Source organism: Miniopterus schreibersii (assembly GCF_964146895.1).
Source record: "Miniopterus schreibersii genome assembly, chromosome: X".
In the NCBI taxonomy this organism is placed as follows: Eukaryota; Metazoa; Chordata; class Mammalia; order Chiroptera; family Miniopteridae; genus Miniopterus; species Miniopterus schreibersii.
The window spans coordinates 74,684,312-74,821,522 of NC_138104.1; the positions used below are offsets into that span (position 1 = coordinate 74,684,312).

Sequence of the window (137,211 nt, forward strand, 5' to 3'; positions counted from 1 at the left end):
ACATCCCTTAGAAGCACCAATCCCTTTCCTAGATCCAAGAAGGGACTCCAACCCCCTTATCTTTTCCCAGGAGCCTTCAGGGTGTGGACTGCCCTCCTCACCTTTGTCATCTCCCCCAGAAGTCCACTCCAGACATTGATAGCCTCTTTCAAACACTTCTGGTCCCATTTCTACCCCTCAGGATGCCCCAATCCCCTCTCTAACCCAGCTAAGTAGTTCTAGTCCCTTCTTCCTTCTATCAGAACTGACAGTGTGGACAGTTCCCCAGTGTTTTTTGCTTTCACTCAGACACCCTCAGACATCTCTCAGGCACATGCTGGCCCTTCTAGAATCATCTCAGCTTCTAAATGCTCCCTCAGATCCTTCTCTGTCCCTCTAGACACCCCTTCTCTGCTCCTTTCCATGTCCCCTAGCCCCTTCTCAGTCCCTCAAGACATCACTCAGGGCCCTCCCAGACCCTCTAAATGATCCCCAAGCCCCTGCCTCTGTCTCTAGTTCCTCCTCCAGGTTCCTCTTGGCCTCTCTAGCCAGTTTCCTTGTGCGAGTGGCCCAGGGCCCCTCCAAGTCCCCACCACCCTGGAGACAGCCACATTCTCCTAAAGGCGCCCCCCCCCCCCCAGTCTCTGAGGGCCCGGGGCGAGGCAGGATGGCTGCAGGCGTGGCCACGTGGCTGCCTTTTGCGCGGGCGGCTGCGGTGGGCTGGCTGCCCCTGGCCCAGCAGCCCCTGCCCCCGGCGCCAGGGGTGAAGGCATCTCGAGGGGATGAGGTTCTGGTGGTGAACGTAAGCGGACGGCGCTTTGAGACCTGGAAGAACACACTGGACCGCTACCCAGACACCTTGCTGGGCAGCTCAGAGAAGGAGTTCTTTTACGATGCCGACTCTGGCGAGTACTTCTTCGATCGCGACCCGGACATGTTCCGGCACGTGCTGAACTTCTACCGCACGGGCCGTCTGCATTGCCCACGGCAAGAGTGTATCCAGGCCTTCGATGAAGAGCTGGCCTTTTATGGCCTGGTGCCTGAGCTCGTTGGCGACTGCTGCCTGGAAGAGTACCGGGACCGCAAGAAGGAGAACGCTGAGCGCCTGGCGGAGGATGAGGAAGCCGAGCAGGCCGCGGACGGGCCAGCCTTGCGGGCCGGCAGCTCCCTGCGCCAGAGGCTTTGGCGGGCCTTCGAGAACCCACACACGAGCACTGCGGCCCTCGTCTTCTACTACGTGACTGGCTTTTTCATCGCCGTCTCGGTCATCGCCAACGTGGTGGAGACCATCCCTTGCCGAGGCCCCGCGAGACTGCCCTCAAGGGAGCAGCCCTGTGGCGAACGCTTCCCGCAGGCCTTTTTCTGCATGGACACGGCCTGCGTGCTCATATTCACGGGCGAATACCTCCTGCGGCTGTTTGCTGCCCCCAGCCGCTGCCGCTTCCTGCGGAGTGTAATGAGCCTCATAGACGTGGTGGCCATCCTGCCCTACTACATCGGGCTTTTCGTGCCCAAGAACGGGGATGTCTCCGGCGCCTTTGTCACCCTTCGTGTGTTCCGGGTGTTCCGCATCTTCAAGTTCTCCCGGCACTCACAGGGCTTGCGAATTCTGGGCTACACACTCAAGAGCTGCGCCTCTGAGCTGGGCTTTCTCCTCTTTTCCCTTACAATGGCCATCATCATCTTCGCCACTGTCATGTTTTATGCTGAGAAGGGCACAAAGAAGACTAACTTTACTAGTATCCCCGCAGCCTTCTGGTATACCATTGTCACCATGACCACACTTGGGTGAGTGCAGACCCTGTGTTCGGAGCTGCCCTGTCAGGCAATTACACTCACCTTTTCTGTAAAAGGTTAAGTAAATGCTCTCTCTCTGTTTGAGCTTCAGTTTACTCATCTGTAAAAACTGAGGGAAGTTGGACTAATCTTCAAATCCTGCCCAGCTTTGACAATGCCTTGATTTTCCAGGTCAAGAGACTTGGGTTCAAGGATCGTCTTAGCTGTAATCTTTCTGTTAACCTTGTGTTCTCTGGGCCTGTTTTCCCCTTTGTAAAATGAGAAATGATGATCCCTTTTGAGGGACTTTAGTGACATCGTGGTTGTGAAAGTTCTCTGAAAGTTTCTGGTGCAGGATAAACAGGTGTTGGCTTTCTATCACCCCCTTTTCCATCTTGAGGACCCATAGCTCCCAACCCTCTAGAACCATAGTGTGAGGCATTACCTCCGTGGCTCCCCAGAACAATATATTTTCAGCATCACTTTTTTACTGCCAATCCTTGAAAGAAAATAGTTGGGATAAAAACATCAAGTGGAGCCACCAAACTCATGTTGTTCTTAAAGACACTGTCTAGGGTAGAGATTGAGCCTTTTCTAACTTCCATCACCTGGATTAGGTATACAATTGCTGCTCAGTATCTGTTGAATGGATGAGTTGAGCTTGCTCAGTGCTTTAATAGAGGTGTAGAAAAGTTGATCTGAGGTTTCTAAGGAGTAGAAATTAATTCTGGTTGGAAGTTCAGGAAATTAATTCTGGTTGGACAAGCAAGTACTGAGCCTTGAGAATGGATTGGAACTGGGTATTTTGATCCTTTTACCCTATTCAGTCTTCACAACAATCCTGGGTGGGTGGGCAGCTGCCCGTGTCTCCTAGTTGAGGACAGAGTCTGAGATGACACAACACAGAGCCAGAAATGACCAAGTTGGAGAGACTTTTAAACAAGTCAAAACAAATAAATGAGTCAAAGTAAAGAAATAAGGAAGACCCATGGGGGGGGGGGGGGTATTTTGAGCAAAGGCCTAGAGGCTTAAGCCTGCAGAGGCTGCACTTTTGTGGAGGGGATCTGATTGGTCCTGTGGTTAGAACAAAAGTATGCTGTGTGATCTTGAGTAAGTCAGTCATGGAACCTCCCTGACTTTGGTTTTCACCCCCTCTGAGATTGGCTCTGCTTCATCTCTATGGGAGGGGGGATGGCATGGAGAAAAGGATGGGGGAGTTTTAAGGCTCCCCTTTATTTTTACATGTAAGGACAGTTTCAAGGTTTCCCCTGGGGGAATAGGAAGGGGTCCTACCTAGAGAACGTAAGACAGATGCAAGCAAAACAATCAGAGCACTCTTGTGGGGACTCAGAGCCCTTCAGCTGGCTTGTAGTGATGGAACTCTCTCCCCAGGAGGCTATGTTTACTGCCTGTGACTTCCTCCTTCTCCCCCATGCTGGGTATTAATAGATTTCCAGCTGAGTCAGATGCTCAGTGCACAGTGCACAGCTTGCTCACTCCGATGGGGGCAGCAGATGGCAGGGGCTGAGGGCCCATTTCTCATTTGACCCCCACTGGTGGCCAGAAAGGTCATCCCTCACATTTTGCAGAGCAAGAAACTGGAGCTCAGAGAGTTCACGCGCCTGGCCAGGGTCGCAGAATGAGTTGGATTAGATGAGATGCAGTGGGGGACTGAGGGGTGGGTGGGCACTCTTCTTGACCTTGCCTTACATTCTCTGGCCCCAGATATGGAGACATGGTACCCAGCACCATTGCTGGCAAGATTTTTGGATCCATCTGCTCACTCAGTGGTGTCTTGGTCATCGCCCTGCCTGTGCCAGTCATTGTTTCTAACTTCAGCCGCATCTACCACCAGAACCAGCGTGCTGACAAGCGCCGAGCACAGCAGGTAGCTGTGCCTTCCGCCTGAGTATCTCCTATTACTCCCACCCACCCCAAGCCAGTCAGTCACCTCTGGTATTTACCCACCTGACTCTTTTCTCTCTGTAGAAGGTGCGATTGGCAAGGATCCGGTTGGCAAAGAGTGGTACCACCAACGCCTTCCTGCAGTACAAGCAGAACAGGGGCCTTGAGGTGGGTAGGTCCAGATTGGGGTTGGGCATGAGCAGTGATGGGAGGAGAAAGGAGCTGACCTCATTTCTCTGCTCCATCCACTCCAGGACAGCAGTAGTGGGGAGGAACAGGCACTGTGTGTCAGGAACCGTTCTGCTTTTGAGCAACAACATCACCACTTGCTGCATTGTCTAGAGAAGACAACGGTGAGGCCTAACGAGAAGTGGTGTGGCAGGGTAAAGGGGATCCCCCTGCTACCAAGCCAGCTCCCCCTGCGGAATTGGAGGCTCACTACTAACTGTGGGGGGTTTCCTGGAAGAGGCCCGATAGAGCTGAGCCTTGAAGGGTAGGCAAGGGGAGGGACAAGGGAGCACCTTCCAGAAAGAAAGGAACAGCATAAGCAAAGGCCTGGCGGTGGGGGCAGCTCCTGTGTGGTGCCTTGTGACCATGCCTCCCTTCTTCCCACAGTGCCATGAGTTCACAGATGAGCTAACCTTCAACGAGGCTCTGGGTGCTGTCTCACTGGGTGGCCGCACCAGCTGCAGCACTTCTGTGTCTTCCCAGCCAGTGGGGCCTGGCAGCCTGCTATCCTCTTGCTGCCCCCGCAGGGCCAAGCGCCGTGCCATCCGCCTTGCCAACTCTACTGCCTCGGTCAGCCGTGGCAGCATGCAGGAGCTGGACACTCTGGCAGGGTTGCGGAGGAGCCCTGCCCCTCAGAGGTAAGTAACCCTCACCAGTTGGCCATCCTTGGGGAAGCTCAGAGCTTGGACCAGAGGGTCTGAGATTTCATGACTCCAGGCATAGCAAGTCAAGCTCAAACCAAAACTCCTCCATGCTGGGAGCTTGGGCTTATCTTGTCTGGAACTCTTTGTTCTTCATTTGTTGTTTCAACAAACATTTATTGGGCACCTACTATATGCCAGGCACAGTTTTAGGCATTTTGGAGTTCACTTTATGAGTTTAGGAATTTAGTTCACTTTAGGCAGTGAATAGAACACGCAGAAATCCCTGACCTTCTGGAACTTATATTCTAGTGGGATGTAACCATTAATAAACAAATACACAGATCATGTAGTGTATTAAGTGCCAAGGAGAAAAATAAATCAGGGATGGGGGAGAGTGTAGAAGGGGTGTAATATAGTTTTAACCGTGTGGTCAGGGAAGGCTTTGCTGAGGTGACGTCTGAGCCAAGATGTGAAAGAGGTGAGAGAGTGAGCCATGTAGATATCAAGAGGAAGAGCTTTTCAGGCAGAGCAAACAGCCTTTGCAAAGACCTTGAGGCAGAAATGGGTCTGTATGTCTAATGACGCATAGCCAGGAAGCTACTATGAGTAGAGTGGAGCGAGTGAGGGAGAGTGGTGGGAGGTAAAATCAGAAAGGAACAGGGACCAGATTATGTAGCTCTCTTACTGTAGACTATTGTGAGGACTTAGGCATTGTAAGGAGTCTGTCATAATAGATAATGTTTTGTGTGCGTGTTCTCATTATGTTCCAGGTACTATTCTAAGCACTTTGTATCATTTATTATCACAATTAATCTCCACAAGAACCCTATGAGGTAGGAAATACAGCAGGTCCTTGAATAACATTACTTTGTTCAATGTCATTTTTTTTTGTTCTTTTTAAATTATCGTTTACATTCAATATTATTTTGTATTAGTTTCAGGTGTACAGTGTAGTGGTTAGCTAATCATACTTTACAAAGTGTTCCCCCCAATATTTCCAGTACCCACCTGGCACCATACAATATTATTATTATTTTAAATATATCTTTATTGATTTCGGAGAGAGAAAGGGAGCGGGAGAGAGAGAAACATTAATGATGAGAGAGTCACTGATCGGCTGCCTCCTGCATGCCCCCTACTGGGGATCGAGCCTGAAACCCGGGCATGTGCCCTGACCAGGAATTGAACCACGATCTCCTGGATCCTAGGTCAATACTCAACCACTGAGCCACACCCGGCTGGGCACCATACAGTATTATTGAGTATATTGCCTATGCTGTACTTTATATTCCCCTGCCTATTTTCTAAGTATCAATCTGTATTTCTCAGTCCCTTCACCTTCTTCATCCAGCCCCCCAACTCCCCTCCCCTCTGGCAACCATCAGTCTGTTCTCTGTATCTATGAGTCTGTTTCTGTTTTGTTTGTTCATTTATATTGTTCTTTAGATTCCACATATAAGTGAAATCATATGGCATTTTTCTTTCTCTGACTTATTTCACTTAACATAATACCCTCTAGGTCCATCCATGCTGTCACAGATGGTAAGATTTCATTCTTTTTTTACGACCCAGTAATATTCCTAATGTAATTTTGTTATAACATTGATGAGATACCTAGGAACATAACCCTTGTTTTTATCAATTAGCCTGTGGTAAAATTTGTTTTGCTGCACATCATTTCACTTAAAATCACAGAACCTATCGACAATGTTAAGTGAGGACTTATTGTATTGTTATTCCCATGCTTCAGATGAGAGAAAAGAGAGGTTTAGAGTGGTAAAAGTGGGACCAGGGTTCAAACTCAGGACTGCCTGACTCCAGAGCCCTCACTCTGCACCACCATAACTGGGGGTGCAGGGGAACCATTTAGCACAGTGCCAGGGATCCAGTAGCTGCTCAATAAATGTCATGATTGCAGTAGCAAGTATTAAGATGACTTTTTAAGAACCTTCCATCTTCCCATTCTTATTCATAGCCGCTCAAGCCTCAATGCCAAGCTCCATGACAGCCTTGACCTGAACTGCGATAGCCGGGACTTCGTGGCTGCCATCATCAGTATCCCCACCCCTCCTGCCAACACCCCAGATGAGAGTCAACCTTCTTCCCCTGGTGGCAGTGGTGGTGGCGGGGCCAGCAGCACCCTCAGGAACTCCAGCCTGGGTACCCCTTGCCTCCTCCCTGAGACTGTGAAGATCTCTTCCCTGTGAGGGGTGGGCCCATCCAGAGGGCCATCTTGATTCTTAGGGACTCCTTTCCAAAGCCATATTATGGGGAGACAGACAGGGGCAGACCTGGGGACCCCTTCTGTCCCCCACTGAGAACTATGCAATGGAATTTCATGGAATGGCTCACCTTGTGGGGATGTAGCCAGGGAATGGGACACTTCCCCCACTCCAGACAGTTTTCCTGTGGGAGCTGAATCGCTGGGCTTCCTCAGGCCCCTGGCTTCCTTGCCCCAGCACACTGGGACCAGACCTTCTCCCCCAGCTGGCCTCCTGCATGCTCCTCCTCTCAGGCCCTCAGGCTCCCACCTGACATCTGAGCTCTAGCTGAGAAGAGGTGAGACTTCCTCTTCTCTCTGTCTGGTCTGTGGAGGTTTGGGGGTTCAGAGAAGAGAATCATCACCTCTGATCTAGCCTCTAAGGGAGGTCCCCAGCCTCCACCAGGCCTAACAACACCCAAATTCCAAAGCTTGGAATGCAACCACAGGCTTCATGGGCTGTGGCCTCAGCAGTGACCTTCCACCCCCAGGCCTTGGCTCAGGGGTCAGGCTGCCTCTCCCAACACACAGATAGCACAAACACTACCCCCTTCTCTGGCTGCTGGAAATGGGTCCTCTCAACCCCATCCTCTGCTGGGCCCCCAGCAAACTCTAGCAATAGCAGCTGCTGCCGTGACATTATGCAAAGCCTCTGCCCCATTTGCTGCAGCATTTACATCTGCCCTAATCAGAGGGACCACCTCTAATACTCCTCCTTCTCTCTCCTCTGGTTTGCTTCCTTCCTGGGTTGGGCTGGAGTCTGGGCTGTCTAAGATAAGCACCTGGCAACCAGCAGGGGCTGGGCTGGGTTTGTAGATCATGAGCTGATTTCATGTTCTTGGGCAGGAATCCAGAAGCATCAGGGGCTGAGGCCTGGGTTGTTCTTGAACTCTGGGAGTTATAGGAGGCAGGAGGAATTTCTTTATCTCCTCCTCCCCACAACACCTTTTCACATATTCCTCTCTCTTCTCCTTCTTGGGTCACCTTCTGGAACTCTGTGTTTGCTCTCAGGCTGATTATCTGGCATCATCTCAGGTTCCCTGTCCCCAGCACTGTCCCTGTGGAGCTGGTGGCTGACAAAGATGTAGTTTCCATCAGTCAATAAAACCTAAGAGATGAGGATGAGAACCTCCTGGCTCTGTGGGTTTGGGGGCTGGATAGGGCTGGGGAGTTAAAAGCACTCTGATTTCAATTCAACTAGTAGAAGGGCTGGTGTGGGTAAAGGTATGGGAGGTAGATGGTTGGTGATGTGTTCTGGAAGATGAGGATCTAGGAGAAATGAAAAAGCGGGGTTTGAAAAGTTGCCTCTCTAGGCTAGGAGGTCCTGAGACAAGCCCCCTTGGACATCATCTGCTCTAGCTCCTTCACTCACAGATGGGGAAACTGAGACCCAGAGCAGCACATGCTTGGTTTGGGGGAGACTTAAACCCAGGTTTCCTCACAGCAGATGGCTCTGAATTGAACCCTGATGAAAAGCATCTCTCAGTGTGGCAAATTCCCCTTCGTTGTGGATGTCCCCTACATTTTCTCGTCTGGGCTACTGGGTAGACTAGGCTAGTGTGTGACTCAGCTCTGTGGAGCACTGAGAAAACAGACCTTAGATTCAGGTGGACTTGAGTTCCAATCCCTGGGAGAGAGAATTATTTACCTTTTCTTCACTCAGGCTGCTAATCTGTAAAAGATAATTTTATTCACCAAATATTAACTGGATATCATGTGCTAGCCCCTAGGGGTACAGAGATAGGCAAAGTAGACATCATCTCTGTTTTACAGAGGAGAACATGGAAGGCAACTAAGCAATTACAATATAGTGCAAGAGAACCAAGATCGATGGATTACAGAAGCAGGTAGATGGCAGGAGAATCTAACCTGGCTAACACACAAAGAATGAGGTGCAGTTAGCCAGGCAAAAGACAAAAGGGTAAAAATGTTTCAGGCAGAGGGAACAGCATGTTCAAAGACCTGGAGGTTAGAGAGTGAGCCTGGGTCCTTTGGGGAACTTAAATTAATTGAGTAGAGTTGGGAAGAAGAGTGTGAGGCTACGATGAGGATCAGAATGTGGAGGTAAACCAGATTACAAAAGGCCTTTGAAGCTAGAATACAGGTTTTAGACTCCAACCTAAGGATAATGGGGGCCTCTAAAGGCTTATAAACAGGAAAGTCATCATGAGGTTTGTGTTTCAGAATGATCATTCTGGTTGTGGATAGTGGATTCTAGAGACACAGTCCTGGAGAGAGGATGCTTTTTCAGTGGTCTAATTGGTAGGTGATGGTGCCCTGGCCAGGTAGTGGCAGAGTTGGAAAGTCAAAATATTTGAGAGGTAAAATTGGCAGGGCTTGGGATTGACAGGTATCTGGGAGTAGAGGAAGAAGCAAGGCTGACTCCTAGGTTTCTGATATGGGCAAAGGCTGGGGGGGTGCCATACACTGTCAAAGGGAACATCAAAGCTGTTAGCACACAGTGCCAAGCATATAATAAGTACTTGGTGATGATTAGCTACAATTATTATCATAAGTTCAGTTTTAGATATGTGGTGCTGGACAAATATCCCGTAGGGAGTGGGATATATGGGTCAAGTAATATGGTCATAAAAAGATTGAATGTGAAAATATGCATAGACATCGGGCACAGTGCCCTGAACACGATAGGCTCAGTAAACCTGAGTCCTCTCCCATTAAGTCTCATGTAAAGAAAACACAATAGTACATTTATTGCTGACACCCTTCAGGGAAGACTTCAACTAGGTTTGGCATCTGAAGGGAGAAGGTTAGGTAGCACTCAGATGAGCTTTTTGATGGTCTCTCCTTCAGTCAACCTGTTCTATGGTTTGGCTCCTAAGCCCTCACCTCTCACTACAGCTTTTTGGTTTATGAGCTCATCAGAACCCCATAACTACTCCCTGAGGTAGTCTGGGCAGGGATTATCATTCCTGTTTTACACATGGATAAGCTCAAATTTGAGACACAATAACTTGCTCAGGGTCCTACAGTTGGTAATGGGCCATCTGTGCCTGGAACTGCCTTCCTGACTCCAAAGCCTGGGATCGTTTCCGGCGCACCGTCATGCCAACTAATTTATTGAGCATTTACTATGTGCCAGGAATACTACCAGGCCCTTTACAAGCATGAATCTCTGACCCTTAAATTGGAATTACCATTGTCATTTTACAGAGAAGTAGAAATTGAGGATGAGGTGTAAAATGACTTGCCAGAGTTCACTCGGACAAGAGCACAGCTAGGATTAGCTTGTAACTTTACAAACCCCATTGTGAGACGCTGGCTGGGGACAGAGATGGCTACGTAAAGGTTTGCTCGATCTAGGTAAATTTCATTTCAGGGAAAAAAAAAAAAAAAAAAGAAAAAAAAAAAAAAGCAGCTGTGCCGCGCCTGCGCACTAGCCACAGGGGCGGGGAGGTCAAAGCGGGGGCGCCAAAGAGGGCGTGTCTGTTTCCCAAACACCTACTGTCCCAACTGTGCAAGTCCGTCCCAAGGTTGGCCTGTCCAACGCGAGTGACTGCATCTCTTAACCAATCTCCGCAGCTCTCAGCCTTTTGCCAGGACGAAGCGGCGCCCGCCTCTCCACTGATGCGGATTTACTGGTGGGTGTGACCGGAACTGACGCTTCAGGGGATTGCTATGCTCTGGGAGTGTTGATATTTTCCTGTCAGTCCAACTGACAGCGGCCAAGTTGGAAGCCTGGAAGGTGGTTTTAAAACTATTGTGTGTGGGGCAGGCCAAGCTGTCCTGTCGCAGTACTGCCGCCTGCGAATCAAAGCCTGAGGGTGAAAAGTCAAGAGCAGGACAGCATGGACGAAGTGAAAGGCCAAGAACCAGGGTTCCGACTTTGACTGAAATCTGAGACGGAGGGCACAGGAGGGCGACCGCTCGCCTTTGATTGGCCCTTGGGCTTCAGCAAGGACCCACGCAGTCACTTCGATTGGTTGGTGCCCGCAATTGTTGTGGCTGCAGCGAAGATTTTGCCCACGTACTTCCGAGCAAGAGGCGGTGCTGTGCTCCGGCGCGCGTGCGCGGCGCCCTGGGACCCCGCCCGGTAGTTCAAGAACCTGCGAGGGGGCGGGGCGAAGAGGTGCTTGTTTTGGTTCTGTTTCCTTTGAACCAGAAGGCCGGAAAGAGCGTAACAATCAACTTGCCGAACTTGGAGAGTAGGCGACGACACTCGCCCCACTGCCTTCACCTTCGACTTCACATCCGGGTTCTTCTGTCGCGTGACCCGCGCGCCGCCTACGGCTCTGGAACCGGTGCCTCAATCTCTTTATCCAGGCCCCGCCGATCCCGTGGTGCTTCGCGCACCACAGTAGCCCCTCATCCGGGTTCTCTCCCGGCGTGCCGCGCGCCGGGTTTGCTGGGGGGTACTCAGCGGTGCCGCCATGACTATTCTCCCAAAAAAGAAGCCGCCGCCTCCCGACGCCGACCCCGCCAACGAGCCGCCGCCGCCTGGGCCACTGCCCCCGGCGCCGCGCCGCGGCGGGGGTGTGGGCGTGGGCGGTGGCGGCACAGGCGTGGGCAGCAGCGACCGCGACCGTGAGTCGGGCGTCGTGGGGGCCCGTCAGCGGGCCTCACCGCCGCCTCAGGGCCCGCTGCAGGGGCCACCGGGTGCACTTCATCGCTGGGCGCTGGCTGTGCCGCCTGGCGCCGTGCCGGGTCCCCGGCCTCAGCAGGGCTCTCCTCCTCCTTGTGGGGGCCCGGGCGGTCCTGGCGGCGTTCCGGGCGACGCGCTTGGTGCAGCTGCAGCAGGTGTAGGCGCGGCTGGCGTGGTGGTGGGCGTGGGCGGCACGGTGGGCGTGGGCAGCTGCTGCTCCGGGCCTGGCCACAGCAAGCGGCGGCGTCAAGCCCCCGGGGTTGGTTCGGTTGGCGGGGGCAGTCCGGAGCGTGAGGACGTCGGCGCAGGTTACAACAGTGAGGATGAGTACGAAGCGGCTGCAGCACGCATCGAGGCCATGGACCCAGCCACTGTCGAGCAGGTATGGGCTGGAGATGACAGGTGAGCTGGTATGGTGGATGAGATCCCCAGACTGGGTAGGGAACCAAGGGACCCAGGGGACTTAAACGTCTTCTCCTGGAGCCTGACACTTTTCTCTGGTGGTAGGGGCGTGAGACACCATCTTTACCCGCCCCCTTTCCCCAAGGACTTTAGGTTAGAGGCCCCAGATAAGACGAACTTAAAGATGGTAGCTGTGGTCTCTTCTGGGTCCTGGGACCTCATCTTGCAGGGCCAATAGATGGGAACTCCCCAGGAGAGACAGGCAGGATGAAATGCCTCCTGAGAGGGGAGTCTCATGACTCTCCAAGGGACCTTGATCTTGTGTTCAGTGGCTTGAGATTTGTTTTCCTCTGAGATAAGAGTTTTAAGAATCCCTCTCCAGTAGACACGAGTAAGGTGGAGACCTCAGAGATGTTTGAGTGTCCCCAAGATACCTAAACCATTTCAGGGGTCTGACACACTGAATAGGACAACCTCTCCCCTTCCTTCTCAGGGGGACACAACACAAGACCCTCAGCAGTGGGGTCTGACATTTCCTCAGGGGTACTAAGGTTGCTTTCAGGGGCCTGAGACTCTTCTAAAACCAAGGGACTGACACTGACACACATATACATCCCCTTTAGAGAGAGGAATCTTCTGAGCTTTCCTCCAGGAATATGACTTCTCTTGGGGAGATAAGATTCCCTTACCCTTGGGGACAAGAGCCAAAATCAATACCCAGGGACCAGAAACTACTAGGATACGTGAGACTCATTCTCTTACGTGACTAGGGTCTATGCTTCCTCTCAGTAGTATGAGACCTCCTTGGGGACAGGAGTCTGAATCTCTCTTCAGGAGCTTAAACTTCTTTTAAGTGATAGACCTTTGGCCCCTCTCCCCCACCCCCACCAGGCCTGAGCCTTTCTTCAAGAAAATGAGATTCCCTGTTTTGGGTACTGGAGCCTAAGATTCCCCCTGCTTAATGACTCAGGCTTTCGGAGACTGGGTCTGAAGCCTCTTCAGGACACTGCTATCCCCCCACAGAGGTCCCAGGCAAGGTGAAGTCTTTAGGCAACCTTTCTCCTCAGGGCCTAGTGTCCAAGTGTTTTCCTTGGGGGCCTGAGACACCCCCCACACACATACAAATACACAGGTATATGAGCTCCTTCTACCCAATTATGAAGGACTGAAACACATCTTGGGGACATAAAAGCCCCCTCTCCCCCTGTAACGGACCTAAGCACCCCCCGCCCCCAAGTGTCAGGGATGTAAGATTTCTGCCTTGGGAACTCCATCCTGAGACCTAGGCAGCATGGAGTCCCAGAGATGTAGTCTGAGGCCTCCCCATGGACCTAGGCCTGCCTTCAGGGCCCTGAGACCCACTGTGCCAAGGACGCTTGAGCTTTCCCTCAAGGACAAGAAGCCCTTATGTACCCCAGTGACTGCTGTGTCTCTATAGATGAGGTCTGAGCTCAGGAATAGAACTTCCCACCAGAATGGATTCCTGAGACCCTTTGAGGGCATTGTTACAGAGTTCCTGGGGAATAGGGTCCTGAGTTTTCGCCTACACTCCAAGAGTTTGAACTTGCCCTCATGTATATGAGACACCTCCCCCACCTTAGGACCTGAGACCTGGGCCTACCGTGAGAGTATTGACTATCACCTCACTTCAGACAGCACACATATACCTGCGTCATAGCAGCCTTTTAGAGGCATAAGATTTCTTGTCTTGTGGACTTGAGCCTAAGACCACCTTCCACTTGTGAACTAAGCCCTGAGAACTGCCTATTCCTGCTGGGACAAGATATGGCGGGGTTCTGAGGAAAAGAATCTGAGCCTCTTCCCAGGGGCCTAAACTTCCCCTTAGGGACAGGAGATCCTTCATCTCAGGGAGGGGTCTGAGCCTACACCTGCATGGGTATGAAGTCCCCCCTCCCCCAACCAGGCAATAATGTTTTATCACCAGGAAGAAGGACATGAGGTCCTCCTCAGGGTGGCCTAAGGCCTACTGCATTGGACAGAAGTACCTGGGTGCTCTTCACAGTCATAAGAAACCCTTACCCTCGGGCCAGGAAGGTCCTCTTTCTATGAGAAGGTTGTCAGTTTCAGGGGACTGGACTGAAGCCTCCCCTCAAGAACTAGCAGATATTCTGAGACTCAGCCTGACCTAGCTCTGCTTGCTGCTTATTTCCAGAATCAGGGAAATATTCTGAGCTTCCTGAATTGCTTTCAACAAGCTTTTTTCTTCCCAGAGACAGGAAGGGGGTTTGGGATATCCCCACTCCAGGGAAATTCTCCACCCATATCCCTGTCCCACTTGACTCAAATCTTTCTGTACTTCACAGGGGTCTGGGCCACGTCTTGAGACCCCCTCCTTGTTGCCTTTCCACCCGTTTCTACTCTAGGTAGGATAAATTAGCTGGACCCACTGAATCAGGACCAGGAGTTGTTTCTTCTCCTCCTGGTTGGGGTCAAGTCTGTCTTTCCTCCTTCACAGAAATAGGGAGAGATATATCCCTGGTCCCAGGACAGAGACGAAGAAAGTTGCATGCTGCCGTGGTGACTAGAATGACACCTCCTTATACCCCCTTTGCATCTCCTGGGCTGGGAGTTCCTCCCTTATACTTGTCCCCATAAGAACATGGAAGTAAAGCTCTGTGGCTGCATGATATCTTCCCTTCCCAACTACAGGGGAAAGGCTTCCTGTCCTCCTACTTCTTGGGGTAAAAGGAGGAAGATGCTTCTCCCTGCTACACCTGGTCCAACTTGGGACCTTCCGGTGACGATAAGAGGGGGAGATTCTTCCTGCTGCCCCAGTCATGGCCTTGGACTGTCACTGGGGCATTTGTAGCCTGGAGGCCAATTCAATCCCTTGGGAAAGAGGGGACTTGTTGAGAGGGAGCCCACATGGTGAATCTGGTCCTTGTTCTGACTACTCAGGTTTCCTGTTTGTCCCAATGTTGTGACTGTACCTCTAACTGCCTTTAGGAACCCTTTTGGCAACTTAGGGTCAGGAGTTTCCTTTCCCAAGCATGGCCACCTTATGGAGAATTTACTGTATGGAAGGAATAGATTCAAAGCATCCTCAGCTTGAGGACCCCACAGAGCATTTTGAGAATGGGGCATGCATGCTCAAAGAAGCTGAACCTGGCACTATAGCCAGTGTGCCTGGGTTCCCACTCAGGCTTTGCTGGGGCTTTGCTGGATGAACCAGAATAGTTCTGCCTCTGTTCTCTGGGCCTCTTTCCCCATTGGTCAGGTAAGGAGCTGGTGGGGTGTCATTTAGGTGTAAGATTTTAGAGAGCTCACACCAAAACCCTTTGGACCTGGTGGTGACAGAAAATGGTGGGTGTCTTTTGAGAAAGAACTGGGTTTCTCCCCCTCTCTCCCCTGTGCCCGTTTCCTCCCAGCCATCCAAGGTTGGTGGGCAGGACAAGCAGCCTATTTGGTGTGAGGCTCGGGTTTCTTGTATGTGTATGTATGTATGTTTGTCACCTGTGCTATGGTGAATAAGCTCGGGGGTTGCCTGTCACGGGGCCTATTGGATGATGTGGAGGTAAGGCTGTCTGTGGAAAGAGTTTGGGCTTTTGAATTGGGCAGGCCTTAGTTCAAACCCCAGGGTCTCCTGCTTAGCTACTTTATAGCTTTGGGCAAACTCTCAGCTGCCTTTTTTTTTTTTTTACATGGTCCACCCATGCCCAGTGATTGAATGTGTGAGTACCTGACTGACCCACCTCAGACCTTGGCTGATTCTTCTCTTGCAGTTTCCCCAGGATCACCTGGGTTCTTTCTAGGAGCCTTTGTAATCTGCTGATTCCTTTAGTGGGGAGGCAGAGTGGTATAGCAGAAAGTGTTCCCTGCTTGGGCAGTCTGGGTTTGAGTCTTGTATCTTTGGGCAGTTCCCTTTTTTTGGGTCTCAGTTTCTTTATCCATAAGATGGGTAGTGGTGGGGAGGGAAGTTGGACTCGGTGTTCTGAAGCTAGTTGTAACCTCTTCTTTAATTCCCTATTCCCCTCTCCCCCCACCCATGGTGAAAGTTTTGAGTGGGGCCTCTTGGCTTTTGGTGGGGGTATGATAGGAAGTTTCAGGCAGTGTTCCACTTCCTTCTCCCTAGCCTATAGGTTCTTGGGTGGTTGTTTTTAATTTTTACAGCTTTATTGAGATACAATTCACACACCATGCAATTCAACAATTTAAAATGTACAGTTCAGTGGCTTTTAGTGTGTTCACAGAGTTGTGCATCCATCACTACAATCAAGTTGAGAACAGTTTCATCACCTCAAAAAGAAACCATCATTATCATCATCCCCCAGTCCCCTCACCCCTTCCCAGCCCCTGGCAACCACTAATCTACTTTTTATCTTGATTGATTTGTCTCTTCTGATCCATGTTGTAGTAGCATGGAACAGTACTTTATTTCTTTTTGTTGCATAATAATGGAATCTTAGAATCTTCTTTTTTTATCCCCTCCCCCACCCCCAGTGGCCTGGCATTAAGTTTTAGGGCCTTGCTCTTTTCCCATCCTTTTGCCCAGGAGAGCTTATGTTGGTCCTTAGAGAGCAGTGCATCTATCTTTTTCTTGTTGGGTGGGTTGCCTGTTGTTTTGCACATGGAGCTGAGCCAGTGTTCCTGGGTGTTTTGGGGGGACAGGGGTGGTCTTGGCACCAGGCCTGCTGGGACAGAGCTATGAAGCCCAGAATACTTTAAACACCTCTTTGCCATGGGCTCTGGGAAAACGTCCGTCAATGAGCTGCCATTGCTGCCACCATCTTCTGCTCCCTCTCCCCTTCAGTGGCAGCTCATTTATTGATGGGTAGGGTCAGCAGCTTCCCAGGCCGGGGGGTGGGTGCTGGAGAGGTGGATCCTGCGAGCTGATAGCCATATGGCATTGCCTCACAGCTCACACCAGGAGTGCTACCAGGGGGTTGTATTATTTTCCTGTGGCTGCTGTGACAAATTGCCACAAACTAGGTGGTTTAAAACAACAGACATATTCTCTCACAGTTCTGGATGCCAGCAGTCCAAAATCAGTTTCACTGGTCCAAAATCAAGGGGTTATCAGGGCCACACTCCTTTCAGAGGCTTTAGAGGATAACCCAGTCCTTTTCTAGCTTCTGGAGGCTGCTGACATTCATTGGTTTGTGAGTACATCACTCCGACTTCCATCTGTCTTCGCGTCATTTTCTCACCTGTGTATTTGGTCTCTTCTGTCTGTATCAGATTTTCCTCTACTGTTCTAAGGCCACTTGTGATTGCATTTAGGTACCATCCAGATACTCTTAAGATAATCTCTGCATCTTAAGATCCTTAACTTAATCACACCTACAAAGACCCTTTTTCCTTATAAAGTAACATTTACAGGTTCCAGGGATTAGGGCCTAATATGTTTGGGTGGCTGTTATTCAGCCTGCTACAGGGGTGTTCTTGTTTCCCTTTAAGGGAGGGGGAGGGAACTCATTAAGTGCTCTCCTACTGAGCAGAGTCCTGTAATATTTGAGTCTGCCCAGTATCCCTATTATTGGGAAGCTTGTTATCCCATTTCACAGATTGGAAAACTGGCTCAGAGCAGGTCATCACATGGCTAATCATTGGAGCTGAATTGGAACCTAAGTTAGGTCCCACAGTCTGTTTCAACTTTTTTTGGGCCTTTGGACCAGTAGGTTGCAGAGTCTTGTACCTGGGATCCCCTGGTGTCAGAGGGCTTTGTCCAGCTCCTTTGTGGAGGCTCAGAGATGTGGATGGACTTCCCCACAGACTCAGTAGTGGGCTTGCAAGATTGAGGGTCTGGACTTGACTTCCTCAGGCCTAAACTTTTCTGTGGCTGGACCAGCCTCCCCCCCACTACCTCCTGCCTGTTCTTCCTGGGCCATTTTCCTAAACAACTTCTAAGTTGGCACCTTTCTTGGAGTCTCCTGTCCAGCTAGGGTAAGGAAGAGACTGTGCTAGGAGCTCCTGGGACTGTATAAACTCTTTCTGGAACTCAGGATCAGGATCTCCCCATTTTCTCTCCCCACAGGGAGAGAAAGAGAGGGGGTTTCAGCCAGAGCCCAGGATCTTAAGGCTGCTGGTGCCAAAGCCTGTGGGTGGTTATGGCTTGGCCTCCAGATCCAGGCACAGATGCCACTCTGGCTGCCCCAGGACTGAAGCCCTGCTTGTGCAAAGGGTATGCTCAGGCCTCCTTCATTTTTAGGGACAAACCAGGCTTTTCCGAGGATTGCCTGCCAAGTATGTCTCCATGCTATGGCTCGTGAGGCCTCCCCTGTTGCCTCTACATTAGGTCTTTCTGGTGCCTAAACCCCAGCTCTTTTTTGCCTTCATAAAATGAGAATAATGCTTCCTGCAATCTGGGCTCTGGTACAATTAAGAGGTCACCTTTTGCATCTGGCACCTGGCATGAAGCAGGCATTTGGCTACTATGAGTTCATCTTTCTTCCTGGCCCTGCCCTGTTTACTTTTACAGTCCTACCCAGGACTTGAGCTCTGCTGAACTCATTGCTGGCCTCTGGCGTCCCTGGTGCTTTGTGGCAGAAGTGATTTCTTATCCAATTCACAAGCTTTTCTGGAGGTCTTGGTGTTTTAATCCTTTTCTCAGGTGGAACCTCCTCTCAGGTGCCAGCCTTAACGACTGACCAGGTCCCTTCCTCTGTGTTTTCTAGCACCCCTTTGTTCATCTCTTTCACAGCCCTGCTCACACTTGCCTGTAGTCACTGCCTGTTTCCTCACCCCTCTAGCAGTTTGTGAGCTTATGGAGGGTAGAGAGCAATTCTTATTCATTTTTCTGGCCTCATTGCCAGCCCAAGGTCTGACTTAGCTGCCTGGTAACCCTTTGTTGGATAAATAAGTAGGAGGCCCTCTCATCCCCTTTGATCTCCTTTCCCCCTACACTTGAGGGCAGGAGGTTGCTGTGTGCCCTTTTTTAGAACTTCTACCCAGTCTGAGGCTGTAGCCATCGTTGCAGCTTCTCTGCTGGAGACCCCTGGCTAGGGCAGGTGCCGTGGTGCTGGGAGATGACTGACCCTGCGGGGCAGGGATGGATTTTGGGGAACTGGCTAGAGTGTGCCTCTGGGGCAGGAGGGGCACCTGGACTGCTGGTAATATTGTGCACAAACAAGTCTTTGTGCTACCCATGGAAGCCCATTAAGGGCTTCCCAGTGCCTTTGTCATCTCTCAAAAGCCAGCCAGCCATACCTTCCTGGGGTGTGTGCCCTAGTGGTGGGGCTGCTGGGTAGTCCCTTGTCACCCCCTCTTCATCCCCTCCTGTTCAGTCACTCACCTAGGACTTTCTGAGGGCCTCTCAGTTGTACAATATCTGTGTCTGTTCCGGTCTCACCCCTTCTTCTCTTACTGGTGACCACCTTACCAGTATATGGTACATTATTTACAAAGCCTTTTCTGGTCCTGAAGCTCCTATGATCCTCTTGACAGCTCTTTCAGGTATATCACATATCCCCCATTTGATAGGAAACTAAGGATTGGAGTGTTCAGGTAGCTTACCGAAAATGATGCTGCAAGTGAGTGACAGAGCTGGGGTTGGAACCTAGAGCTTTTGGCCTCCAAACCTCGTGCTTCCTATTTTGCCAGGAATTTCTCTCACCTGAGCTGGGGAAAAATGGCCTGCGGAGAAGTGATCCCCTCTGGTTGGCAATTGCCTGGATCCTATAAATCCCTAGGCAGGGTGGTATCCCAAAGGAGCAGGCTTCAGATTTTGGGTACCTAGCCTTGATACTGGATCAGGCTGGCTTCTTCTGATGGCCAGCAGAGGGCGTGAGGGGCCTGGGAAAGGTGCTGCTTTTGGTTTGTTTGGTTTTGAAATGGAAAATATGTTTGAAGTGACACGTGGACATTCTATTTTTTTAATAGACTTTATTTTTTAGAACAGTTTTAGGTTCATAGCAAAATTGAGCAGAAGGTACAGGGGGTTCCCACATACTCCCTGTCCCCACACATACATAGCCTCCCCCATTATCAACATCCCCTACCGAAGTGATACATTTATTACAACTGATGAGCCTACATTGACACATAACAATCAGCCAAAGTCCATAGTTAACATTTGAGTTCACTCTTGGTGTACATTCTAGGGATTTGGACAAACATATCCACCATCATAATATCATACAGAGTAGTTTCACTGCCCTAAAAATCCTCTATATTCTGTCTACTCATCTCTGCATTATTTTAAAAAACACATTTGTACAGGTTCACTTAATCTGAACCCTTGGGGCCAGGTGTGCTTTGAAATTTAGAAAAATTTCATTATTTAGATAACTCACTGGTGTGTATGCTGTGTATCTGTAACACCTCCGGTGGGGTCTGTGGCAGCACCTCATAATCAAACACCCAAATGTTTCTTCATGGAAATGTTTGAATATTCATCTCCAAGTGGAATAAATGGGTTTTCATCGGCTCACGTCAGGTAATGATGCCAAATAAGTTAGATAAAGTCTTGGTTTTCAAAGCTTTCTGAGTTACGGAATTTTGGACAGGGGATTGCATACCTCTTATAAAGAAGGAGGTGAAGTAAAATCACCTGCAATACCAACGCTTAGGGAAAGTATTTTGTTACATAGCTTTCCTAACTTTGTATGCATGTGTGTTTGTATACATATGCATATACATATGTTAAATGTGTTCACTCACACGTAAAATTGTATTTTATATACATTTTGCCTTATACAAGGTCTTGGAATTCCCTAGCTATATGTGGGGCTCAAGAGCTTACCAATCACTTCCTTCTCAACATCTCTCTACCCTAGAGTGACTAGAGGGTTCCCAGGTGAAACTCTTTCAGGGAAAGCCAGGTTCCATCCCTCCCTGTTCTTGCCAGCCTTGGGCCTCTCTCTGTGGGAAGGTCCAGCATTGGATTCCCAGCATGGTCAGCAGGAGGCAGAATGTAGCTGGGGCCTCTGCTCTCAGGGCAGCTGGGGCTCCTTTGAGAGCAAGTCTTCTGCTCATACAATGATTGGTTCCTTAAAAGAAAGGGTCTCCTCCTGCTCCACATGCATGGAATGGTCAAACGGGGCTGAGAACTTGACCCTTCCCAGTGTCCTCTCAGCCAATCAGCTGGGCCCCTCAGGAGCTCGAGGACAGAGCTCTGGGGAGGGGGTACAGGCTTTTCTTGTTGCTGACCCCCACACCTCTTCCCTGCAGCAGGAGCACTGGTTTGAAAAGGCCCTGCGAGACAAGAAGGGCTTCATCATCAAGCAGATGAAGGAGGACGGCGCCTGTCTCTTCCGGGCTGTTGGTGAGTCTCTGCCTCAGCCTTCAAGGGCCTAGGGCTGCCCCTGAGTGTCCCAGTTGTCAGGAGTAACCCCTGAGACAGGGTTTGGGACAGAGTTAACTGGTCTTTTAGGGACTCCAGGCCCCAGCCTCAAGTTCGTATTTGGCCTCTAGCCCTTCATCATGAGGCAGTGTGGTGGTGTGAGAGTAAAATAGCAGCAATAATAGTGATAAGGAAAATAACATTAGTTAGGGACAGATTGCTCTGTCAGGCACTATAGGAAACCCTTTCAATTCTTCCCTAAGCTGGGTAAGTGTCGGGACTGTTGCTTCCATTTATCAGATGAGAAAAGCAGCTCAGAGATGGGGAATGGCTTGCCCAGGGTCAGGTAGTACATAGTAGAGCCAGAAGTTGGAATCTGGGTTAGGTTAGCCTGAGGGCTCTTAACTACAGCTTACTACTCTCACCTTGGGATCATAGACCTTTTTTTAACTTACACAAAAGTAGAGACAGTGAACCCTCATGTACCTACCCATCATTCATCTTCCAAATAGTCATCAACACATAGCCAGCCCTGTTTCATCACTACCCTGCCCACTCTTTCTCACTCTCCTGAAACGAGTATTTTTTAAACTCTTTTAAAAATATTTTATTGATTTTTAGAGGGGGGAGGGGAAGGGAGAGAGAAACATCGATTTGTTGTTCCACTTATTTATGCATTTATTGGTTGCTTCTTGTGTGTGCCCTGACTAGGGATCAAACCTGCAATCTTGGCATATTGGGTTTACACTCTAACCAACTGAGCTACCAGGCCAGAGCTGAAATGAGTATTTTTTGTAATATGTTTTTATTGATTTTAGAGAGAAAGGAAGGGAGAGGGAGAGAGAGAGTAAAAAAACACATCAATGTGAGAGAGGAACACGGATTGGCTGCCTCTTGGACACTCCCTACTGGGGATCTAGCCCGAAACCTGGGCTTGTGCTGTGACCGGGAATTGAACCAGTGACCTTTCGGTGCAGGGGGTGCCACTCAACCAAGTGAGCCACACCAGCCAGGGCTGAAACAAGTGTTTTTAAAGCAAAACCCCAGCCCAGCAGTGTGTCTCAGTGGTTGAGCGTCAACCCATGAACCAGGAGATCACAGTTTGATTTCTTGATTCTCTGTCAAGGCACATGCCCAGGTTGCAGGCTCGATCCCTAGTAGGGGGTGTGCAGGAGGCAGCTGATCCATGATTCTCTCTAATCATTGATGTTTTTATCTCCCCCCCTCCCTTCCTCTCTCTGTAATCAATAAAAACTTTTTTTTTTTTTTAAAGCAAAACCCCAACACTGGGTTATTTCATAAATATTTTTGTATGTTTTTCTGACAGATAAGGTCCTAGTCTCTGTCTCTTTCTCTGTCTCTCTCTCTTTCTCTCTCTCATGATATAACCAAAATGTTGTTATTGTTCCTAACAAAATAATTCCTTAATACCATTTACTATCCAGTCTAAACCCAACAAGCAGTCATGAGAGCCTGTGCTAGCATCCAGGGGAAGCTGGAAGTGTGATCTAATCCTCCGTTTGGGGCTCTGATAGCTTCCATAAAATGTGCCCTCTGATAGGAGCTTTGAGCTGGGAGTCAGAAGCCCTGTCGTCTTGCTCTGGCCCTCACTCATAACTTTCATTGTCCCATCTGTGAAGTGGTATTGATTCTGAAGGGTTTCTTAAATCCCTTCTCGGTACACACACACACCCACCCACCCCCTGTGCCTGCTGGTGGGGTGGACTGACCCAGGCTCCACTGTAGAACCCCCCCCCCCCCCCCCCGTGCCTGCTGGTGGGCTGGACTGACCCAGGCTCCACTGTAGGCTGTGCCACTGATTCTTGGTTTGACCTTGGGCAAGCAGCTTTTTTATCCTGAGCCTGTTACAACCTTGTAACAGTTAAATGAGATGACTTCAGTAAATTCCTTTAGTGCCTGAGAGCATAGTAGCCCCTCATGGAACAATAGCATTGGTAAAGCCTGAATGCTGTTCTCAGTGGTGCCTCAGAATCACAAATGTTTGTTGAGTGGGTGAAAGAAAGAAGGTTAGGTAGGGGTGAGTGGTTGCCTCCCTGTTTCTACTAAACAGAAGAGGTTTGGGCAATGGACTCTGCTGGGCTAGAATATCCCAACCTCCTACCCCTGTGATTCAAGTCTGTATTCTCCCTGGGATGTTTCCTAGACAAAAAGTTTAGGTTTGGAGGTTTCTTGGACCAAAGGGAAAGCAAAGAAAGAATAGGTGGGGGCCTGTTCGATGCTAGGTCCTGTTCTAAGACCTCTGGCTGGTTGTGGGGTAAGCAGGGCTTCTGGTGGAGTGAGGGTCAGAGAATGCAGCTGGGTATCTGGGTCTCAAACGGTCTTTGGGACAGACCTTGGGGCTAGTGATGACCTGATTTGTGTAGTAACCCATATCAAGAGCAATATTTGCACATGTGTTCATTTAGCTATTTTCCCCAAACATCCTCTGACCCTTCCCCCTGTTGGGGCCTTCCAGTAAGAGGCCTGAGCTTACAGGAAAAGCTGACCATGGCAGATTGAAGGCCTTTCCTTATCAGCACTATGGCTATACATTTCCCCTGACAGCTGCCCTTGGCTTTTAAACTCCATAAAACCTCAGAAGCCCCATGGTCTCTCCTCTGAAGTACATGGCCCCTGGGCCTCTAGGCCTTGAATGGAATTTTCCCTGGGGCAGAGTGCACAGGACCTGTGCTGGGAAGGGGACTTTGTCCTCAGGCTTTCTGCTGCCTCTCTGTTTCCAGCCTAGCTTGAACAGGGACAGGTGGCAATTGCCCTAGGCTCTGGTGAGAAGGCTACAGGTTCTAACTTCCTGCCATGCATTCAACAGTGGAAGGAGCACAAACTGAGGGTGGGAGTTGAAGGGGGGACTGTAGACATAGGGGCCACTTGTTCTTTGACCCTGACTCTTTGCTAGGCATTCAGCTGGATGCTTCAGGTTCACCTGTAAAATTGGGATTATTATCCCATGAAACAGTTGAGAAGATTGAGGCTCAAGAAAGGGAAATGATGCCCAGCTGGTGTGGCTCAGTGGTTGAGCATCAACCTAGGAACCAAGAGGTCATGGTTGATTCCTGGTCAGGTCACATGCCTGGGTTGTGGGCTCGATCTCCAGTAGGGGTTGTGCAGGAGGCAGCCGATCAATGACTCTCATCATTGATGTTTCTATCTCTCTCCCTTCCTCTCTCTGAAATCAATAAAAGATATTAAAAAAAGGGGGGGGGGAGGGAAATGACATGCTCAGGTCATTAGTGGCAGAGCTGTATGAGAACCCGGAGGTGCCAAAGGACACATTCTTTCCATAGCCCTGGGAAAGCCCAAGCTTTTTTGTTTAGTTCTCAACTGGTTGAGTGACCTCAGTTATATTCCTTCACCTCTCTGGGCCTTACTTCCTCCAACTAGGAGCCTGTGGCCCTCTACTGTTAGAAATCCTGAAGCAGGTGGCTTTCTACCCTCTGTTTTGCCTGTGAGGTCTGGGTGTCCCCAGTGTGAACCACTATCCACTGCCTGTGCCCAGTTCTCTCCTACCACCCCCTACTGGGGATTTGTGAGTATCAGCAAAGGCTTGGGTGGAATGGAAGTGGGAGCGTGAGTCCCAGAGGTATCCTGTGGTCCACCCTGCCCCTGCTGTGCTCAGATAATCTCCTGGAAACGTGAGTCTGCATCTCTCCTCCTTCCCTCTCCCCATATGCTTTGACTCAGCAAATCCTCTGGCCCTGGCCTCTGTGAGCAAAGTGGAGGCCACGTGTGTGTGCGCGCGCGCGCGCATGGGCCATGGAGAAGCAGATGGGGGCGGCAGGTTTACAGAGATGAGGCCTAGAAACATTAGCTAGGCCCCCTCGTCTGGGCCTTTTTGTCTTGTAACATGGACCGTCAGCATTGGAGGGATAGATCTTAGATCAGTTTTGACTGTTTTATAAATGGGGAAACTGGGACCTCAAGAAAAAGCCAGGACCCTATTATCTAGGTCACACAGGCAGGTGTCAGAACATTGGTGTTTGAGGTTGAACCAGGCCAGAAGGAGAAGATCTCCATGTATGCCAGCTTCCATTGGCCTTTGCCCTGCTTCCATCAGTCTTTCCGTCTTTGTCATGGGAGTCCTTGAGTAGAGGAGCAGGTATCTCAGACAAGGCTATTGAGAGGACTGAGTTCTGCCATCTCCCCACTGTCAGGTATGCACCACAGCTGCTTGACAGGCAGGTGAGGCTTTTTCCCTGGCTCATCTCAGTTGGGCCAGGGTTCCCACTGGGCCAGGAGGGAAGTGGGAACAAACCAGGTCCCTGTCTCCCTTTGCTGCTGTGTGTACACATTTGTGTGGTTTGTTTTTAGATTTCCTGCAGACACCAAGCTTCCTTTTCTGTCCTGAGTGGAACTTGCTGTGGCTCTTTTAGCAGGCAGGCCAGCAGTAGCCTGGCAGGGAGGCAGCTCTCAGGTGCCTCCAAAACAAATGGTAGGGCCCTGTACTTAAACTCCTTTAGATGGTCCAGGCTCTCCTGTCTTGCTTCTCATAACTACTCTGCAAATAGCGACTACATTTTAGGGAACCTGAGGAGATTTAGAGACTGTCTGCCAGGCAGCAGTGGAGGGAGGTTGAGGCAAGTCTGTTAGTGCCATTGGCTTTTCCCCTTTCCCACTAACCCCTGGCAAAGGCTAGGAAGGAGGGGGGCAGGGTCCTCAGTTTGCAGAACCTCACATCTTTTCCAGCCTTCAGTCTTTCCTGGACTGAAGGTGGCAAGGGCATCTACTTGTTGAATGTGATAGTTGTATGTAGTTGTGGGGGTTGTCATGTCAGAATTTGTCCTTGGGGAACATCTTTGGCAGGATCTGCTGGCTGTGTGTATATGCACATGTGCATTTCTATGCTAGTGTCTGTATGCTCAGAGAAAGAACAGAAGCGGGGTCTGAAGAGGTAAGGTTCATGCTGACCTCTGTGGCCCTAGTGAGGGATACAGCCCCTGATATTTGTAATCTCTGCCCACTCCCAGACCTTTCCAGTTGATTTCTGCTTATGCTGGCGGGGAAACTGAGGTGGACAAGATCAGGCCTGGCCCCAGGGAGTCAGGTGGTTAATATGATAGCTGGATTGGAGTGGTGGTAATGTCATCTTGGGCATCAGTGCTTGAAGTCAGTTCTTGAGAGCCTAGCCTCCCCTTCACCCTCCCAAATACATGACCTTGGGCCAGCTGTGCCACATTTCTGTACCTCAATATCCCTCCTGTGTGAAGTCGAGAGCTTTTTGGGTGAGGGAAGAATGAGTTGGAAAGTAAAGAGGCCTTGGGGGGAGGTGGCAATTGTTATATTGTATCGAGGATTTCCAAGCCCTTTTTGCGTTGAGGACAGAGGTGAGGTAGTAGGGGACCCTCTTCCAGCTGGACTCTGGGAGGGGAGAACAGGTGCGGATTGCCCGCAAATGCAGCGTCAGCAAGAGGAGGAGTTTCAGTTTCTATCAAAACAAGTTCTCTGAATTCCCCTACCTCTGCAAGTCCATTGGGCCCTTTCCCCACCTTGACCCTCACAGGGAAGTCCAGCCCAGTCCCTAGCCCCCGTGCCAACCTTCTGGGAGGAGAAGAGCTTTCAGGAGGACAGAGGTGGGACTGGCAAAGTCAGATAAGAGCCTCCTCAATGAGGATTTCCTGTGTTCTTAGCCCACACTGGGTATTTTTCCCACCTTATATTGTTGAAAAGATCCTTCTACTCTCCCTTGTTGGAGAGGTACTATTGCTCTGTGTCCTTGACCCTGAGGAGCATGTTTTCTTCTACATTAATGATCCCTAAACTAGACTGTATCTTATAATCAGTGAGGTTGGTCGTCCCCTCCCAGCTGCGATTAAATATATGGTATTATACCACCTATCAGTGCATCTTAGAATTGAGGAGAGAAGGTTATATTTTACGTTTTATTGCTGAGTAGAGAAGGTCATACCTTGCCCACACTTAAGGATCCTGTTCTGTGAAGTCTGTATTATTGATATTGACATTAATTTGGTTACTAAAGGTTTGCAGTACAATTACAGAAGGGGGGTCTGTGGCCCTTTGGCGTCCTGTTGGTTCTGCGTACACGAAGGACAGCCTAGACTCTGGGTCTGGGGCTTTCCTCTGGCTGAGGAAGTAAAACAGAAATGAAGAAGGGCTTAATAAGTGGTTCTGGTGACATTCTAGCTGACTTGTGGGTAGCTAGCTACCTGAAGGAGTCATTGTCTTCCTCATGACAAATGGAGCCCTATTTCTTGAATACCTAGTATGCCTCAGATGTTTGGCAAACCATCCCCTGTAGTCTTTACAACGCCCTATGAGAGAAAGAGGAGCTACTCTCTCAACTTTTTGGATGAGGACATTGCAGCCTGGAGAGTTTAAGGGCCTCGTCCAGTACCACACAGCTAGGAGGCAGCAGAGCCTCTCTGCCAGGCAAAGGAGTCAGTGGCAGGAAAATGTGGGGACCCTCATGAGGTTCTCCCCCAACTCCCTTCTCTCTTCCACAGTCTCCCTCTTTCCCCCATTTTCTTGCATCCAGCATCTAGTTAAGGTAGATGTATCCCTTAGGCCTGGAAATGCTGGTTGACCCTTCCCTAGGAACAGCTCAGCTATCTCCTTGATCCTGGCAGGCCAGTCACTATTTAACCCCTTTGCTCCTGTGTCAGTTCCTGTTTACTGCAGCTGCCCACAGCACTGCCTCCTCTGGCGCCCAAGCCCATCCTACAGAAATAGCTTGTCAGGCAGCTCTGGCAGGTAGGCAGCCGCAATGGGCTATGTGGTCCTGGCTTCTAAGAAAGGCTGCAGCAGGGGGCCCCCAGCCTGTGCACAGGGCATGTGACTTGCTGGAAGTGCCACTGGGGGGCGGGGGAGAGTGTAACCACAGAACCCACATCCTTGTTTACATCAGTGATGGGGCTACCCCTTCCTACCTTCACGGCCCATACTCCCCCTTGCCCTCCGGTCCCTACATACCTCCAAGAGGACTCGAGAACAGGCATGGGCCCCATTTTCTATCTCAGAGCAGTCTTTCCTTATCTCACAGAACCCTCCAGGGAGGGAAGGGAGGGCAGCGAAGTCATTCTTCTGGCGATTCTTCACAGAGGTGGAAGAATTCTGTGGTGTTCCCTGCGGGAGGGACCTGCCCCTGCCCCAGTGCCCCAGGGAGATCCAATCAGAGCAGCGGTCTTCTGGGGAGACAAAGGGAAATTCCCTCTTTGTCTTAGCCAGTGGACCTAATCTGTGCCTCATCTTCAAGCCCACCTTAATTTCCCAGGGAGAAGACTCACTGGCTCCCCCAGTGTGTCCATTCACTCAGCAAACTTCCCGATTTCCTGCACTGTACTGGGCCCTGAGCTGGGGGTAGACTTGGATGTGAATTGCCCTCTGCCCTCAGTAGGAGCCCAGTGTGATCAGGCAGATGAATTCTGTACACATCTTTGATAAATCTGGTGATAGAGGTGCCTGGTAGAGTGGGGAACTTTTAAAGAACACATTGGTTTTTGATAAGTAGGCAGTCAAGCAGGATGGAAGGGACGTCCTGAAATGAGGGAAGACATGTGTGAAGATCCTCAAGTGAGACAGAGGGAGCCTACATTTTAATTTGACCAAAACCCCCTGATGCCTGCACCATAGGGCCATAGACTCCCCTTCCTGAATTAAGCTTAGATGCATATGTATCTTATCTCTCTTACTAGACTATGTGCTTCTTGCAGATGGGGGCAGGATTTTACTCAGCTCTGTCACCTTCACAGTACTCCACATTTAGGCCCCACTAGGGGGAAGGGGACTCAGATTTACTGAGTGACTGCTCTGTCTCAAGCCCAGTGCCGGTCACGTTATACCCATTATCTAAATCTCACAAGAAGGCCTGCCAGGGAGTTATCCAGCTTGTTCCTGTTTTACACGTGAGGCAGGTGAAGCTCAGAACACTTGGGTCACTTGCCTCTGGTCATTTAGTTCAGTAGTACCTGGCAGAACTGGGCTTACAGCCCAGCTGTTTTCCCTTTTCTTTTTCTTTTTAACCTGTAAAAGCCATGCTGACTCCAGGAAGTCAGGCAAACTGAATTCTAGAGTTGAATTTGTCATAGACTGACTTTCTGTATGAACTTGGTCAAGCCACAAACTCTCCCTGAGCCTCAGTTTTCTCCTGTGAAGAGTGAAGGTGAGGGTGTGGGATTGATAGTGCTTCAGGCCACTTACGGGGCTTAAAATGTTCATTGACTTGTCTGAGTGGGCAGGCAAGCCCTAGACAAGGTCATCTGCACGAGAAGCTTGTGGTTGTGTCCCTTTCTCCTGTCTTCTTGTTAAAGACTGTACCTGCCTGCCTCTTTTTCCATGACCCCATTCCAGCCCACAAGGCCAAGAACTCTCTAGGCCCTGTGGTAGGAAAGGAAGTTTTCCTGGCCCCTGGCCCTTCACCCCAGGGGTGTTCTGTGACTTGGAACTCTTCTCTGGTGGCAGTTCTGATCCCAGTGTCTTCTTTCTTCTGCCTCCACAGCTGACCAGGTGTATGGAGATCAGGACATGCATGAGGTTGTACGTAAGCACTGCATGGACTATCTGGTGAGACTTTGCAGAGACCTTGGGTTAGGGGCAGAGTTGGAGCATCTCCTCCCCACACAAACCTTGACCCTCTCATCTGTTCTGCAGATGAAGAATGCAGACTACTTCTCCAACTATGTCACAGAGGACTTCACCACCTACATCAACCGGAAACGGAAAAACAACTGCCACGGCAACCACATTGAGATGCAGGCCATGGCGGAGATGTACAACCGGCCTGTGGAGGTGTACCAGTACAGCACAGGTACTTCTGTGGTGGGTAGGTGAGCGACTGATTGTGCCTGATCTGAGCCTGCCTTACCCGGCCCACTGTGGATGTTTACTTCCTTTTCTTTTCTGCAGAACCCATCAACACATTCCATGGGATCCATCAAAATGAGGATGAACCCATCCGTGTCAGCTACCATCGGAATATCCACTACAATTCAGTGGTGAATCCCAACAAGGCCACTATTGGTGTGGGGCTGGGCCTGCCATCATTCAAACCGGGGGTAAGCATGTCACCACGCCCAAGATGGCTGTTGGATTTAGAGGCCAGAAACCTTTGTTTGGGTCTCAGTTCTACCCCTAGCCCACAAAAATGTCCTGCCTCCTACTAGGCCTGGTGCCTAGTAGGTCTGAGTTACTCCTGAGGTCTTACCTCTGAGAAATCAGGGAGTCACCCAGGGTGATCTCTCAAGGCTCATTCTGTGGTCTCAGTTTGCCTGTCTGAGCTAGCTCACCCATCTTCTGTGCCTCTGGAGGGTTGGCATTTTGGGATATGGAGTCATATTTGGGAACCATGAGCCAGGGCTCGGTTTGGGTGTCTTGGTACCCACATGGATCCTCCTCTGAAACTCAGCAGTTACAGACCTCCGTGGTCACAGAGACTTGGGGTTCAAGCCTGGCCCCAACACTCACTGGCTATGGGACCTAGGGCAGTATTCACAAGTAATCTGGGCTGGCAGCTCGGCTGATACAGATAGCACCTAGCACTGGGCCTGGTGCCTAGTAGGTGCTCAGATGGTGGCAGTACATTTTCCCGGCCCACAGGGGCAGATTCGCATTCTCTTTCATAAACAGTCGACTGCTGGGGGTTTTGATACCTTCTATTCAGGTTTCACTTCCTACAAACAGAAAGTGCTCCTGCCTCATTTTAGGAAATACACACCCTAACACCACCCCCCCCCCCCAACATTAGGGGTTTTTTTTGTTTTGGTTTTTAAATAAACTTTTAATTTTAGAACAGTTTTAGATTTTTACAAAATTATTACGCTTAGAGAATTCCCATATACGCCACTATGATTAACATCTTATTAGCATAGTACATGTGTCACAATTAATAAGCCAATATTGATATATTAACTGAAGACCGTATTTTATTCAAACGACCTCAGTTTTCCCCTAATGATCTTATCTGTTCCAGGATCCCATCCAAGACCATATTACATTTAGTCCTCGCCTTGTCTCCCTTGGCTCCTCTTGACTGTAACAGCTTCTCTGAATTCCCTTGTTTTTGTTTTTGATCTGTTTATAGACTCTATCATTTCGCCTTTTCTAAAATGTCATATATTTGGAATCATACAATGTATAGTTTTTTCAGAGTGTCTTCTTTCACATAACGCTATACATTTAAGATTTTTTTGTTTGATCGCTTGTTTCTTTTTTTTTTCCTTTTGAAAAAAATGTGAATGCCTTAAGTTTACAGAAAAACTAAGGAGATAGTACAGAGTTCCCATGCATACCTCCTCCATCCTGCACCAGTTTCATTATTAACATATCAGATGACTATGATTCATTTGTTACAATATATGAACCAATATTGACACATTATTAACTAAAGTCATCATGTCTCTTTAGGCTCCCTTGTCTGTGACGGTTTCTTACACTTTCATGTTTTTGATGACCTTGACAGTTTTGAGGAGTACTGGTCAGGTGTACTGTAGGATGTTTCTCTTTTGGAATTTGTCTGGTGTTTTTCTCATGGTTAGACTGGGGTTATGGGTTGTAGGGAGGAAAATCACAATGGTAAAGTGCCATTCTCATCACATCATATCAACAGTATGTACTGTGAACATGATTTGTGACTGTTGCTATTGACCTTGATCACCTGGCTGAAGTAGTGTTTGTTAAGTTCTCCACTGTAAAATCACTCTTTTCCGCTCACTCCCTTTCCCACACTATTGTGTTTGGAAGGAAGTCATTGTATGCAACCCACCCTTAAGAAGTGGGTGTTATGCTCCATCTTCTTGAGGGCAGCATATCTACATAAATTATTTGGAACTCTTATTGTAAGGGAAATTTGTCTCTTGTCCCCCATTTATTCAGTCATTTGTTTATATCAATATGGACTCACAGATATTTATTTTATACTTTGGGTTATAATCCAGTGCTATTTTTATTTTGATGATCAAATTGTTTCAGTTTTGGCTATTGGAAACTCTCTTAGTTGGTTCCTGTGTCTCCTTGACATACTCCCATCATTGTGGTGGTGTTTTTTTTCCTAATTTTTGCTTTTGGGTTTTTGTTTTGTTTTGTCTTTGTTTTTTTGTTGTTTGATGTTGTCTTGTTTTGTTTGTTTTGTTTTTTGAGCACTTCCTTACTTTCTGACACTAAAGATGCTTCAGGCTCAGCTTGTATATTTCCTTCCCTAGTCTTAGAACCAGCCATTTCTCCCAGGGGCCCTGGTTCCATTTATTGGACTGTTATTAGAAGCCACGATCCAGGTGCTGAGTGTGCTCCTTGGTACTGGGGTGTCCTTCCTTCTAGGCCCTTTCAGCTGACTGAGTAAGGAGATATATTTGTGTATACTAACCTGTGTGTATACACATATTCAGAATTATTTCTCTATGTAACTATCTATATCTATATGAAGCTACCAGCTGATAGGTACTGCTTTAATTTTCAATTTTCTAATGACAAATGGTGTTAAGCATCTTTGCATGTGCATATGAAATTGTTTAAATTTTTGCCCATTTTTAAATTGTCTTGTTCTAATAAAGAGTTTTACATACTTTTGGACTATTATCCATAGGTAAAATATTATATTTTATATTACTCATGTGCACACACATTGGTGTGCAGTGTGTATATGTGCATTAAAATAATGTTAGAATTTTGCTGAACAATACTCACATTTACTCCCTGGGATATGCTCTGATATTTTTTATTACTTTGTTTTTTAAATACAGTTGTATCTCACAGTCTAACAGAGCACTCTCATACAGTGTCCCACAACTCATAGCACCTCACATCATGCTAATACTACTCCCTCATCCCCTTAAATACCTGACTACTCCCTCCACCCTGTGCACATACAGCTAACTTCTCAGGTGATCTTTTCTCCTTGTGCCATCTGAGCATAGATGAGGAAGGCCTCAGCATTGTGAAACTGAGTCATCACTGGGTAAGGCTTCTTTAAACTCCAGCCTAGGCTGGAGGGCACCTGGCTGCCCCAGACTTAGTACTTCATTTGAGTTGTCTTGGGGTTGGGAGCAGGGCTTCTGAGTGTAGGAGTTTGGAACTACTAGTCCCACCACCCAAGCCTGCTTTTCCCCAGTCCCTGATGAATAGGCAGCCTGCCCAGGGGGATGCTTAGTAAGAGTACCTGCCTTCCTATCTCCTCTCTTGTGGGCCTGTGGGCTCACCTCCCTGAGCCAATTATGGCTCTTGGCCAGAGTTCAGAGTGTCACTCCATATCCCTGTTCCTCCCACCTTTGCAGTTTGCAGAGCAGTCCCTGATGAAGAGTGCCATAAAAACATCAGAGGAGTCATGGATTGAACAGCAAATGTTGGAAGACAAAAAGCGGGCCACAGACTGGGAGGCCACAAATGAGGCTATTGAAGAGCAGGTGGCTCGAGAATCCTACCTGCAATGGCTGCGGGATCAGGAAAAACAGGCCCGCCAGGTCCGCGGCCCCAACCAGGTGGGTCTTGTGCTCTGTCACTGGTCTGGCCAAGAACCCATTATTTCCCCTGCTCCGCCCCAAATAGGCAGAAAAAATTAAGCAGTTTTGACATTTGGAAGAGAAGGAAGTTTCCAACCCTGTCTGAACCTCATCTTGGCCTTAGTTTTGGCATTGTGCCTTAGAACTCTCAACGCCTGTGTAGAACAAGCTCTTAAGGAGTAAGAGAGAGAGAACAGTCACTGGTGGTGCCATGAAGGATTGATGGATAGTTTCAGAGGGACAAGCTTTTGTTGAATGTCCTTGTATGCCAAGCTCTGCTGAGAATGTAAAATCAGGTTTAGCCCACTCCACCCTCAGTGGTCCCCTGTCTATTGAGGGAGACAGATGCATCAGAGGGGTCCTTGACCCTGGCTGGGAGACCAGTGGATATAGGGGCTCTAGTTAGTCTTTACACAGGAACGTTAGGGCAGGGAGAGGGCAAGATATACAGACATTTGAGGAATCATGAGTTTAGAGTGATTGTAGATGTTGGCAAGAGCTGAGTAAATTGTTCAACAAATATTTATTTAGGTCTATGCCCCGTACTCTTCTAGGTATACAGAGGTGCATTGGTGAGCCAGGCAGGCCCAGATCCCTGTCCTTGTGATGCTTACGTTTTTGCAGAGCGGAACAAAATAAACAGTAAATGTAATGACTAAATTAGTTGAGAGGTGTTATGGATGAAAAAACATAAAGAACAGGGTAAAGGGAATAAGTAGGGCTGAGTGGCGCTGGAAGTTCACAGTATTAAATAGTGTGGACACAGTGGGCCTCAGAACAGGTGAGATTTGAGCAAAAACTTGCCATAGGTGAGGGAGTTAGCTAAGTGCATGTGCCGGGATAGGCAGAGGACCAGCTAGAGCAGAGGCTCTGAGGTAGCACACCCCTGTTGGGATTCAGGAGTTGCCAGAAGCCAGTGTGGCTGAAAAGACGTCAGAGGTAGTGGGGCCAGATTGGGAAGGGACCTGTGGGCCGTGGTGAGGACTTTGGCTTTTATTCTGAGTGAAGCAGACTCTGTGGAGGGTTGTGAGCAGAGGAGGGACAGGATCTGACTTAGGATTTGACAGGAACCCCCTGACTGCTGGGTATAGAATGGAGTCTGGGTGGCAAGGGTAGAACAGGGGACCAGCAAGGAGAAGGCTGCTATAGTAGTTCAGGTGGCTGCTGATGGCTCAGGCAAGGGGGAGGGGAAAGTTGGGGTAGGGGCACTCTGGATCTATTTTGAAGGTGGAGGTAACAGGTTTCTTGTCCGTTTGGCCATGAGGGTGTGAAGAGGGTTAAGGGGCTTACTTTCGTCCTTTGGTCCATTGTGTGACGGAGTAATGGCGGTCTATGTAGAAGCTGTGTCATAGCCAGGATTCCCAGAGGAAGTGAGCCCTCAGGGATGGGGCAGAGGAGGGTTGAGACTGTTATAGGTTCTTACCTCTTACTCCTTCCCCACCGCAGCCCCGGAAAGCCAGCGCCACATGCACTTCTGCCACAGCAGCTGCCTCCAGTGGCCTGGAGGAGTGGACTAGCCGGTCCCCACGGCAGCGGTCACCCGAGCACCCTGAGCTGCATGCTGAGCTGGGCATCAAGCCCCCTTCCCCAGGCACTGTATTAGCTCTTGCCAAACCTCCTTCACCCTGTGCACCAGGTCAGTGACTTGCTGACAGGGAACATGCAGGGCTTAGGAGGTGCTGCCTAAGTCCCGGACCCTGCCTCTGACTGTCCATCTGCCCCAGGTACAAGCAGCCAGTTCTCAGCAGGGGCTGACCCGGCGACTTCCCCCCTTGTGTCCCTCTACCCTGCTCTGGAGTGCCGGGCCCTCATTCAGCAGATGTCCCCCTCTGCCTTTGGTAAGCCTCCTCTGTCTAGGAGCCAGGGGCCAGCCGGGAGCTGGGGAGAGCTGGAAGAAGCAGTAAGTCCTGAGGGGGTTCTCTGGAGCCTCTGGCCGTCTCCCCAGGAAAAGGGAATCGTTTAGGCCCAAGGGATCTGTCCCAGGGAGGTTCTGAGCAGGGTTTCATAGGCTCAGAGGAGCCTTTTTATAAATAGGAGTTAAAGGGGCCTGGATGGGATCGTTCCAGAGCCAGGGATCAGTGAAGGGTGAAAAGACAGGCTCCATCATCCTTTTTACCTTCTTGCCCAGCAGGTCTGAATGACTGGGATGACGATGAGATCCTAGCATCGGTGCTGGCAGTGTCCCAACAAGAATACCTAGACAGTATGAAGAAAAACAAAGTGCACAGAGATCCACCCCCAGACAAGAGTTGATGGAGACCCAGAGACTGGAGACCATCTCCCAACCCCCATCACTCCTGCCCTCCGGTGCCACCTCACCTTTGGCTTTCTTCCTTCTTGCCGTCTTCCTCCTTCCCTTTCTCTTCTCCTTTTCCTCCTCCCCACTTCCCTCTTGCGGGCCCACCCCTGCACCCCTCTCATCGCTGCCACCACCACCATCACCTGTCTCTTCGCCAGCTGACGTGCCCTGTTGCCCCCTGCACAGCACCATCCCTGCATTCCACAGGGGACTCGGGCAAGGGTGCCGAAGGTAGGCGAGAGGCACACAGAGACAAACCAACTGGCAGCCAGGCAGCCCCCGAGGAGAGACATTCAGACAGAGGAAAGCCTCCCTGACCCCTATTCCTTCCAAGTTCAGCAAACCTTGTCACCCCACCTCCACAACTATGCCAGGGAAGTGGGAGGAAGAAGTGGGAAATTCCCCTTCCCAGTACCCTAAGAATGTCTGAGCCTTCAATGTTGAATTTTTTCTTTATTAAAATGTACTTTTATCTTATAAAATTAACCAATCAAAAACCACATAGACAACAGCATTGACTCTATGAAGGTGGCATCTCTCTGGTTTGGGGGTAGGCAGGCCGTGGGGCACAGAAGGGGCACAAAGATATGGTTGCTGTCTCTGGTCTCCAGCCCTATGGAGATGGGCAGGGTCTAGAATATGAACCAGGGCGGAGTAGGGGAGCACGGGTGGCAGGTGTCATGTGGGCTTTGGACAATGAGACTCCGACCTGACTGCATTCCTACTGCTTCCACCACCACCAGTCTCTTTGGAATCTTGAGGTGGGGGCACCTTTGAGCATTATAGCCGCCGCTCAGGATTTGAATGTGGGGAGTGGGAGCAGCCTTGGCAGATGGGGCACTTGTGCCCTGCAGGTGTTGACAAGATCTGCCATCTGTAATGTCCTTGGCACAATAAAACCAAATGTCAGTTTCCCCGGAGCGCCTCTGTTCTGTGTCGGGCAGAGTGTATGTGTGTGCGGGCAGGGGGGGTGTGTCTGGGCAAAGGCAGTGAGGCTACAGGCCTTGGCTTGACCTCTGAGGGCTGCATGCTCTCCAGTAGGGTCTCTGGGGCCCAGAGTCTGTTCATATTTGGTTCACTGCTTACTAATACACCTCTAGACCTGTTACCACCAAGAAAGCCCTATCTTTACCTGCTTTCCCTGCCTCAGTACTGGCACAGGATGTATCCTGCCCACCTTATTTCCTGGGGTGTGATGGGAGCAGAGGACTGAGCTTGAGGGCAAAGACTGAATTTCCAACTTCTCTGCCTGCCTCTTTCACCATGTTTGTTCTTGTGATTGTTTGATGAGGAAATGCTTTGGAAAGGTACAGTAGAAGCTTCGTAATACCATGAGTTCAGTGGAAGTGACCAGATGGACCTCCTCCACTGGGTTTCAGAAGCTGAAGAATGGCTAAACCCTTTTTTGTTTTTCATGTCCCCCAGTTCTCTGACACTTCTGTGTCCCGACCTTCCTTGAGGTAAAGGCAAGGCAGAAAAGGATGGCTGGCCCAGTGTCTTTTTTTGCTGTGCCTCAATAATGGGGCCCCTGTGGAAGGATGCTTGTCCAGCTATAAAGGTGAGGGCGTGGCTGGCTGAGTGGCTGTCCAAAGGATGTCTGGAATCTACTGGTCAAAGCATGTGTATTTTGGAGAATTGGTTTGAAACCTTTCTTGGCTTTTTCTTGCCATGTGGCCCTGGTCAAATCACAGGCTCAAGTTTCAAGTGGCCTATGTGTACGACAGGGGTGATGAATGTCTACTACCTCACATTCTCTCTGTGAGCATTGAGAGAGAATGCATATGGTCAACATAATGAATGGCACAGTGCCTGGCACATTCCAAAAGTTCAAATGTTAGTAGATATTTATTCTGTTGAAATTTATATACCATTTGCCCCTGCCTACTTGTTGCCTCCAATTACCTTGGCCTCTGCTTAGAATTGGCCCTTCCCCTGTCCTGAGCCCACAGCCTTGTCTTTCAAGATGTACAGAGGATTGCCTTCTGAGAAGCCTGTCCACATTCTTCCACTTATCAATAAATATGTCTTTACTCCTTCCCCAATAACTGTACTATCAACTTCCTGGGCAAGGGCTATGATGCCTGACTTATCTAGATATCTCTAGTATCTGCACTCCCACCAGGGCATGGTTGGCTTACATTAGACCCCTAATAAAGTCAGGTGAATGAGTACATGTGTGTATTTGCTTTTTGGGTGTTGTCTGTGTGTATGGTACTGTAGTGAGTCCAAGTCTTTATATGCATCTCACAGAGTGTTTCTAGTGTGTGTGTGATGAGGGCTTGTTTCCAGGTGTGTCAGATGGTGACAGTTTGTGCCTGTTTCTGAAATGAGTGCATGTTTGTGTGGGTCTGTGATAGCACATCTGTGGTTTCTTCCTGATGGGGTGGATGTCCATTTGTGTTTCTGTGACAGATTCTGGGTACCTATTTCTGAACAGTGTCAGTGACAGTGCTGCATGCCTACAGGTGTATGCATGTCTCTGACTTGGTCTATCCACATCTGTTTTTGTGACACTGCCTATGTGGCTCTATCACACATATATGTCTGCCTTTGTAGCAATGCATGGATGTCTCAAGCATCTGTGTGGCTTCCTGTGACATACTCTGGGACTCTCATTTCTGGGACAGTACAAGTCTTTATGTGACAGTGCACATTTGATGGTGCCAGTGTCTTCGTGACAAGTTCTAGCAGTGTGTCTGACGGACATTTCTGTGTCATTGTCACATGGTAATGTAGGTCTATGTGAATCTTTCTGGAGTGCCTGTCTTTCTATGACTGTATCTCTGTGTCATTCTGGGACATGACTCTGGAAGCATGCCTGCCTGACAGTAAATGTCACTTTGTTACAGTGCATGTCTGTGTATGTGTCTAGGACAAGTTTACATGAATGTGATGGTACGTATCATGTCTCACGTGGTAATTCTGTGTGTGTGTCTTTGGAGTGCGTACCTGTCTTCCTGTGGCATGAGACCTATTTTTCTCAAATTTGTGATGGGGTACTTTACCACCTCTTCGAGTTCTCAGCCCCTGTCTCTCACCTGGAAGCACACCCGGAGGCCGGCACCACTCTGGCTTGCTCCCACTCCTTAAGAACCACCCCCTCGCCCCACCCTTCCAGATTCTAAACCTGCTGACTGGGCTCACGGCCACATCTATCCACATTGGCCTAGGTTAAGGGCTCCAAAAACACCCCCATAGGCTACCCTTTCGAGGATGCTACCTTTGACCAGCATGCCCCCCTCGTGGTAGTCACCGGGTTACTCCTCCCTAGCAGCTGAATAGGATCTTCCAGGATCCCTAGCTTCAGTTTCAGGGCAGAAGCCATGGGTCGCCTAGAGGGCCCCTTTCCTTGGTGAGGAGCACCCGTCAGAGACTGGGTTCTGGATAGCCACAGGCCCAGATTCTTAGAAGATGGGTCTGGCATTATCACCGCGCTAACTCGAGACAGCAGCAAACCAACTCCCCTAGGAAAGGAGGGGGTGCAGGGGTATTTTTTGAAGTTTATATCTATATATACACATACGCACATATATAAAAACAACCCCGAGCAACAACCAAAACAAATGCAGTTGCTGCAAAGGGATTCCCAGAACCGGTTTCCTCTTCGCGCGCGCCCCTCATTTGCATACAGGCCCCGCCCCCACGGAAGATCCGGGCGCGTATTTGCATAAGGGGGTACTTGAAACCTTGAGGGTGGTATGCAAATAAGGGCTGACTCCGATTGGCTGGGGTACAGCAGGTGCCGTGTCCGGATTGATCAAAGCCAAGTGGGCGGGGCTGTCGCCCTGAGCGACTCTCTCGGGAGGCGCGTGCCCCGGCTCAGTAGCGTTGGGGCTGGCGAGCGCGGAGAATCATAGCATTGCGCCGTTTGTGGGCGCTTCTGGGCCACCAGCTTCCCTGCCTTCCACCCTGGCGCCCCCAAGTCCTGGCTCCCCATCCTCGCTGCCCCGGGCGTCGTCGCCCTGCGGGCTCAGCGGGCTCAATCGGCGCAGCGCCTCCTCCATGTTGAGCAAGCCTCTTCAGGGGCTTGAGGTGGCCCCCGTGACCCCCACACCGCCGCCAGGTGAGCGAGGCTTCTTTACCGCTACCAGGCCGGGCGGGATGAAGCGGTGGAGGGCGGCGCGGGGGGAGGGGGGAGGGGTCGCGGCGCGGCTCAGCACGCGGCCACCCTGACTTCCTCGCCTCCCTGCGTAGGAGGCAAGGATCGGGAAGCATTCGAGGCCGAGTACCGACTTGGCCCCCTGCTGGGTAAGGGGGGCTTTGGCACAGTCTTCGCAGGACATCGCGTCACAGACCGACTCCAGGTATCCGCCACGAGGGTTTGGGGAGGGTCAGGTGTGCATGTAGCGGGGGCGGGAGGCCCAGAGCTGGGCTACTGATTGACTGGGAATGAATCCACAATGTGTGTGTGGTAAGGTCCTAAGAACCAGGATCCGGGTTGGCTGGGGGCGTTAGGGCGCGCGCGCCCTCGTGTGTGTGTGTGTGTGTGTGTGTGTGTGTGTGTGTGTGTGTGTGTGTGTGTGGCGACTCAGGTGGGCGTGTGGGGGAGGGGCAGGGATTCGGGAGGGCTAGGGAGTGAGACCTGGGAGCGGGGTTTCCTGAGGACTCTGGACCCCAGGATCCAGGGGATGTGTAAATGTTTGCGAAGGTGGGGACCCAGAGCTGAGATACGGGGGATTTTGGAGGCAAGGTGTTCAGTATGGAGTCTTGAACAGGACCCTGGGGCAGAGTCGGGCGTCTTGGGGCTGAATTGGAAGATGGAGAGCTTGGGGTGTGAAGAAATTCGGAACTCAGAACCTGGAGTGCAAGGTTCTGAGATTTAGAAGGGATAGCCCAGAGCTGAGGGCCGTGGGAGAGGTGAAGTTGGTCATGGGGACTTGCGGGCTGGGGAGAAGCCCCGGCTTCTTGAGGGTCGTGCTGTGGTGTTGTTGGGGCCACAAAGACTAGGGTGAGGCTCAGGACTGGGAGGGCTTTGGGGGGTTATCTTCCAACCCCCTAACCCCAGCCCGCTTCTCCAGGTGGCCATCAAAGTGATCCCCCGGAATCGCGTGCTGGGCTGGTCCACCCTGGTGAGTATCTTCGGAGCCCTTCCTGACCTGGCGGCGCCATAGCTGACTATGGGCTCACTCGCCCCCTTGCCTTTCTGTGGCTTGTGCGCCTCCCTGGGCCTTGTTACTGGCGAGGAGATCACTCCTCCCAGCCCATGTTTACTCCCCTGCAGTGACATCCACACCTCCACACAGTTCTGACTCACCCTAGTTTCCCTGGAGCCCTGGATTCTCCCCTCCAACCCCCCTTTCTCGTCCTCCCTCCAAATGCTGCCTCAGGGGCTGCCCGCAGGGCATGCTGGTGGGGCGGGGGGGCAGAGGTCACTGGTTGCCATGGTGACGGTGGCTGCTTCTGTGCCGTTAGCGCGCTAACGGACGGCAGGGCGGGTCTGGGCCACTTGTAAAGGTGGGAGCGCCCCCTGGCGGGATCTGGGAAGACTGCGCCTGCGCAAGCGTTGGGACCCTGAGGGAGAAGGTGCGCCTGCGCAGTAGTGGAATTTCCATCACCGTGAGAAACCTGTCTGCAGCTGTGCAAGTCAGTGGCGTGGCCAGGAGAGGGCCCCATCTCAGGCAGGAGAGCTGCTTCTAAAAGTCCTTGTGCCCATGTGGGCTAGTTGGGCGGCTTCTGTGGCTAGTAACATTAATACCCTTTATTGAGTACTCCTCAGATTTTGCTTCATCGTAAAAAGCTTACTGTATTCTAAGTTCCACTAATCACTTTCATTCAACACGGTTCTAGGTGCTTGGTGACAGTAACAAAATATCGTGATAACATTGAGTTCTTAATTTGTGCCTGATCCTTTACAAGTACTCATTTTCAGCTATTTAACAAAAGCATATTGAGCACCTACTATGTGCCAGGCAGGCACAATTCTAAGCACTTGGAAAAATACTATCTTTATTGAGAGCTCAGTTTGTGGTAGGACCTTTTCTACTAATTGCTTTCACCTATTTAACACATACTATGTATTGAGCCCTGCTCTGTTGCCAGCCACTGTCAAGTGCTTGAGCTATGTCAGTGAGCAAAACAGAAACCATTACACAGTAATAGTGTTTAGTGCTAATTCTGTGCCAGATGCCATGCTGTAAAGTGCTTTCATCTATTTAACATTTATTGAGCACCTACTGTGCATAGGGTACTGTTCTAAACTCTTTGGAGATGTCAGTGAACAAAGCATATAAAATATTCCATAATAGCCCTAGTTGGTTTTTCTCAGTGGTTAGAGCATCGGCTGGTGGACTGAAGGGTCCAGGGTTCAATCCCTAGCCCCAGTTGGGGTGCATGTGGAAGGGAACCAATCAGTGTGTCTCTCTCACATCAATGTCTGTCTTTCTGTCTCTGTCCTCTCCTCCCCACCCCCACTCTCTGAAAAAGCAATGGGAAAATATCCTTGGTGAGGATTAAAGATAAATAAAGCAAAGATAATTTTTAAAAAAATCCATAATAGTCTTTCATTAAGAACCACTTTTATGTGTTCTTCAGGTATTTACTGAGCTCCTATTACATGCCAGATGTGCATAGGCTTTGGCTTAAATCATCTTACCAATGGCTGTGTAAGTTTGTGCCCTTAAGATGAGGAAACTGAGACCCAAGGAAGGAATTGGTTTGCTCAAGGCCACATAGTTAGGAGGCTGAAGGGCTGTGATTTAAGTTCAGGCGAGAAGTCAGCCTCAGAGCTACTGGCCTAATGTCTGTGTTCCCTTCTCTCTCCCTGTTTCCTCCCACAGTCAGACTCGGTCACATGCCCACTGGAAGTAGCACTGCTATGGAAGGTGGGTGCGGGTGGTGGACACCCTGGTGTGATCCGCCTGCTTGACTGGTTTGAAACACCAGAGGGCTTCATGCTGGTCCTTGAGCGGCCTTTGCCTGCCCAGGATCTGTTTGACTACATCACAGAACAGGGCCCATTGGGTGAAGATCGAAGCCGCTGCCTCTTTGCTCAGGTAGTGGCAGCCGTTCGGCACTGCCATGCCCGTGGAGTTGTCCATCGTGACATCAAGGATGAGAACATCCTGATAGACCTCCGCCGAGTCTGTATCAAACTCATTGATTTTGGTTCCGGCGCCCTGCTTCATGATGAACCCTACACTGACTTTGATGGTAAGGCTTCCATAAATCTCAGTGGGGAGATTTTTTTACCTTTTATCTTTATGGACTTGACCTTTGATCTCCAGTGCTTGGGTGTCCTGTAACCCTTAATCTACATTGTACCTTTATAAGGTTCTTGATTTCTAATATTGAGGGCTCTCATGCCTTGTCCTCTGTTAAAGCCCTTTTTCTCACAGTGCCCTGACCTTGTTCTGGGTTCTTATTCTGGTGATGAGACCCTGCTGTTTAAAGAGCTCCTATTGTGGTTACAGGACCATACTTCCTGGGGAGGGTGGGGTGGGAAGAAGGACATTATCAAAGAGTAGTCTAACCTCTCTGGCTTACGTGCAGGGACAAGGGTATACAGCCCCCCGGAGTGGATCTCTTGTCACCAGTATCATGCACTCCCGGCCACTGTCTGGTCACTGGGTATCCTTCTCTATGACATGGTATGCGGGGACATTCCCTTCGAGAGGGACCAGGAGATTTTGGAGGCCGAGCTCCACTTCCCTGACCATGTATCCCCAGGTAAGGCCCTCACTGGCCCTAGCCCAGTGGACTCCATACCTCCCAGGGACTGGTGCCCCAACTAACTGCTAATTTCCTGTGTATTTCTGACCTGCAGACTGTTGTGCCCTAATCCGCCGGTGCCTGGACCCTAAACCTTCTGCCCGACCTTCATTGGAGGAGATCCTGCTGGATCCCTGGATGCAGACACCAGCTGAGGATGCACCCCCTAGTACCCCTAAAGGGGGTTCTACCCCTTTGACCTGGTCCCTGCTGCCCTAGTTGGGATAGCCATCCCATGGCCATGCTACAGGGATAGAAGGACATCTGTTGATCTGGTTTTACAGGTCATTAAAAATCCAGTGTTACTAGGGTCAGAGATTGGGGATCAGGGGTCAGAAAACATAAGCCAAGTCTGCCCAGTCCCCATTCCAATCCTGTTAAGGAGCCTTCCTCCCAGAATTTACGGTTTCTTATTCTGGAGGGGGGTATTTCCTTGCTTCTCATTTTACTAAGGATGTTTATTTGGTTGAAGTTAATTCCATTCTGAGCCCCAGGAATCTTATTCTGATGTGTTACAACCCTTACACTGGCACCTCCTGCCTGCTACCACCACACAAACTTAGTTCAAATGCTCTAACTTGGGCAAGGGTGCTTTCCTTTGAATACCCCAGCAGCTCTTATTTTAGTAAAGGAACTCTTTCCTCTAGCCTAGGGTTCCATATTCAGTCAAGCTGCTTGCCTACCTCAGCCCAGGGTTGCTTATTCTGGGGGAGGTAATGCCCTATTGTTATCCCAGGGCTTTTTTTTATTTTTTTTTTTTAATTTTTAATTTAATTTTATTTAATTTTATTTTATTTTTGGTGAAGGGACCCTACTCTGTTATTCCAAGTGCTCTTATTCTGGTGAGGAGAAACCCTACTTCCAAGATTTGGGAAGGAATGGGAGAGATGGATACCACCAGAGTCCACTAGGATGGGGTGGATGGTTTTGGGGGGCTGGGGTGGGGGAAATAAGTCTTGTTGTTTGTTCTCCTAGGGCCTCCCCCTCCACCTTTTTTGGATTCTTGCTGCCTCCTTCTGAGCCAGGATTGTCCAGTTGCTGAAATGTAAATACTTATGTATTGGGAGGAAGGGAGCTCCAACTGTGTCATCCTCTCCCTTCTCCACATGCCTGGATTATTTAAAAAGCCATGTGTGGAAACCCACTATTTAATAAACGTAATAGAATCACAAGTGACTGGCCAGTTGTAGTTGCAGTGAGGCGTTTGTGGAGCATCTACTGCATGCTGAGCCAAGAGGGAGATGGACCTGGATCTCACCTTTACCCCTCAGGAAGCCTCAGTCTTGTGGTGCCATCCTAAAGATCTTTTATGGATTCACACAAAGAAAAACTATTGACAGCACCCCTTCCCCAGCTCTTATGTAATGACCAGTATGTGCAGAAGGGCTCCATTGGAAATAGACACTGAAGATGTTTGGGACACATACCCAGTTAAAGATGGCTAGCTCAGGGGTAGGAAAAAAAAACTCCAACTCTGGGAAGGGTGTAAATCCCTTCCCCATGGGAGAAGAAAAAGCCCTTTCAGGGCATTGGTGAGGGTGGGGCTAGGTTTGAATGCAGACTGGAATCTTCCCAACCCTTCCTTGATTTCTAATAACCAGGATGTAAGACACTTGTTTTGCCCTTACCTTTTCGCCTCTCCCTTGTCTCCTTAGCTGCTCATCCCTCTCATCCCTCCTTCCTTAATTCTTGACTTACCTTCCCTATTTTATGTTGTTTTCACTTGTCCCCACCTCAGCTGTACCCTCTTCCCCTGCTTTCAAAAGCTAACCTGTAAACCTCATCCGGTTTACTAGTTGACGACTCAGTTCTTTTTCATCTCAGTGTTGGCTTACTTGCCCTCCCTTCTCTGGCTCAACTAAATTACAGTGTCTATTCACTTGTATATACTGAACTCCCCTGATTTATCTGCTAGCTCACCTGCCTGACCCTCACCTGCCTCGCCTTCTCAAACTCCTTTTGCTCCCAAAAGCCCGGAGGCTCTCAAGGGGGCGGGTCCTCGCTGGGAAGGGAAAGGAACTTGAGTCCAACCAGGAAATACCTACTTTTGATGTGGAAAGGGCGGTGCCATCAGAAGACCGTGCCAATAAAGAACTGAGATAGGGGGCAACTGAACCAATGAGACGAGGCGACGGGATGGGCGGTGATATACAAAGCGGGATCGATGAAGAGGGCGGGTCTAGTAACGGGAATAGGTCGAAGAGGCTGTGCAGAGATGGGAGGCTGAGCCGGCCGCACGCCCAGTCTCCCTATCCCGATGGAATTTGGGAGTCCCGAGGCCTCTGTCATAACTTGGCGTTCAGGAGCGGACAAAGAGAGTCACTGCTCTGATCAGCCCTTCCCTCGTCCCCCCTCACCCCGGCGGCCCGGAAGCGGAAGTGACGGACACGGAAGAGGCCTGCTGTTGCCGAGGGGACGGGCCAGGCAGATGCCAACATGGCAGCGGTTGGGTCTGGCGGTTCCACCGCGGCGGCCGGGCCGGGGGCGGTCTCCGCGGGGGCGTTGGAGCCTGGTACCGTGAGTGCGGGTGAGACAGGCTGTGGCAAAGCGGTCAGCGGCAGGGCAGGGGTCAGAATCGCTGTGGGGCGTCAGGAAGGTCGCTCACTGAGGCGAAAGGGAGCATCCCATATGGACCGACCTATGTGTGTGGCGGGGGGTGAGGGTGGGTGGGGGAGGGAAGACGGAACAGACCATTGTCAGTGTTGGGGGCAGGAAAGAGACCAAGTCTGAGGGCGATGGGCGGGGCGGGTGGGGTGTCCCTTCCGCACTAGGAGAGTAGAGACTATTTTGAGTAGGGGGACATTTTCTCTTAGGGAGGCTAAGACCACTAAGACCATTCTGAGTGTGTGTGTGTGGGGGGGGGGGTCTGTCCTTATGGAAAGGAGAGACCATTCCGAGGGTAGGAGAGTTTTCCCCTTATAGAAGGAAGAGGCTGTTCTGAGGGTGGAAGAGTGCTTTCTTATAGAAAGGAGAGGCTATTCTGAGGGTGGTGATTTCTTCCTTATAAAGAGATAGGGGCTATTGTGAGTTAGGGTGGGGCGGGGCCTTCCTTATGTGACTTAGAGAGTCCATTTTGAGGATGGGGATGTCCTTCATTATATGGGGAGCAGACCGTTCTGGGGGTCCCTCATGTGGCAGAGAAGGGATGTTCTGAGGGTGCCGGGCCCTTATAGCTGAGATTGTTCATTGTCTGAATAAAACAAGGAATAATTCCTTGGCTGGAGGTAGGGGGATGCAGCAGTTGGAGGACTGGACTATGTGGAGTATAGGGAAATATTTCCTTATATCATTGAAGGAACCAGACCATTTTTGGTGAAGAAACTTGATTATATGTCAATCCTTGGGACAGTGTGGGAATCACTTCTTATTTGTTAGATTATTTTGGATCAGAAGGAATTTGTCCTCATAGGAGGGAGGGGCTGGAAAGACCATTCTGAGTGTGAGGAAATGAAATAATTTCTTAGTTGGGAGAAAGACTGATTTTTAGGGGGTGCTTTATACAGTGGTCTCATTCCCTGTATTGGGATATCAGTCTTTACATGGGACAACCCCCTCATTAAATAGAAACAGCATTTCATATAAATCTTTGGTTTGCTCACCCATAAAATGGGAATCCTTATAGTTCCTTCAGAGATCAGAGCAATATAAGGGTCTGTTAATCCATATTAATCCCTTAGTCCAGTGATAGGCACACAGTAAGCACTTAATAAATGTTGAGAATTGTAGTTGGTATTTTTCTGGGGGAGAATTGCTTCTCACTTGGGAAAGGGGGTGTCCAGGGCCTGCCCTAGCCATTTCCTGACACCTCAGGAAGGATTCCAGGTATGGGCCCTGCCCACTTCTACCTTTCTGGCTCCTCTTCCTGTGACTGAGGCAGTGGGAGCAGGAAGAGTCAGACTCTTATTGGGTCAGGATGGGCAGGCAGAGGGAGGAGAAAGCAGTGGTGGCTAGGAGGATCCTGGGTGAAAAAGGAGAGGGGAGGGTGGTGGTGTGGCTATGCTCCAAACAGCTTCTGACTCCTTCCTCCTTGCTCCTTCCATTCCCCACAGCTCACCGGCGCCTCAAATACATATCCCTAGCTGTGCTGGTGGTCCAAAATGCCTCCCTCATCCTCAGCATCCGCTACACCCGCACACTACCTGGCGACCGCTTCTTTGCCACTACTGCTGTGGTCATGGCTGAGGTGCTCAAAGGTCTCACCTGCCTGCTGCTGCTCTTCGCACAGAAGAGGGGTATGAGCCAAGGAGGGGGGCTGCACTGGAGTTGGTGGGTAGGATTCTGCCTGTGTGTGTGTGTGTGTGTGTGCGCCCGCGCGCGCGTGCGCATCTGCATCCACATGGAAGGTTTGCTGGGGGAGCATCTCTGTGTCTATGAAACTGCCTGGGAAGTGTGTAAGTGCAGCCAAGCTGCCTTGTTCCTCCAGCTATGAGTAGCTGTATCCATACTTTTATACCCCAAACCCCCTTGGAGCTGGCCTGAGGGTACTGTATAAGTGAGCCAGTCTGTGCCCATAAGTAGCAGGTGACACTTACATGGTGATTGATTTATTTCTCTTTAACTTTTTATTATGGAGAATTTCAAACACAAAATATGAGAAAATGAAAAAATAGTAAAATATGCATGTACCCATCACCCAGATTCAACAATTATTAACTGATGGCCACTCTACCATAAACAGCATCAGTGATTATCCACTCACTACCAATGTATATGTTTGCCTACCTACCCCCCCACCTTATTATATTGAAGTACATAAGTCCTCAATGTCATCAGTGGGTTCAGCAACTTTAAATGAAACTATGTATAATGAAACCAATTTTACTATAGACTAATTGATACAAACGAGTTAAGTTCTTAGGCATTTCATCAACAGTTATAACACAGTGCCCTATATCCCACTTGAAGTATTATTCTGAAGTAAATGCCCTTTATTATCTTGAGTATATATTTTGGTGCATTAAAAAAAATAACTGCAGCCTGGCCAGTGTGGCTCAGTGGTTGAGTGTCGCCCCCATGAACAAGGAGATCGAGGTTTGATTCCTGTCAGGGCACATGCCCGGGTTACGGGCTCAATACCCAGTAGGGGGCATGCAGGAGGTAGCCAATCAGTGACTCTCTCATCACTGATGCTTCTATCTCCCTCTCTCTCTGAAAAAATCAATAAAAACATTTTTTTAAATGCAATATCTAAAATCATACATCAAAAAATTAATAATTTTAAAAGTTAATAAAATAATCAAATATCCAGTCGATGTCCAAATATTCCAGTGATTTCTCAAGTGTCATAAGCATTTTAAAAATTGTATTTGAATCAAATTTTTTTTTATTGAATTTATTGGGGTGACACTGGTTAATAAAATTATATAGGTTTCTGGGGTACAATTCTAATACATTATCTGTATATTGTATGTTCACCACCCCAAGTCAGGTCTCTTTCCATCACCATTTATCCCCCCTTTATCATCTACCTCTCCCCACCTCCCTTCCCCTCTGCTAATCACCGTACTATTGTCTTTCTATGAACTTTTGGGGGGTTTTCTTAATCCCTTCGCCTTTTTCACCCAGTCCCCCAACCTCCCCCCCCCCCCCCGACAGCTGTCAGTCTGTTCTCTATATCTATGAGTGAGTAAAGTTTATGTCAAGATCAGTGTTTTGTACTTGGCTAATGTCTTCTGAGTTTGCTAGCCTCTAGGTTTCCCTCCAACTCTTTTTTTCTCTCTGTAGTTAATTTGTTGAAGAAATCAAGTCATTTGTCTTGTAGACTTTGGGTAACCTAGATTTTGCTGACTGCCTCCCTGTAGTATCATTTAACATAGTCTTCTATCCTCTGTATTTCCTATAAGTTGGCTTTATCTAATTTAAACACCTCCCTGAAGGCCTTTTTTAAAATGTTGCCCAGTCATTTCTCTATAAAGGCCTTACATGTGGCTATGCCCTCAGCACTTACATTGAACAAGACATTCTTATCCACTCTTTAGCTCCAGGGCCCTGGGAGGCAGCAGTTTAGGGACCTACCTGCTCTGTTCCTGATTGATTCTGAGACTTTCTAGTGGACACTGCATGGCAGGCCCTGCTTTGGCTGTGGAGGTGGATGTGTTAGCAGTGTAGACTTGCATCTTGCCCTCATAGGGCTGATATTTTATAGGGGGAGAAACAAATAGCTACAGACTTAATCACAGGCTTTCATCTCTTATCTACAATTTCACACACACACCCCATTTTTCTTTTTCCTGAATTAGTTTGGTGGTAAAACTTGGCCTGACCTGATGTAAGGCTATTTATATATTTGTGTTTTTTCTTTTTCTCATTTGGTGGGAATATGAATGTGCTTGATTATGGTGTGGAGCCCATATATGTGGGATGTGTTTTGCAAAATATATTGTATATATACCATGTTATCTTTCTAACACCTGCAAGTTTTTGAACACCCAAACACCTGGGCCCAGGAAATTTGGGTAAGGGGTTAGACATTGATAATTACTCCTGGGATTAATGCTATGAAAGGCAAGAACAGGGAATGCGAGTGAGCATCAACAGTTCCTGTGATAATCTTGTGCAGTGCTATTTTTTCCCTTGACACTGAACTGCAAAAAAAGTGGGGTGGGCTTTGTAAAGGCCTTATTATATAGGAAAATATTCCCATTTATTGATTTCAGCCGGTTCCAACCAGATTTTCTGCTTAATAGTCAAGCCTGTGTATTTCCACGTGTCAGGGGCAACTGCTTGGTGTGTATAGGGCTGGCAGAAAGAGGCAGCCAAGTGGGAGATGGTCCCTCAGGCAGCTCACAGGCCAGTAAGGAGCTAGGTTAAGTCTACAAGTGGAGTCTAAAACTTTCCGTTTGGTAAACAGCCTTCCACTTACAGTCCTTGGGCTTCTGCTTCACAAGATCCTAGTTAATGCTGTGTAGTTCATTGTACAAATGTGTATTGAGTGCTTGCCTTAAATGGGGCTGTGTGCCAGGGAGGTAGGTTCTAAGATGAGTGAGATATGGCCTGTGATTCTCAGGCACAGTGTTAAGTTCAGTGAATGGGGCTCTGTGCCAGGGAGGTAGGCTCTAAGATGAGTGAGATACGGCCTATGATTCTCAGACAGCGTTAGGTCCAGTGTTAATGGACTTCTGTGAGTCCGAAAGGCCTACTGGAGATGTGCTTATACTGTAGGGAAATTGAGAGCACAGATCTCATTCTAGCCCTCAGGGAGTCAGAGTGTGGTGGGGAGATACGACCAGGCCTAGTCCCAGCCCTCAGAGGATCCCTATCTTTGGTAGTCAGTGCTAAAAAGGGCTCTCCTCCATCCACCAAGGTAACGTGAAGCACCTGGTCCTCTTCCTCCACGAGGCTGTCCTGGTGCAGTATGTGGACACATTCAAGCTTGCAGTGCCCTCTCTCATCTACACCTTGCAGAATAACCTCCAGTATGTTGCCATCTCCAACCTGCCAGCTGCCACTTTCCAGGTGAGCCCCAAGCCCAGCATGGCCCTGGAGGAACTGGCTGGGGTGGGGGATGGGGCTGCAGAGAGCAGGAGCTGTATCACTTTTGGAATATCAGTGAAACTTCCTTGACCTGTTTCTTCATCTGTGAGAAATGGGAATGAAAATAGTAATAGCCAGTCACTGGGATGCTGGGATGATTAAAAGATACAATACCGGGGAAGAAGAGCCCTTGGTTGGTGATAGGCAAGCTTTAGGCTATTTGCAGGCAGCCTTGTGAAATGGTTAAAGAGCCTGGATTTGGGGGCCAGGCCATCTGGATTCAAATCACAGCTCTGTTTTCTAGCTGTGTGATGTGTGATATTGGGCAAGTCATTTAAAATCCCTGTTCCTTAGTTTTCTTGTCTTTAAATTAGACATTACAGTAGTGCGCACTTCATACATGAGGATTAAGTGAAAGAATTCACATGAAGTGCTTAGACCCACACCAGGCACATAGTTTGCTGATACTGTGTGGCAGACTCATTTGTATCAACAGGTATTGATCAAGACCTCCCTCATCATGTCAACCATTCATTCATTCCTTTCTGTGTGAGGTGTTTGACATACACCAGCCATATTTTACAGCAGATGATGTCAGGGCTCAGACAGGGCAAGTGCTTGCTCCCTCATTACACAGCCAGGAAATGGGGTTGGGATGTGGGCTTGGGTGTGGCCAGGGATTTCCTTGCACAGTCAGTCTCCTGTGTACCTTCTGGGAGGTACCTCAAAGCTATTTAGTTACCTATCAGTCAGTGACCAGTGGCTGGAGATTTTTGCTGTTTTTATTGTCATCTACCCTCCCCTGTCCCCCCATTGTGCCTGGGGGCCCACAGTGGATGCTGTCCCCCATGTGCACATGTTGGGGGTCAGCAGCAGCCCTCAGTGTCTTCCACGTGCCACTCGCAGGTGACGTACCAGCTGAAGATCCTGACCACGGCCCTATTCTCCGTGCTTATGCTGAACCGCAGCCTTTCCCGGCTGCAATGGGTCTCCCTGCTGCTCCTCTTCACGGGTGTCGCCATTGTCCAGGCACAGCAAGCTGGTGGTGGGGGCCCACGGCCACTGGATCAGAACCCTGGGGTGGGCCTAGCAGCTGTCGTGGCCTCCTGTCTCTCCTCGGGCTTTGCAGGTGTCTACTTTGAGAAGATCCTCAAAGGCAGCTCAGGCTCTGTGTGGCTGCGCAACCTGCAGCTGGGCCTCTTCGGCACAGCACTGGGCCTGGTGGGACTCTGGTGGGCTGAGGGCACTGCTGTGGCCCACCGTGGGTTCTTTTTTGGATATACGCCTGCTGTCTGGGGTGTGGTGCTCAACCAGGCATTTGGTGGGCTACTGGTGGCTGTTGTTGTCAAGTACGCTGACAACATCCTCAAGGGCTTTGCCACCTCCCTGTCCATCGTGCTGTCCACTGTTGCCTCCATCCGCCTCTTTGGCTTCCACGTGGACCCATTGTTTGCCCTTGGCGCTGGGCTGGTCATTGGCGCCGTCTACCTCTACAGCCTTCCCCGAGGTGCAGCCAAAGCCATAGCTTCCACTTCCACCTCTGCCTCCGGGCCCTGCACTCACCAGCAGCCTCCTGGGCAGCCACCGCCACCGCAGCTGTCTTCCCACCGTGGAGACCTCAGCACGGAGCCCTTTCTGCCAAAGTCAGTGCTGGTGAAGTGAGGGCTGGCATCGGTGTGGGGAGACAGGGAGGGGGACTTGGTGGAGGGTGTTGGGCATCTGCAGGACTCAAGTTGCCACTGGGGCCTGGCCCCTCTGGGGTTGGAAGTCTTTTATCCCAGGTCATTGAGACTTTGGAAGGGGCGTGGGGCTGGGCGGGCGTTACGTGAAACCTTCCTTGTCCACTGACCGCCCCCTCCTCTGGAGGGGTTTTTTAGAGCCACCTCCTCTACCCCAGTCTAACCCCTTTGAGGACCAGGTTGGAGGTACTGTCATTTAAGGCCTTTTTGTCTGCCCTCCTCCTTCAGCCAGAGGTGTCCTGTCTCATGCCTGGGAGAGTCCCTCCACCTTTGTAAGAACAAATTGGACAAAAATCCTATAGCTCTTTAGTAATGACTGATGCCTACCTACGGGGTTTCATTTCCTGTAGCTCCAGGCCTTCTCTCCCTCACCACCACACTGGATCATTTGCAGCTCTTTTTGTGGCCTTCAGGCAGCTTCCCTGACACTGAGACCCCAGAAAATGGGTCTTTTGTGAGCACCCAGGGAGAGGTAGGGGCGAGAGCTGAGATTTTTGCATTAGTCTGGTCCAAAAATAGGGCCTATTTGGTTTTTAGTGGTTTGAAGATTGTGTAATCAGGTAATTGATGATCCAGGGTGTGGGAAAAGCAGGGAAAGAGGTCCCTGAAGTGGCTAGGTCTCACTGAATGTAAATCAGTCAGTTGCCAGATGCAGGGTTCTTTTCTGAGACATCTTGAGAGAAAAAATAAAGCTGACAACCACACTCTTGCTACTCCACTGGCTGAATGAGGCATCCTTACTTCATTAGTGGGGGGACCAGTCTTAAAGTTGCTGAAATAGGGAACCTGCCCCATGCACTTCTCAAAGCTTATTAATCCCTTAACTGTCTCCTGTGTGTGCGCACACGCACAGGTGCACTTGCGTGTGTGTGCACGCGCTCCTGGTTGGGAGAAGCCTGGGCTGTCTTTGCTATGTGTAAATAGGGTTGTTGGATCTTTATTTTTGATTAACTTGTTCTGATTTTTTGTTTTTCTAAGGAACTGTAATGAACAAATGTCAGGATACCTAATGCCAAATAAAGATGTTGTATTTATTTAGTCCATGTGTAGCTTTCTGACCCAGGGGACCTGCTCTCTACACATGGGCTCTATTACTAACCCCAGGATTACCAACCTCACTACTGTTGCCCTCGCTTGCTCAGGATGCCTGCCTGCCAGCCCACCCCAGCTTTCTGTGTTTTTCTTTCCTCCCCATTTCCACCACAGGTTGCTCACCAAGGTGAAGGGTTCGTAGCCGCTGGGACTGAAGACGCTGGCCTGGCCTCATTCTCCCTTCTTGCCCTGGCCCAGCCAGGACCAAACTTTGATCAGTATTAGGGGAGGAGGAAGGCAGACACTCACCCTGGTTCCCCTCACCCCCATGCAGGGCTGACTCTGGTAAGGAGGGCCCAGACAGGACCCACCTCAGCCTCCAGCCCCTGCTGCCCCCATGTTCCTGCCACCTTCACAGTATTTCTTAGGTGAGTTTTTACAAATAAACTATTTTGCATCTTGCTGCCTTGGGTTGGAAAGCCTCAAAAATGCAAGGGAAGGAAAGCACTCTGGCCTGGTGAACATGATCCACTGAAAAGCTTTTATTAAAAACCAGGACAGTTCAGTCCTGCTGCTTGGTTCGGGAGGCCTCGGCGTTGGCCCGTAGTACAGCCCCTGGGGATGGGTAGGGGCGTTGCTGGAATAGGGGTCCGGCAGCTGTTGTGTCTGCACCCGTCTTAGCCTCGTTCCGCTTGGGGAGTCCTGTTGACCATGTGCCTCTGGTGGTGACAAGAGGGTCAGGGGGTGGGAATGTGGGATGTGGCAGGCAACCCCCTCCCAAACAAACTGACGAGTCAGGGAAGGAGACAGGCAGAAAGGAATGGTCACCAGTGCAGGGAATCCAGGAAAGAGAAGGGCTCAAGAGGAGTGTCACTTACCGGGGTGCGTCTGAGTACGAGCTGGGGTCCATGGGGTCTAACTCTTCATCCTTCCGGCTTGCAACTGTGGAAGGAGGTGGCAGAGTAAGGTCTTCAATGGAGGCACAAGGGATCCCTGATTGCTGAGCTGCCCCCAATGCAAGAAAAAATGGAGCCCACAGGTGCCATGGCTGCAGCACCTTCTCCCAAGCCCCAGGTTCAGGGACTTGCATGAAGAGAAGTAAGGGCTTCTGTACACGGTGTACCTCTGGTGCCTTGCTGCCTCACCCCAGTCCTGGCCCTGCTCAACTTACCCTTCTTGCTCTTGGGGTAGGGAGCTAGCTCCTCTCGGCGATGGTGGCGCCGTTCTTTGGCCTCTTCTCTGTCAACCTTGTCATACCCACGGTCCCGATCCCGATCCCGATCCCTGTCCCGCTCTCTGTCTCTTTCCACCTTGTCATAGCCACGCTCTCGGTCTCTGTCTGACTTCTCATGGCCCCGGTCGGATTTCTCGTGGCCCCTGTCGGACTTCTCATGGCTCCGATCAGACTTCTCATGGCTCCGGTCCGATTTCTCATGGCTCCGGTCCAATTTCTCCTCAGCATCTAGGGACACAAAAGCCTTGAAGTGACCTTCCTCTTACCACCTCAGGACCCAGTAGCCTTTGCCTTTGACAGCCTCTTGCCTGGGGCTGGGTTTGCCTGTCTTACCTGCCTCTCCTGGATCCACTATCATTTACTGAGCCCTTTCTGAGAAATGCTAGAAGCATTTGAGGCACCCTTGGACCTGCCAACTCACCTGCATTACTGCTCCTGAGCTTCTTAGCAGATTTGGTAACAATGGAGTTGGAGTCATGTGGGGAGAGCCAGGACACGAGGTCTGTGTCCACATTCCAGTAGTAAGGGAGCCCGCTGAGGAGCAGCAGTGGGAAGGAGGGAAGAAGTGTCAGCACAGATGTCCTCCCTTTGTAGCCTCAACTGCTCCCCAATCTGCCTATACCCACCCCATGTCAGGACGCCCCAGGGAGGGCCCCCAGATCCCTTCCCTTGTATCCCCCATTTCCCCAAGGCCAGGAACAGCACAGGAAGGGTGAAATAAGTCAGCTTCCTCTCCCCCAGGTCTCCAGGCTTACCAGGAAGGGTCAAACACCTTGTACCAGCTTGGTGGCAAGCCCTCCAACCGGGTGGCCTCATAATCCACAGGATCATCATCATAGTCCTCAGCAATTATCTCTTCCTCTGGTTCTGCCAGGATAGGCAGAAGAGGAGAGCAGTAAGTACTTGGGATTCTCATCCTACAGTTTGAGCCTGGAGAGACGCTCACATTCACACGGACACATGTGTGTATGCCAGGTCTCACCATCCATGGCACATAGCACTCACATTCCAAGTCTTAGCTAAATAGCGAACTTACCAAACATGTACATACCTAACTGTGCTGTTTCTGGCTTCATATAAGATATACTGTTACCCAAGCCTATTTGGTTTCAGAGTTTAGATAGGGACTTATCCACATTCTTTCGGTTCCTGAGTTCAGGAGTACATAACAGCACACTACCAAAATCTATTTGGATAAAATTAGTTGAAACAGCAAGAGGTGTACCTGAAAATGTCCAAATCTATTCCGCTCCCAAGCTTGGCAAGTAGGGGATTTCTGACTCCTGTATTTTTAGTAGCAAGAATTTGGATAGCAAGGAATTTATCCAAACACTGCTCTGAACCTCTTCAGTTCCTGATGCCCGATGCATACAGTTGTCAGTTAACATCAGTAAAATAAAAAAGGTATATGTTGTCAGCTCTACTAGGCCCCCAGTGGGCCTATCATGGACTTCAGCTGTGGATATAATTAACAATAAAATGTGTATGTCAACAATAGCATAGTGCCTGTCACACTAAGCCCAAAAGAGATGTCAGCTATAATCGTTATCGTTAATTAGATATATACTATCAGAAAAAAATAGGTGCACAGGGCCTGGCACCTAAGAGGCTTAACATAATGTGCATCCAGGCACTTAATACAACCAAAATACACGTCAGCTAGTGATATGGTGAACAATAACATATATGCCAGCAGCATAGTGCCTGGCACCACAGTAAGTCTGGAAAAATGCTATCAGTATGGGTAAAGAACACCACAGTATCAGCATCCTGCCAGTGTCCTTGGCACACAGGAAACTGCAGTAGGTGACAGCTACCCTATTAGATACTCTGTTGTAATTACTTCCATGGTTGGACTGACTCTGGCATACAGTAGGCCCAATTAGGTATCAGCTGTATGAAATGTCTATGTCCCCCCCGGCTCCCTCCTTCCCCCATGCTTGGCACCCAGTAGGAATGGGTGTCAGGAATCCATATGGTTAACAATGAAATGCTTGCCACCCCACTGCTTGGTGCACAGTAGGCCCAAGCACCGTGCCAAATAGCAGTTATCAACAAAGTGCCTGTCATGCCTGGCACGTGGTAGGCCCATCTGCTCTTAGCTCTCACCGGGCTCTAGATGTTTGAGGATGCCTCTCTTGGCCAAGCGGGTCTGCAGAGCAACGGGCAGCGGCATAGCGAGTAGCAGACAGACCTAGAGACGGACAGATCGACTAAAAACCAGCTCAGATGAAAACTTGAATTGATCCAGTAACCAAGCGCCTCCCCTCAGCATGTGCTCATCTGGATCCCCACCACCTGCACCAGTAGCTGGGGAGACGAAAGCTGTGCTCAAAGGTGGAAGAGATAAAGTGGCAATATCACCAAAACTCTCACCAACCCTCCTCTCCAGGCCAGGCGCTCCAGAACCCAGTTCCTCTCCCAGGCCCAGGCTCCGCCCATCGCCGAAGGTCTAACGCGGCTCCCCCACGCCCCAGAAATGGGCTCACCCAACGTCCCCCAAAGACTGCCGGGTGGGAGAAACCAAAGAGAGGATGGGGGTGCACAGTGGAGCACCTCCTCCAGTTCCAAAATATGCATGCCCCTCGACGTTACCAATAGAGTCACACGGGTCGTGGAAAGCTGTCAATCGGGCCGCCTCGCTGTCGTCGCCGCTAGAATCACCAGGACCACAGGACTCTTTTCTATCAAAGCACAAAGAGAGATCCTCTCTCCCCAAGACTCGAAATAAACTGGGCAATGCTCCGGCTGCGAAAACAGATGACGCGTCCTAGGTAGCCAATGAGAGTGCACTGTTGACCTGACGTAGGACGCAGCAACCTAATTGTGGCCGTGGGATAGGTGGGAGCACTAGCGCCGGTGTGCGTTTACAGTGGGGGCGTGGCCCAGCCTGGGCTTAGCTGGACTGCGCGGCTGGACGCCGGCGCCATGGAGGAGTACGCTCGGGAGCCCTGGTACGACGATCGGCACAGGCCTCGGGACTGTCCCTGCGGCACCATGGCCAGCTGTGGGAGGCGGGCGGGGGAGGCACTGGCCCCACAGCGCTAAGGGCCAGACTCCGGAGACGTTTAGTTGTCTCTTTGCGCTCCCCTCCACTTGGTCCCGCCCACTCGGGCTCCGTTAAGAGGGGCCACAGCCATGTTCCTGGAGGAGAAGGTGCGGTGCAGGACGAAGCACTCCACATTTCCCCTGACCCCGTATCTCCCAGCCCGTCTTTAACAAAAAGAGACGCGCTGGTTTAATCCACTCCCGCCGAGGGGTGGCACGGTGTTGAGCGGAAATCCCCAGGGCTACCACGCGTGGTTTTTCCCAGGTTGCTTTAGTGAGTGGGGGAGGGGCCTGGATGAGCCTATTGTGAGCAAGGAGGTGGTGCTGGGTTCTCCCCACGACCCGCTCTTGGTTTTTCCCAGTTGTGAGAGGTTAAAAAGAGGGAAGAGGGCGGGGCTTGGACCCGTTCATTTTCTAAGAAGGGGGTGGGACAATACTAGCCAGGTCACACTTCTATAGTGATTATTTAAACATGCCAACTCTTTGCGCATATCAGCTCATTTAATCTTTGATAGTAAAACCGTTGACTGATTCCTTGGTTAGCTGCAAAGGGGAGGGGCAGAGAGGGCGATACATTTCCCTTTTTGCACTATTTCTTGCTTAAATGAGGGGAGAAATAGTCTCATCTGAAATGCTACTTCCCATTCGAGTGACTTGATTTCTCCCAGTTGGAAAGAGTCCATGTGGCATGGCATAGGAGGAGGGCTCAAATTAACCCCATCCTCCCCTTGACACTTGCAGCCCATGGCGAATTGTGGATGATTGCGGTGGAGCCTTCACTATGGGTGTCATCGGTGGTGGAGTCTTCCAGGCCATCAAGGGCTTCCGCAATGCCCCTGTCGTGAGTCCTGGCTTTCCCTGGGTGGTACGGGGCTCCTGCCCTGCCAGCATGGGATACTGCTCTGAAAACTGCTTGGAGCTGCCAATTACATGCACTTAATCATTTTGGTGCCTGCCTGCTTACTATGTGCCAGGCCTCACTCCAAAATCTGGGGTTTTGGGGAGCTGTAAACATGGCCTCATTCCCAAACCCAACTGGAGCTCCTCTGTGAAAATGCTGTGCTGTGAAAATGGTAATCACTGTCGACATAAGAACATTCAAACCTGTGGAAAAAATTTATAAAAGTTCATTAGAGTTTATTTGAGCCAAATAGAGGACATGCCTGGAAGCAAGATCTCAACAGATTGAGGAAAATGCTTCCCAGAATGACAGTTTGCAGTTTTATACATTTGGAATTAAGGAGTGAACATAGGGAAGATTACATGAATGTAGGAGAAAGCAGAGCAGGGAAATCTGTATGATTGGATTACAGGATGGTTAACAAGATTAGTGCTCTCTTGAGGGTGATTACGATTCTGAGGGGTCTGAAAAAGAAGCATTTCAAAGGTGTGTGAACCTAGATGCACAGAAAAAATTAACAGGGCTTGCTTAAGGCAAAGATAACCTCTTTACTAGGGAAGTTATAGGCCTGACGCATGACTACCCATCATGACCTCCAGTTAGGAATTTGTGATCAATCAGATCAGCCTGTGTGGTTACTTACGGTTAGTTTTTATTGCAGAGCCCTGTTTTTCATCCACATCACCAAATTCTATATGTGTGTGCAGAGCCAGACAGATTTCACCTAGAGGCAGATTCTGGGTCAGAAACCTGGATAGAAGGAAGTGACAGTTTAACTAGCAGAGGGAAGACAGCCTTAAATTTAAAGTGTTTTTAATTTAACGTAAACAATTCTTTCTCTTTCCTGACAACTCCCTCCTGGAGATCTCATCAAATGCCATACTTTGAATGCCATCCATTTGCCAAGGTCTCTGCAATTTATGTATCTCTCCTCATCCCTCCCCTCAACTCCTGTAATTCTTTCCTGGATCTTTACCCAAGTTTCTCCCTGTCATCTTAAGCTCTCAGCACAAATGCCCCTTTCTTAAAGAGGCCTTTTCTTATTCCTCTCCCGGTATCATATCTCTTTATCCTGTTTCCTCTAGGATGCATATTGCCATCTGAAGCTGATTTGCTTATCTGTACCCTTGCCCAGGATCTGTCTGTCCCACTAGAATGTGAGCTATGAGAGGGCAGGGACCAGGTCTACTTTGTTCACTGCTTTATGCTTGCATACAGCATGGTGCCTGGGACATAGGTGCTCAGTAATCATTGAATGAATGGATAGATGGATGATAGCTTCTCAACCCAGCTTTCAGAATACTTGTGTTGGGGTACTCCCCAGTCCTCTAATTCTTGGCTCCTTCTCCACATCTCCACCTCTGAATACCCCTGACAGGACTCCCACCCCCTTCCCTCTCTGAAAATCTAAAAACCCTGTCTGTCAGTGGCCTCAGCCCTGTTCTGACTCTCCTCCTCACTTTCCCCAGGGAATTCGGCACCGATTGAGAGGTAGTGCCAATGCTGTGAGGATCCGAGCCCCTCAGATTGGAGGTGAGAGGCCTGGGGAGATAGCAGATGTGACGGCAAAGTTGGCGGTGGTTGTTGCTTGGGGTCTAGTCCTCAAGTTGGGGGTCCACATTTCAGCCCCAACTCTGCCTGGGACTTCCTGAGGGAGTGACGTTTCCCAACAATTTAATATGGGTGAGTTCTGGAGTTTTTTAAGTCCAGACCCTAGCTCTTTCCTGATGTGTGATCTTAGAGTAGTGGCTTAACCTTTCTGAACCTCATCTGTAACATGGGGATGACGATAGCAGTAACCACTAGAGTCATTTTGTAACTTATGTAATTTACATAGCATTTACTAAGTGCCAGTTGCTCTGCTAAGCACTTTAATAATATTAACTAATTTAAAATGTTAGAAGTCTCCCTGGTCAGTGTTGCTCGGTAGTTAGAGCATCAGCCTCCCCACCAAAGGGTCACTGGTTTGATTCCCTGTCAAGGTTACATACCTGGGTTGCGGGTTCGCTCCCTGCCCCTGGTCGAGGAGCATTTGGGAGGCAACCAATTGGTGTGTCTCTCTCACATCGATGTTTCTCTCTCCCTTTCACTCTCTCTCTGAAAAGCAATAGAAAATACATCCTCAGGTCAACATTAACAATAAAATGTTGCCCAACCAGCATGTCACAGCGCTTGAGCATTGACCTATGATCTAGGAGATCGTGGTTCGATTCCCGATCAGGGTACATGCCCAGATTGCGGGCTCGATCCCCAGCAGGGGGTGTGCAGGAGGCAGCCGATGAGTGACTCTCATCATTGATGTTTCTATATCTTTCTACCTCCCTCTCAGAAATCAATAAAGGCATATTTAAAAAAGAAAAAAAAAAAAGACGTCAAATAGCCCACAGTACCTAGATCAGAAGCCAGGACACAACAAGGCCTCAGTAAACATTTTGACTATCATGTTGTTAACTGGCTTTCCTAACCTGTTTCCTTCTCACTGAAACCAAAATCAGAATTCCAACTCTGTGTATTGGTTTATGAAGATCAAAGTTGCTCTGTTAAAAGCCATATAGAAGATCAATGTGCTTGTAAACACTTGTCACCTCCCTATGAAGGAGAAGGGAATGGCCATTGCAATTAGAGACAGCTTGAAGAAGTAGTAACACAGGGGAAGATGGGGGATATCTCCCAGGAATTTGCTATCTGTTTTTGCATCTGGATGTTTCTCCCTCTTTGCCAGAGCATTCAGGCCTTGTAAGTCCCCAGTCCCTGAGCTCTGGATTCTTGGGATTCCCCAGGAACACTAATTGGACCTCTGTCCTCCTGCAGGTAGCTTCGCAGTGTGGGGGGGCCTATTCTCCACCATCGACTGTGGTCTGGTGCGGCTTCGGGGCAAGGAGGATCCCTGGAACTCCATCACTAGTGGAGCGTTGACTGGGGCTGTGCTAGCTGCCCGCAGTGAGTGCCCCCGACCCCGACTCTGGCCCCAGCCCCTTCCACCCTGTTCTGCCAGCCTTCATCTCTCCCTGCCTCCTTGCTCCTCCAGGTGGCCCATTGGCCATGGTGGGCTCAGCAATGATGGGGGGCATCCTGTTGGCCCTCATCGAGGGTGTTGGCATCCTCCTCACTCGCTACACTGCCCAGCAGTTCCGCAACGGTGAGTATCTGGTGAAGCTAGTCAGGGAGAGGTGGGAAATGCTCTGCCTAGCCTCCTTTGCTCACGTTTACTTGATTCTCCCCTCTCCAGCACCCCCGTTCCTGGAGGACCCCAACCAGCTGCCATCTAAGGAGAGTACCCCGGCCTCAGGCTATCCCAGCTACCACTGAGGAAGTGACCGCCTGTCATCACCATCGTGGGAGCTCCTCCTTGGTTCCCTCCCCGATGATCTACCTCGAAGGGAGGGCTGGCTCCCAGTTGGCCCTGGGACCCTCCAGAGAGGGCCTCTACTCTCTGTTCCCTTGTCCCAGGGTGGGGGTGGGGCACCCAAGCTGCCCTGATGAATGGGTCCTCTTCTCTCAGGGCACCCCAGTCCCATACTCACATGTAACAAGCTCTCACCCTAGCCCCTTCCCATATTGCCCTGATGAGTATTTAAAGCCAGTTTTGAAATGCCTACATATGTACTCATTAAGCTACCTATGGGAGCCCCTCCTTGAGACAAGAAGCGGAGCCCTCTTCAGGGACTCAGAAGCCCTAGGATTTGGAGTCCCACAGAGAGTGGGCCTTAGTCAATGTCTGTAGGATGAATGAGCAGGAGGGGGAAATGAATCAAGATGTTAATAGGTACATGAATAAGCATGTGTGGGAGCCAAGTGATGAATCATAAGTACATAGAGGAATAGACTTGGGAAAGAAGTGAGGAAACACAGGGATTGCTGGGGTGGAGGGGGTGGTTCTGCACTTTGCATGCCTGACCCCTCCCTCCCAGGCCTCATTGCCAAGTCTGGGAAATCTGACCTCACAGTGAACTCTGTCATTCTGGATACCAGTCACCTCACTGGTGTGAAGATAATCCCCCTCCAATATGACCTCACCATGGACCTGGGAAGAAGGGTCAGGGAGACCCAGTCTCTTTTGCACCACAGAGATACTTCTGCTCTTTGTTGCTCAGTGTTGTCAGTATTTTTTTAAGGGGAACCACAAAATAAGCAGAAATGAGTTTTCATTTTGGGCCAGGGGAGTTCTGGGAAAGAGATTTTTCTGGATGGACATTGGCCCCAAAAGCTGTCTTTTCCGGGTAAACCCCTGCATGGGTGAGGCAAACATCTCAATTGGGGTGCAAGTGCTCCAATGCAAATGGCCTCAGGGGAAACAAAAGCTGTCCCTTTTGTGCAAGCCATGGCAAAGAGGTGGAAATGCCCTCTTTTATACAAAGTCATTCCCTGGGGGTGTAAATGCTGAGTCCCAGGGTTTCCCAAGACTACAACAGGAACCTGGTGGTCCTCAGTGGTAGCAGAACTGCAACACTGCCTATTTGATTGACTCAGTGCCAGGCAGAGCCCAGCCAGCCCATGAAGACCCTGGAAGGGCAGGATGATGGTGGCAGGCACTGTGCACACAGTGCTCTCAGGGCCTCAGCAGGGCCCCAGCCTCGAACTGGAAGTTCACACCCAGGCCTGTGTAGTGTGGGGGCTCCATTCAGACCCAGGGTATCCCAGACTGCAACCCTTGTATTTCTGGGCCACTTCCTTTGGTTCTGCCCTTCCTCAGCTCTAGGCCACATCTCCCCATATTTCCATACCCCACATTGGTCCTCTCAAGCACCATCCCATTAGCTCTGGTGAGCCTTTCCCTTCTAGGAGTCCTCAAGTTCCACCCCTGATCTCCCAAAGCTGCTGTGGTTCCCATAGCCCCTAGTGTCTTCAGCCCTGCCCTCTAAGATTCCTGCGGGCCCTATCTCCTTTGTATATCAACCCAGGCTCCTCTGAGGCCCCATCCCTACTGTATCTCCCTGGTTCCCTCCAAGTGGGCCCCGCCCCCACAGCCCCTTAGATCTGCAGCCTCCCTTTCCTCAGCTTCTAGATCTCTTTGCATCTTCTGCCTCCCCCCCTTCAGGTACACCCAAACCCCAGGCACTCCACCTCTCCCACCCCAGGGACCCGTTCACCATCCTGGCTCTGGAAGGTGGCTGGACCCACGGAGCAGTGGAGCAGTTTATGGGGACGTGCGGGGCCTTCAGCTTCAGCTCCTCCACTGCTGGCTGGGGTGGAGCGAGGAGGGGAGGACCACTACTGGGTTTAGAACCAGAGGCTCCAGGCGTTGGGTGAGAGGTGGGGGGACTGGAGTCCCCCGTGTCACCCGGCTCCTAGTTGCCCAGCCTGGAGCGCCCAGGTCCTCAGGCCCCACCCCCTGACCAGATAGATGGTTGGCCTACTTTGCAAAAGAAGGGAATGCGGTCTCAGACCCCTGGTGGTTTCCACAGGCAGGGACTGCAGAGCACAGGAGAAGGCAGGAGTGAGGCAGAAACGGATGGAGAAAGAAACTGAGAGAGACGCATAGGGAGATAGAGACAGTAATGGAGACGTACAAAGAAATGCAAGCAGAGAGAGAAGAGAGAAAGGAAAAGAGACAAGGACAGAGTAAGAGAAAGAGACTGGGTGATGGTCAGAAATGCAGGTATGGTCAGAACCACAGGAAAGGGAGGTAGTCAGGAGTAACTATGTACTCAAGTGTGTTGATGAGTCTGTTTTGTCCTAGAATATCTGAGCAGCTCTGAATACGGAGGACGTGTCTGTCTGGTCCAGGACAGAACCCACTCTTAACAAGGTGGTTCTGGCAGGCAGGAACAAGTCTGCATTAAGGTGCTGCTCTTCGTGGTCTTCTAGAAAAAGACTCCAGGACATCAGAGTACCCAGACTTGGCTCCTGGGCTCCAGGAGGCTCTAGGGTCTGTCACTGGTGGCACTATGAGCATTTGGGGCTGGAGAATTCTTGATGGGGAGCCATCCTGGGCACCGGAGGATGTTGAGAGGCATCCCTGACCTCCACCCACTAGATGCCAGTAGCAGCCCCTCATCGTGACAACCGAATATGTCTTCGGACATTACCAGATGTCCCTGGGGGCCAGCTGAGCGTTCCTTAGCCCGGTGGCTTATTTTCTGTTATCTGCTGCCACACAGAGACTGGAAGGATTTTGAGGGAGAATAAAAACACAGTTTCACAAACTCCCTTTCAAGACAGAGGATGACAGTTCCATTTTCATAACAGGCTATGCCCTCAGTGTCGTTCTAATGAAGACCCCCAGAGGCACAGTACCCTCCGTGCCCTGCCTCCTGCCTCCATCCAGTTGCTGTGTTGTCATTGTGATAAGACCCACTCTGGGCTCAGCAGTGATTTTTCTGGAAGACTGCGAGAGAGCTCTCAACTGCTCTCAATGCTGCCCCCGTGGGTTTCCATTCCAGAGGGTGGGGAAGTGGGCCAGTGGGCAGGGCAGTGTCTCATCTGACCACACATGCTGTCAGAAACTTGGACTTCCCTTACCTATGAGCTCTCTCTGCCAAGTGTCCCGAGATCTTCAGCACCTTCCTCGAAGGACCGATGCCCACCCACGCTCCTCGCGAGGTTGCCCAGGCTGTGTTCGCTGCATGCTCTTCCTCGGTATATTCTCATCTTCTAATTGGACGGAATTCAACAAAAGTCTACTTACACCTCTTTGCACTATGGTTAAAATAGTAAAAAGTGGACTCAAAAAAAAAAAAAAAAGGAAAGAAATGCAGGTATGGCTCTGGGAAGAACTTGAGCATCAGATGGAGGCAAACACAGGAGTAAAGTCAAGGTGACACTAGAGCTGTGAACTGGTTGAGGGGCTGGACCAACAGAAGGCTGTCAGGCCAGGCCTCTGCAGGCCTGCCCAGTTAAGTTCTAGCTGAGGGACCTCAGAGCGACACAAAGGTGCCGATCTGCACTCTTGCATTCATCCCTCACCCCCACCCTGGCTGGCCTCTCATCTCTAATTTAATCCCGTCTGCTTCGGATAAGGATTTCAGCTGCTCTCCCTCAGATCTTCCTTCCTGTCTTCCTCCTGGCCTTACTCCCTTCTTTCTTGATCTCAGCCTTTCTTCCCCATGTTTTTCCTTTGATCTCCCCAGCTGGTAGCTCTCTTTTCCTGTGGCCTCTGGGTTTGCCATCCACCTGTCCGCATGGTTGGGGGCTGGGGTATATTTGGTGGGTTACAGAGGTGGACAAAATCAGGGAAGAATGGGGGGGTCCAACCTGGACAGTGAAGTGGGACAATCACCCTATACACCTCAGGCAGAGGCCCTGAGAGGGTGAGGAGAGAGACCTGGGGAAATCAAAGACAGGCAGAGAGAGGGAGACAAAGATACCAAGAGAAAGAGAAGTCAGAGTTTACAGAGACATCAAAGAAGAGACAGAGATGCCAAGAAAGAGAGACACCAACAAAGAGAAGAAGCAGTACAAGTAAGCAAGGGAAAAGAGAGAATGAAATGAGGAAATAGAGATCACAATTGGGAGAGGCAGAGAGACAGGAAAAAATGGAGGGGTAGAGAGTGTCAGAATAAGAAGTGAAAGAGAGAGTTGAGCAGAGAGAGGGAGAGAGAAAGTAAGAAAGATGAGAGTTGGGCGCACACATCTTACCCTGAGTCTGGGAGTTGCTGTCTGAGTGTTTTTATGTCCTCTGTTCTCTTAGTGGCAGTTGGACAACAGGGCCTGACTGAGCAGGAGAGCTCTGAAGTCCCCACCCCAACCATCCAGGTCATCGAGGTGATTAGGAGGGTGCCTGCCCTGAGGATATACCTTTAGAGATCTGTGCCCTGATGTTGGGAACTGGGAGCCATCTCAAGTCCATTTAGTGTCAATCTCTGGAGTGGACCAATGGGGGCCATTTCTGGGGAATCTTCAGCTTCATCACATTGCCTGCAATCATATGGAAGAGGAAGAATGTACAATGATCATTTTTTAAATTGCATTTATTGGAATGACATTGGTTAATAAAATTATATGGGTTTCAGGTGTACAATTCTATGATACATCACCTGCATATTGTATTGTGTTCACCACTCCAAGTGCAATGATCACTTCTGAGGTGACAGAGAAACCTTGCTTTCATTACCCTCATTATATATATAAAGAAAGTAACTTACCCACAGTTATACTGCCTGAAAGTGAGAAAGCTGGGCTTTATATCCTTATTTATTGTGCTTAGAGTTTCAGAGATGTCATTTGCAACATAATTTCTAGGACAACACATTATCAGTCATGATTATGAGTGTCATTGGAAGGGTTTCAAAGGCCATTGCCACAATTTCTGAGCCCCCTTTGTTAAAGTAATTTCAAGGACAAACTTATCTTTTTTTATTTTTTATTTTATTTTAGAGAGAGAGAGGAAGGGAGAGAGAGAGACAAAACATCAATTTGTTATTCCACTTATTTATGCACTCACTGGTTGATTCCTGCATGTGCCCTGACTGAGGATCAAACCCACAACCTTGACATATGAGGATGATGCTCTAACCACCTGAGCTACCCAGCCAGGGCCAAGGACAGATTTATCTTAATGGAGATCAAGTCGGCAACAATTCTGGGCATTCACACAGGGCTCTGTGTTCATACAGGAACTCAAGACAAAGTTTCTCACTTGAATACCTCACCATATTAGATGGTTTGAAGTAGATGATGCAGAATGTAAACTCTCCCTCCACAGCCCACAGAGAGGAGGGCATCTCCTCTCCTCGGATTTCTTTAGTTAATTATGAAGACACTTATAAGACTGGGCTCTGAAATTTTATTTAGTGAGCATTAGAAAGAAAAAACAATTAGGCCTATGGAACTAAAATTTTATTGCAAAATGTGATTTTTTAAAATTTCAGTGAAATAATGAACATGTGTTTTTCTTCTACAAAAGGAGTTCCTTTAGAATCTGCTCTATTGAACCCCATTTCCTTAATAATTTCAGTCCAAACAGAGGCTCTGCACACCCCTCATTTTCCCCAGGCTGGAGTCTGACTTCTGGGGACATGGAGAGAATGGACTGTCCTTGGAGGTCATTACTTCACACAGGCATCTTCCAAGATGTGCCAGGTCCTGTGTGGTCCTAAGGTGTTGACCCATGCCTTATGCTCCTGCTTTATCGCTCAAACTGGCTATAGGGTACCTCCAGGTCTAACTCAATGTCTTGGTTATATCTATGTCCCCCAGGGCAATAGGAAATATTGCTCACTCTCCCCAGCCATAACGGGAGCTTGATGGTTTTATGAGGCTCAATTGCCTAGGCCATCATACAGACAGACATGTGCACCCCGAAAGACATAGTCAGCTTCAAAACACATAAAATTGACAAAGGATGAATAACCACAGTATATAAAGGTCTCCTACAAAGCAATAAGAAAAAGACAAACAACCCAATAAAAAGCAAAGGATGAGGAATTTTTTTTACAAAAAAGGAAACCCAAAGGGCCAATAATATATGAAAATATACTTGTGGTAAGTCAGGGAGCTGTGTGTATTAAGACAACAAAATACTATTTTATATCAATCAGATGGCAAAAAATTTTAAATCTGATAACACCAAGTACTGCTAAGGATTTCTAGAAACAAAGTGTCTTATTCACAGCTATGAGAGTGTAATGGGGACAACAATCATTTTGGAAAACTGTTTGGCAGTATCTACTAAAGCTGCATATATACACACTTATTACCCATTGATGCCATCTCTATGTATATACCTAACAGAAATGTGTACAAAGATTAACCAAAGACATGTACACGAATGCTTATAGCAACTTTATTCATAATAGCCCCAAATTGAAAACTACCAAAATGTATATTAACCAAAGAATGGATGAATACATTGTGATATATTCCCACGATGGAATACTATAGAGCAATGTGTTGGAGACAAATCTCCATGGATTTCTCATGTTCCTGCGTGGTCCAGGCCTTCTGAGCAAAGGACATGTTTGAAAAGCAGTTTTGGAAGTTAGAGATAGTGTATCCCTTTGGAGAGATTTAGAGACAATTTAGGAAAATAAACCTAGAAATGCCCTTCCCACCCCCAAACCGGGAGGTTGTTTACTTTCCAGGGTAACAAGCAATCTCCATTTGTGGCGGGAGAACAGTCAGGTGCATCAGCAGCTTCATAAAAGCTCAGTCTCCTCAGCCTGGATGGATCTGGAGACTATTATGATGAGCGAAATAAGCCAGGCAGAGAAAGACAAATATCACATGATCTCACTCATATGTGGAATCTAATGAACAAAATAAACTGACGAACAAAATAGATCCAGAGGTGTGGATGCATGGAACAGAGTAACAGATCTCAGCGGGGGTGGAGGGGGGATGGGAAGAAATTAATCAAAGAATTTATATACATATATGCATAGCCCAGGGATACAGACAATAGCCTGGGGAAGGCTTGTGGTGGGGCAGCGGCTGGGTGGAAGGGGGCAAAAAAGGAGAATATGGGAGACATCTGTAATACTGTCAACAATAAAAATTAATTTTTAAAAACAACTCAGTCTCCTCATTTCATGTTCCTCTCCTGTAGTGCAACCCACTGCAAGGGAGGGAAACATCTGGCCTCATGCAAATTGGGGCACGAGGAACCAAAGCAAGGTATTGCTCTGGCGGCTGCTTTTTGCTGTGAATAATAAGTAATCTATTTTTCTGACACACAGGTCTTGTGTTGTGTGTGTGTGTGTGTGTGTGTGTGTGTGTGTGTGTGTGTGTGTGTGTGTGTGTAAAACTGCAGCAAGCTAACTTGTTGCTTTGCACATGGGGGGAAAAACCTCAGGTTCTGACTTACCATGAAAATGAACAATTAGAATTCTGTATGTGTAACATGGATGAATCTCTCAATGCTGGGCAAAAGAAGCTCCTAGACATAAAAGAATGTATACTATATGATTGTCTTTACACAAAGTTTAAAAATCAGGCTAAATTAAAGCCTGCCATTGTTATAAGTCAAGATGGTGGTTCTGTGGGGGGCAGTGACTGGAAGTGGGCACAAGGGAGCCCATGAGGTGAGGTGCTGGTCACATTCTGTTTCTTGATCTGGTTGCCAGTTACACGTGTATTCAGTTTATGGACATGTATCAGACTGTACCCTCTGATGTGCACTTTTCAGTATGTATATCATATCTCACTAAAGAGTTAACTATATACTAGAGCCACGTATATCCACATGGATAATTCTCAAACCTACAATGTTAAGACAGAAGAAAGAAAGTTGAAAACAGCTACGTACAATATGATAATTATTTTAAACAATTTTTTTTAAACATGCAAATAGCATATGCTCTTTGTGGATCCTGAATTGCATAATAAAATAATAAAAACATGCAAGGGAATGATAGATAATAAAATGCAGTTACCTCAGAGGAAGAGGGAGAGGTACAGAAGTGGGTAGGGGAACCTATTGGGTAGGCTTCAGCTGGAGCTGAAATACATTGTTTCTTGAAGAAAAAGACGAGGCAAATCACAAAGCATTAGATGTGTTGGGAAAAGAGTTCCCAGGTCTTCATTATATTATTGGCCCCCTGCAGATTACTGTGTTTGAAATATTTCATAATTTAGAAGATTAAAAAGAATCCTGCTGGTGTTAAATTGATTTCATAGATTAATTTGGGAGCACATTTATCCAATGTTGATTCTTCATGCCCAGAACATTATATGTCTCCCCATTTATTCAGGTTACTTTTTCTTTTCTGTAAAAATGTATAGAGCATGTGCTTTTCTTGCTCAATGTATTCACAAGAAGTTGATGGATTTTATTATCGTGATGAACAATATCCTTTTCTATTATGTTTTCTAGTTTTAAGTGTCTATAAAGGAAAGCTATTCAATTTCTTGTTCGACCTTACTTCTAGTCTCCTTGCTCACTTGCTTCTCTTATTAGTCTAATATAATTCTCTTGAATTTTCTAAGCAAATAACATCAATGGACTTTAGCCGAAGGCCAACTGGTGAACAAAGTTGGATTTATTAGCTCATTGCAACAAGGGAGAAAGCACATCATGGAGAACTATAGGGCATCTCAGTAAGATGGGGTTCACAAAAGACATGACAGGGCTTGATCTCAGGAAGGGTTAAAGAAGGCAGACTTCACTGTGGATTTGGCCGCTGTCAGAAAGTAGGGGTAATTCTATGATGCAGTATCTCAGTAATTCATATCAAGAAGACAAAAAGAATGAAGCAGTAACTAGTAAGGAAGCAGCAGTCACTCAGACAGGCCTGAGGGGTGTTTGGTCATTTTGTGGTTTGGACAATGTTCATGTTTTTGTCTGTGCCCAGACTTGATTACAGAGCGGTCTGTTTTTTTGTCTTAATCCATCATGGTCACAGAGTGACCTTGTCTGATGATATTTTGTGGACTTGTTCATGTTCAACAGGAGAATGCCAAGGCTTAGCTATGAGTGCCAAGCCAGCCCCTCGTAACACCAAGGCCTAAGTGATAGTATTAGGCTAGCTCCTGGATGTCAGGGACTACATTTCTCTTTCTCAGTATCCCTTTTGTCCAAGTCAGTGTTGTGATCACTCTGTAGAGACAGGATGGACCCCCCCCCACACACAAGATTTAGTTTGGATGTTAAGCTATACAGGCACCAAGAAGATATGAAAAGGTTTATTACTCATATAGAGGCTTTCTAGAGAAAGCAGAGAAAGGAGACTGGTTTGGGATTTTATTGTGGTTAGGGGTTGGGGCCAGGGATCCCACACCCACCCAGAGCTTTGTGTAGTTTGAATTTCCTGCCCATGCCAAAAGAAGGAGCACCCAGGCTTTCTTATAGCTTGCCCAGATATGGGGAGAAAGGGTAAGGGAGAGAGGGTGAAGTTTAAAAGCTGTCCTCAAACTTAAAAAATGGGGTCAGACTCTATTATAGTCAGATGAAGTCAGGATACTGTATATTCTGATCTCCACCATTGCCGAGATTTTGCCAATCTGGAGGTGGCTCAGAGAAAGTTGTTTGTAATAGGACTGGGGCTAGCCTCTCCTGCTCCTTTTGTTGCATAATGAGTTGTGGGCTCCTCTGATATGACAAGGGCTGCGCTGTAGCATTTGAATGCACCACAGCCAGTTCCAGAAATGATGGTGATTGGTCCTCGTTATAGATCCTGGGAGACAAAGGCCCAGATAACCAAACGCAGCCATGGAAACATGTCCCAAAGTCCAGTTGGTCTCCTGGAGAGAGCCAGTTGGCTTTCTCTTTTAGCCTCTTCAGAAATTGTTCTACTTGACTGATAATATTTATGTAAGTGCAGCAAGAAGAGTTTTCTAAAGCATAGACTCCCCATTGGCTGGCCAAAGGAAATCAAGGGTTATGAGCTTGCTCATGACAACTCTGGTAATGAATTTAAATGTAAACTGGTTTGTTGCATTTCTAGAGTAGAAGTTGTGTCATTTGTGACATCTCCTAAAGTGAGAGACAATTTGGGGGCCACCTTTCCAATCGTATTATCCCCACTGTAAGAATTGCAGTTCACATGAAGAGGAAGCAGCTCCCCCTACTGGGAGTTCTGAGGAGCCTGTGCTTGTCTCATTTTTGGAACTCTCTGGAAATCCTCAGGGAAAATGACCCACAGGAGGAACATAGTTTTAAATATTTGAATGTCCAGAGCAATTACCCTGCATACGCAGAGCAAGTTAGTGTGCAGCAGGCAAGTGTAAACCTCATGTATCCTGGTGGAGCACAGACTGTATTGGGAGTAGATATATCACTTATCATAGCACGAAAAAGGCAATTTGTATCCCTCCAGAAGGGGCATATCTCTTGTTAAATTCAACAGTAGCAGCAAAACAGGTTGGAGCGTCCAGCTGGTTTATCTCGGTGGTTGAGCGTCAACCTAAGAAGCAAGAAGTCACGGTTCAATTCCCAGTCAGGGCACATGCCTGGGTTTCCCGCTGGATCCCCAGTAGGGGCATGCAGGAGGCGGCGGATCAATGACTCATCATAGATGTTTCTATCGCTCTCCCTCTCCCTTCCTCTCTCTGAAATCAATAAAAACATTTGTAAAAACCCAGACAGGAGTATCTCCGAAGAGAACAAAGCGCCCCAATGTTAGCTCCCATCTCTGAAGGGCTAGGTCATGCTGACTTAGTTGTAATGACCTCACCAGAAACACTCTGTGAGGCCAATGTCCAATTTTTACAAGATGAAGGTTTGAGATTAACTTTTTTGAGAGAAATGTTAAGTACCAGAAGAGACCTATCGAAAGAAATCTCCCTGAACAAAATAAACTGATGAACAAAATAGATCCCAAGACAGAAGCATGGAATAGACTGAGGGATCTCAGAGGGAAGGAGGGGAGGGGGGCGTGGGCGGGGGGAGATTAATCAAAGACCTTATATGCTTATAAGCATAACCCATGGACACAGACTTTGGTATGGGGAAGGCCTGGGGGTGGGGTGGATGCAGGGTAGAGGCGATCAATGGAGGGAAAAAGGGTACCTCTGTAATACTTTCAACAATAAAGATAAATTAAAAAAAGAAAGAAAGAAATCTCCCTTCTGAGGTATTTGAAAGAACAACTATATTAAATTTTTGTAAGTTTCAGGTGTGCGTGAGAGAGAGAGAGAGAGAGAGATATTAAGCAATCAAATTCAGAGTTGTAGCCTGTCTGAGAAAACATGAGTTTTGCGGTTTTTTTCTTAAATGACAGAGGAGACCACAGGAGATCAAAGGTAACAGGGTGAGGATAAGGGAAATCATACTAAGAGATTTTTTATTTGCTTACTAGAGGGTTTCAAGATACAATAATAGTTAAAATTAATAGTGAAATACAAAGAAAAGTGCTAAAGAATCAGAAAATTAGTTTTTTTAAATTTATTTTTCATTTACAGTTAACTTACAATATTATATTAGTTTCAGGTGTATAGCATAGTGATTAGATATTTATGTGCCTTGCAAAAGGATCACCCAGATAAGTCTAGTACCCACCTGACAATATCACAGTTATTACAATATTATTATTTTAAAAAATATGTTTTTATTAATTTTTAGAGAGAGAGAAGGGAGAGGGAGAAGGGAGAGAGAGAAACATCTGAGAGAGAAATGTCAATCAACTGCTTCCTGCACACCCCCTACCAGGGATTGAGCCTAAAACCCAGGTACGTGCCCTGCCCAGGAATCGAACCAGTGACCTCTTGGTGCAGGGGTCGAAGTTCAACCACTAAGCACACCAGCAGGGCATATTTTTTTATTTTAGAGAAAGAGAGGAAGGGCGAGAGAGAGAAAGACAAAGACAGAGAGAGAAACTTTGATTTGCTTTTCCACTTATTTATTCATTCATTGGTTGAATCTTGTATGTGCCCTGACCCAGGGTTGAACCCAAAACCTTGGAGTATCCAGACGATGCTCCAACCGAGCTACCCAGCCAGGTCAGAATATTATTGACTATATCAGAACATTAATCTTGTTCGGTGGTCTTGGCAGAAGCTAAGCACCTCTGCAGTCATTAGCTTCTGGAGAATTCCCAAGAATCCTCAGTTTGAAGTCTGTTAATGTTTTTTTCCATTGCTGCTCCAGGGTGTTTTCCCCTTTGATCATGCAGGTTTTGTTTAGGTGGATACTTTGGAAATGCAGACATCTGGAGGCGTCATCTGAGCTCCAGTAGTATTAAATCACATTGGCCTGTAACAGGGTAGACACTAGGGTTCGAAGTGAAATTACAAAACACTGTGGGTAGTCTGTTATTAACTCAAAAGTAACTAACTAGAGGTGGTCCCAGGGGGATGAGGTCTGATTGCCATCAAGGCTAATAGCAACACTTTGGTCCTTGGAAGTTTGAGGCTTTCTCAGAAGTTTGTTGATTTTATTTTTAGAATTTCATTTAGTCTCTCTACTTTTTCTGAAGATTAGGGATAGTAATGGCTGTAGAGTTTCTTTTTATTTTTTTATTTTTATGGCTGTAAAGTTTCCGAGGGTTAAAACTATACAGAGTTTCTAAATAACAGAGTTTAATTAAGTGCAATGTGTGCCCCTGTTATTGGAAAGACAAGTTGAGATACCCTCAATCAGGAATACAAAATTGAGCAATCTCTCCTGCCATTTCAGGAGAAGCTCAATTCACTCAGAAAAGAACCCACAACAAGAACATGCTCATGGCCCCTTTGGAAGTGTTCAAAGGAGCCTCAAGTCTTTGGTTCCTATCCATGTCCTGCCTTTACAGTCTTTGCCATGATCATATAATTGGAGGTATAACATGCAAGGGACCATCTCAGCAAGACCCTTAAAGTTCCCTATCGCCCTGCAGGGTGGCAAGTTAATTGGAGTGTTGTCCCATACACCAAAAGGTGGCGGGCTCAATCCCCAGTCAGGGCACATATCAATTGGTTGCACAAGCCCCAACTGGAACTGAACCTGCAACCCAAGCATGTGCACGGGACAATGCTCCAACCAACTGAGCCACACCGGCCAGGGCTGTTTGTTGACTTATTGATGATAGCTATTCTGACAAGTGTGAAGTGATATTTCCCCTTTTGCAGGATTGATTTAGCTAATCACAGACCTTTATTCTTTTATATAGATATTTATTTATTGAGATATAATTCACATACTGTAAAGTTCACCATTTTAAGGTGTACGATTCAATGGTTTTTAGTATGCTTGCAAAGTTGTGCAATCATCACCACTATTTAATACCAGAAGGTTTTCATTACAAAACACTGGATAGTCTGTTATTAACTCAGAAGTAACTAAGTAGGGAAACCCTGTACCCATTAGCAGTCATTCCCCATTCCATTCCCTTCTCCCCCAGCCCCTGGCAAACACTAATCAACTTTCTATCTCTATGGATTTGCCTATTCTGGACATTTCACATAAATGAAATAATGCAGTATGTGGCTTTTTGTGTCTGGCTTCTTTCACTTAGCATATTTTCAAGTTTCATTCATATTGCAGCATGTATCAGTACTACATTTGTTTTTAGGAGTTAGTAATATTCCGTCATATGAGTAATATACACCTCATTTTTTCTATCCACTCATCAGTTGATGGACATTTGGGTTGTTTCTACTTTATGACTATTACGAAAAATGCTGCTTTTAACATCTGTGTACAAGTTTTTGTGTAAATTCTTTATGTACATTTAAAAATAAGTCTTGTTAATTTTTCTTAACATATTCAGCTGGGATTTAAATTGAGATTATATCAAAATTATATATTAATTTGGATATCATTGAAATATTTAGAATATGAAATTGTCTCATCCAAGAACCTGAAATGTGTCTTCATTTATTCAGATCATCTTTTGTACCTTTTAATGAAGTTTTAACATTTTCTCTATAAAGGTCTTATATATTCCATTTATACCAGTTTTCTATTACAGTGTTATATATTACCAGAAACTGCTCAGCTTAAAACAACATACAACAACATAGTCTTACAGTTTCTGTGGGCCAGGAGTTGAGGTGTTGCTTAACCAGGTTATCTGCGTAGGGTCTCACAAAACTGAAATGAAGGTGTTGACTGGGGCTTCAGTCTCATCTGAGGTTTGACTGGGGAAGGCTCTACTTCCAAGCTCAGGTTGTGAGCAGAATTTAGTTTTTGCAGTTGTAGGACTGAGGGCTTTAATTTCATTTTATATATATATATATATATATATATATATATATATATATATATATATATATATATATATATTTTATTGATTTCAGAGAGAGGAAGGGAGAGGGAGAGAGAGATAGAAACATCAGTGATGAGAGTCATTGATCAGCTGCCTTCTGCACACCCCCTGCTGGGGACTGAGCCGGAAACCTGGGCATGTGCCCTGACCAGGAATCGAACGTTGATTGATCATAAGTCAATGCTCAACTGATTGAACCATGCCGGCTGAACTTTAATTTCTTTTTTAAAATTGATTTTTTGAGAGAGAGAGGAAAGAAGAGAGAGAGAGGGAGGGAGGGAGAGAGGGAGGAAGGGAGGGAGGGAAGAAGAGAGGGAGGGAGGGAGGGAGGGAGGGAGGGAGGGAGGGAGGGAGGGAGGGAGGGAGGGAGGGAGGGAGGGAGGGAGGGATCCATTCGTTGTTCCACCCATTCATGCATTCATTGATTGATTCTTGTATGTGTCCTGACTGGGGATGGAACCCACAACCTTGGTGTATCGGGACAGTGCTCTAATCAACTGAGCTACCTGGCCAGGGGCAAAGGACTGAGGGCTTTAATTTCTTGTTGGCTGTCCCTTGGAGGCCAGCCTCAGCTCCTAGAGGCCATCCTCTGTTCCTTGCTGCATGAGGTTCCCCAAAGTGGCCACTTGCTTCATCAAAGCCAGCAAAAGAGTTAAAGTCTCTTCCCTTGAAATGACAAGATGGTTGTCTCAAACTAATTTTTAATATAATCACTTACATGTAATCATGTACATCTGGTAACCTTTAGCCATGCATGCACTCAAGGGGAGGGGCTTACATAAGAATGAGAATTCCAAGAGGCAAGGATCGTGGGAGCCACCTTAAGTGTGTGTCCATTACACTATCTTTGGGAATTTAATCTTCAGGTCCATAAGAAGATGCATATAAGGATTTCCATTGTAAAGTTGTTTGTAATACTGAGGAGATGGAGGCAGTTAGAATCGATGAATTAGATAAACTCATAGCAACATAAATAGATCTTTCTTTTCTTCACTTTTAATTTATGCCATGTTACCATACTTCATTTTAAGTCCAAAATAAAAATATCTTTATTTTTAAATATCTTATTATAATAGTAATACATACTCAGTGCAACATTTTTTCAGACAACAGAGAAAAGTGTAAAGGAGAAAGTGCCAAATCATTAGTTATCTCCCCACCCATACATAACCACTAACATTTCCTTCCCAACATTTTCCCCCTATGGATACACAAGTTTTACTAAAGTTTTCTTCCCCTTGATGTGTTTGTGTCATTTTAAGTAGCTTGAAATACTCTCTGGAATAATGTATGGGTAAAATCTACCTATCTATGTATCTATGGAAAGACAGGTAAATACAGACGAAAAGACAGAGACAGTAGGAGGGTTGTAGAGATAAAGGGAGAGAAAGAGTCAGAGGCAGGGAGAGACAGATGGGAGAGGAAGAGAAAGTTATGGACACAGAAGGACAAAGAGAACCGCAGAGAGCCATAGAGAGATGATGACACTAGCAAAGAGACAAGGACAGGATGGAAAGGAGCATTTGTTGAGTTCCTACTCAATGTCATTCTTATTAAACCTTCAAAGTCACTATGAGAGGCAGTTACTAGTAACCCCTCTATGCAGGTGAGGGGGTGAGCCTTAGAATGGTGAACTGACCTGTCCATGGTCACATCACCTGAATTGAACCCATGGCCCTGTAAAGGGCCTTGTCTATAGAGGTAATCCCTAACTGTTCATCCAAAAACAAAGTCATACATCTCCTCCTCTGGGCAGGAGAGATGGGGACCAGACCCCCATTCCATTCATTTGAGTAAATTTTTCCAGTCTGTCTGCTAAGGCGACAGCAAGTTGTGTTGCCTGGGCAACTGACCTCCAAGTGCCATGGCAACCGCCATCACAGTCTCCAGCTCTCCACCTTGCCCCTTGGGCATCTCCATGGAGACCGGCAGGCTGGAAGGGCTGCGGGGAGCTCGGTGGACGCGCCTGCGTCTAGTGGCGGGAGGAGGTGGGCAGAGGATGGCAGGGGGCCCCCGATGTGCGCAGCCGCAGAGCACCGCAGCCTGGCCCGCTAGCCCAGGCGCTGCGCATTTGCCAGCCAGTCCGCCCGTCCGGAGCCCGGCTCGCTGGGGCAGCATGGCGGGGTCGCCGCTGCTCGGCGGGCCGCGGGCCGGGGGCGTCGGCCTTCTGCTGCTGCTGCTGCTGGGCTTACTTCGGCCGCCCGCCGCTCTCTGTGCAGGGCCGGTAAAGGTGCGACCCCGGTCAGGGAAGGGGTGGGGGGCGGGGGCTGGCCCCAGCTCCCCGGACGTGCGGAGACATCTACTAGGGTGGCGTGGGGTCCAGTCGCCAGTTTGTGCCCAGGCCAGGCCCGCACCCCCCGGGGCCAGGCTGGGTCTCTGGGTGTGCGGGTGGCAGTATCTTGGGCTTGGCCCGCAGCCGCGCCCTGCCCATCCCTCCCCGCGTGGCGTGGTTGGCGCTGTCCGTGGGACTAGCGCGTAATTAGGAAGGGGGTGCGTGCATCTGTATGTGTACCCGCGTGATGTGCTGACAGGGGGGGTGAGGGTGTGGTGTCTTTGTAAGTATGCGGTGTCCTTGTAAGTGTGTGTCTTTGGATGTGAGCGTTTCCGAGGGTCCATACAAAGGTACCGTCATGGGTCCGGTTGTGCAGTGCGTGTGTGGTGCTGGGGGTGCTTCTGTGTGTCTTTTCTCAGTAACACCCTGTGCATGTTTGTGAATCCTATAGCGATTGCACGACCTTTGGGCGTGTCAGTGTGTGTGTGTGTGTGTGATTTCGGTTTTGTTTGGGAGGGGCATGGTCTTCGTATCCCCGTGTGCGTTTTGGTTCTGTTGGACTGAGTGACTAGGATTTTGTATGTATGTTCATGAGGCTGTTTCTCCCCGTTTCTTTGTGCAGCTATGTCATTGTGGGAAGAGGAGCCATGTCTGTTTGCTGCATTGTGTCTTTAAGGGGTGGTGCGTGTCCTTGCATCTGGACAGCTTGGCGATTGTGGTGCGTGACCGTGTGCAATTCCTTTTGTGTGGGTGTGGCAGTGTTGGGTTGCATATGTGACATCCCAAGGCCTGTTAGTCCATGTGAATGTGTGTGAGGCAGTGATTGCTGGTGAGTGTGATTCCTTAGGGGCTGAGGGGTGGTGGGTGCCAAGGGCACTTGGGCACATCCTCTTCCAACTCTTCAGAGATGGAGGATTTCAAAAATTATTAAATATTTTTATATATGGCATAATATAATTAACATATGTGTTCAATGTAAGGAATAACAGTAAAATAACCCCCATGAGTATCCACTACTCAGTTTAAGAAATAGAGACCAATATTTAGAAGCCTCTGGGTGCCCCTCCGCACATAAACCCCTCTTCTGCATAATCATTATCCCATATTTCCTGTTCATCGATCCCTTACTTTTGTTTGTACCTTATGATATATACAATATCTTGTTTAGTTTTTCCTCGTAGAAATGGAATCATACTGGTGTCTGGTCTCTGGTCGTCACTAGGGGTCACTAGGAAATCATAAGGTGACAGTCTCAGGCAGTCTCCAGTGGAATTCTGCAACCTGCTTTTCTTTTTTTCTCTCTACACTGGTTGTGTGATACCTCCACATTGAAGTGTGTGGCTATAATTCATTTTTTTTAAAATTTTTTTTTGTTATTCATTTTTTAAAATTTTTATTTATTGATTTTAGAGAGAGCGAAGAAGGGAGAGAGAGAGAGATCGATTTGTTTGTTGTTCCATTGGTTGGTTCTCATATGTGCCCTAATGGGAATTGAACCTGCAACCTTGACATATTGGGACGACTTTCTAACCAGGATTTATAATTCATTTTTTATTGCCGTATTTTATCCTATAATATATCATTAGTATATGAATGTCTTTGCCAGGTAGCTCAGTTGGTTAGAGTGTTGTCCCCATACACCAAGGTTGTGGGTTCAATCCCTGATTAACCAATGAATGCATAAATAAGTGAAACAACAGGCCCTAGCCAGTTTGGCTCAGTGGTTAGAGTATTGGCCCTTGGACTGAAGGGTCCACGGTTTGATTCTGGCCAAGGGCACATACTTCGGTTGCAGGCTCGATCCCCAGCCCTGGTCGGGTGCGTGTGGGAGGCAACCAATTGATGTGTCTCTCTCACATCAATGTTTCTCTCTCTCTCTCCCCCACTCTCTCTGAAAAGCAATGGAAAAAAATATCCTCAGGTGAGGATTAAAAGAAAAAAAAGAAACAATGGCTCTCTCTCTCTCTCTCTCTTACTCTTTTTCTCTCCCTCCCTCTTTCTGAAAATCAATTAATAAATTTTTTTAAAGTATATGAGTATATATCATGGTTTATGGATGCATTCTCAATATGCCAGTAGACATTTGGGTTATTTCCAGGATTTTCTTTTTTTTTTTTCTCCCTCCACTTTTATGCTATTACAAACAGTGCTGCTGTAATTTTTAATGAACTTGTGTCCAGTAGCATATGCACAAAAACTATGCTGGAGTGTAACACCCCAGGAGTGAGTCATAAGAGATGTGCATCTTTTTAGACATTGCAAAAATGTTCTTCAAAGCTATTTTGGCAATTGATTTGCAGCCAACAATGTATGAGAGTTTCCATTTTTTTCCATATCCATGCCAACAGTGGACCTTACCAGACTTTTTACTTTTTTAGCAATCTTTTGGCTGTATTATGCATAGCATCTCACTGGCATTTTAATTTGCATTTTCCTGATTACTAATGAAGTTCACTATATTTCATATATTTAGTAACTGCTTTTGTTTCCTTTTTGTGAAATACTTGATCATGAATTTTACCTGTTTTTTATTGCTTTCAAACATTCTCTGAATATTGGATACTAACCCTTTATTGATGATTTGTGTTGCAGGCATCTTCTCTGACTCTGGTTTACTTTTCATCCTTTTTTTAAGTTTATTTTATTGATTTTAGAGAGAGGAAGGCAGAAAGAGAGATAAAGAAAGGAGAGAGAGAGAGAGAGAGACAGAGAGAGGGAAAGAGAGAGAGAGACATCGATCTGAGAGAAAAACATCAATTGGTTGCCTCCTGCATGCGTCGGTCTGGGAGTCAAACTCACCGCCCTTTGGTGTACCAGAAGATGTTCCAACTAACAGAGCCACCTGCCCAGGGCTAGTTTTCATTCTTTTTATGGTGTCTTCAGACAAAAAGAAATTCTTAATTTTAATGTAGTCAAATTTATTTATTTTCCATTTTCTCAAATTTGGGTCAGTTGTTCCTGCATGATTTATTGAAGGGGTTTGACCTGTCCCCACTGCTCTGCAGTGCCAACTCTGACATGTAGCAAGTGTCAGTATGTGTGGATCTGTTTCCAAGCTTTGTTCAATCCTGTTATTTCCCATGCTGTGTCTAGTCTTCTGTTTAACTTGCCCCTTTTTAAAATTTGATTTAAAATGTATTTCTAGATGTTCTAGATGTTTCTTTTTCAAATCTTCATTCATGGTCAGTTTTATGTCTTGGCTCATACTTTTGATACCCTCTTTTATTTCTTTAAACTTATTGAAATTATATCAAAGCTGTCTGAACCGCAAATTAGTCATTGGGTGATTTATTCCACAGATAGACTTGCATACATGCCAAATAATATATGAACAGTTATTCATTCCAACATTATTTACAAGATAGCAAAAGATTGGAAACACCCTAAATGTTCATCAATTGAAGACTGATTAAATACTGTACATCCACACAAAATGGATTCAATGCAGAAGAAAGACGAAAAAAAGAAAAAGGGGGGGGGGAAGGATGCTTTTAAGGAACGGATGTAGATATAGATTCCAAAAAGCTACTTTTGGGTAAAAGAAGTGGACAATAGGAACCTATAAAAATGCAAATCTAGGTTCCTAGGGTACACAATGTTAACATAGAAAAATCTATAGCTGTATTATCTACCATTGCCATTCTATAAAGAAACCGGTCTCTAGAAACCCTGGGCCAAGTTCTGAGCCACTAGGAAATTGCTGTGTGTCTGTGGTGGTAGTGGTGGTGGTGGTGGGTCTAGGGGTCTTTTGTGGCCTTTAGTGTGTCTGGAGATATTTGTGGGTCTCCAGTGGTTTTAGGGGTGCCTGCGTATATTTGAGGGGCCACGATGCCCTTGGAGACCCCCGGGTTCGGGGTCCCCGTCCTGACGAACGCCATCTTTCCCTCCACTCCATCTTTTAGAAGGAGCCCCGCGGCCTGGGCGCAGCCTCGCCATCCTTGGGCGAAGCTGGGGTCCCCCGCCGCTACCGGCGCGCAGCGGCGCGGGGCGAGGCAGCGGAGGCCGTGCAGGAGCTGGCGCGGGCGCTGGCGCACCTGCTGGAGGCCGAACGGCAGGAGCGGGCGCGGGCTGAGGCGCAGGAGGCCGAGGACCAGCAGGCGCGAGTCCTGGCGCAGCTGTTGCGAGTCTGGGGCTCTCCCCGCACCACCGACCCGGCCCCGGGCCTGGAGGACGATCCCGACGCGCCCGCTGCGCAGCTGGCCCGCGCCCTGCTCCGCGCCCGCCTGGACCCTGCGGCCCTCGCAGCCCAGCTCGTCCCCGCCCCTGCCCCTGCCACTGCACTCCGACCCCGGCCCCCAATCTACGACGATGGCCCAGCGGGCCCGGAGGCCGAGGACGCCAGTGACGACACATCTGATGTGGACCCCGAACTGCTGAGGTAGCTGGCACGGGGTGGGCGGGCGCCTGCATCCTGGGCGAACACCTGGGTTCTGGTATCCTAGGAAGGAGTGAGGCCCTGGACCCAGGGTGCGGGTATAGAGATGCCTGGAGGGGGGGGCGGGCAGTGGAGGACATGCACTCTCAGACTCAGGGATGGGGGACTCCGAAGCCAGGTTTTTGGGGGAGAGGACTGAGGAGTACGGACATGGTCTCAAAACAGTGGGCTGGGGACGGCGGATCCCCAGATAGTATGGGGTTGCAGGGCCGTCTGGGTCCTAGCACCCAGGCATTTACACGCCTACAGGTCTTCACTGCAGCCCCGGCGTTAACAGGCCTACACATTCATTCTGCTCCCCTACAGGTACTTGTTGGGGCGGATCCTCGCGGGAAGCGCGGATTCCGACGCTTTGGCTGCCCAACGCCGCCGCCTCCGCCGGGCCGCCGACCAGGATCTGGGCGCTGAAGTGCCGCCTGAGGGTGTGCTGGGGGCCTTGCTGCGCGTGAAACGCCTGGAGACCCCCGCGCCCCCGGCGCGCCGCCTCTTGCCGGCCTGAGCACCGCCAGGATTCTGCGTGCCCTCGGGTCCAGGGCTGCCCCTCCCCCTACACCCCGACTGGTCTTTGTCTGCGTGACTGCTCCCCCGCCCGCAAGGGCCCTTGGCCGCTCCTCCTCCGACACCCGACTGCTCCCCGCTGGCAAGACTGCTATTTGGCCAGCACCACTGCTCCTCCGCCAGTGAGGGCCCATGGCCGCCCCTCCCCTGACACCTGCAGGTCCCCACCAGCAGCAGTTACTGCTCTCTGAACCCCCAAGATCGCCAACCCTAACCCCACAATAAATATGAAATGAAGCAGCTATGCACTTGTCTGTGAGTGGCAGTTTCTAGGGGCTGGTGGGCTGGGTGGTGCTGGCAGCTCTTAGATGAGAAAGAGCGGCCCCTGGCCTCGGTCCAACTTGTTAGAGACCCCTCCCTTAGTCTGTGCCCCACTTCTAGGCCTCACTCGGGCATGCGGAGCCCAGAAGGCTTTGGTGCCACTTTCAAGCTACCGGCTTAAGAGAAAGGGGAGTGAAATGCAAAGCCAGGGCTCAACCTTCCCAACCAGTTCACATCTTGGCATGAAACTGAGCAGTACCAGAAATTAGAATCTGGGCCTCCAGGTCGTTAAGAAAGTGTTATTTGTCAAGGTAGAATGACAGGACATATATCTTCTTTACATTTGTTAGCTTGATTTGTAATGTTTAAATATTTATTTCTATAGAAGCCGATCTATCTGTACCCTTACCTAGTCCTGAAGATATTGGGAGTTGGGAGTGTTCGTAGCTGGTCTGTGGTCATGGCCTTTGCACTTTCTGTTCCCTCTACCCCTAGTTATCTGAAAGTTTTTGCTCAAATGTCACCTACTCAGTAAGGCTTTCCTTTACCGCCCTGTCATGCTTTCTCCCTTCACCTGCCTTTAATACATAGCCTTATGCCATATGTACAAGGATTTGTTTGTGTGTGTCTTGTCTGCCTCTACATCCTTTGCACCCAAAGTAAGGCCTGGCACAAAGCAGGCTTCCCCACATTTCTTGAATGAAAGTTCTCATAATTCAAGTAACATTCTCACCAGTTTCACACCCACCCACATAATGCTTGGTATGATGGCAGCTTTGAAACCTGAGAACACCATTTATTTAATTTTGCTCAGAATCTCTGAACGTGACAAAACAGAACCAACAGTATGTTCCAGATTACCAAAAGCCCACCACCGAACGAAAACCTCCTCAGAGGAGGGGTCCATCTATCCTAAATACACCCAGTGTTCCACACAGCTAGTTGCTCGGGTTTCTCATATCAAGGAAGCATCACCATGGCCTGGGGGATGGTCCACTTTTCTTGATCAAGACCTTCAGGCCACAGAGCAGCCACAGTGGCACATGGTCTTCTGGTGCCGTGACTTATTTTCAGCCTCCTTTGCCATGGCTTCCTGGACCTTTTGGATCTCATGGATGAGCAGGGAAAAGGCCTCCTCTACACCTTGCCGTGTTTTGGCTGAGGTCTCCACGAAGGGGGCCCCCCAGCTCTTTGCGAGGGCTATAGCAGCAGCGTGAGCATCTCCAGCGGTGGTCACAAGGTCGCACTTGTTGCCCACAAGGACAAGGGGCCGGGTATAGTGAGGGCCCCAGGTGGCCCGCATCTGCTGCAGCTGGGTTAGAGATGAGGGGTCATCAAGGGCAAAGACACCCAGCACACCATCCCCAGCAGCCAAGCACTGGTCACGCAGGGCCTTATGAGTGGCCTGCCCAGCTGTATCCAGCACATTCAAAATGTAGCCCCCATGGTCCAGGGTCACCTCCTTCCAGTAGGAATCCTGGATTGTGGGGTCATGGTCTTCCACAAAGCACTGGTGGTTCAGCTGGATGGTGAGTGCACTCTTGCCCACACCACTTGCGCCCACCACGACTGCCTTGTACTCCGGCAGCTGCTTGCCTCTGGAAGATGCCTGAGCCCTGTGGCTCTCCTCCTGGGCACCAAGGCCCCACGTGCCCAGGCCCAGATCAAGCACACTAGGCTTTTTTGGCCGTGCCATGCTCAGGGAAGAGATGTAGACAGTAAGCCCTGCGGCTGGGAAGAGAAGAAAGACAAGGGGGGGGGCATGGGGCGGGAAGTAGGTTAGGCAAGGAGACCATGGGGGCACAGGGGGGCAGTTGGTGTCACTGGGTCAACATTTACTGAGTGCCCAGTGTGTGCTAATCACCTAATATGCTATATACATTACTTATGTTGTTTATTCTCTTTCTCTCATTCCCTTCTAGGGCATAAACTCTGTGAAGGCAGGGATTTTAAAAACAGCTTTGTTGAGATACACTTTATATAGCATAAAGTTAACTTAGTTAAAGTGTACAATCAGTGACTTAGTATATTTACGGAGTTGTGCAATCATCACCATAATCTAATTTTAGAACATTTTCGTCAACCCAAAAAGAACCCCCCTGCCCATTAGCTGTCTTGCCCCACTCCGGAGGGATAACAGGGATTTTGTCAGTTTTGATGCAGAATTTTGAACCGTTGAACCTCAGCCCAGCACAATGCCTGTCATACAGTAAGAGCTGAGCAATAGTCCTGCCTCCAGGGAGTATATGCTCTAAAAGGTGGGGACAATGAACCAAATAAATAAGCAAATTATGAGGTCTGTTAGCCATTATCTAAAATTCAGTCTTTATTACTTATTCAACTTGCTGCTACTGGGAACCTACTGTGTGGCAAGGTGGGAGAAAATAGATAACAAACCCTGCCCCTCAAGAATGTGACCATCTAGTCAGGAAGACAGAAAACAAGATATTTCAGCAACAGGTGATAAGCATGCAGAAGGTGCTTGGTTAATGTTAGCATTTTTGTTATGATTCAATTTTCATTCATTACTTCCAGAAGCTCCCGGCATACCAGGTATTGTGATGGAAGGGAATGGGGGGGAGGTGTAGTGGGGGATTTGGCAGAGAACAAAATAAAGTCTCTGTCCTTGGGAGGATTAGATTCTAAAAGTGAGAAAGAGACAATAAACAAGATAAGCAAGTAAATTACCAAGCAATTAGAAGAGGCTGGGCACACAGCAGGCGCTCAATGAAATGAGTGTTATCTATTAATAGCGAATCACTGCTAAGTTACCTCATTCAATACACAACCTGATTTTAGTTCAATGTGTGGCCTCAGGAAATGCATTTTAATGGCTGATACAACTCTTCCAGGAAACCCGGGAGCAATGGCATTTTGGGGATAGATGGGGGGTTTCAGGTGTCCGCAGGGGTTTCCGTTGAGTTTCAAAGCTGGAGGTCAGAATGGGGAAGCAAGATCCGGCTGTGTGGTCCTCAGCCCAGAGAGATCCCTAAAAAGTTATTGGATGTGCTCGCCCAGAAAGAGTGCCATGATGAGGAAAGAGTTAAACAGGACAGAGTCCTGGGGTCCCCAAAGTTGAGGAGACAAAAAGAGGGAGATTTAGTTGTGAGGATAAACTGAGAGGAGGGGGTGAGGGAGGAAGCAGTGAGGAGGCCACTGCAGTAGTTCTGGCAGGCAATGGTGGTGGATGTGGAAAGGAGAGGTGGGATTCTGGTATATTCTGAAGGTGGAATTAACTGGCAGGATTTGCTGAGATTAAGAGGCAGGGGAGGGGGTCAAGAATGACTCCTCAATTTTGGGCTTGTGCAGATGGAAATCTGAGGGTGCCATTATTTGAGGGTGGGGACATGTGAGATGGGCTCTTCCCTCTTGGCAAGTCGCCATGACTGTGACTATGATACTAAAAGCACTAGGTATTATTTACTGAGAACCTAGCTCGTGCCAGGTGACCCACCTGCCAAGCCTACACTGAGTCCTCCTGACACCGTGATGAGGTGTGGGCTACCATCCCCCGGGCCACTCTATCAATGAGGAACAGCAAAGGATGGATGTTCAGAGAAGTGAGGGGATGGTGAGAAGCCTGAAGTCCCACAGTCCATTAGAAATCAACAGAAGAGAGGTCTCAACCTTCACAAGTAATACAGAACCACTTGCTGTGCCAAGTGCTATTGGAGTGTCATTATGGGGTTCTTAAGACCCTGAGGTCCCCCTCCCCCACCCCACTGCACCCCACCCCCATCCCCACTGCCTGGACCACATCCTTTGTGTGTCCTTTGTGCTCGCCTAACTACCTGTGGGGGGTGGGTTCGGGGTGGCATAGATTCAGGGAGAGTGGGGGTTGGGGGGACCACCCTAATGTTAGCTCTTACAACTCCCCTTTCAGGGACAGCCTGGGACAACCTCAACCGCATTTCCCTGTGACTAAGCCAGGTGCGGTGGAAAGCTTGAGACAGGGAGGAGTGACCCCCAAGTTTCACCTTAAAACCCTGACCCTGTGATCAGTCTGGACCATCTTGGCCAGTTTTTCTTTAGGGGAGATGGGGTAGGGCAGGGGAAGGGACCCCTCACCCCGAGGCTGGGTCTGCGGGGTCGGAAGCCCCGCTTCCCGCCCTGCACGGCCCCTGGCCCAGCTCGGCCTCCACAAAGCCAGAGGCCGGAGGGGCTGGGATGTGGTGGCTGGACCCCAGAAGAGAAGCGGCAGAAGGGGAATAAACCCCACTTCAGTCGCGCTCCAACAGCCCTAGGTGGAGAGCCCTCCCAGGTCGGGGTTGGGCTGGGCTGGGCTGGGCTGAGGGCCCGTCCAGTGGCTCACCTGGGTCCTGGAGAGGAAGGTTGTGCTGGGACCCGAACTCACTGCAGCTCTGACAGGACCGACAGTGGAAGAGGTGCAATACCAGCCCTGGAGCGGAGGGCGGGGGATACGCATGCGCATGGTCCGCCCTCAGGCCCCTCCACCCGCACATCCCCTCCCCTTGCCCCCAGCCTGGGGTGAGCGCGGGTCTTGCCCCGGCCGGCTGGTGCAAGCCAAGGAAGTCAAATTGGGGTACGCTGCCAGCGGCCAGACCTCCTTGCATGCTCTCTGCATCCTGCTGCATCTCACCCTTACCTTGCTCGCAATCAGAGCTGCGGTTTTGGGTTTTTAGTGCGTGGGGGGTGTCGGATTTTTGACCTGAGTGGCTAGACTTTGGGAAATGTTTTGGGAGGGCCTCTTTGAGTCCATGGAGCCTATACTGCCTCAAGAAGGCTTTTTGGTAGCTTGGGAGAGGATTGTGTCAGTTCCTGGAGGGAAAGAGGTGCCAGAGTGTTGTGTCCGTTCCTGGAGGGATAGAGCGGCAGAGGAGTGGTTATTTTGTCAGGGCAGAAAGAACCTGGTATGAGGTAGACATGTGTCAAGCCTAAAACATTTCCCAGACTCCCTTGCAGCTATCAGTCATATGGCACAGTTCTGACCAATGAGATGTAAGCAGGGGTTATTCGGTGGGACACCCAGAATGTTCCTTAAAGGATGGATTGAGATGGCCACAGCTCCCTTTCCCTCCCCCATTCCCCTCCTTCTTGACTGAGTGGAGCTCTGATGGTCATCTTGGGGCCATAATGTGGCCATGAAAAAAAAATCCAGGAAACCTCAGCCCTGGACTCGAGTTGCCAAATTCATTCTCACGTGGGAGAAATAAAACCCCGAAATTATCCTCCAGTTCCCCCGCCCTTGGTCCACAGTAGGCACACCTTCCCTCAAGAAGCTACTCATGGCTACTAAATTTAAGTATTTTAAACCTGGACATCCCCCTTGCTCAAATCAAGACAAAAAGACAGATGGGAGAGACTGAGGCCTGGTGAGGACACTTCCTGATAGTTTCCTTGCCTTCTCAGCCCAGGGTGTAGCTGGGACTGGTTGTGAGGCTCCTTTTTCTAAGGCACTCATTTTCTCACAGATTCCCCCATTTAATCCATAGTAGAGCCAGTCAAGCTGTTTGCTCTATTTCCAGTTGGCTTTTTGGGTGTTGGTTGGGCATGGGGTTTACCTGACAAAGACCCATGCCGTCATTTCTGCTATACTCATCAGCTCTGTTGGCCAGGAGTGTGGGGTTCTTCTCCCACTCAAGATTAAAAGGCTTTCTCCAGGTTTGTAACAGCTTGTACTTTATTACATATGCAACTCTACCATACCTGCCAGTTGATCCCCCCTCCCTCCAAAGTATCATCTTCTTGATATTGGCCCCCTCTTGAGGACACTGAGCTGTCCCTCTTTCTAGGGAAGAGTAGATGGAGTCCCTGGAGCAGGCAGTGGGCAGGGGGAGAGCTACAATTAATCATCATAGTCTTCTTACAGGTATTTAAACTTAAATCAGCACCCTTGGGGAGTTGTAACGGGTTTTCAGGAAGGATGGAATAAAGCTGCCCCTCATCCAAGGTTCAGGCTGGAATGAACCAAGGCTGGTCTATCTTGGGTCTCAGAAGGTAGAGAAGAGGAGCACGTTCTGGGAGTTAGTGTGAGTGGGGCATGTCTTCCCCAAACTTGTTGTGGTGGGCGACGTTCTTCACACCTAGGAGAACCTGAGGGGGCAAGAAAGGGTACGTAAAGGAGAGTGCGGACCCTTCCACCTCAGCCAGGAGGCTGCCCCCACTCCAGCCCTCACCCAACCTGGCTCCTGGACTATCCCACATGCAGAAGGGCCTCCACTTTCCCCTTATCCAATTACAGAAGGTATGTGGAGGGGGGGGGGGAGTGAGTGCGCATATTAGGGGATCCTGCCTAGGGCTCACCTGGTGGTGAACATAGGCCTGACATGGATAACACCAGGTAGACAGGTCAACGTAGCTGAGGACCAGCGGATGTCCTGAACTTTCATGGTGCCGGATCATATGGGCATTGATGTAACGACTGCAGTAGACCTGAGGTTAGGGAGTGAATGTTGGGCAGAGATCAGCACCCACCTATGATTTGCTCCTGGGACAACCTCAGCCCCATCCCCTTTCTCTGCTGCATACCTCATAGCAAGACAGACACGCCCAGTTCTCCTGGACTGCTCCACAGTCCTGACAAGGTTGGGTCACATCCAGGCCTGCTTCAGGAAGGGGGCATACTGCCACCAAATGGGGACACCAGAGCAGTGGTGTCACGGCATAAAACATGGCCTGGGTGGGTGAAACTGAGTAAGCTAGGGATACATCTCCCCATTTATATGTTCCTGCATCACATGATCCTACCTGGAGGCACAAGTGGGTAAAAGAAGGAAGCCACAGTTCCATCCACTCCCTGAGCTCACCTGGTCAATGTCCCCAAAGGCCTGCATTGGTGCTGAATCCTCCTTGTCCTGACCTCCAGCTGCCTCTCCCAATAGCCTCTCCTCTTCTGGGATCTCAGATTCAGGGGCCTCCTGGATACACAGAGGCAAGACATGTATCTCAGAGTCCCGATGGTTGCCCCCCTTTTCCCCCTACCTGGGTGTGGTGGTGGGCCTTACCTGAGCCTTATTGTCTAGTTCCAAGGTCCTGAGATTCCCAATCATCGTACTGAGGGATATCTGGGGTGTGGCTCCCTGCAAAGGTGAGGCTGAAGGAGTCTGGTTATCAGTGTATGAGGCTTGAGGGGTTTGGACCAACTCAGTTCCTACCACAGCCTCCTCTGAAGTGGTCTGGTCCAGCATGGCTCCCCCTGTGGCTGCCTCTGAGTTGGTATGGTTCAGCGTAGTTTCACCACTAGCTGGCTCTGAGGACTGGTCCTGAGTGAGCTCTACCATAGCTGTCTCTGACTTAGTTTGGGCTGGAGTGGACTCTTGCACAGACGATGCTGATGTGGCCTTCCCTATGCCTGCATCCAGAATGCTCTCTTCTAGTGTGGTCAGCTTCTCAGCTGACCCAGGATTGGCTGGTTGGGGTGCCTCCTTGGCGACTGACTTAGAACTGAAGGGTCCCTCCTTGTCTTCAATCTCTGGAACCAGGAGAGGGAGATCCTTGAGTATGGGTGCTATCCCCTCTCTTGCCTCTAATACCTGCCCTCCCCCGAGCCCCCCATCCATTTTCCCCAATTCCCCATGCCCACTCACTTGTGGTCCGCAAGCTGCGCCAGTATCTGCGATGGACTTGGATGGTCTCAGTGATTGATTCCAGGGCCCCTAATAGTGGAGGCCGAGACAGGGTCAGCAGTGGTGGCGGGTCCCCAAGGAGGGTGCGGGTACAGGCAGCCATGGACTCTGAGATGGATGTCAGGTTATAGCCACCCTTTTTAAGGAAAAAGAGAGTGAAAGGTATGATGGAGTGTCCTCAGAGAATTTGGGAGGCAAGATTTCCTGCTTTCCAATCCCGCCTTCAGGCCCTGCAAGTCTGGAGGGTGGCAACTGGGGACAAGTGAATAGAACCCACATCTGTCAGATGGGTAGCACCCATTGTGTAAGGTGGTTGTTGAGGGGGATAAATTGTGATGTAAAATGCAAGATAATGATAACCACAATAACAATAATACTCATAACAATAACATCAATAAAAGCTGTTGTTCATTAAGTGCTTGCTGTATGCTAGGCCCTGTTCTAAGGACCTTATGCACATTAACTCAATCCTCAAACCACACATGCTCAGTCTGTGTAGGAATGTGTCTTCACAGTATAGGAACCCCTGGTTGCACCCAAACCTAGTACAGGAACAACTGTTTTTTCTCTCCACATGAACCCCTATCCTGACCTGGTATGGGAACCCCTTTTTCTCATACTCTATAGGAAACCTAGTCTCTGCTCTTATTACAGATAAAGAAACAGGCTCAGAGTGGTTAGATAACTTGTCTGAGATCCTAACATCTGGGAAGAGGCAGCTCTGGGCTCAGAACCTGTGCTATCTGATGAAAGAGTCCATATCCCTTTTTTAAAAAAAAGTTTTCTTATTTATTTTAGAGAGAGGAAGGGAGAAGGAGAAAGAGAAATATCAATGATGAGAGAGAATTATCAACTGGCTGCCTCCTGCACACCCCATACTGGGGATCGAGCCCACAACCTGGGCCTGGGCCCTGACTGGGAATTGAACTATGACCTCCAGGTACATGGGTTGACACTCAACCACTGAGCCACACTGGCTGGGTAAAGAGTCCATATTCTTAACCATCACCCTGCCCTGCCACAAGCAGTCTGGGCACACTGTGAGACTTTTTCCTAGCCAATTAATCTCTGTGACTTACTGTTCTCATCTGTAAAGTAGTGAAAACAAACACATAAGACTGCTGTTCAAACTATTGTATGAACAGTTCATAATAATCAGAAGCTACAGCACTTCTACAGTGCTTATCATATGTGAGGCACTCTTCCATGATTAGCCAGCCCCATCTTACAGATGAGGAAACTAGGCTCAGGGGGTAGGGACACTGAATAATTTACAAAAGGTCAGTGAATTTACTCTGTCTCAGGAACTTGATAGAGGCGGTTAAGTAGCGGTAAAAAGGATAGACTCTGGAGTCAGGCTGCTTGGATTCAAGCCCTAGCTTTGCCATTATTAAATGTGCGGCCTCTGGTTAGTCATTATATCTCTCTGTGCCTCAGTTTCCCTGATCCTGAGAGAGGAAAATGATGAGGTCAGTGGACTCCATCTCAGAAGGCTGCTTTGTCAGTGAATTAATAATACATGTAAAATGTCAGAAGAGTGCCTTGCACATAGTGAGTGCTCAATGAAAGTTGATAATGCTGGTGTTATTATTAATGCCCAGTATGTGCCAACAATTCCAGGTGGGGACACTCAAAGGAGATCGCCCCCAGTGTTGCAGCCAGCTAGCAGGAAAGGCAGGACTCCAAGTCTTCCAAACCACCTCCCACAGTGGTAGAGGGACCAAGAGTTACCTCTAGGATTAGGATAATGCGGCCATTGGCAAGGCCCATCAGCAGGTGAGTGAGGTGAGCATAGCCCTCAGGTGACAGCTGGCAGCCTCCCAGCGGGTCCCCCCATGCTGCATCAAAGCCAGCTGAGACCAGCACCAGTTCTGGGTTAAACTGAGGCAGGGAGAGAAGAAATGCATGGGCATGAGGGTGGGGGCTTGGGTGTATAGTAGGTGAGGTAGACCCAGAGACACTAAGACGAGGACAAATGAAGACATGAAGATGCAAGTCAGAGAGATGGAGACATGGGACTTGGAGGCTGGGAGACACAAGACCAAAACCCTGAAACCAGGAAGGAGAAGATATAGACACACAAAACAGAGAGACATGGAGAAGGATGGAGAGTCATGGACACATCAGACACAGATTTAGAGACACAAAACACTAGCAATGGACAGACATGAGGCAGAGTTCTGAAATGTGGAGACTCAGCCATCAAGAGATGGTGACATAAGACACAGAGAGACAGAGATATGTCCTCACACACATGCCCAAGGATGAGATCAAGAGTTACATGTTCCCTTCCCTGGGTCAAACATATGACACACATGCACAAGACACAAGGTTTTATACATACAGTGCCAAAGAGAGGTACACACATACTTTCATCACAGAAAATGACAATTCAAGTGCCACACACAGAAAGTGGTCACATATAGTCACACACCTGCACACAGACAGTCCCATACAGACCGGACTACACTTTGTACTAGCCATGCACAGTTTCTCACAGAGGAAATAGTAATCCACAGTCACCCCTGCAAGGGACAATCATACATGTGCCATCACTATATAGTCACAACAGTCACACACACACTGTTGCACCCACAAGTGGTCACTTACACACACAGTCACACATACAATTTCACAGTTACACACACAGAGAAGGTAGTCACAGCCATCGTGCATCATCAGACACACATACACATCTGAACATGGACATCTGCAGAGGTCAGAGATGACGCTTTTATCTGCTTTCTGAGTTAGTCACACACATACAATCTGCCACAGACACACACAGTTTACATATGGAGAAGGTGGTCACCTACAGCCACTCATGCAGAATCAGGCAAATATATACATGCCATCTCCAGTCAGAGAGAGACACACACAAACAGCCATAGCAAACAGAAAGATGACTATCACACAGCCTTCCACATGCAGAAAGTCATACACCAGCTGTCACAGAAAGAGCGCCCATCACACAGAGAAATGGTGGTAGAAATAGCCACCTGTGCAGTCTCACACACTCAAACTCCTCCCCACCTTGCACACGCAGTTCCACACAGCAGTCACATGGGGCCACCGTCACATACAGACAGGCACTGGTGATGGTGTACACATAGGACACACACAGCTAGGAATACAAAGACCACACCAGCACACCCAGAAGTCCCTCAAAGTTGCACACAGAGAAGGCAGTCACATACGCAAAGGCCATCACAATCACTCCCCCCTCCTCGTTGGTGTTTGTCTCACAGGACCACCCAGAAGTCAGACACATGTCTGCTTCCCTCCCAGCTACCCACCCAGCTGTACTGCATACATCCTGAAGCGTACCTCATAGGCAATGGGAAGCACCAGACGATGCCAGGCAGCCAGGTACTCGGAGTCACCCATGCGAGGCCCATTCCAGGCCACGTTGACAGTGAAGCCCGTGCCCATGGCCCGGCCCACCTGGTTGCTGGCACCCTCATCCCCCATGGGAAAGAAGGTGCCATAATCATAGCGGTGCAGGGAAATGTACAGCACACTGCCAGAGACAGGGTGGGGAGGGGGCCATGCCTGGTTAGCAGCCTGGCACCCCTGAAGCATGGCCGACCCACCTCCCTGGCTGCACTCTACTCCCTGCCCCAGCTCCTCACCTGGGGTCCTCCTCAAATATGTGCTGAGTTCCATTTCCATGATGGACATCCCAGTCCACAATCAGGATCCTGGGGACGGATAGCTTGTCAGTTACCCAGGACACTGGCCCCCTGGGAGAAGGCAGGGGCTAGACCCCTGGGGCCTGTCTACAGGGGCATATACTGTGGGTGGCTGGATACTGGGTCCCTAGAGACAGTGTTGGGTGGCAAGTTTGTGGGTCCTATCAAAGTAAGGATTACAGCGAAGGCTAGGTCCTGAACAAGCACTCAAGGGCAGACCCTAGGCCCTGTGTGGGTAAGCACTGGGGGCTTGGACCCTGGGTTCTATTGGGATAATCATCAGGGGCCAGAAATGCTGGGAAGGGACCCTGGATTCTGTTTCATAGCACCTGGGTACCACAGTCTTGGGGTCTTATCCAAGTAAGCAATGAGAAGCTAGATCCTCAGTCCTTTTCTGGGAAGTACTAGGCTACTGGACCCTTGAATTTATCTGGGTAAGTCCTGGGGACTGGACCATGGGGCCTACTGAGTAAGCACTGAGCTGGGGGGCCTGGGGAGCCCTCACCGCAGTGCATGCCCACTGATGGACTGGGCATGGCGAGCAGCCACAGCCACAGAATTGAAAAAGCAGAAACCACAAGCAGCATCCTGCTCTGCATGGTGTCCTGGAGGACGTACTAGGGCAACACCATTCAAAACCTGGGGGGAGGAGCAGAGAGCCAAGATCAAACCACTGCCCTCACTGCTTTCTTTCTCCTTGTCCCCTTGCTTCTCTTCTTCCCTCTCTCCCACCCTTCCACTACCAGCTGCCAGGGGAGCCCAGCCGCACAGCCCCACCCCCATGGCTGCACTTCCTAGTGAGCAAGGTCTCTGGTGAGCAGGGGTCTCCTCCTCAGCCCCCTTTCCTCAGGCCCTGCCCAACTTTCTCAGAGTAGCCTTTCTCCATCCCCCAGGCCCGCCTCTCTGAGTCAGAGCCCCACCCCAAAGTAGCCATACCTCTCCTGCCAGCACAGCCTCTACAAGGCAGCATGTGGCACCAGTGGCCAGCTGTGCACAGGCAAAGGTGCTGGGGCAGATGTAGATGGAGTCAAAGTTGGCACTCTCACGGTATAGCTCCCGGGTTTTCATTTTCTCCGTAGCCCGTAGACGAGCCACGTACTCAGCACTGGAGGCACAGAGGGGGCACTGGGGATAGTCAGGTGGTTCTGTCCTCTCCATTGCCCCTCTCTGACTCCCAGCAGCAATTCACACCCAGGCTCTAGCCCCCACGAGGCAAGTGTGCACTGAGGCCCCATCCCACCCCCAGGCATAAGGGTCTCACCTGTGGCAGGTGAGCAGCTCAGCGTCTGTGGCAGGACGTGTGGGCAGGATGAGACAGCGTCCAGCAAGGCCAAGCTCCTCCAGACGGCACATGATCCGTGAGACACGCTGGGGCACCTCCGGGTGAAGGCTGGGAGGTGGGGGCACAGAGGCAGGGCTTAGTGCTTGAGGAGGGGGAAAGACCCCCGCCCACTTAGCCCAGTTCTCCAATTGCATACTTGTCCCACAAGTTGTAGTGATCCATCATCTGTTGGTCATAGACTAGCCCTGTGCGAGCCTGCAACACTGGCCACATCAGGATTGGGAGCGCAGGGGGTGGCCATGGTCCCTCCTCTTCCTCTTCCTCGTTGTTGTCCCCCTCCACATTATCCTCCTCCAGGGAGTCACCTGCAAGAGGAAGCCACACTCACCCTACTCCCCCACCTTGGATTACTGTAATACTCAGGAATTCAGTTTACCCAAATGGAAAAAGGAGTGGGAGGCCTGAAACCAGGCACAGTGAGAGAGAGGGCCTGACAGTCTCCCACTAAGACAGCCCAGGAAAATCAGAGTGGATTCTAGAAGACAGTCTTCCCCCATGGCTCATTCCATCCCTGACTCCCCACTAAACCCACTTGGTGCTTCCTACCTGATCTCACAAGGATCTCCCAGAAGGGCTCCAGGGCTTCCAGAGTGCACGACAGTGATGACTGGGCACTGGAAGGCAGGGCAGGGGAAAGTGTGATCAAATGGCACCAAGGTGGGCAGTAAGGGTCCCACTTTCCCCTTCACCACCTGGGCTCACCTCCTGCAGGGGGCACCGGGGGACTCCAGCATGGGGCAAGGGTCACCCAGAAGGGTGTGGAGCGAGGCACTGACTCCCTCAGCCAGGGAGCGAAGGTTATAGCCACCCTAGGAGAATAGGGTGAGGGGGGTTAGGAAAGAACCAGATGTTACCAGGGAAGAGTAGTAGTAATACTACCATTAGGGTGCTGACTACATGTCAAGCAACAAGAAATTTAGAGGGTGACTTCATTTCGCTCACTAACCAGTGTTATGATGATTATTACTAGTGTTATACAAGGGAGTTCAGTGACTTAGGTGAGGTTATCCAGTTAGGGAGTAGAAATGCTGGGACAGGAACTCCTGCTGGACTTGAAAGCTTTGTTCTTAAGTCCTCTAGGATTCACAGGCTGAGGTGAAGTGAATCACTTACCTCCAGAGAAAGGATCAGCCTGCCGCCTGCTAGTCCCATGAGCAAGTGGGTTAGCTGGGCGAACCCTGCCGGAGTAGCGGCCATCTCACCCTGGGGGAACATGGAGGGTCAGCCTGTCTCCATGAAGCCGCTTTCTGCCTACCTGCCATTCCAGAAAGCCTGACTTACCTTGGGGTCCCCTTGGAGGGCATCAAATCCAGCGGCCACCAGGACCAGCTGGGGCTGGAACTGAGGGGGGGGGAAAGGACTACATGAGGCCACCTTTCCTCATGGCCCACCCCTCAAAGTCACCCCTGCCCCAAATCATCCCAGACTCCCAGGACCTCAAGGGCGACTGGCAGCAGGACTTGCAAGAAAGCGGCAATGTAGTCAGCATCTTGCATCCCCACCTGCAGACAGAGGCACACAATGGTGAGATAGGGACATTCTGCCCTCTGCCTCGAACCACTGAAGGACAGGGGTGAGCCTCACTCTGGGGGCAATGGGTGGGCAGACACTGACCTGGTTCCAAGGCACATTGATGGTGTATCCCTGGCCTTGCCCAAAACCTGTGGTGGACCAGTCAGAAGCCTTCAGGTGGGGCCAGAACCTACCCTGCTCATAGCGGTGGATGGAAAAATAGAGCACACTGGGGGCAGAGAAAAAAAGAGATTGGGAGATTGAGGAGTCAATCCACCAGACACCCCGAACGCACAGCTACAATTGGTTCAACCACTCATTCATTCTCTCATTATTTTCCCCTTAAATTCATGCATTCATTCATTCTTCCATTTATTTACCCATTACCTCACTCATTCATTTCATCTCTTACTGGAACTCCTCCCTTAGCAAATATTGCTGCCCCCTCAATGCCCACCCACAGGTCTAGCTCTGAAACCCTGAGAGCTAGTGGATCTATCTCAGCCCCTGAGAGCTTCTGACTCCATGGGAACTCTAGGTCATGCCCACCCACCCATCTGCCTGCCTGTGACCAAGGTGGTAAGCAGGACAAATCCTGTGACTTTTGGAGGCCCAGAGGGGACATGGGGTTTTAAGTTGGTGGGAGCTAGGTAAGGCTGCCAAGAGCATCAGGCCAGGTTGGGGAGCTTAGTGTTTCTCCTGAATAAAGTGGGAGACTTGGAAGTTAGGGTTAGGAGTTGGTTCTGCGTGTGGAGCTAGAGTGGGGGTGCTGGCTGGGTCTCCATGAGGCTAGTGAGGGGATAATTCCTTCTTCCCAATACCTCACAGGACACCTCTAGTACTTCTTTTATTGTATAGGTGAGAAACAGAGCACTCAGAGGGATTGACACACAGAACAGATATTGAAAAACACGATGGTCCTGAAAGCCCAGCAGGCGGCTGTGGGAGGGCTTAATCCAGGTTGAGGCAATCCAAATGAATAATCTGTCATATATCCATCCATTGGTTCATTGTTCCCTGCCTTGTTCCAGGACAGATTTAAGGTAGCTTTTTTCCCTTTTATAGGGACATGCATGAAATAGTAGTAAGCAATGAATCTACACAAACTTGACAGGCCCATTTTAATAAGTGTTAATAATGTAGTTGTAAAATTTAATAAAATTGATACAAAAAGGTTTATGAAATTGAAGAAAAATAACCTGGGATTAAGGAATGAAAATCATGTGAAAGCTCTGATATTGAGTAGGTAGGGAATGACTGGTTGTTGTTTTATAATTGATAGATAAATATCAGTTCTAAACTTGTTGTTTTTTTTTTACTAAGTTAGTCATTAAAGAAAGAGAAATACACAACAGAGCATAACGATTATCATCAGGGGGAAGAAATAACTAAAGAAAAGATTTGAAGAAAGCCAACCCCACAAGAGAGCCACCAGAATCAACAGAACTAACACCCAGGAAACTAAGCTTATAAAGCAAACAGAAGGAGATTTTAAAATAAGTTCAACTGGCCCTGGCCGGGTAGCTTGGTTGGCTAGAGCATCATTCTGATATGCCAAGGTTGAGGGTTCGATCCTGTCAGGGCACATACAAAAATCAACCAATAAATGCATACATAAGTGGAATAATAAATCAACATTTCTCTCTCTTCCCCTTTCCCTCTCTCTCTAAAAGTCAAGAAATAAAAAATTTTAAAAAAAGAATCAACCAATGAATACATAAATAAGTGGAACAACAAATCAATGTCTCTCTTTCCCTCCCCATCCTTCTCTCTCCCTTCCTCTCCCTCTCTAAAATCAATAAATAAAAGTTAATATAAATAGATAAATTAATTAAATAAAATTCATTGCCCGGGTGGTATGGTTCAGTGGTTGAGCATCGACCTACGATCCAGGAGATGGAGGTTCAATTTCTGGTCAGGGCACATGCTCAGGTTGCAGGCTCGATCCCCAGCAGTGAGTATGCAGGAGGCAGCCAATCAATGACTCTCTCATCATTAATGTTTCTATCTCTCTCTCTCTCCCTCTCCCTTCCTCTCTCTGAAATCAATAAAGACATACTTAAAAAAATAAATAAAATAAAATTCATTAATTAAATGAAATAAGTTCGATTGACTTCCAGTGAAGGAATGATGCACTGATAGCATAGGTTTACCTCCCCACTCTCCCACCATCCCAGTCAAAAGACACTAAAGGAATGTTAAACAAGTATCCACCCAGAAAGACAGAATGGGAGAAAGGATTCAAACAATAAAAGGCTTCGACAAATCCCTGGAAAGTACTCTGAGGCTCCAGGGGCCAAGGGGATGACCTGGGGTTTCCTTCTGGAGAAATCACAGTTCCAAGTCACTGCACACAAAATCAGTCCTGAATAACCAGCTCACTGAACGGCCCATTCACTAAATTTACTTCTTTCTTTTAACTACTTAGCTTTAATTTTCCTGTTTTCCTTGTCTTCATAAGAGTCTTTTTAGGACTGTCTAACTTGTCTCCACCCCAAAACTCTGCTGTTGGAGTTAACAGAGATAGAGATTGGGAGCAAGGAGTTTGCAGGGCATGGATATAAACAAGATTACTCAGAAAGAAATGAAAATCCGACAGGCACCAGACATCTGTCAGCAACACTGAGTGCTAGAAAATAATAAAGCAATGTCTAGAGAACAGCCAACCTAGATTAGATAATGGGCCATGGGATCTCAGGATCTACGTGAGGAAGTGGATTCTATACAGTGTGTTCCATAGAAGAGTGGGTAAACAACAATTACTTAATAGTGTCCCCTACTGAGAAGGACTAGCTCAATCACTTTCTGCTGGAAGGGTAAGCTGGTGCCCTTTCTGGAGGAAAATCTGGAAGTAGATTCCAGACTTTAAAGTATGCCAACTCTTTGACCCAGTAATCCATGATTGGAAATTCACCCTCTATATATACTTAGAGAAGTGTAAAATTATATATTTACCCAACTATTCACTGTAGAACTGTCTGTAATAGCAAAAACTGGAAAGCAACTTAAATGTTCAGGAGCTAAATGACCAGAGGTACAGCAATACAATGGAATGCGATACAGCCCTTACAAAGAAGGAGGTACTTTTTAGAGGTACTAACATGGAGCAGTGTCTACCACATGCTGTTAAGCGCAAAAAACAAGATGCCACAGGCCATGTAGAGGATTACCCCTTTAGGCAGTGTGTTAATAATAATGACAATGAATATTCATACATCTATAGGAAAAATTCTGTAAGGATATAACCTAAACTATCAACAGTTATTTTTGAGGTGATGGGAATTACAGGAGATTCACTGCTATAGACATTTCTGTATTTTTAAAAAATTTTTAATTTATTTAGAGAGACGGAGAGAGAGGGTGAGAGAAACACTGATTTGAGAGAGAAACATCGATTTGCTGCCTCCCACACACACCCTGACCAGGGATGGAACCTGCAACCTGGGTATGTGCCCTGACCAGGAACAGAACCCACAACCCTTTGGTGCATGGAATGATGCTTCAACCAACTGAGTCACACTAGCCAGGGCTTATTTAATTAAAAAAAAAAAAATATATATATATATATCTTTATTGATTTCAGAGAGAGGAAAGTAAAGGGAGAGAGAGGTAGAAACATCATTGATGAAAGAGTCATTGATCGGCTGCCTCCTGCATGCCCCCCACCAGGGATCAAGCCTGCAAACTAGGCATGTGCCCTGACCGGGAATCGAATCGTAATCTCCTGGGTCACAGGTTGATGCTCAACCGCTGAGCTGCACCGGCCAGGCTTATTTAAGTAAATAATTTGTAGTAATCATAATTAGAAAAAAAATAAAGTAGTAATTTGAGGTTCACTCTAGCTCCAGGGTAAATTGGTAAACAAGATCTCCAAATATTTGTGGGCACAAGTCTCATCTCTTCCCATTCTTTTCTGTGTGACTTTATAATCTCTGAGCCTCAGTTCCCCCATCTGTAAAATGGGGAACTCAACAGTCCTTGCCTCAGAGTGAAATTAAGAGAACAGACAGGCAGAGAGCAGCACAGAATCTGGTCCTAAGGCAGGCCCAATGAATGTAATGTGAATGCCTTCCCTTCCCTCTTGGGCCCCTTCTGGCTGAGCTTCTAAGGGTGGGGGGTGGCTGGAAGTCTAACATCTGGGGTGGCTCTTGGGGGCATACCTGGGGTCCTGGTCAAAGGTAAACTGTGTTCCTTGACCATGGTGCACATCCCAATCCACAATAAGGACCCTGTGAGCAGAAGAGAGGAGGGAACTGTATAAGAGAATCCAGGTGCATCTGGGGGAAGTGCCCAGACCAGGCTATGCCACCCCCAGCACACCTGCCCTGATGTTTGCTGCTGACCTCTGAATGCCATGCTTCTGTTGAGCATAGCGAGCAGCCACGGCCACATGGTTGAACATGCAATATCCATCCATAAGACTGTGCTGGGCGTGGTGTCCAGGAGGCCTGGGCAGGATAGGGAAAGCCACAGACTGAGGTTTCTTCCTCTGCAGAGATGGACTCTCCCTTGCTCTCTAATCCTGGACCACCAACTCCCCCAGTGCTGATGCCTGTCAATCTGCCAGGAACTGAGTAACTAGGGCCCTCAGACTCTCACCCCCAGTTTTACTGCTCTCTCTTTGAAGGAACTTGATAATGTTCCTTAAAATCATCAATGCATACACCCTCACACCCAGTCATTTTGCTCCTGGGGACTTAGCCCACAGCCTATATAACAAAATGGGTAAAATAACATGTTTATAAATGGACAACATTATTTGCTGCAGCATTTTTTGGAAACAGTAAATGACTGGGGAGAACCAAAATGTCCAACAGTAGGGAGCTGGTTAACTTACTGTACACTTGCACAATGGCGTTCTACATTGGTCTAAGCTACACACTGTAAGAGAAAAGCTTTCCGAGATGTATAAGTGGAAAATGCATGGTATGGAAGGGAGTATCTTGAATGCTGGAGTGCTCCCCTAAAATAGGGGAGGGAGGAGAAAGGCTCTATCTTCCGCATTTCATCAGTTCTAGGATGCCAACAATGATAAGATGTGCTGGGATTTTACATGCCAACAACAAAGCAGAAAATGCTGCCAACTGAATTCTGAGATGTCATTGTTTATGAGATGCATGTGAATTTCAAGATATTACCAATATGAAAGATATGCATCTTAGAATCAGTGAAATATGGTATTTACTCCATGAATAGGCACAGACTATTTCTGGAGGACACATGAGTTACTGGTTACAGTGACTACCTCCAGGAGAGGAAACAGGTGTCTGGGGGATGGGGGTGAGAGGGAGACTTTTTCTTGTACACCCTTTTGTATCTTAAGCACGTAAATACACTACGCATTACCCATACACTACCCATTATCAATACATTTTACATTTGAGGGAAGAAATTTTTTTAAATGTAGAAAGCCAAATGCTGGCAGTTCCTACCTGACGATGGCCATGCCATTCCGGATCTCGGCCCCCAGGACTGCATCCACCAGCCTGAGGACAGAGCCTGAGGCCAGGCAGGCACAGGTGTATGAATTCTGCAGAGACAGTGGGGAGCCAGAGAGGGAGTGAGGAAGAGAGCAGCCCTGTCCACTCAGCTGCTTCCCCCAGGGTGGGGTAGGTGTGGGGATGGGCATCCCCAGGATTGCTATCACCCTCTGCCCTCACAGTTCTCATCCATACCGGATGCAGATAAACTGAGTCATAGGTGTCTGCTAGGATGCGGAGTTCTCCCTCATTCATGTATTGGGTCGTCTCCATCAGATCTATGTATTCTAGGCTGAGGACACAGACGGGGGAGGGATTAGATTCAAGGGCCTGCCTTCCTCCTTGGCCCTGAGCCAGGGCCCTGTACCCTCCCCAGCTAAGCTCTCCATGCACCAGACCCTTGGACAAGTCAGACCTCCTCAATTATCTATCTAGGGGAACAGATGAGATACAGGCCACATTCCCCGCTTCTTCCCTAGCCTGCCTCATTTCCAGTAACATCCCTTGCCTTCTGCTTTAGCCACACCAAATCCTACTGCCAGGCCTTTAGTCTAGAATGTTCCAGATGTCTGTACCTCCCTTCTCTCAGGCCCCCTCTTCGTCTGACTCACTTTTCTCCTCTTAAAAAGCAGCTCAGATACCCCGTCAAGCTACTTTCCTTGGGCTACAGCACACCAGGCCCCTTACTCTGGGTTCCTACATTCCCTCTGTGGAGCCCCCTGGTCAATTTGTCCACACATCCATAAGCTGTTTACACACCACACTGTAATAAGAACAATAGCTCATCAGGCTGATGATGTCAGGCACCATTCTAAGCACCCAACATATATCAAACCCTCCTGAGGAACTTGTATTTACTAGTCCCCCAGTTATCAGCAATGATACTGAGATTCAGAGAGGCTCAGCAACTTGCCCAAGGCCACAGAGCCTATGACCTTCCTTCCCAAAGCATCTAGTCTGCCCTGGTGGGCCCAGGGTAACCTCCACCTCATCCCTACAAGGTTACCAGGACTTCACCTGTGAACCAACATCAGCTCCTCCTTTTCAGCAAACCGGGCCTGAGGAGATACAAGAAACAAAGGGCTAAGGTGCTGGCCACACCTAGGTGCTGCCAGCTCCTGCCGTCCACCCAAGGCCTGGGAACTCACCTGAAAGGACACACAGCGGTCCAGAAGGCCTTCCTGGATCAGCTGCTCCTTGATGGCATGGAGCCGCTCAGGGCCTTCAGGGAAGCTGGATTGATAGAGGTATAGTCAAATACACACATAGATATATACAGGGACACTCGTGAGCAGCACATCTGGTCCTGCACTCGTCTCCATCCACTCTTGCACAGCTGCTCACACCAGAAGCTTCAAAGTCACCTCAATACCTGTTGGCTCCATTCTCACAATATATCCAGAGCCTGCCCCTCTCCTCATTACCGCCACTGCTGCTAACATAATCTCCCACCTGGGCTACTGCTGTCAGCTCCTACTTCTGCCCTCACTCCCCCAACAGCCCTTTCTTTGCACAGTAGTCAAACACTGGTTAAAATCCAAATCAGATCATGTCCCACCTAAATTCAAAACCTTCTCATGACTCCCATCTCATCAAGCCAAGTACTTTTCAGCTAGCTTTCCCCCCTGCCTATACACTCTGCTCCCAGATATCTTCATGGCTCACTTCCTCACCTCCTTAGATGCCTGTTCAAATATCAGCGAGGCCTTCCCTAACCATCCTATTCAAAACTGAAGAGCTCCCTCCACTGTTCTTTCTGCTACTCTCCCTCCCACTTCAGTGTTTCTCCACAGCACTTCTGTTTCTAACACATTGTATCATTTACTTTTTGCTTGTTTACTGTCTGTTTTCCCCTCCTCAAAATTATAATCTCCACAAAGACAGAGGTTTGTTTGTTTTGTCTACTACCACATCCCTGAAGTCTTTTGCCATTCTGAGTCTTCCACTGGGATGGGGAGATAGACACTGAACTGATAAACACATAAGCATAATGAGCAAACAATGACATGGGCTAGGAAGATCTCAAAGATCAAGTGTATGGGGGAGGGGAGTGGCCAGGCATCGCCCTCTCTGAGAAAGCCTCCTTGAGATGTGAATGTTAACTGGGAGAAGGTGGAAACTAATCTCTGGAAGAGGGATCAGCCAGGGCAAAGACCTGAGATGAGAGAGTGCCAGGCATGTTGGAAGAACAGCAGTGTGAGTGAAATGAAACGAATGAGGAAGAGGACTGGCTGAGAAGGTCACCAAGGTGATGTGGAGCCAGATCACGTGGAACCTAAGAGGGCAAAATGAAGAATTTGAACTTTACCTGAGGGTAATGGTCTGCTCTTGAAAGATTTTAAGAAAGAAAACGTCAACTCATACGTATTTTTTAGGCTGCTGTGTCAAAGACAGCAGGGGTGAGAGTGGAAACGGAATAGGTGAGGGGGCCTCTGCAAGTTTAGGTGAGTGATGATGGTGGTGGCAGTGAAGGCAGTGAGGAGAGGTCAAATATTGAATATATTTAGAACACAGAGCCAAAAGAATTTGCTGAGGGATTACAAATGTGTGAGGAAATGGGAGGTGTAATTCTTCCGTGTCAACACAAATGTCCCTTCTTCAAGGACACCTTCTGGGAACCTGGATGCTAGTCTAGGGTCCTCTATTAAACACTCTTGAAGCCCCTGGTCTTAAGTCTTCCTATATTAAACACTTCACAGTGTTGTTGGCTGTTTCATGATCTGCTCTCCTACTCATCTATCAGCTACTTGAGAAAGGACCCTGTCTGTCTGTCTTGTCCAACACATTTGTATCACCAACTCCTGGCACACAGTAGGCACTCAATAAATGTTTGCTGGCTAAATGAAAAGAACCCTTTCAAGCCTGAGCCCTACCTGTCATCTGCTTCCAGTCTCTAGGCTAGTGCAAGAAAGGATTTGTTCTTGCTAATGGCTCTAAGTATGCATATTTGTGTGGTTTGGGACAGCTGGAGGAGTCAGCCTCACCTGTCATCCCAGAGGCAGTGGAAATCATTTAGCTGCTCATCAAACACCAAGCCAGTACCAGACAGTGTCCTGGCCTCAACGTTCAGATCCTGCAGGTGGGAAAAATAGGAGACACTGATCCATTTAGGGCCTGTTAGAGGTAACATCCCATACTGTGCAGGATGGAGAACCTCAGGGTTTTGTCACAGGAGGCTAAATTATGGCCAGGCCTCTCTCACCAGCCCTTGCAGCCCCTCGATCAGGTCTTGCTCTGCTGCTTGGCTGAGCTTCTTCATTCTGCCTTTCTTCTTTACCTCTGCTAGTTTGGGGCTGGAGCGTAGTCCCGTACCCTTCTTAGCACCTGACTTCTGCCCAACAGAGAGAAAGATCAGAGTCCATTGCACGGCCCACTGCTCCCCTTCCCCCTCATCAGGACTTGTCTGGGGCCTCACCGAGACGATGCTGGAGTCCTGGGGGTGTGTGTCGAGGTTGTGTCTACTCCTTCGCTGCCTGGTTGTGGTGGAATCCTGGCCGGTGGAGGTCATGATCGGGGAGACTTCACCCCTGACGTGGTTCTTGGGGGTGTGGAGGAGGTGACTGAAGGGGATAGGGTGCCCTGAGGACCCACATCCTAGCCTCTTCCCAGGCCTCACCTGTTATGCCATCCTATCTCCCACTGCCTTCTAAAACTCCCTCTCAAGGCTCTCTCCCTCCACTGAGGTGTCCATTCCACCTGGCCCCGCCCATTCCACTAAACTCCGCCCCTTTAACACTATTCCTTCAAAGTTTTGCCCTAGCAAAGAGCAATTAACCCCCCCAGACTCAGTCCATTCTAAGGCCTGATCTTTCCAACAAATCACCGCCCCTTCCGCTCTTTCCCAGATCCATTCCTTCCTCTCAGCCTCGCCCGGACCCCACCTCTTCACAGACTGGCCCTTTCCACCCTGGCCCTTTCCACCCAATCTCCCGGGATAATCACCCACCCTTTCACTCAGCCAGCCCCGGCCCCAGCCCCGGCCCGACTCCACCCTTAACGATCCATTTAACTCCACCCCTTATCCACCAACCCGCACCTTCCACTAGGCCAGATTCTGCCCCTAACGTTTCAACAAGCACCGCTCCTCAGGGACGGCCCTTTCCCTCCACCAAACCCCACCCCCGGCCCAAACCCTACCCCTGACGTTTTCCCAAACCCCTTCAGCCAGTTTCGAGCCACCTCCCGCCAACCCCCGCCCCCTCTGTCGACGCCAACCAATCCCTTCAGCTCCACTCACTAGGCGCCGCGGGACTCTTTTCTCAAACTCCGCCCAGGGCTAGCACCCTCAATTCCACGCGACCTGTGCGGGGCTGCGGGTGCCTAAAGCCCGCTTTTTCATTGGGCCGGTTCTCTCTACTGACCGCCCAGATCCCGCCCACACCGGGGATCTTGCCACAGGGCCGCGCTCTGTGTGAGAGATACACCTCCTTCGAGCTCACCAACGGCCGGTTTGTACGTCATTACGCGGCGCGGATCGTGCTGCGCAAGTGCGAAGTGCACGCCCTCGGTTCTCGACGGCGCTCAGGCTGAAGCTCGCCCCTCCCCCAACCGCCGCCGCTTTTGTCCCGGCTGCCCCAGCCTTTGTCCCTCCGTCCTTGTCCAGTCACCTTAGGAGCCCTCCGAACCCACGACAACTGTGCCTTGCGGTGACTCAAGAGAGCAAGCAAGCAAGCAAGCAAACGAGGGAGTTAGGAAAAGGCGTCTTCTATCCTTCCCGCGGCTTTCCCGCGCTGCGCGCGGTGATGACGTAACGCGAGCGGGCTGGAGCCGAGTTGAAACTGGAAGATGGCTGGTGACAGCCCGAGTGGGAGTGGTTATGACGCTAAACGTGGTAATTTTCTGAGTTAATTTTCACAAAGGTGTCTTGAGCAAGGGAGCATCCCTAGAGGGAATCACTCACACGAGACTTCCCCAATAAATAACCCAATAGGTTACACGCAGAAAGGGGGAGCTTAAGCAATAGAGCAGCAGAGCAAGCCTGACGAAGCCCCAAAGACTGGCGGCCTCCGGGAATAGAGAGGCGCACGTTGGTCTTAAGACAAGGCAGCTACAGTAGCTGTACACCTCTGGGGGAGCGGAAGTCCTGCTGGGTTCTTAGCGTGACCCGTGTGGTACAGCCAAGCTGGTGCATGGACCAGTCGAAGTTTTGAGTTCTTATAGCCCGCAATGGGCGGTGGTCCCACTCATATCGGTGTCCAGATGGAGTCCTTATCAGAGAGTTAAGACTTGCAGTTTTGCGGCCCCATCCCAAGGGCATTCCATTACACCCCATCACCTCAGTCTTGGTCATATTGCCACTTGACACAACTGTCATGGCTGACGCAGACTCCATATTGGATTGGCAAAGTGTCTAAAAAGTCCCCTCTGCTCTTGCTCTATACAAGGTGGTACATGGGAGGCACTCACCAAGTTTTACTAATACTCTGCTGCGGAAATGGATGGTGGGGCGGAAGGCGTCTTAATAGGGGAAAATAATTGTAATGATAGCAAGCATTATGTGTCAAGCGTTGTTGTAAGCCACAGTTCTGTGAGGTAGTTCCCAATATTAAGGCTGCTTTGCAGATAAGGAAACTGAGGTTACATGACTTAGCCATGTGACCTTGGGCAAGTTACTGAACATCTCCGTGCTTCAGTTTCCTCGTCTGGAAAATTGTGATAAAATAATGCCCAGGGCCAGAATGGACTCCAGGAGGGGAGTTTTTCTTGAATGGCAGCTTTCCCTGTCAGCCTCCACTGAGTAACCTCTGCTTCCAAGTGTGTGCCTGGGGTAAGGGGGAGTTGCCCCCTTGTGAATGGGGTGGGAGTGGGGAAGGGGGACAATTCCCTCCCACTCCAAGTCTAAATAGCCCCACAGGAGGTGGGTTTGTCCTCCTAATCTCCCTTTCTCATTCTTCACCATTTCCTACTGGGCTGTAGGCTGGGGCCGGAAAGATAAGCGGTCTGGGGTTCAGCTTCGCTGACTAACAAACAGATTGACAGCCCCACCACCCACTAGCCAGGCCCTCTGACCCTCTTGAAAAGCCTAGTTTCAGCCTTCTCTTCCCTTCCACTCTTCTCCTGCCTGAACAAGTCTTTTGTTTCAGTGGAAGAGAGTCACAGCCCTAAGACCTTTAAACCTCCATATACACCAAAGAAAACACAATGATACACTGAGGAACATTCTGGGGTTGTGATGTCTGCAAAGTAATAGAGTAGGGAGTCTTGTAAGGGTCAAGGCCCATTTTTCTGTATAGTCAGAAGAGAGCAGAGGTTGGCAAACTTTTTCTATGAAGGACAAGAGAGTAAATATTTTAGGCTTCGTAGGCCACCATAGTCTCTGGTATATTATTCTTTCTTTCTTTCCCTTTAAAAATGTAAAAACTGGCTGCAGTCTGGCTTTGGCCTGATGTTTGCTGATTCCTGAAGTAGAGTGTGTCTTTGGTTTCCTTTTACAGGATAAGTGCAGAAGTTCCATGCTTCCTGAAGAGAAGTATTTCTTTTGTGTGAGGTGTGAGGATGGATTCATGGACAGGGTCCAGTCACTTCTGGTGTTTTTCTACTGTGTCAAGCGAATGTTCCTGTACAGAGTGAGGATAGGGATTCCTATAGTTTCTATAGTGTTGTTTTTCCACTGAACCAAGCAGGGGTTTCTTTTCTTTCTTTTTTTAAAATTGATTTCGGAGACAGAGAAAGGGAGAGGGAGAGAGAGAGAGAAACATCAATGATGAGAGAGTCATTGATTAGCTGCTTCCTGCATGCCCCCCACTGGGGATCAAGCCCGCAACCCAGGCATGTGCCCTGACCAGGAATTGAACCAGGATCTCCTGGATCATAGGTCGATACTCAATCACTGAGCCACGCTGGCCAGGCCAAGCAGGGGTTTCTATACAGGACAAGACACTTATTTTTAGAGAGCTCCAGACTGGGGGTTCCCATAAAAGTTCAGAATGTGTCTTCTTAGACTGCATTATGACAGGTTCCTACAAAAAGATCAGGTGGTCCAGTTCAGGCCCAGTACAGGTTCAGAACTGTGTTCATATAGATGGTAAGATCAGATATTCATATCCAGATTCAGTCAAAAGGTTATTATTACTTGAGCTAAATTAGGCTAGCTGTTCTAACAAACAAACCCAGACTCTCAGGGACTTAACAAATAAATGTTTATTTCTTGCTCATACAAAATCCAATGTGAATATTTACTATTGGTTTATTCATGGACCCAGGCAACTTCCATTTTGTGGCTCTGCTCTCCTCTGAGTCCTTGGAGTTCTCACTATTTAGGTGGTAGACGGGGAAAGAGAGAGAGGATTCCATGAGAGGTTTTCATGGGCCAGACCTGGAAGTCATGTATGCCACTCTGCACATACCCAGAACTCTGTCACATGTCCACATCTAATTGTAAGGGAGGCTGGAAAAGTGAGTGAGCTTAGGAAGAAAGGAAACCAGTTTGAAAAGCCTATACCAGTGCCTGCTACAGGATTCTGTAGACTCCACAGAGTTATGCTGTTTAGTGTGGTAGCCACTAGCCACAGTCAGGACAGTGGTTCCTGCACAAGGTGAGGATAAGGCTTCCAGAACAAGACTTGGGCAAGGGCTGTCAGAGTCACATCAGGGCTTCCTATACAGGGTCTGAGTGTTTCCAGAGGCCAAGGTTAGGAATTCCTATAAAAGATCAGGTCAGAGATTCCTGTAAACTAGTCAGGTTAAGGATTTCTGTTGAAAGTGAGGTAAAGATTTTCTGTAGAATCCAGTTATAGGATACAGTACTGTTATAGGCAAGGCTTTCTGTAAGGGTCAGGGCCATGGAGCCAACATGGGGTGAGGACAGGAAACCCTGCATAGTGTCTGGGAAGGGGGTCCTGTGCCAAGTGAGGCTGTAGGTGCCTGTCTAAGATGAGGTCTGGGCTTAAAGTAGAGGGTCAGGACAGGCGCCCCACCACAGGTTCAGGAAAGGATTTTCCATGTAAGTTCAAGACTGGGGTTCACATTGAGAGTTGGATCACGGGTTCCTGTGGACTCTATAAGGTAGGGTGTGAAGTAGGAATTGTTGTGCAGAGTGACGTCAGGGGTCATTGTCAACAATGAACGCAAGGCTCCTGGACTCAATCAGGGTTTCTAAAGTTTGCAGATGGTGATTTCTGCAGACAGAGTCAGGTCAGTGGTTCAGAACTAGATTTTATTGCGGGCGAAGTGTTACCTGGACGGCAGGGCTCTAGTACAATGTGAGGACAGAGGTGTCCTGTCCAAGATCAAAACAGGATTCCTATAGAGAGATGAGGCTCATGAAGAGGGTGAGGATAGGCATTTCTATTAGGGGTGGTGCAGGTGCTTCCTTACAGTGTGGGTTCAGAGATTTCTAACCCGGGTAAGGCAGAGGCTCCTGTGCTGTGGTGGCAGGACAGGGTGCCTCCTGTACAAGGTGAGGACTGGTGTTCCTGTCCATGGTCAGGATGGGTTTTCTGTTGATAATTAGAGGAAGAGTTCCCTTAGAGTTCCAGAGCTAGGTTCCCGTACCATGCTAGGGCTGCCGTTTTTATAGGAGTTGAGGATCCAGGGTTCCTGAATAAGGTGAGTCCAGGCACACTTCCAGCACAGGTTCTGAAAGAGGATTCTGTTCAAGATGAGGACAGGGCTTCCTACAGGATGAGAGGGCTGGGGTTCTGTGGAGTGGCCAGGAAGTTCTGGCCAATCCCTGTAATGAGCATAGACTACTGTGATTTTGCAGTAGGCTGATGTGGTGACTAGCTGAAGGGATGCTGTTATGTTGAGAACAGCTGCTTACCCATACTATGTTCAGTATATGTGGTCCCATAATCCCCATCTCTGGGGCTTGAGGGAAAAAGCCATAAAGAGAAGCAGCTCCAAAGCTAATACAGATTTGAGCAAATTGAGGAGTGAGTGATTTAATACAGAGAGAGAAAAGCAGCCCAAATAAATGTGAGCAAGAATCATTTTGGTGGGGGTTGACCCCATCCAAAATCCACTGCTTAAAGTCAATGTGGTCAGGGCAAGTGACTCAGCAGTTCTGAGCCTCACCTTTTCATTAATGAGTATGAGTGTACTTTTTTTAGAGTGTTTTTTTCCCCCAGGTGTTCATGAACTAAGCAACTGAGGCCTTCCAGCTGTTGTTGACCACAGTGAGCCATCAGTAAATGGTGCTGCGTGCTGTTAGGAGCTTCTGGGTAGTGTGGAGGCTAAGCCATGAAGCCTGGCTAAGCCCCGTGCCACCACCTGTGTGGCCCCACTTAACCTGTCTGGCTTAGGGTATAGCCTTACTCAGTGCATGCTCCTATGTAAGGGTTTGTTCAATGGAAGAACAGATTCCACTTTAGGGGGAGCAATTCAGCCAGTGAGTAGGTGTGTTTGGGAGGGAGTTGGCACTGTGGAGAGCTCCCCACCTATAGGGTCTAAATATCCCCCCCCAGAAGCTATTTTGTCCTCCTAATCTCCCCCTCTCCTTCTCTACCATTTCCCACAGGGCTACAGGCTGAGCTGGGCTGAGAAAGATAAGAGATGAGTGACAGGAGGGCCAATGGACAATCCCACGGTCCCTGACTGGCCTTCTGACCTTCTTCCTGGCTGCCATGCCAGCCCCACTGTTTCCTCCTATTCCTGTCCTGAACATGTCTTCTGTTCCTTGAAAAGGGTCCCTAACTTACACTGACCGAAACTATATATATTGAGCTGCTCACAATATCAGCCACTCAGAGACAGTGTGACATGGCACGTGACATGTAATATGCTCACACACACAGACTTGCACAGAAGTACTGCCGCTACCAGACCCACAAGGATATCTTGACATGTAGTACCTCATGGTCACACTGTTATGTCTCCACACACCATCATACACAGTCCTTGTTCAACATTCCAAAAATGTTTATTGATTAAATTCTGTGCCCAGTACACATGCTGTCACACTGTCTCAAAACCACCCCGCGTGGTGCACAATCACACTAGCACAACCTCACACATTTCCTCACCCTATTACACACATACTTCCACATCCTCTCATATAGTCACTTGTGCCCTGTTTCTCGCAGTCACCTGGTATCACACACACCATCTCTTACAACCTCACCCCCATGGTCACCACCTCATAGGGCAATCAGCCAGACACACACTGTCTCTCCCCATGATGTGTGTATACACATGCCATATCATACAACCCGCTTGCTGTCACATGCAGTTTCACATGCACTGTTACAATTGCACATCCTAACCCACTATTGTGAAGGGTCACATGTGCCAGGTCACACATGTTGTCTCACACAGCCTCATACCATCAAAGAGTCACAGACATCATTACATACCCCACCTGCCACGACTCTTTATTCAGTCCCACACAGACTCACACCTCCAATTTCAGAACTTTGTTGGTTTTATTTTACAAAAGCTTTGAATGTCCAGACCAAGGAGTGTCTGGGGCCCAGATGATTGGGTTGTACAGACTGCTGGCTGCAAGAGGAGAGGGACCCTACCCCTGCTCTGAGGCCATGCTCTATGTCCTCATGAGCTGAGTGGTGCCACCACAGTGGTGGTGGTGGTGGGAGGCATGGGGCCTGTGGGGAAGGAGCCTGTGGGCGAACCCAACAGGGGCCCTGGGAAAGGCATGAGGTGGCTAACAGGCCCTGACAGCACGACAGGGCCCAGGCCTTGGTAGAGATGGGCAGTGCCAGGTGGGCCCAATGTCAAGCCTGAGGCCACTTCCCCACAATTCCCACCACCGCTGCCCCCGGCCACCACCATGAAGCCACCAGCTGGTCCTTCGGCTGTTCCTGTACCTCCCATACTCGACCCTCGTTTCTTTTTCCCTTTTCCAGATGCCTTGCGGTTTCTAGTCTGAATACCATCCTTCCGCATGGTCAGTGGTCGGTTCACCTGACAAAAGGGAGGCCATGAGTGTTTCCCAACTTCAGACCTTGCCTCTATGTCTCCACCAGGGATACCCTTTCCACCCCACTCCTTAAGAATAGGGAATTTGGCATGCCCCAGCTGTGGCACAGATATTGTCCTAAGGAATCATGAGCTTGCTATGCCCTAAGCTGGAGAAGGGGGAGAGCCTCTAGCCATAGGACTAACTGATGGCTGGAGGGGAGGAGGAAGGAGATGAGAAATGGAGGAGAGAGAAGGGATCGGGAGGGAAAAGAAAGGCAGGGAGGTGTAGATAAGAGAGGGATGAGGGGGAAGGAAGAGGGAGAGTAACAAGAAGAGAGGGAGGGAGTGAAGGAGAGAGGGAAAGGAGCTAGGAAGAATACAGGAGAGGAGAAGGAGAAGGAAAGGAGGGTTAATGGGATGGGGGAGGTGAGGGGGGAGGTTCTGAGAGGCAGGGCACACCTGATGTAGCTTGTAGTAGAGGCCACAGGCATTGCACACAGGGTCCCCACTGGCATTTCTGCGCCACAGTGTCGTGGTGGTTGTCTGGCAGTTGGTGCACTGGGTACCTGCCCGTTTGCTGACAATCTGGAAGAAGCAAGAATGTGAGGATCAGTGCACTGGGGGGTGGAGGATAAAAGAGGTGAGAGTCAGGTGAAGACAGGGCTTCCTGGACAGTGTGTGGACTGTGGGTTCTCTATGGGGCGAGGACATGGCCTTTCCATAGTGTGGGGGACTACATCAGTAGTTCTCAACTTTGGCTGACATTGGAATCACTTAGGGAGTTAAAAACAATCCTGATGCCCAGGCAGCACCCCAGAGCAATTAAAGAAACACATCTAGGGGAGGGTCCCAAGGTGATCCCAGTGTGTAGCCAAGTATGAAAACTGCTGTGCAGAGAGTGGAAAGGGTTCCTGCTTGCAGCCTGTGAGGGTAGGTTGAGGATAGGCATTCCTGTACAAAGCTGGGTTCCTGCATGGATGGGGAAGGGATGGGGAATGTGGGTGATGTAGAGCGTGTGGGTCATGCACGGGTTGAGAACAGCAGTCCCTGGGTAAGGGGAGGCAGGCCTTGGGTCTTACCAGGCGTTTCTTTGGCCGAATGAGGGGCCTGTTTTGCCCATTCATCTTGTGATAGAGGCCACAGGCATTGCACAGGTGGTGGCCTGTCCTGTCTCGCCGCCACAGCGGAGTGGCTGTTGCTCCGCAGTTCACACACTCCCTGGCCTCTGGTGAGGTGGGCAGAAGGGAAGAGGGAGCCAGGCTCAGCCTAATTTTGCCTTGGACCCTCCTCCCCAACCTCCCTGTCCCTTTTGGGGAACCTCACCACAGGTAGCCAGGGGCAGGGTTCCACGAAGCTTGGGAGAGGAATAGGCCGCTGGATTGAGGGGGCTTCCAGTGGGAGAAAAGAAGTTACTGGGAAAGTCAGGGCCCCCATATGCACTGCTGGGGACAGGGATTGACGAAGGCACTGCAGGCCCCAGTGTCAAGAGGTCTGGACTTAGTCGCTCTGTCTTTAAGGTCTCCAAGAAACTGCTGCTGCCTTTCCCATCTGGATCTTCTGGGGCCTGCGGAGGGGAGTCCTCGCGGGTGGGGCACACAGTTGAGGGAGGGTAGAGCCCAGTCTTGCCATAGGCCCAGCTGGCATATGGTGAGCCTCCTGGGATCCCCTCCATACAGTTGAGCAATGGGTACACCTGAAAGACTGTTGCAGGGATGGGTATGGGAAGGAAGAAAGAAAGAAGAGGACAGAACAGTCTGAAGTCATCCTGCTTTCAGGGTGCAATGGTGCCCAACAGCCCCAACATGGTGGCCAACTTCCCAACCTTTCCATAGGTTGCCAAAACAGCTGCTGGCCATTGGGTGACTCCTGGATCCTGAGCCCCACTGGTCACTCTGGCAACTGCAGTAACCTCCAGCCATTTCCAAATGGGCTTTGAGGATAACTGTTGTGATTTGGAACCCCATGGATCACTCAACAACTAGAGCCGCCACCACCACCTACTTACAACATTGCTTCCCAGTGTGGTAGGTTGAGAAGCATGGATATGCCCAGGTCTGGATGTAACTAGGGGAAGTGGTCAACAGAGCCATGTGAAAGCTTCCGGCCATTTTCAAGATGACCTCCTTGTGGGGTTCTGCGCTAGATAAGAGTTTCCATGGCAACCCAACAGCATGGAACCAGTACCAGGAAATCCACCCAAAGGAGTTACCTGGGGAGTGTCTGTAGGCCTCAGCATCCCTGTAGTAGGCCAGGGCAGCAGCTGCAGCTGAGGCGGTGCTCGGTGCAGTGGAGGAAGCTGCTGCATCCAAGCCCTCAGGCCCAGAGGGGAAGAAGACCCCCGACTCTGGCAGTGAGGACACCAGAGCAGGGTCCACAAACTGGGGCAGTGGCTCAGAGGTCCCTAGGGCCCCCAGGCCAGGGAACTCCATGGGGCCTCTGAGGTTTGACCTGTGAGGGCAGGAAGGGTCCTCAGACACAGAAATCCTCCCGCTCCCCTACCTACCCCCTCTTCCCTTCTTTCCCTCTCCTCCCACTCCATCTCCTCAATCTTTATATCCCTCCTTTCTATCTTCCTAGGCCCCTTCTTCTCCCCCTCCTCCCTTTCTTCCCTTCCCACTCCTCCCTCATTTCTCCCTAGTCTTTCACTCTATCTTTTCACTCCTCATCTTTCTCTCCTTTCCCATTATCCTCCCCTTTTTGCCCCATTTGTTTTTCCTCTACTCCCTCCCTCTTCCTCTCCCTCCTACACCCCCTTCTCTTCCTTCCCCTTCTCTTCCTCCCTCCTTTTCCTTCTCGTCTTCTTCCTCCACCCTTTCTTCTCTTTCCTCCCCCTCCTCCCTCCCTCCCATCTCTTCTTTTCTCTCCTCACTTAACTTCCCTTCTTTCTCCTCTCCACTTCCTCCTCTTCCTTCTCTTTCTACTCCTTCTTCCTCCTCTCCCTCCTCCTCTTCTTCCCCTCCTCCTCTTCCTCACCCCCTCATCCTCTCTCCCTGGTCCCCCTTCTCTTATCTTCCTGCCTCTTCCTTCTTCTCTCCCCTCATCCCCCCTCAGCCACCTTCTCTCCCTCTTCTCCTTTTGTGCATCTCCTCCACTTCTCTTCCCTCCTCTTCTCTTTTCTCTTCCCCTGTGTCCCTTCCCCTTTCCTCCTCTCTCCTCCCCTCCTTTTTCTTTATCTTTCTCTCTTTTTTTTTTTGCTCAGCTCTTTCTCCCTCACCTCATTTTTTCCTCGTCCTCCTCCTCCACTTCCTCTTCTCCCCTTGTCCCCATCTTCCCTCCCCTCCCCCTTCTAGAAGAGTCTGGATGGGGTGGGCTGGGGTGAAGAATTAGAGTCCCATAAACCCCTTGGTCACCCTCTGGGACCTGGGGGTTCACCCTCCTGTGCTCCCCAAGTTCATCCCTATCTTCTGCATCTTGCCTTCTGACTTTCTCAGAAACCCCAAGGCTTCCGGCTTAACTCCCCCTCCCCCACCTCAGTTGGGTCTGCAGACAGAGTTCCTCCCTGCTCCATGGGGGGGTCAGTACCCTCCATTGCTTATCTCTGCCATCCCCGCCCAACTTTTGAAATCACCCCAAGGCCACTGGCTTCCTCTGAGAAGGGGGACAGGTGGGAGGTGTTCCCTTTACCCATACCCACTCCCCTGGGGAGGCTGGCCATAGTTCTGCTTTCTGGTTCCTTCAGTCTCCACCATCCCCAGGCCTCAGTTTCCCCATTTTCCAGATAGGAGGTGGTGACAGAGCCAAGCCAAAACCCGTAAGATGGCACCTTGTTCTATGCCCCTTTGCCACTATACTTCTCTGTGTGTATCTCTGTCTCCCTGGGTCTTTTTCTCTGACACTCTGTTTCTTCTCAAGTCTGGCTCTGCATTTCTTTCCACTTTTCTACCATGATATATATTGCTCTCTCTCTGTACTTTTATAAATGTTGAATGTTTTTCCCTCCCTTTCTTTGTCTTTTCATGTCTCTATCTCTATGATTGTTTCTCTCCATCTTTATCTCTCTGTCTTTTTAAAAAATATGTTTCTAGCCCAACCGGGCGTGGCTCAGTGGTTGAGCATCGACCTAGGATCCAGGCGATCGGGGTTTGATTCCCGGTCAGGGCACATGCCCGGGTTGCGGGCTCAATCAATGACTCTCTCATCGTTGATGTTTCTATCTCTCTCTCTCCCTCTCCCTCTCCTTTCCTCTCTCTGAAATCAATAAAGATATATTTAAATATATATATATGTTTCTATTTTATTGGAGAGGGGGGAGAGAGAGAGAGAGAGAGAGAGAGAGAGGGAAACATGAACTGGGAATCAAACCTGTGACCCCTCGGTGCATGGGTCAACCAACTGAGCCACAACGGCCAGGGCGATCTCTCTGTCTTTTTTATCTCTTTTTGTTTCTCCTTCTCTTACTTCTTTTTATATCTTTTCTGTTTCTCTTTTCTCTCCCTCTTCATCATATCTACATCTCTCCCACTCTGTCTCTTTCTGCTTGTTTGTCTCTCCTTGCCCCCCCCCCCGGGCCTTCTGGCCTTATTTCTATGTCCCTGACCACATCCCACTGCACACAGTCCCAGATGAAGATCCAGGAAACCTACCCCTGACCTTGACTTGCCTTGTGAACCTGAAGACCTCAGTTTCCCTGTCTGTAGGATGGAGTGATGGAGATAGAATGGAAGGCCCCTTTCAAACCCCTGCCTATGTGATCCATTGTGTAGACAGGCTAAGGGTTGGGCCCGAGGTTGGGGTTTATGCTGGGAAAGAGATGGCCCTGTGGATGTGCCCACAACCAACCTAGGCCCCAGGGTCTGAAGGTGTCTTTCCTCCTCATCTCAGCTTCCATCTCTTTCCTCTCTGTCTTTCCATGATTCAATTTGTGAGCCAGCCCCCCCCCCTTCTTGTCTCATTCTCTGTTTGTGTTCCTGGGTCTCCTGTTCTCTTGCTGTCTCTCTGTTTCTCTTATTCTTTCTGAGTCTCTCTCTGTTTCTCCTTTCTTTCTCTGCATGTCTCTGTCTCTTGCTCTTTTTTCTCGATTTCTTTTTCTCCACATCTCTCTCTTTTTTCTCCTCCCTTCTCTCTCTGTCTCCCTGTGTCTCTTGCTTTTTGTCTCTATCCCCACTTTTCCTTTATTCCCTCATTCTCATCTCACCCCCCATAATCTCCCTCCAGCCCCCCATTCCCCCTGCACCTGACACTTTGGCGGGTCCAGGGCTGACCACCCCTCTCATGGCAGGGGCCCAGCTCCCCCCCCCCCCCCGCCCAGTTATCACTCTCCAGACAGAGATAAAGTTTATCTCGAGGCTGGGGGATATGAAAGCTCCTTATCAGCTGCCCCACTAGAGTAAGTGCTGCCCCAACGGGCAGCAGGCAGCAGGCCGGCACCCTCAACTCTCCCTCGGCCCAGCCCCTCGCCCAGCCCCTCACCCCAGGTAACGTCCCTATTCCAGCCCTCAAGGGAGGGTCCCTCAGGACTAAAGGGAGCAGAGATGGGGTCTAAAGGCAGATGGCATGTTGGGAGGGTTTGAGGGTCAGGTAGGGGTTGAGGAGTCAGAGAGGTTTGGGGTATAGCTATGAGGTTTTAGAAAGCAGATACGGGGTTTGAGGAGCAGAGACAACTTTGAAAGGTCACATTTTGGGATCAGAAATAGGTTGGGAAAGCAGAGACAAGGTTGAAGATCAGGGGTGAAGTTTGAGAGTCAGAGATAAAATTGAGAAGTTAGAGATGTAGTTTGGGGGTCAGAAATGGATTCTGAGGGTCATAGAAAAGTTTGAGGATCCAAGGGTTTTACTGGATCAAGGATGAAGTTTAGGGGTCAAAGATGGGTTTGGACAGGCAGAAATGTGTCTGATGATTAGAAATGGGTTATGGGAGCACAGGAGTTTCAGAACTGAGAAAGAATTGTAGTAGAGAAAGATTTGGGGCCAGAGAGATCTGACGGCCAGACATTTTGGGACTGAGATGGGATTTAGGGAAGGCAGACACAAGAATTCATGTGACAGTACAGATTTGGAGGAGTAGGTTTGGTATTTGGGGTGGCAAAGACATTTTGATGAGCAGGCAAGTGGTTGGGGGAGAGAAATGGTTTTGGGGAATCAGAGAGACGTCACATGGAACAAATATAAGGAGGTTTGAGAGGCAGAAATGGGAGTAAGAAGATGGAGTTAGGATTTGGCAGACCAGAGATAGGTATGGGGGCCAAAGGGAGAAATTAGGGCAGAGGCAAGGATGTTGTAGAACAGACAGGGCTTGGGGAGCAGAAATAGTTGGAGCAGGGGAATGAGTTTTAGGGGAGAATCTGGAGACAGAGACAAGTTCGGGTGAGTGAGAATCAGATTTGGGACAGAAGTAGGATTTGGGGGATAAAGGCATGTTTTAGGGGGCAGAGATGGGGTACATGGAGTGTTAAGGGATCAGGGGAACATAGATATTTTGGAAGGTATAGATGGGAGGGCAGAGAGGGGGGTAGGGTTGGAAGTTGGAAAGACAGAGGTGGTCTGGAGGAGCTATCAAGGGATTTAGGGGTGGTAGACACTTTTGGGGGCAGCGGTAGGCTGGGGAACCTGAAGCAGGCTGGGGGAGTAGCCTTGAGGTAAGAGGCAGCAGGCCCGGAGTTTGCCTTGCTGGGGACTCCTGGGGGTGGGGGGAGGCTGAGACTGACCTGGGCTGGTTGGTGCAGAGGATTCGGCTGCTTTGGGGATGTGGCGAGCTCAGTGTGATCCCAGGGGGTGTCCTGGCTGGCCTTGGCCTTTGAGGCTCCCTTCCTCCTTCCCTCCCTCCCTCCCCTCTCCCTCCTCCCTCCTCCCCAGGGAGTGGCTGGTGCACCAGTGGGTGGGGCAGACCAGGAGAGGGGGCGGGCCCCCTGCTGGTGGGGTACCTCTTGGGCAGTGGGGGCCTTCTTCTATCCCACCTGCCCACCCCATGGATTCTTGGACTCTGCTTGACTTGGGCTCCCATGGACTTCAGTGTCCAACCGAACAATATGGGCTGAAACCAAGATAAAATGAAAATAGCAGATATGATTTCAAGACTCTGCTGGGCTTTTCAGTGAGTGTAAAGCCTCTACTGTGTGCTGGGCCAGGTGAGCTGGACACTTATGTATGTGAGTCTTCCTTGCCATAGGGAAAGGAGGAGTGTTACTGTACCCATTTTGCAGGCTAGAAGAATGAGATTCAGAAGAGTTCCATGGGACTTAAGCCAGAGCCCCTGGGACATCTTGAAGACCCAGGCCCAGCCTGGGGGCTAGGCCAGGGCTGGTGGGAGGCAGGGGCACACTCGCTCAGCACCCCACTGGGGCTTACGCCAGCTCTGGCCTGTCTTGGGGCAGCAGATAAGTCTTATCAGATGGAGGCCACGGTGGCTGTTGGCTCCGCGGTAACAGGCTGTCTTGGGATGGGGGGCGGGGCTGGGGGGCACCCAGGGACAGCGACCTCAACTTCTTGCCCTCCATGCTGCTCTGCCGGCGGGAAACAGGCAAGACCAGGGGTTGGTTCCTCTGTAGATCCTTGAGGAGTGGGATAGGGTGGGAGAAGGGACAGAGAATTGAAGGGACAGAGAAGAGTGAGGCAGAGAAAGAGAGAGAAAGAGAGAGAGAGAAAGAGATGGAAATTGGGAGACACACAGATAAACACAGAGAGAAACAGAGCACAGAAAGAAAGTAGAGACCGAGAGAGGCAGAGAGATGCACAGAGAGAGCCAGAGACAGTTAAAGACTAATGGATAGGCAGAGAACGAGAGACAGAGATGGACAGAAGGGAAAGATAAAGCCTGAAAATGACAGAGGCCAAAGACACAGGTGGAGAAACAGAAGGGAAACAAAGCCGATGCTATAGAGAGGGACAGAGACAGGGAGTCTGAGAGGAAGTCCATGAGACCCCACATGGCAGCCTGGGTACACCCTGGGCAGGTGGTGCTGGGATTGGTGGAAGAGGGGAATGTAGATTGATGTGGACCCATGTGGCCTATGGCTCTGCCCTCAACCTGCTGAGAGGGACCCTCAGAGAGTCCCTTGGCCTCTGCACCTCAGTCCCCATCTTCTTGCCCTGTCCTACTTCCCCCGAACAGTAACAACAGTGACAACAACCAGTGTCTCATGCTGTCATAGACCCATGTCTGGCTTGTTCTGAGCACTTTCTCCGTATGGAATCATTGGACACATGCGCACAATGTACAAATAGGTGTCCAATTTGGGTCCCCATAAGGAAGGGGATAAGACTACCCAGTCATGGCCACAGAACTCTATGGGACAGGGAGCTCTCCTGACCACCCATTCTACAGATGGGGAGACTGAGACCCACTGAGGGCAGAGGGCAAGGATGGAGCCCTGGGTCAGTGGGGTCTGCTTACCCATGGGCCGACGCCAGAGGGAGTTTCCCATTCTCATCTTGTCTCTCTGGCCTTGGTGTCCTCATATGCAAAATGGGAGTTTTGAGAAGGTAAGAGAGCAAGGCCACAACTTCAAATTGATTAAGCTACTGTTATGTCCCATGCTCATGCTGAACCCTCATTGGTAAGAAAGAAGAAAAAGACCCAATGACCTAAGTGAAGATGGTTTCAGAACATCCACTCTGGAGCCAGCCCACCCTCATGGCCGTGGGCAAGTTGCTATCTGCTCTGACCTCAGTTCCTCATCTGTAAATATGGGGTAATAGTAGTGGCTACTCCATTGAGCGATGGAGCCACTAAACGAGATTTAATCCATTAAATGATTGTAACTCGCTTGAATTTGAAATCTCAATAACTCTTAAGTATTCTTATTTATTTATTGAGTACCCACTGTATGTGAGGGATAGTACTTGGACCTTTTTCACGAGAACTACTACTAATTCTGATGCTAATAATATGCTGACACCAATACCAATTCTAATTTCTAATACTAATATTAATTCTAATATTGATAACACTAATACAAATTTTAATAACGATAGTAATATTAATGCTAATTCCAATCTAACAGTAACGTTATTGTTGATACTAATACTATTTCTAAAACTAATCATTATTCATCCTAATTCTATCAACAACAATAATGATAATAATACAATTTGGATACTTTTCTTAGCACTAATATAATAATAATAACACAGCAATAATGTTTGCCAAGCCACCCCAGGCACTGTGCTCTCCATGCATAATTTTATCCCATTCTCACCAGGTCCTTGTGGTGTAAATGCATATAATTGCCCCCCGTCTTCCAGACTAGGAGTAGGCACAGAGAAATGAAGATGTTCGCCCAGGGCCCTGGGTTCTTGTCTCAGCTCTAAACTGATTTGCTGCCTTATTCCTGGGCCAGCCACCGTCTAAACCCAGTTCCTTCACCTGGAAAATGGGTGAAATCATAGAGCCCACATCAAATGTTGTTGAGATGCCATTCAATACAGGGCCCCCCTGGCACACCATAAATGGTGAGCTCTGTAAAGGTACCTCTCCTCAATGTTAGTATTATTAAAAACAGCAGTTGCAGTGTAGGGGGAGAGGTAGGGAAATCTGTCCTGGGGAAGGGCAGGCTGGAGGCATGTCTCACACAAGGGTTTGGCCGCTAGACTATTAACTGGAGGGAGAAAGAGCTCAGGAAGGGAAGGGAAGGGTGGGGAGTGGGGGCCTCAGAGTCCTGCGTCCATCAAGAGCCAGAAACCCTAAGGCTCTGAGGCCAGGCTTTACCCTATTCCCTCCCCCATCCCGGTGGAGGGGGCACAAGCCCAGAAGTCTGTGGCTACAGTTCAGACAGCAGGGAGGCAGCTGGGAGTGGGCAGATAAGGGAATCAGTGGGGCCAGGCCAGGCTTTGGGGGAGACCCACGAGTGCAGGAGGTGGGGGTGAGGGTGGGGGTGGAGTGTCCCAGCCAAGCATCCTCTTTGTCAGACCTCCACTTGAGACTCAGCTCCAACGACCTCTCTTCCCTGACGTCTTCCTTGACTGGTTCCCTCTCTCCTGGCATCTTCCAGGATTCGAGAGCTTGGTGCCAGCCCATGGCATTTGGACTATTTATGCTCTTCCAGATTGTGGAGTCCACCAGGATGGGGACAGAACTCCGCCTTGTTAGTTTAATTCAGATACTTTTTTAAAAGAAATATTACAGATACAGTTGAAGTCCTTGCACCAATTCCATCTCCCTTTCTCCTTCCACTGCCTTGAGTTTGGTATTTATCTTCCTCACGACTATTTTTATTCCATTAGTACATATGTATAAACAACATAGGATACTGGGGCTGGAGGGCTTGTTTTTTAACTTCATATAAATGGAATCATACAGTATGCGCTTCTTTTGCTCATCATAATGGCTGTGACATTCATCCAGATTCTTGTGTGTATCAATATTTCATTCTTTTTTTTGTTAAGATGTAATTACATATCATAAAATTCACCCTTTTATTTTTTTATGTTTTTGTTAATCCTCACCCAAGGATATTTTTTTCATTGACTTTTAGAGTGGGAGAGAGGGAGAGGGAGAGAGGGGGGGGAGAGAGAGAAACATCCATGCCTTGCCTCTGATCCATTGCCTCCAGCACACATCCTTGACCAGGGCCAGGAATGGAAACTGCAACCCAGGTATGTACCCTTAACAGGAAATCAAATCCTAGACCCTTCGGTGAGCGAAGCCATGCTCTAACCACTTAGCCACTGGCCAGGGCTAAAATTCACCCTTTTAAAGTATACATTTCAGTGATTAATCTGTTCACACTGTTGTGCAATGATCAACACTAATTCTAGATCATTTTCATCCCCCCAAAAGAAGCCCTGTACCCATTAGCAGTTATTTCCCATTCCATTTCTGCTTCCCCCAAGTCCCTGGCAACCACTAATCTAATTTCTGTTCATGGATTTGCCTGTTCTGGACATGTCATATAAATAGAATCATACAATATGAGGAATAGAATTGCAGGGCGTTATGGCAATTCTGTTTAACTTTTTGAGGAACTACAAAAGTTTTCTATACAGCAGCTGTAGGAGGGATCCAATTTATCCACATCCTTTCTAACACTTGATATTGTCCTGCTTTTTGATTCTAGCTGTCTTGGCAGGTGTGATGTCATATCTCCCTGTGGTTTAGATTTGCATTTTCCTCATTACCTATGATGTTAATCACTTTTTTCATGTGCTTATTGGCCATTTGCACATCTTCTTTAGAGAAATGTCTATTCAAATTCTTTGTCCATTTTTAATTAGGTTATTTGTCTTTTTATTGTTAAGTTGTAAGAGTTCTTTATATATTCTGGATGCTAGACTCTTATAGATATGTGATCTTTGCAAATATTTTCTCCTATTTGTGGATTGTCTTTTCATTTTCTTGAGAGTGACTTTTGGCCTGGCCAATGTGGCTCAGTTTGTTGAGCAATGTCCTGTGCACCAAAAGGTTGCTGGTTCGATTCCTGGTCAGAGCATATGCCTAGGTTGCAGGCTTGATCCTCAGTAGGGGACGTGCAGGAGGCAGCCAATGAATGTTTCTATCTTTCCCTTTCCCTTCCTCTCTCTCTAAAAAAAAATCAATAAAAACATATTTTAAAAAAAGAGAGTGAACTTTGAAGCACAAAGGCTTTTAGTTTTGAGGAATTCCAATTTATCTGTTTTTTTCTTTGATTGCTTATGCTTTAGGTGTCATATCTAAGAAACTATTGCCTAATGCAAGGTCATGAAGATTTATGCCTAGGTTTTCTTCTAAACGTTTTATAGTTTTAGTTTTTACATTTAGGTCTTTGATTCATTTTGAGTTAATTTTTGTTTCTGGTGTGAAGTAGGGGTCCAATTTCATTCTTTTGCATGTGGATATCCAGCTGTCCCAGCACCATTTGTTGAAGAGACTATTCTTTCTCCATTGACTTTTCTTGACACACTTGTCAAAAATTAATTGCCCATAATGTACTATTTCTGAGCTCTTGATTCTATAGACATTCTGTATGTCTATTTTTATGCCAGTACCACATACACTTGATTACTGTAGCTATGTAGTTTTTTAATTGGGAAATGTGAGCCCTTAAATTGTATGTTTATTTTTCAAGATTGTTGTAACCATTCTGGGTGCCTAGCATTTCCACATGAATTTTAGGATCAGTTTGTCAATTTCTGCAAAGAAGCAAGATGGGATTCTGATAGGGATTGCATGAAATCTGTAGATCAGTTTGGGGAGTATTGCCATCTTATGGGAGTCTTTCCATTTATTTAGGTTTCCTTTAATTTCTTTCAGCAATGTTTTACAGTTTTCATTGTATAAGTCTTTTTTAAAATCTTTATTGTTGAAAGTATTACAGGTATCCCATCCCCCCCCCCAGTTGACCCCCTCCACCTCGTTCCCACCCCTCCCCAGGTCTTCACCCCGTTATTGTCTGTGTCCATGGGCTATGCATATATGCATATAACTTCTTTGGTTAATCTCTTCCCACCCTCCACCCCCTTCCCTCTGAAATATGATCGTCTATTGCATGCGTCAATGTCTCTGGCTCTATTTGGTTTGTCAGATTCTTTTGTTCATTAGCTTCTTCTTAAACAAGACCCTTCAACATTTCATGTAGTACTGTCATTGTATAAGTCTTGCCCATCTTTTGTTAAATTTATTACAAATCAGTTTATTGTTTTTGATGTTATTATAAATGGAACTGTTTTCTTAATTTCATTTTTGGATTGTTCACTGCTAGTGTATAGAAATATGATTAAGTTTTGTGTGATCGTATATCCTGTAACCTTGCCGAGCTTATATGTTTGTATGCATATATATATAATGGTTTTGTTGTGGGTTCCTTAAGATTTTCTGTGTATAAAAATCATGTCATCTGCCCTGGCTGGTGTGGCTTAGTTGGTTGGGCGTCATCCCCTGCACTGAAAGGTTGCCAGTTTGATTCTCAGTCAGGATACATGCCTGGGTTGCAGGCGCAATCCCTGGTAGGAGAGAGGATGTGCAGGAGGCATCCGATAGACGTTTTGCTCTCACATCGATATTTCTCTCTCCCTCTCCCTTCCCCTCTCTCTCTAAAAAAAGTCAATTAAATAATGTCATCTGCAAATAGAGATAGTTTTACTTCTTTTTTCCAATATGAATGACTTTTATTTCTTTTTCTTACCTAATTGCCTTGACTAGAACCTCCAGTACAATGTTGAATAGAAGTGGTGAGAGGAGACATCCTTGACTTGTTCCTGATCTTTGGGAGAAAGTTTTCTGTCTTTCACCATTAAGTATGATGTTAGCTGTAGATGCCCTTTGTCAGGTTGAGGAAGTTTTTTTGTATTCCTAGTTTGTTGACTGTTTTTATCTTGAAAGGGTGTTGAATTTTGTCAAATGCTTTTTTTCTGCATCTATTGAAATTATGTAGTTTTTGTACTTTATTCTATTAGTCTGGTGTATTTACATTGATTGATTTTTGTATGTTGAACCAATTTTGCATTCCTAGGATAAATCCCACTTGGTTATGTTGTATAATTCTTTTATATGTTGCTGAATTCTAATTACTAGTATTTTGTTGAAGAATTTTGCATTTATGTTCATTTTCTCTCTTGGTGAACTCATCAAGTCTCTGTTACTCACTGCTCCCTCTTCCTCCTCACTGGTCTCCTGCTGTTCCTCACACACACCAGGCACATTCATGCTTTGCACTGGCTCTTCTCTCTGCCTGATATGCTCTTCCTCCAGGGATCAGTGAAACTCCCCTCTCACCTCTACAGGTCTATGTTCAAATATCTCCTTTTCAGTGAAGTTTCCCCTGATCATCCTATTATACATTGGAAATTGCCCCAGCGATTTTTATGTTTTCCCTCTTTTCCATGTTTTCTTTTTCTCCAAAACATTTATCATCCTTTAACATAGCATTTTCCTTACTTAATTTTATTTATTTTGTATCTCTCCCACTAGAATAGTAGCTCCACATACCTAGATATGCTTATCTCTTCTGTTCGATGCTGTCTCTCCAAAGCCTGGAACAGGGCCAAGCACACAGTAAGTTTATTAATTGAGTGAAAGAACGGTGTGGTGGTGTGTATGGAGGCACAGAAGCAGGAGAAATTTGTCCTTGTCCCATCTTCTACTCTGTCAAGTGCTGAGCCTCAATTGAGATGAGTCCGGATTTACCAGATCCGGTAGAAAGTGCCATATTCCCTGAGGGTGAGATCATATAAGGCACACCAAAAGGAGGTAGTATTACCTCGGCTGCTCCTTGAAAGTGCCATGGGAATCATAGAGATCTTGGGGTTCAGTGAGGCTTATGGGGTGGAGGAAACAGCAGACAGTACCTGGAAGAAGTAAGATGAGGATGGATTCGTGGACAAGGACAAATCTATCAGAGGCCTTGAATCCCAAGGGCCTGACCCTGGATTTGGGCCTCAGAGATATCATACTCTAGTCCCTGACTGCCAAACAGCTGAGAGACCTCATGCGCTAGACAACACCCAAACTTAACGCTGAGACAATAATAATGAAGAGCTCATGTTAATTGAGAGGTTATTAATTTATTGGAGCAGCTTGGAAGGAGAACATTCAGTCATGTAGGTTTGGTCCCAAACCCATCTCAGGTTCCCCCAGCAGGATGTGTGAAGTGCCTAAGTCATCAGTTACTGAAGATCTCTGGGTCTGGAGGAAGGAAGGAAGAGGGTAACACTGTAGGGAACAAAATAGAGGAGGGCCAGCTTCAATCACGAGGAAATATAGTTGGACACCTCAATCAGGTTTCTGTCAGGGTCTCGGAAGTAGATGGACATAATGGGCCCTTTTGCCCCAGTTCTGGGGACTGGGCCCTCCTCAATGAGGACATCACAAGCCTGAAGTAGGAGGAGAAGATAAAAGTCACTCATCACATTCTATGTGTGAGACCAAAATTTAATTCCTTGTAGTGGCTTAGAAGGCCCCTGTATCCTTCTGACCTCATCTACCATCTTACCCTCCTTCCCTCTGCTCTAGCCACATACCAGCTGTATGGCCTTGGGTAGATAACTACTCTGTACCTCAGTTTCCTCATTTGTAAAATAGGAGTGATAATAATGTCTACTATTATTTAGTAAGTGGCAGAGTCAGAATTCAAACCTAGGCAGCCTAGGCCAAAATTCATACTCTTAACCCCTATGCTTTCCTTACTTTACTTCCAAACAAGACTTTTTCACTGATGTTTTCCAAAAAAGGAGTCCAGGATATTTGCACAGAATATATTCAAGACCTTGATCTGTGCTTCCCAATAGGAAAACCAATGCCTCCTTTACATGAAATAATTTTAAGTGTTACAGGGCCACCAACATTAAATAATAGCAAATTAGAAATTATTCCCTCTTCAATTCTTTTTCAGTCCTTCTGATTATACCAAGAAGAAAGTCTCTGGTGGATGCTAACAAGTCCTTAGCACCTCCTTAACCACCTGCCAAATCTCCATTTGGAACATCAGGCACCCAGGGAATGGAAATAGCTAGAATCGAATGACATTGTGATGCTTTGATAGCTGTTTCTTTTTACAGTTACCTTTCTTTTGTGCCAAGATATAATGGGTTTTTCACTTACTTGGTTGAACATTTTCTTTTTACATAAATGTATTTATGTAAAGAGAATTCAGGTATAATTTTTCTACAAGGTAATGTAAAAATTTCCTTTTAAAATACATTTGTTGCTTGGCCGGCGTGGCTCAGTGGTTGAGCATCCAGGAGATCGTGCTTCGATTTCTGATCAGGGCACGTGCTGGGGTTGGGGATTTGATGCCCAGTAGGGGGCGTGCAGGATGTGGCTGATCAATGATTCTCATCATTGATGTTTCTCTCTCCCTCTCCCTTCCCCTCTCTGAAATCAATAAAGACATATATATATTTTTATATATCTTTATTGATTTCAGAGAGAGGAAAGGAGAGGGAGAGAAAGATAGAAACATCAATGATGAGAGAATCATTGATCAGCTGCAGCCCGTAACCCGGGCATGTGCCCTGACTGGGAATCGAACCCCGATCTCCTGGATTCTAGGTCGACACTCAACCACTGAGCCACACCCGGCCAGGCTAAAGACATATTTTTAAAAAAATTAAAATAAATAAATAAAATACATTTGTTTACATGAAAAAAAATGACGTCAATAAAAATAATGAGTAAACAATTGTGTACAGGCATTTTTTTGGATGCAAGGAAACCTCTTATGCCTGAAGTTTAGTGAAGACGTCCCTGGGTTATGTTTTTGTTTTCACTGCATCTGCAGCAGCTTTCTCAAAAATAATGAAAGTCTGACTCACCTTGAGGTGCTGGACCATTTCCTCCAAAGGTGCCTCTGTGATCAGACATATGTCCAGGGAGCCAGGAACTGGGTGAGCAGCTTTGGGTTCAAATTCCTTTCCCACTTCATGAAGGTTAAATTTCTGGTCTCCAAAACACAATGCTTTCCTGTCTCCCTATTTGAGGAGAGAAAACAACCTAGAGCTAAACCTCAAAAGATGAGTGTGAGGCAAAGTCCCCCCCTACCTACCCCAACATTTTAAAAAAGGGCTTTTAATGAAAAAACAACCCTGTACCCCACCCTAGTCTCATTCCCTAGAGGCAACTGCTATTTTTTCTTTAATTTTTTGTTGTTATCCTCGCCTGAGGATATTTTTTCCATTGCTTTTAAGAGAGAGTGGAAGGGAGGGAGGAAGGGAGGGAGAGAGAAACACCGATGTGAGCCAATGTGAGAGAGACACATCGACTGGTTCCACTGGTTACCTCCTGCACATGCCCCCACAGGGGGTGGGGAGTGAACCTGCAACTCAGGTACATGCCTTTGACTGGGAACCCACTACCCTCTGGTGCGCAGGCCAAAGCTTTAACCAGTGAGCCATGCCGGCCAGGGCTCTCCCTTTTTTCTTATAAACACAACTCAAATGATGTCAGCAAAGGTTGTGGGTGGGGCTTCTGGGAACCCCCCAGCCCCACTGAGCTGGAACTTTTTCCCCATTCACTTCCTCCTTCTTCCCAGCCATGGCCCACAGCCTGCCTGCCTCTCCACTGGTTGATAAATAAGAGAAAAAGAAAACTATCTTCTTTACCCACTCACTGCTGGTTGTGTTTTCTCCTATGTGCCTCATGACACAGTCCCTAACTGATGTGGCACTATTTTTTTTTTTAATCCTCACCTGAGGATATTTTTTCCGTTGCTTTTCAGAGAGAGTAGAAAGAGGAGAAAGAGAGAGAGAGAGAAAGAGAGAGAGAGATCGATGTGAGAGAGACACATCTATTGGTTGCCGCCTGCACGTGCCCCCACCGGGGCTGGGTATCGAGCCTGCCAACAGAGGTACATGCCTTTGGTTGGAATTGAACCCAGGAGACTTCAGTTCCCTGGCTGACAGTCTAACCACTGAGCCAAACTAGCTAGGGCATAGGGTGACTATTTCTTGATTTAACATCTTTAGATATCTCTATCCTCTCCCTGCTATGATAAGTGAGAATGTAGCTCATCCACATTACTACCCCACTTAATAGAATTCTATCATCACTTTTAGTTCCTCTTTTGGTTCTCTTATAATTTTTAAATAACCCACTTGTATCTTTATGTTCTGATAGATGAACTATAGCCAGTATCTCATTGATCCTATCCTCTTCATGTCTCCTCCCTCTCCTATGCCTCTCAACCTCTGCCATTTCTTGTATTATTTTTACATTTATTTCTTTTATATCACCATGATTGATACCACATCCACTCTATCAAAAAATGACTTTATTTCACTTTCACACTTGAATGATAGTTTGGCTGAGTATAGAATTCAAGGTTACAAGTTACTTTCCAAAGGCCTCTTAAATATGTGGCTTTGTTGTCTTCCTGAATCTATTATTGCTGATAAGAAGTATGATATTAATTTGTTTTTCATTCTTTTGTAGATGATACATCCACCCTCCACTCTTGCAGCTTTTTAGGACTTTTTTTGGATCCCAGATGTACTGAAATTTTACTCCAATGTGTCCAAGTACAGGGAATTGAGGCATCATATGCTTCATTATCACTATTGGCGCATGCAAGGCCTCTCTCTAGCTTTCCTTATGTATTTATTCTTTTAATCTCAATTCTACACTCCTGTCCCCACCTTAATCAACCATTATAATGTGTTTGATGTCTGGTTTTCACAAGTTATTGTAAAAACTGTATTTATTGTTCAATGGGTGTATGTTATAAATGGTACCATACTGTAGACCTGATTCTGTTTCTTTGTTTTTCGTTCAGCATGATCCTTTTAAGACCTGTTCATCTTGCCCTGGCCAGTGTGGCTCAGTTGGTTGAGTGTTCTTCCATGCACCAAAAGGTGGTGGGTTCAACTCCCAGTCAGGGCACATGCCCAGGTTTCAGGCTCAATCTCCAGCAAGGGCATGCAGGGAGCATGCAGGAAGCAGCCGAATTACGTTTCTCTCATCTGTGTTTCTCTGTCTCTCTCCTTCTCCCTTCCTCTCTCTCTAAAATCAATAAAAACATATTTTTTAAAAAGGCCTGTCCATCTTGCTATATCTATATCTATAGATTTTGCATAATTCTATTTTAATGCATAGCACCCCATGTTAGGATTAAATTCTTATCCTGTTTGCCATTCCATGGGCCTTTCAACTTAAGAGATTATATTTTTTTGCTTTCTCTGCATTCCCCACTTTTGTACTTGTTTCAAATTCTCAAAGATAGTACAGTATTCAATCTCTGGAAACCTCCTTTCTTCCTGAGATCTTTCTTTCTTGGGAACTTTCTTTCTCTTGTTCCAAATTGGGCTGATTATCCTCTAGGTATCATTCTGGGATCTCCCCTTGGGATCCAGTGTGTCCTGACTTTGATGTCTTCCTTACTCCTGGCTTAAGCACTCATTTTGATGTAACATAATCTAAATTTTGAAAACAAGTGAGCAAAATTTCTGAGTCTTTTTATGTCTAAGAATGTTTTATTCTACTCTCATGTTGATTAATAGTTTGGTTGGACATAGAATTCTAGGTTGAATTTTTTCCCCTGAGAATCTTATAGGTGTTCTTTTATTGTCTTCTAGTCTCTGATGTGATTCTTGGGAAATCTAACATCTGCATATTTCTTTTTCCTTTTTAGTTGAACTACTTTTCTTTTTAACCTCTCTGAAAGTTCTTAGGCTCTTCATTTTCACTTTGATCTATAGTTTCATAAGAACAGAACTAAATGTCAATGTACTGGATATTCAGTTAATCCTTTCCATATAAAGACTGGAAAGTTCTCTTGAATTATTTCTATGGTAATTTCCTCCCCTCTATTTCTCCATTCTCTCTCTGGAAGTTCCACTATTCAGAGTTTGGAATCTCCTTCACTGATCCTTTAAGTTTTCCTCACAGATTTGTTGTGGGTTTTTTTTTTAAGTTATTTTTTAAAGTATTATAATCAAATTTTATTCCACCTGCAATTTGGCATTTACATAAGTAGTTACCTTGAATGTTATGATCTCCATGCCCAGAATTTTGGAATAAAACATGGTGGTGTCTTTGATACTCTTTACTGTCATCACGATGTGGTCAAGTCTATGGATAAGACATGGGGGAGGGGTCTGGCTGCTGTGCCTCCATGACTAAAAAAAAAAAATCAGAAGAGATCACATTATTACTAGTCACATCGAAGTTTTCTGTTTCCTTCTCCTTACCTTTCCTTACCTCCTCTCACCTCCCCAGTGATTATACTTCCTCTTCACACCTATTTCAAGGGGAAAGTCCTCAGAGGAAATTTTAGTATAGTCTTATTGCCCGTATGTGGATTCACAAGAGCCCATGTGTCTGCCATGACCACTGTCTACTACTTTCTTGTTCTCTTCCTCCTTCCAGAGGGAGAGAGGTCAAGATAAGGGGAGTGGAGACCAAGACCAAATCCTCTCTTATTTTCCCCAAGCTGGAATTCATCTCTTTTGCAAGAAATGACAAGACTGAGAGGAGGCCCAAAGCTAAGAGCACAAGCCCTCAGTTAGTCAATTTCATTCAGTCCCCTCTTTTCCCACTTCGCAGCTATGATCACAGAGGACAAAATAAGAAGGGAGAATCTCAGATAAAAATAAATATTTCTGGGAATGTGTGTTTACAAATCTATCTTGACACTCAGTAGGAGGGTATACTTCCTTCCCTCAACTTCCTGCCCTCTGCACACTTCCCACCAGGTCTTTCTCTTGATTTGTATTCTTTAGTCATTTGTATATTTACATTACATCTGCTATAGGATTGTAAAGTGCCTGTGATCTGGCACTATAGGTAGCAGAGTATAGTGGTTACAAAAACAGACTCTGGAGCCAGACTGACATTTAATTAATCTCTCTGTGCCTTAGTTTCCACTTCTGTAAGATGGGCATGGTTTTATACATATCTTATATAGGGCCATTGTAAACATTTTTAAAAAGAATTGTATATTTAAGGATTTAGAACAATTCCTGACAGCAAGTGCCATAAGAGTTAACGATGACGATGACGATATCATGGTCATCTTGTTAAAATTCAAACTCCTTACCATGACCCCCAATCTCTACACCCTCATCCATTGTTCCTGAACTCCAAGCCACATGCCCTTTTGCCTGTTCCTCATAAGAGCCATCCTTGTACCTTTGGTCTCAGGGCCTTTTGCACATGCTAGTATCTATCTCCTTAATTAGAATATAAGCTTCATAAGGGTAGAGATTTTTCTGTTTTGGTCCCCACTGTGTCCCAAACAGCTAGCAGATGTTCAATATTTGTTCAGTTAGTGGATATCTATTACAATGATTAGGCCCAGTGCCTGGTATAAAGTCTGGCTCCCCTTCCCTTCTCCTTCCCCTTCCCCTTCCCTTTCCCCCTCCCCTCCCCTCCCCTTCCCTTTCCCCCTCCCCTCCCCTCCTCTTCCCTTTCCCCCTCCCCTCCCCTCCCCTCCCCTCCTCTCCCCTCCCCTCCCCTCCCCTCCCCTTCCTCCCCATTTCATCCCATTCCACCATATGCTATTTTATTATGTTTTATTCCACAGTGTTCAATTCCATTCAAGTTATTACATTTTAAACAATTGATTTCACTGAGCCCCAGCTAAAAAAAAATACTATGTGTTCTATTTTCATGAATGGAGGAGGCATTAGCAAAGTTGCTGAGTTCTGTCCTCATGGATACAGAGGACCCACAGGGACACAGAAGCAGTAGAAGGAGAAACTGACTGACATTTGGGCTCCATTAAAAATAAAGTTATATGTTTTAAAAATCTTATTAACCTTTTAATGTTTATAGGATCTGTAATAGGACTATCTTTTAATTCCTGATATTGATAATTAGTATTTTTTCTCTTAATTGCTTGAGAGAAAACAGAAATAACTAATATTTTATTAATCTGTTCAAAGAACCAACTTTTCTGATCTATGTATTTAGAGCTGTATATTTTCCTTAAGCGCTGCTTAGCCACATCCCCAATTTTTTTCTTTTATTAAAAATATTTTTTTATTGATTTTTTTAGAGAGAAAGAAGAAGGAGGAAGGAGAGAGAGAAACATCAATTGGTTGCCTCCCATACACACCCTGACCAGGGATCAAACCCACAACCTAGGCATGTGCCCTGACCAGGAATTGAACTGGCGACCTTTTGGTGCACAGGACAATGCTTAACCAACTGAGCCACACCAGCCAGGGCACATCCCCAATTTCGACTGTCTTTTGGAAATCAACTCAACCTATTCCTCCTATTTTTCTTTTTTCTTTTCTTTTCTTTTCTTTTCTTTTCTTTTCTTTTCTTTTCTTTTCTTTTCTTTTCTTTCTTTTTTTACTGCCACTAGTTTATTTTACTTATTGATTTGAAAGAGAGAGAGAGAGAGAAAGGGGGGGAAGGAGATTTGTTATTCCACTTATTTGTGCATTCATTAGTTGATTCTTGTATGTGCCCTGACAAGGGATCAAACCCGAAACCTTGGCATGTCGGGATGACTCTCTAACCAATTGAGCTACCTGGCCAGGGCCCCTCCCACTTTTCAATACCCTTCCAGGTCAGATTTACTCCCCAGGTTCTATTTTGTATATGGGGAGCTCCATCTTTGTAAATTCAAGGATGAGCAGGGCTGGCTCTCTTTAGGAACAGGAAGAAGGGCAATGTGACTTAGAATCCAAGGATGAATGAGGCATGAGCAGGAGGGGAAGGCAAGGGCCAGATCATTCAAGGTTGCCAAGGTAAGGTTCATAAAAAAGAAGATCAAGACATAGTAACCCCATAAAGCTTACTGTGTGCCTTGTTCTAAGCACTATACAAAATAGAGCCCATTTTATTCCTCACAATAAGCCTATATGGATAATAGAGTGCCCAGACCATGATGACCTCTTCTGCCTCTTTCACAGGGAAGGCTTCTATCTTTCTACAAAGTCCTGTTCAATGTCGCCTTCAAGGTACCAGGGGGCCCTGGGTTTCTTATGGCAAACCTCAAGGTCACTGCTGTTTCGTGGCCCCTCCCTACACTGCCCTATCTTAATGTCCCTGGCTGAACTAGCTCCCCTGAGCCACCCTGAGGGAGTAGAGCAGGGGGCCCTCAACCAGGCCCACTCCTGCAGACATGTTGATGGCTAACATGTGTTAGAGCAGGGCCTTCCCATGTCCCTCTACTGCCATCTGCTTGTCTTTGAAAGAGGAAGAAAGAGAGAAGAAGAGGGGAAAATGGATGTCAGCACACCAGGATAGGACGCATAGAAGGGATGCAGGTTACCAGGCCTGGGCTGGGAGGTCCCCAGCCTTGGTGCCAACACCTATGCCCTAAGCCCCCAGGGGCCACCTGACTCACCTGCTTCTCCGAAGTCCTGCCCCACATCCTGGCTGGCAGCCTGGAGGGTAGACGGCACAGCATGGCAGGCTAAGTGTCCTTGCCCT

General features: G+C 48.4%; 11 protein-coding genes across 30 annotated transcripts in view; 6 read left to right on the forward strand and 5 right to left on the reverse strand.

Moving 5' to 3' along the window:
• Positions 1–381: 381 nt before the first annotated feature.
• KCND1 (potassium voltage-gated channel subfamily D member 1) lies at positions 382–7,918 on the forward strand. The gene is made up of 6 exons (XM_081125015.1): positions 382–1,767; positions 3,481–3,643; positions 3,745–3,828; positions 3,915–4,013; positions 4,276–4,526; positions 6,508–7,918. The coding sequence occupies exons 1-6, from the start codon at positions 647–649 to the stop codon at positions 6,737–6,739; spliced, it is 1,950 nt and encodes a 649-aa protein (XP_080981141.1). The 5' UTR covers positions 382–646; the 3' UTR covers positions 6,740–7,918.
• Positions 7,919–10,412: 2,494 nt separating this feature from the next.
• OTUD5 (OTU deubiquitinase 5) lies at positions 10,413–36,706 on the forward strand. 4 transcript variants are annotated; one of them, XM_081125047.1, is made up of 9 exons: positions 10,413–11,774; positions 20,924–21,017; positions 29,503–29,567; positions 29,655–29,811; positions 29,910–30,058; positions 33,269–33,472; positions 34,940–35,129; positions 35,218–35,331; positions 35,625–36,706. In XM_081125047.1, the coding sequence occupies exons 1-9, from the start codon at positions 11,181–11,183 to the stop codon at positions 35,744–35,746; spliced, it is 1,689 nt and encodes a 562-aa protein (XP_080981173.1). In that variant the 5' UTR covers positions 10,413–11,180; the 3' UTR covers positions 35,747–36,706. The 4 variants fall into 4 exon arrangements, with proteins under 4 accessions (XP_080981173.1, XP_080981170.1, XP_080981171.1 ...); XM_081125044.1 differs by having other exon boundaries at positions 10,419–11,774; positions 29,655–29,826; positions 35,622–36,706; XM_081125045.1 differs by having other exon boundaries at positions 10,419–11,774; positions 29,655–29,826.
• A 2,905-nt stretch (positions 36,707–39,611) lies between these two features.
• PIM2 (Pim-2 proto-oncogene, serine/threonine kinase) lies at positions 39,612–44,669 on the forward strand. 2 transcript variants are annotated; one of them, XM_081125576.1, is made up of 7 exons: positions 39,612–39,855; positions 39,987–40,096; positions 40,811–40,861; positions 42,569–42,941; positions 43,281–43,457; positions 43,555–43,783; positions 44,475–44,669. In XM_081125576.1, the coding sequence occupies exons 1-6, from the start codon at positions 39,795–39,797 to the stop codon at positions 43,716–43,718; spliced, it is 936 nt and encodes a 311-aa protein (XP_080981702.1). In that variant the 5' UTR covers positions 39,612–39,794; the 3' UTR covers positions 43,719–43,783; positions 44,475–44,669. The 2 variants fall into 2 exon arrangements, with proteins under 2 accessions (XP_080981702.1, XP_080981701.1); XM_081125575.1 differs by lacking the exon at positions 44,475–44,669 and having other exon boundaries at positions 39,712–39,855; positions 43,555–43,806.
• Positions 44,670–45,842: 1,173 nt separating this feature from the next.
• Positions 45,843–54,205, forward strand: SLC35A2 (solute carrier family 35 member A2; the record flags this gene model as incomplete). 3 transcript variants are annotated; one of them, XM_081125572.1, is made up of 5 exons in its annotated part: positions 45,843–46,026; positions 47,549–47,731; positions 50,803–50,954; positions 51,879–52,615; positions 53,918–54,205. In XM_081125572.1, the coding sequence occupies exons 1-5, from the start codon at positions 45,936–45,938 to the stop codon at positions 53,943–53,945; spliced, it is 1,191 nt and encodes a 396-aa protein (XP_080981698.1). In that variant the 5' UTR covers positions 45,843–45,935. The 3 variants fall into 3 exon arrangements, with proteins under 3 accessions (XP_080981698.1, XP_080981699.1, XP_080981700.1); XM_081125573.1 differs by having other exon boundaries at positions 52,469–52,615; XM_081125574.1 differs by lacking the exon at positions 53,918–54,205 and adding an exon at positions 53,690–53,750.
• Positions 54,206–54,265: 60 nt separating this feature from the next.
• PQBP1 (polyglutamine binding protein 1) lies at positions 54,266–57,723 on the reverse strand. 3 transcript variants are annotated; one of them, XM_081125578.1, is made up of 7 exons: positions 57,573–57,723; positions 57,087–57,171; positions 55,733–55,844; positions 55,399–55,511; positions 54,915–55,205; positions 54,622–54,685; positions 54,266–54,462 (listed from the first exon to the last, which is right to left on the reverse strand). In XM_081125578.1, exons 2-7 carry the CDS (start codon positions 57,151–57,153, stop codon positions 54,306–54,308), a joined length of 804 nt encoding a protein of 267 aa, XP_080981704.1. In that variant the 5' UTR covers positions 57,154–57,171; positions 57,573–57,723; the 3' UTR covers positions 54,266–54,305. The 3 variants fall into 3 exon arrangements, with proteins under 3 accessions (XP_080981704.1, XP_080981703.1, XP_080981705.1); XM_081125577.1 differs by lacking the exon at positions 57,573–57,723 and adding an exon at positions 57,354–57,459; XM_081125579.1 differs by lacking the exon at positions 57,573–57,723 and adding an exon at positions 57,358–57,445.
• A 112-nt stretch (positions 57,724–57,835) lies between these two features.
• On the forward strand, positions 57,836–65,619 carry TIMM17B (translocase of inner mitochondrial membrane 17B). Its single transcript, XM_081126162.1, has 6 exons — positions 57,836–57,931; positions 58,767–58,866; positions 60,396–60,459; positions 61,738–61,866; positions 61,955–62,065; positions 62,156–65,619. The coding sequence occupies exons 1-6, from the start codon at positions 57,906–57,908 to the stop codon at positions 62,233–62,235; spliced, it is 510 nt and encodes a 169-aa protein (XP_080982288.1). The 5' UTR covers positions 57,836–57,905; the 3' UTR covers positions 62,236–65,619.
• Positions 65,620–78,405: 12,786 nt separating this feature from the next.
• Positions 78,406–84,619, forward strand: PCSK1N (proprotein convertase subtilisin/kexin type 1 inhibitor; the record flags this gene model as incomplete). The annotated part of the gene is made up of 3 exons (XM_081125346.1): positions 78,406–78,717; positions 82,662–83,137; positions 83,501–84,619. 3 exons carry the CDS (start codon positions 78,406–78,408, stop codon positions 83,691–83,693), a joined length of 981 nt encoding a protein of 326 aa, XP_080981472.1. The 3' UTR covers positions 83,694–84,619.
• Positions 84,620–84,930: 311 nt separating this feature from the next.
• Positions 84,931–85,709, reverse strand: ERAS (ES cell expressed Ras; the record flags this gene model as incomplete). The annotated part of the gene is made up of 1 exon (XM_081125647.1): positions 84,931–85,709. One exon carries the CDS (start codon positions 85,707–85,709, stop codon positions 85,029–85,031), a length of 681 nt encoding a protein of 226 aa, XP_080981773.1. The 3' UTR covers positions 84,931–85,028.
• A 3,927-nt stretch (positions 85,710–89,636) lies between these two features.
• Positions 89,637–108,364, reverse strand: HDAC6 (histone deacetylase 6). 11 transcript variants are annotated; one of them, XM_081126668.1, is made up of 30 exons: positions 107,662–107,819; positions 107,041–107,185; positions 106,828–106,956; positions 106,610–106,698; positions 104,774–104,858; positions 104,643–104,683; positions 103,821–103,917; positions 103,578–103,675; positions 102,489–102,593; positions 102,306–102,374; positions 98,248–98,374; positions 98,070–98,135; positions 97,915–97,974; positions 97,747–97,836; positions 97,336–97,442; positions 97,180–97,247; positions 96,770–96,938; positions 96,553–96,681; positions 96,228–96,396; positions 95,797–95,930; positions 95,232–95,300; positions 94,927–95,119; positions 93,331–93,480; positions 91,561–91,735; positions 91,129–91,445; positions 90,979–91,053; positions 90,781–90,891; positions 90,503–90,649; positions 90,278–90,406; positions 89,637–90,067 (listed from the first exon to the last, which is right to left on the reverse strand). In XM_081126668.1, exons 2-30 carry the CDS (start codon positions 107,131–107,133, stop codon positions 89,999–90,001), a joined length of 3,360 nt encoding a protein of 1,119 aa, XP_080982794.1. In that variant the 5' UTR covers positions 107,134–107,185; positions 107,662–107,819; the 3' UTR covers positions 89,637–89,998. The 11 variants fall into 11 exon arrangements, with proteins under 11 accessions (XP_080982794.1, XP_080982789.1, XP_080982785.1 ...); XM_081126663.1 differs by lacking the exon at positions 107,662–107,819 and adding an exon at positions 108,233–108,364 and having other exon boundaries at positions 90,979–91,445; XM_081126659.1 differs by lacking the exon at positions 107,662–107,819 and adding an exon at positions 108,065–108,144 and having other exon boundaries at positions 90,979–91,445.
• Positions 108,365–113,971: 5,607 nt separating this feature from the next.
• On the reverse strand, positions 113,972–121,206 carry GATA1 (GATA binding protein 1). Its single transcript, XM_081125644.1, has 6 exons — positions 121,127–121,206; positions 116,692–116,930; positions 115,806–116,183; positions 115,562–115,707; positions 114,942–115,067; positions 113,972–114,485 (listed from the first exon to the last, which is right to left on the reverse strand). Exons 2-6 carry the CDS (start codon positions 116,909–116,911, stop codon positions 114,114–114,116), a joined length of 1,242 nt encoding a protein of 413 aa, XP_080981770.1. The 5' UTR covers positions 116,912–116,930; positions 121,127–121,206; the 3' UTR covers positions 113,972–114,113.
• A 7,664-nt stretch (positions 121,207–128,870) lies between these two features.
• Positions 128,871–137,211, reverse strand: part of GLOD5 (glyoxalase domain containing 5) — an 8,365-nt gene continuing 24 nt past the window's right edge. The window contains exons 1-4 of one of the 2 annotated variants that reach the window (XM_081125810.1): positions 137,126–137,211; positions 133,803–133,940; positions 130,644–130,799; positions 128,871–129,203 (exon numbers count right to left, since the gene is read on the reverse strand). The exon at positions 137,126–137,211 is cut by the window's right edge and continues 24 nt beyond it. In XM_081125810.1, the coding sequence (XP_080981936.1) occupies positions 129,078–129,203; positions 130,644–130,799; positions 133,803–133,940; positions 137,126–137,188 (483 nt within the window). In that variant the 5' untranslated portion in view covers positions 137,189–137,211 and the 3' untranslated portion in view covers positions 128,871–129,077. The remainder of the gene's footprint in view (positions 129,204–130,643; positions 130,800–133,802; positions 133,941–137,125) is intronic. The other variant, XM_081125809.1, reaches the window with a different exon arrangement.

Coding starts and splice junctions, on each gene's coding strand:
- KCND1 (XM_081125015.1), top strand. CDS start 647: ATGGCTGCAGGCGTGGCCACGTGGCTGCCTTTTGCGCGGGCGGCTGCG. Junction 3,829..3,914: donor AGCAGAACAGGGGCCTTGAG/GTGGGTAGGTCC, acceptor CATCCACTCCAG/GACAGCAGTAGTGGGGAGGA. Junction 4,527..6,507: donor AGGAGCCCTGCCCCTCAGAG/GTAAGTAACCCT, acceptor TCTTATTCATAG/CCGCTCAAGCCTCAATGCCA.
- OTUD5 (XM_081125044.1), top strand. CDS start 11,181: ATGACTATTCTCCCAAAAAAGAAGCCGCCGCCTCCCGACGCCGACCCC. Junction 21,018..29,502: donor CTGTCTCTTCCGGGCTGTTG/GTGAGTCTCTGC, acceptor CTGCCTCCACAG/CTGACCAGGTGTATGGAGAT. Junction 29,827..29,909: donor CACAGGTACTTCTGTGGTGG/GTAGGTGAGCGA, acceptor TCTTTTCTGCAG/AACCCATCAACACATTCCAT.
- PIM2 (XM_081125576.1), top strand. CDS start 39,795: ATGTTGAGCAAGCCTCTTCAGGGGCTTGAGGTGGCCCCCGTGACCCCC. Junction 40,097..40,810: donor GCGTCACAGACCGACTCCAG/GTATCCGCCACG, acceptor CCGCTTCTCCAG/GTGGCCATCAAAGTGATCCC. Junction 40,862..42,568: donor TGCTGGGCTGGTCCACCCTG/GTGAGTATCTTC, acceptor TTCCTCCCACAG/TCAGACTCGGTCACATGCCC.
- PQBP1 (XM_081125577.1), bottom strand. CDS start 57,419: ATGGGCGGAGCCTGGGCCTGGGAGAGGAACTGGGTTCTGGAGCGCCTG. Junction 55,845..57,086: donor CCTCAAACATCTAGAGCCCG/GTGAGAGCTAAG, acceptor CTATCCTGGCAG/AACCAGAGGAAGAGATAATT. Junction 55,206..55,398: donor GCTCAGGAGCAGTAATGCAG/GTGAGTTGGCAG, acceptor TTGTGTCCCTAG/ATGCTGAGGAGAAATTGGAC.
- TIMM17B (XM_081126162.1), top strand. CDS start 57,906: ATGGAGGAGTACGCTCGGGAGCCCTG. Junction 60,460..61,737: donor CCGAGCCCCTCAGATTGGAG/GTGAGAGGCCTG, acceptor GTCCTCCTGCAG/GTAGCTTCGCAGTGTGGGGG. Junction 61,867..61,954: donor GGCTGTGCTAGCTGCCCGCA/GTGAGTGCCCCC, acceptor TTGCTCCTCCAG/GTGGCCCATTGGCCATGGTG.
- HDAC6 (XM_081126663.1), bottom strand. CDS start 107,133: ATGACCTCCACCGGCCAGGATTCCACCACAACCAGGCAGCGAAGGAGT. Junction 104,859..106,609: donor CACTGCCTCTGGGATGACAG/GTGAGGCTGACT, acceptor CTATCAATCCAG/CTTCCCTGAAGGCCCTGAGC. Junction 95,931..96,227: donor AGGCTGTGCTGGCAGGAGAG/GTATGGCTACTT, acceptor TCCTCCCCCCAG/GTTTTGAATGGTGTTGCCCT.
- GATA1 (XM_081125644.1), bottom strand. CDS start 116,911: ATGGAGTTCCCTGGCCTGGGGGCCCTAGGGACCTCTGAGCCACTGCCC. Junction 116,184..116,691: donor GGCCTACAGACACTCCCCAG/GTAACTCCTTTG, acceptor TCCCTGCAACAG/TCTTTCAGGTGTACCCATTG. Junction 115,708..115,805: donor CCTGCCCCTGGCTACCTGTG/GTGAGGTTCCCC, acceptor CCACCTCACCAG/AGGCCAGGGAGTGTGTGAAC.